The 144179-nt window shown below is 44.0% G+C and overlaps 1 protein-coding gene across 1 annotated transcript; it reads left to right on the top strand.

The window, feature by feature from the left end:
- The first annotated feature begins 54144 nt into the window (after positions 1-54144).
- On the top strand, positions 54145-133943 carry fut8b (fucosyltransferase 8b (alpha (1,6) fucosyltransferase)). Its single transcript, XM_034579937.1, has 10 exons — positions 54145-54324; positions 95779-96400; positions 103311-103429; positions 104516-104678; positions 109229-109343; positions 114157-114394; positions 121513-121759; positions 130147-130323; positions 130833-130983; positions 132031-133943. The coding sequence occupies exons 2-10, from the start codon at positions 96198-96200 to the stop codon at positions 132367-132369; spliced, it is 1752 nt and encodes a 583-aa protein (XP_034435828.1). The 5' UTR covers positions 54145-54324; positions 95779-96197; the 3' UTR covers positions 132370-133943.
- Positions 133944-144179: the final 10236 nt, after the last annotated feature.

The following is a 144179-nucleotide window of genomic DNA, read 5'->3' as shown; positions in this document are numbered from 1 at the left end:
TGCACTTAGCGGAGCTCAGATTGACATCGAGATCTCAATGCTCGGGAGGCTAAGTGTTCCATTATGTGCATAATTCATTGTATACAGGACAAAACTTACTTTTATCTTATTATCAGGAGAGTGTGTGGCACGCACATGTGTTTCAAAGTCGGTTTCTTTTTTTTGTTTACTGTTGTTGAGTTCTGTGAATGAAGTAAACAAATTGTAGTTATTTTAATCTCTGACCGTGACTTTGTAAAAGTATGGGTGATTCACACTGTGCTGTGTGTAGATACAATATTCTTTTAATAATAAAAAATAATTAAATAGATCTGTTTTAAAAAATCTCATTGATTCAAGAACTATATGAAATTGAATTTTTCAAAATGCCACTCTAGTGCAACGCTCTTTGACCTCGGGGACTGAATAATCAGCGGCTCATTTAGGTTCTCTCTCCATTTTTGTCTTCCTTATCTATTGCTGGAGGTTTTTCTGAGCCGTGCCTCATTTTTTTCACTTTGATACTGAAAGTCTTCTTGCAGCAGGAGATTTGAAAAAAAATCTGGGTTACCCGAGGACATAAATTCTGTGCTGAAATCATTTCAAACCAGGCCCGGCCCTTTTTTGTTTTTTTCGGGGTGTGGAAATTGCCTCCAGCCAAAATCGACATCTCTTACATGTATGTCCTTGTTTGTTGCCCCGTGCCATTTTGTGTATATGTACACTTTGTGTGTTTGCTGTGTGTTTGGCCGGCATGAATTGTCCACTGTGACACTGATAAATGGCGTTGCACTTTGAGTAGCCGCTCTCAGAGACTCAATCTCCCCCGGCTGTCTTCGCTCGTTGCCTCGTCCTATTATTTATCTGTGAGCGGAGAGGCGGAGGGCCGGCCGCTGTCTGTCAGACAAAAAAAATCTATCTGCTCTGAGCCCCAGTCCTGTCACCTGGCTGCAACTTCCACTCCCTCTCGAATTTCCTTATGCTTGGGAAACTATGGCTTTCCACTGTCATGTGAGTCTTCGCCACACCCCGTCATTTCCTCTGACAAAGAGCTTGTGTTTGATAGATGTGCCATTACTCGGAGTTTCCGAAGCAGGTAATCATGTGGAGACTTGACGTTCAATTGAAATTTGAATTCCCATCACTTTTTGTCTCAAGAAATAGAGGATTTTTATTATAGCCTTCTGCAGCTATTGTAGTATTTATTCTAAAGAGAGACATTTGAGAGAAACACAAATTTGATGGTGCACTGTTTACTGCCACATGTCATATCTGCTACGAATGTTGACACATTTTTCAAGCCCACATGTTGGCTGCATGTACAACTTCAAGCTGAGTAATGAAATAAACTTCAAATAAGAAATTGAAGCCAAACTTACTGGAAGAAGTATTTGTGTGACGTATTTGTGCAGAGACGGTTACATCCGTTGAAATGGATTTCCATAAAGGCAGCGTAAATGAGCTGAATTTAACTAAGTGTAGCTTCTGTTCGTCTGTAATTACAGCTGTTCTGGTTACTTATCGTGAACTGCTCGATGCGGCAAAGGGACAGTATGTTCCAGATGAAGAGTTATTTCATAGTCCTCTGTAATTCAAATGAAACTATAGGAAAGAAATGCTAATTCGAAAAAACACGAAGAGGACTGTTGTGTTCAACTTCAAAGACATTATTGTGCTACATCTCCACCGGTACTTTAATTAACTGGGTCAAGGACCACATCTCCTCTGTATTGTGCTGGTTTGAAAGAGCCTGTTATGCATAAACAACAGTCCCCTCTTCCCCCCAGTCTTTTGTGTTATCGGATCACAGTCACGTTGTTCAGGGGAATGGGCAGGAGATCCTCCATTTAATTTATTTTTCTTAATTGAATATGTTCCGATACTTCTGCGTGGCCAGCTGGGGGCGGTGAATGAAGAGACAAAACGTGGCAGCCATCTTTACACAGTATCTGGGGAAATGCTGCAGTCATGATTCAGGAGCGTTTGGATGCAGAGGCGGCTACTTTCAAAAAGCCAGATGTTGCTTTCCTGACTGTTGAGTTTGTAACCAGGGGGGTCAGAGGAAGAGAGAGGGAGAGAGAAGGGAGACAGTGTGAAGGTACAGATGGATTCTGACTCTACACTGACAGGCAGATGCATCTAAACCCCAGAGAGACAGTGGAGGAGCAGAAAAGGGGGGATGACGACAAGAAGGGAAGATTTAGATGGTGGGGGTTAAAAAGAGAGCGACTGCCCACTTCACTGGCAACTCTTCTCCTGTGATCTATCGTCCACTGGCTCATGTTCTGGGCATCCATTCCCAGAATGTGAGGCCAGACAGCCAACTCGCTTTTTTTGTCCTGCATCTGTCCCTTTCACACTCAGTCATGCCTGCAGCTAATGGATTTATTCTGTACAAGAGTTCAGCTGTCTGATTTTTATGGTTGCTCTGATTACGGATTATGTAATATGTGAGATTCGACCCACAGAGCGGTCGGGGTGTATTTACGGGTCAGTGTGAGCGCAGGTAAACAGTTTTCATGGGTTTTCATCTTGGACAGTGAGTCTTTTTTTGGCCTTGTAAAACACTTTATATAAAATATTATTGTGAGAACTGTGTAGGTATTAGATGCCCTGGGATAAGGGCAAGGGGTTTTGAAACTTAGAGAGAATACAAGTCAAGTTATTTCAAGAAATGTAGCCACAGGAGCATTATGGTATACTGCAGAAAAAGAATGGAACTCAGTACAGCACATACTGTATCTCTGCCAAGGCCCATCAGTCCCCTTTCATTCAATCAAGCTGCACCACATTTTTAGACAATAATAGATATTAGTCCCCTAAATATGCCTGATTTCTTTTTTCAGCTAGGACCACAAATTATTTCCCTGGGAAAACCGCACGATCTAGTAACATTTTTATGGTAATCTGTCTGGATGTTTCTCTGTGATCTAACCAACCAACATACGCATGGACAGAGGTGAAAACAATCCCATTGGTGGAGGTAATGATTGGACATTTGTAAGAACTCGGATGATGCATCACATACCGTTGCTTGATTATTTCACAAAAAATGTTACCACTCTCGATCTCCGCTTGCGTAAATGGCCGTCGGCCTTTCTTTCTGCTTTCCATCTGTCTCCGCCAGTGGGTGGATGATAATTTTCATTTTCAGAGTTTAGCTTTTTCTTGACGAAATTAAAAGATTACGAAGTCCTTGGTGTGTCATTGCCTGCAGGTTTTTGCAGCATTTCCTGATTTTGAAAATATTTGGGTATAGATGAGATATTAACTTTTCCGCCTCTCATTTTCTGCTTCTGAGTTATATACTTTCCGCAGTTGCTGTATGTCTTTGTCCTACATCATTACTGTGAGGTGTGAGGGCCGGCTGGTTATTGATATGAGCCGAGGAGCAGGTACAGTGGCTGGGTTAATAAGGGTCACAGCCACGGCCGGCCGTCAGAGGGCTGTAAGCAGGGAGGATCCAGTACATATTCACCCAGGTAATTGTAGCTCTAATGTAACATAGCCCAGAGTTGCCCTCTGCTTGTAAAAGACCTGAACCATACCAATGGCCGTGTTTCTGAGACCATCTCATAAAGTCTGGACCAACATCTTTATTAACAAAACACTCCATATAATGACTTTATATTAATCACTGAAAATTCAATATGCTATAACAGGCTATCATAGGACCAATATTACATTATTCAAATTAAAAGGTGTATTGAAGCTACTAGAATCCACATGAGTTACCTTCTAAACTTGCAATAAAACATTGAAAGTAAAGACAACAACCGTTGTTTGTCCCTGAACCTGAAGGACAACATCATTTATCTGTGTCTGCCAAAAGTATTACAAGCCGTTGTTGAAAGATTAGTCTGTTTTATGGTTTGACGCCACCGTGGTTAGGGTCAGTATAAGGTTATTAACTGAAATGTATTGCTCAAGGACACATGGAAAGGAGCAATGATTGAACTGCCAATAGATTTATGGAGCTGCTGAGCCACAGCCTTGTCAAACCACAAACTGACCATGTGAACCATCTGTTCTAAAGGGAGCCTCTTGGAGAGATGCAAATCTACCACTTGTGTTGGCTACAGACACTGAGCACATTGTCATTCGGGCTCCAACATACTTGCGGTCGCAGTTCTACAACTGCAAAGGGAGCCGCTCCATCATGCTCTTGGCTGTTGTATTTGCAAACAACCGCTTCCAAGTCAATGATGTCTGTGCCTCTGGCAATCAGAGTGATGCTGAGACACTGTGTTAATCAGCCTCAAGCACTGGGAGTTCCAACACCTACTGTTGTAGCTCAAGATCCGGGAAATGCCCCCCCCCCCCCCCCCCCCCCCCCCCCCCCCATGAGATTAACTTGATGAGTTTATACTGTTACATTTCTATACCAGAGTGTACAGAGAACAAGTACTGGTTGTATAAAGATGGACGTCATGAACGTGAAGCCAAAGTGTCTCCATCACCACCTGGTGACTGGCTGCAGTCATAAACCCTGCCACTATCATCTCTATGTTAGTGAATAGGACATGGGCCAATCTCCAAAGTCAAATTACATGACTAATCAAATTTTCATAAAGTTAGTTTCTGCTAACACTGATTAATGTCACAGTGTTCATTTGCTCTCCAAAAGTGAAGCCACATAATCTTGGTCACCCCCTGGTGGCTGGCCGCAGTATGGGTCATACACCCTCCCTCTTCCATGTCCAAGTACATGTGAAATACATTTTTACAGCACTTCTATGGATGGACACATTTTCAACTGAGATAATAATTTTCCCACTTGTTTTATTATGTAGATACAGATGAACTCAGGCATAACTCAATAAAACATGAGTACATTGACGTCTTATCTTTCTTTCAGAGCCCTTACTTCTCTGAGCTCAGTGTTCACAAGGCCACCAACCAATGAAATGTTATTAGATAATAGACCAGAACTACTTTCACCCGCTACATCTCAAGGTAACTCATTCTTACCTTCATGTAGAGATGTTTCATGCATGACTTATATCACAAATAATTACTTTGAGTTTGTCTGTGAGAGTCTAGATAGCAAACCAATTAAATTGAAAATCAAGTCACGAAGAAATTGACTTTGAACCCTTCACTGTCTGATCACAAGCAGAAAGATACAAGTGTGGGCGCATGACGTGGTGATTGACATCTTCACAGAATGACCAATTCATGGATATTGCTGAAAAGATATCTGGCATATTTAGGGGGTCGATATCTGAGTGTGTGCAATTTGATGCAGCTTAATTGAATTCAAGGTGTTCAACTGTGTGTTCTCAAATCACATCAACTGGCTTTGTCCATGACATCTGATCATTTCAAAGCCCATAGAGGTACAGTACATTACAAGTGTGTCAAACATTTGGCTGGTGCTGTTTGCCTGGAACCTGCCAAGAAATTGACCCACTCTGTCATGTTCTGATTCCTTCTCCCTTTTATTTCCAGAAGAGCAGGAACAGCGAGTGAATTGCTGCCTCCCGCCGTTTAAAAACATCATATTCATCATATTCTATAGAGCAGTGCAGTGAGATTCACTCGAGATTCATGTGGAGCTCCATTCTGTTGCCAGCTGACGTACTTAGAGCCATCCACTTGTGATCATATCACACAAAACGCGTGTTAATGCCAGGTACGTGCCTCTGGTTGTGACTGAAATGGAAAAGACAGGGTGTGAAACAGTCATCTATACTGTTCACACTCTCCGGCAGGACTGATAGATGAATACTGCAACAAGAGAGAAAACAAAAGGTAAAGCACAGGCAGGAAACGATGTATTTCATCAATAACCTCATTTACTTCTCTGTGTTAACCGTCATTTCGCTCCTATTTCTCACAGTAGTGGTATAATAGATAATAGATGAATATTGCTTCAGCTGTAGAAAATATTTTAATAAAATACATAATTCATTTTCTGTTACTTTGACAAGAGCTCCAGAAGTAAATTTCTTCCAAATATGAGACTGAACAGACTTTGAGGCTGCCACTGACTCAACAATTTGCTACTTTAATATTCCTCAGTATAATAAAATCACTGAATGGGCAATTCATGTCGTTCCTGCAGAGTTTTTGTCAAGAGCAGCGTGAAGAAAAACAGTTTGGTTACATAAATCACAGTTTATTTGTTCTGGCAATGGAAAAGGAGTCAACTGCCTTGTTTTAGCTGGTTTACCCAGGTTTTAAAAAACCTGCGTATACCTGGTGTAAGGACATCTTCACACCTGAAAGTCCGAACCAGGCTTCATGTCATTGTTACATGTTTGGATTGGATCTGGTTAGTTTTGCTTTAACATTGAAATTTACGGAACACACTTAAGATTCTTGTTCAACATACATACTTTCCGGGAACCTAGATACTTAGATCACGACGACACAGATTCTGGCTTCAAATGACGTCAATATCTGGGATGTTTTAGCTTCATTTTTGGGATGGGAGGAAGGGGAGGAAGTGGAAACGTGTCGTCCATCTTTATATACAGTCTATGTCTCATGTACTGGGTTTTAAATTTGACCTGAATGCATTGGTTTAACTCGATTTTTTTTACTTAAACTTACAAGCAATAAGTGTCAAAACGAAGCTGCTAAATGATCAACTTCACCGTCTGCTTCTTTTGTAGTGGGAGCCATTTATGAGTTGGCAGCGGGCTTCTGGCAAACAGTGCATCTTCATAATTTGCCTCATCTTGTGCCTGCTTGGCATCTCTCTCCAAATGAATTAAGAGGGGCAGCCTGATTGGATCCAAGGGGCTTGACGGTTTCACCTGACTCCAAGGCTGTTGCTGCTGCAGCAGAACCACAGGCTGCGGAGGGAACTGAGGCACTGGAGTTAGGAACAGGGCTGGTGAGTCACTGGGGGCTGAGGCAGGGCAAAGAGGAATGGATGGTGTCACACACAATGGGGCTCTATGTCTGTAATGATGGAGAGAAAAATAAGGGCTGCAATTGGTAGGAATGCTAAAAAAAAAGTTATTTAATCCTGGGCTGGGTAGACAGGCAAAAGTCACGGTGCATGTCATGGGGCCTGGATCTGCAAGAACAAGCATGGAGTTAAAAATGTTCACGGCAGGCGTGGACTCATTGATAGTGGCAGCAGGAGACAAGGCTGTGATGGTGTTGGCAGGCAGGCAGGCCTCAGCAGCTGAAAGTAAATTACAGCTGGTGTCTCTCAGGTTGAGAAGAAAGAAACAGGGTCCAAGAAGAGAATCTGTGGGAACTTCAGAATGAGCAGGAATTCAGTGGACAGGAGAAAGAAGCCTGGTGTAGAATCTACAGCAGATGAACTACACAATGAAAGGACTGTAAATGGGCTTGGACACTAAACACACACTAACTAATGCACCTAATGCATTTTGCAAGCAGAACATAGCAAGTTTTGTACGCATCAGAAACATCAATGCCTGATCAATCTTGGTGCATGACCGCATTCATTTTTTAGCATGAATAATCACAATGTCTTATCTGAACTGTTTAATCTTTCTAAAGATTTGGTTGTTTATATTTATCTCTGCCAAGGAATTTATGTTTTCACTGTCTGTTAGGTTGGTTGGTTGGATGGATGGCTAGTTGGTTGGTTGGTTGGTTGGTTGGTTGGTTGATTGGCTGGTGGGTTGATTGGCTGGTGGGTTGATTGGTTGGCTTGTTGGTTGGCTAGTCGGTTGGCAGGATGACACAAAAACTACTGAACATAATTCCACTTTCTTTATTATTGTAAGATAAGTTGTTAACATATTCACCAATTTCCTAGGGAGTAATTCATGGATTTTAATGAAAGCATCTGACATATTTACGAGACTGAAATCTTTGTTTATTTTTCTAAACAAGAAAAAAGTACTTGAGACTTGTGTTGTTGTGGCTCAGCTCTAAAGAAAGTCATTTTCTTTTCATCCAATTCCCCCCCTCTCTTTAATACTAGTCCTTTAGCAGTTAGTGGATTTTTGATTCTTTTATATTTTTCTGACTCTCGAGGAAGGATTATCAGCTGCAGGGTGCCTCACATCCATGACACCGTGTCCTTGATCACTCTCACACTGCCTGACTAAGCTCTTGAAGAGTTTTTGAGCACACCTGGCGTTAAGTCCCGGAATACGGATGAGCAGCCTTTACAAGCTGATGGCCCTGCCAAGCCCGGTCAGTCAGTCTCCACCAGATTAACCACTCTTACTATATGTACTGCAGCAAATGTCACTTTAAATGTGCGAGCAAGCCACTCTTGTCTTATGGATTGTAGACCCTTCTTGGGAAGTCAAAGGATAAATACAGAGGACACAGGATGTCTGTAGGTCCTGTAAATTACTTTAAATTTACATTTCTGTACACTTTCGTATACTTTCATGTACACTACCTTAATCAAACCAATGTGAAAAAGTGGCTGTAAAGTAGTGAGCAAAGTACTAATATTTTTATTTGATGTGTATATTTGTACTTTTACTTACTTCCATGTCCCATCCACTAACATGGAGAAAATTGAAGCCTGATTCCAAACGAAAGATTTCCTAGAAGTCAAGTTACCAGGATGAGCAGCTTGTGTTTAAGGTATTTGATACTGCATTCTGCGAATAGTACCTATAGTATGCATTTGAGGATGAGAAGTGTGTAATAACTGTGGAGTCACTTTGAGGAAAACTAAACGCAGAAGCTTTCACTCATCATATCAAATGACTTGTTTGTATTCCTTTGCAAAACTCAGGGTAAATTGAGAGAAACAGCTGTTCACGTTCTGAGCAAATGATTTCCGCCTGTATGATAGCTTAAATGAAGGGTACACATTGTCACCGGTCTACTTACCCACACATGTACAAAACACACACACACACACACACACACACACACACACACACACACACACACACACACAAATACACATTCACCCTTGACTCCACTCCAAAGTAATTTACAACTGGGATGGCGGCCATCTCTGAAATAGCCTCTTGGTTTGTTTGGAAGAGAAACGGCATACACAGCCGCAGCCAGAGGCGACTTGTCTGTCGGCAGTGAGCGAAAACAAAGCAAATAATCTCTATTAATCATTTAAAAGTTATCCTCATCAATTATTCCTACATCCTGTTCAATAACGTGCACAGACATGAAGGTGCCGTGTCATCAGTGGTCTCAGCACAGATGCATATTCCTGGGAGCTATGACAGGCCTCCCTCTCTGTGGAGTTAGTGAGTGTTAGCTGATCCACCCGGGGGGGGGGGGGGGGGGGGGGGGGGGGGGGGGGGACTGTTTGCGTCCCCTTTCAGAAACATATTTCCATGACTACAGCTGAGCCACTTCTTACAGTACATATGCTCCGTCCTGCCAGGCTTCCATCATGCTTTCTTCCACATGATCCACCAACGGGAAGCCTGTTCTATCTGCAGGGGGTGAATGGAACAAAGATTTCATGCAGAGGAGAAACTTCTAATGCACTAGTGTACCTTGCTTTGGCATTCTGACTGAAGTGTGTGTGTGTGTGTGTGTGTGTGTGCCTTTGCGTGACTTCCCACAAACGTCCTTGTTGCTCCAAATAGCCCAGCAGTGCTGCACTGTACATTAACTGACAATTTTATGTACAACTGACAATTTGTCAGTTAATGTACCTCGTCTTTGTCGCAGGGAGGCCTTCAGAGATCCCACGCTGCTCTGGAAATCATCTGCGTGGTCTCGCAGCTGTTAAGCACATTCTCATCTCGCCACTTGTGATTCTCCCAGGCCCTGGTAGTACCATCACAATGACTGTTACCCACCTTTGGAGGCTCTTTGGTGACAGAATCAGGACAGCTCCACCGTCAGCGGCATCAAAGCAACAGCGAGACGGAAATGGATTAATAAGTAAAGAAAAGTATGAGGGAACAAGAAAGGCGCCCCGATCACACAAAGGCAGTAAAGTCACCTGGGGCTTCTGAAGGAGACAAAGTTTTCATAGCTGTTTGTTTTGTTGTACTCGCTCAGAAGAGTTCCTGTATGCATGAGCATCTACCGTCCCTGAGAACAGCAGGAGCAGTGGAGGAAGGGAGATGGACTGCCACCGCTCGAGCTGCAACACAGAAGTTTGAAGAGCAAAAAGAAGGCACGTGCTTAAACCCGCATGAACCCAGCACGCCGCTCTTCATTATTCCTCCAATCTGTCAGCTCCCACTGCTGAATCATCGTGGTGACACAGGAGGAGGGCGCGAAAGCCCTTTGCTGTAATTTTTTGGGATGTTTGACGACATGAATGGCTCATCGATTGCAGGAGGGTATTTGAACAACAGTGAGTGATATGCAGGAGAAAAGACAAAGAAGCGAGTCAGGATGAAGTTTTGAATTTATCTTGTTTCGGCTTTTGTCTTGTTCTGTTTCCCAATTCTCTTCCTCTCCGTCCCTTCTTCTTCTTCTCTTATCATCCTCTTCTCTTTAACACTGTGTACTGCACCACATCTGTCAGAACTGCACTAGAAATTCTTTTTAGTATTTGAGGATGAGGCCGAACTCCTTGTATCCGAGAAGAATGCCGCTGACACTCCATTTCCCCTGCAGTCAATCAAACTGAACTCTGTTAAAGAGAAAACTTTTTTTTTGGGTATCAAACATGTCTTGCTTGCAGCGAGGGGCTTATCTGATGCCTCCAAGTTTATGAGGCGTCACTGTTTATCAGCTTATCTGGTGTTAAAATATAATCTTTATGATACTGGAAAAACAGCTGCGACATTTACAGAGCGGCGGTAAGGTGACCCCGCTGATTGGCTGTGGCTAACTGCCACCAAAGTCAACCGCCCTTCCCGCGTCTCAGCGGGCGTGACCAGCCGAGGCCCGAACCCACCCAGCCACTCGTGTCACAACAGCCCAGCATCTGTCACAATTTATTACCGAAGACATAAACAGAGGCAAGCACGTGGGCTTACAAAGTCACCCGCTCAATCTTCGGCGTACGTGTGCCCGCTGCGGGCTGGGATCGCCGTGCGAACCAAAACCCACAAACCCCACGCTCCCTCACTTAACTGTCCGTGATCCAAAAGTGAGGGAGAGGCGTAATGAAGCTAGCTGTGCTCCCTTTCCTAATCCGGTCTGACAGGTCCTGACTCCAAGAGTATGATTAATGTGAGCTGCAGCCGGACGCATTTAATGTCTCCTGCAACTATCACCCGCTCTTACAAACGAGGGCCCAAATGTCATAAATTCCTGTGGCACGTTGTCCATAACCATTAGTAAACAATTTATAGCAGACACGAGAATTTTGTTGTTATTATCCTACATGCGTCTGAATCCATCAGTCAGCCGGCTCCCGAGCCCCGGAGTGCCGCACAAAGTCAGAGAGTGATCGCCTGTATCCAGCTGCCATGAATCATTCCTCCAGTATTCACTCATTAACCAGGTGGCAGCTCGGATTCGGTGTTTCGTGGGAGCGGTGTGGTTCTCCCCCGAGGAAGGCAGCAGTGGGGGTAGCAACCCGAGCATATGGTCTATATGAACATTCAAACCAGAGTCAACAATTTTTTCGGGGGGCTGGAGTCTGTTAGCTCGCGCGCCGGTGAGTAAATCAAGTGTTCGGGGCTGTGATTGGTCCGGAGCAAACTTGTAACGAGGAGGGAAACGCCATTTGTCAAAGCGGTGATTCATCCAAGGAGGCGGCAGTCACAGCAGCTGTACTTGTCCCAGGATTGATGGAATTCATCTGCTATCATTAAAAAGTCAACACAAGTGTAAAGGATCCATTACCGAAGTTTGATCGAAGCCGCGAGTGCGTACTTAAATTTCAGTTCAAGAGGAAAACTTTCCCGTCTCTCTCACCTGTGGTTGACCTTGGCATTCCTCAAGTGTTTTGTTTGCTTCTCCTCAATTCCCACTCCCCATTATCCCGTCTTGATTTAGTCACATTTGCCAAATAACCCACCTTGATTAAATTTTGTGTGAAACATTGCCTTTCACTTCTACTTCTTGACATTTACCGGTGGACTCGGCGGCGCTCTGAAAGTTGCCGTAAACAAAAAGTGGGTATCAGGCTGAAAAAGGATAAAGTAGCACAAATTACAGCCGAATCGCTGTTGATATTTCACAGACATGCCCTCAATCTAGCAAGCTGCCGCATCTCGCAGCTCGTGCACCCCCGCCCCCCCCTCGCGCCAACTCAGCCTCAAAACATTTTCTCATTCACCGCACGTTCCCTAGTAGCAGGCATCTTAATCTGAAGAGACGGTTCCATCTCAGCCCGCTCCCAATAACCTTCCCATTCATCGCTCCCCGTGTACGCCTTCGATGAAAAGAGGGAAGCTCCTCGAAATAGAAATGAAAGGAGATGATTTCAGCGGCTGAGTCACAGATTTAGTGGGAGCAACTTGAGAGAGGTAGAAAGAAAAAAAAAGAATCGTGGGGGAATAAAGAGAAGGGAGCAAGTTGAGGCAAGTAGAAAGGAAATGATGAGATGAGCGAGGGAGGAGAGTGGCTGCCGTGTTGGGCTCTGTGGCGTATTAACTTCCTCGGGTTGGTTGGTATTAGAAGAGAATCTTATTGCCTCCGCTGTGGAACGACGTGAAGGAAGCAGTCGTTCAATATTGGCGGCGACGGAGAAGGGGACGTTGCATCATGACGAATGGACTGCTTAACTACTCCACTCCCACTGTATCGTCTTGTTTAAGAGGCAATCAGTCTGCTTCGCCGTTTTAAGACACAAACCCCGAGGGAGCGTCCGGGATTTGAGGAGACAAATGAGGTTCAAATCGGATATGAAACAGTCGAGAGGAAAGTAATGAGTGGATCCCACGTTCCTGATGAGCTTTACGCCGCTGACAAATTACTGTTAGACCTAATATCGAGCGTTGATAGACTGCGAGGTTGCAGAAAAAAACCTTGTGGAAAATATAAGCCCGTTGCCTCGTTTCACTTTCTCCATTGTGCCCTGGAATGAAAACATACGGGAGGCTAATAAAGACTGGCCTTGATTTAAATGTCATTGCACCGTGTTTTTGTTGCCATGGAAACATCAGGCGGACTTTGTTCGTGTCATGGCTTGTTGATTGTTTCAAGCACACCTAAAATAGACCCTACCTGAGAATTACTGCTGTACCTGTCCCCTGCTAATATGTAGCCACAGTGGGGCTTTCTGGTCAAATGAAGGCCCCACTGTGTTTGTTTAAGAGCGGGGGGGAGATGGGGGCGAAATAATAATAACATCAGCCAGACTCACCTTTTCCCTAACAGTGGGGTGACAGAGCAGCGAGATGTGTGGTTTTTGTCCTCAGGCTGCCAGAAATGTCAGCAACGCACACCGGTGGGCACCGGAGGAGGTGGCAGGAGCGAGGAGGACAGAATGCTGATGAGGAGAAGCTGGAAAACATCAGAGCGGCTGCACGGGCACAAAGACTCAGCCCTACTGCGCATACACGCCCGCAGAGGCTCAGTGTGTGAACATGCTACAAGTGCACGGACGCGGGCGCTCACACGCCAGCTTCAGAGGGGATAAAACACACACGTATGTCCCTGCATGCAGCAGCCTCAGCCCTCTGATGCTCCAGTAGCTTAGAACCTCCCGTCACCGAGCTGGTTGAGGAGAGCAACAGGAGCAGACCCAGCTTTCTGAGGGAGCTGACCTTTGTGGCCGCACCTCTGACCTTTTGTGGATCATCTGTTCAGCTCGGCCACATCTCCAGGGAGGGATTCGTTCTGTGGAGCCGCTCTCCGTCCCTCGTTAGCCTGCTCCCGGAACACACTGTATCGCTGATGCAGGAGATAGACTTTACGGCTTATGAAGAATATTATAAATCATATAAGACAGCTCCAGGATACAAAAACTAGGAGCACCATCTCAAACTGGTTTACACCTCAGACAGAATAAGTATGCTACAGAATTTTCAAATACTCAATAATTGGATGAGGAAGGTCTGGTTCACCACTGCTGCAAAGTGGCTATTTCAGGAAACACTCCAACGAGACATATGAGAGTGTGTAGCGATAAATTACCTGCGGTGGTTCTTCAAGCTGGAGGACTTGTTGCTTTAAGAGCTCTGGTTAAAATCAATGATTACACCTGATGAGCTCCACTCCTCCGCTCAAGGTGTCACGATTTAAACGACCACCTTAAATTTGTGAGGTGAATAAACGGAAGCCAATCTCCTTGTGGCTTCACGCCACCTCTCCGCCTCCTCGCTGCAGCGTCTGCGTCCGCCGTCCGTGTCCCTCTCGCCTCGTCGTTCTCTCGCCTCACTCCCTCTCCTCTCCTGGTAATAGATGCTAAGACCTATTGATTTTCATCCAGGCAACTTCTCACCGTCTCTTTCATTCACGCCACGAGTGGAGGGGGGGCTTTTCAGGTCAACGATGGAGAGATTAATTATGCTGAATATTGGAATTTAATTTTTAAAAAGTGTAATTCGCCAGGTGCGGCCCGACATTGAGGCGCCTTCCTCCACATTCGCCGGAGGGAGTCTCAAGGTGTTGATGTGATGTCTTGTGTGAGTGCTCCTGCTGAGGTACTTCAAGGACTAGCTCCTTACTAAATGATAGGACAGGTTAGAAATAACAGACCATTTGTCCCTTAAGCACCTCATAAAAAAAGCCTCTAATGTTGTTTTCCCCACATTTATCCAAAAGTAGTTTTAAATCACCACAAATTGACACCCTTGAGCGCAAAGGTCCTGGTTGCTCCTCCGAAAAAACAAAGGCTCTCGTCCTTTCTTCCCTGCATGTGGTAACGAGGGGAAATTAAGCAAAATGTGCTTTTAATTAAAAAACAGTAAAGGAGCCATATTTCATGCATGAAATGCTCTCTGAGATTAACCAGAGATGCAACTGAGCCACAGATAAGGCACGAAACTAAAGGGAGCAGTGTGCCCAGGCATTAATCAGCCTGTCAAAGGGTGTCCAGATAATGATCAGAGATGACGCACAACTTTGCCAGTGTGTAGTATCCAATTGCTCGACAATCTGTGACTCTTGAACCCTGAGAGGAAAAGTGGATGAGGGCAGAGCGAGCGTGGCCGACCCGCTGCCTGACACCTCTGCGCTCTGGGTTTGAACGCTATATGATTTTTTTCTGCAACTCAGTGATCATTACTCAGACTGAGAATAGAGGCTGTGGCCCGGACAGGGACTATTGATGAGGGTTATTTTTACAGTGCAGTCGGCCCCAGGGTAAGAGTAATGATTATAACATGTGTATTATTTTAAAAGGTTTTCCTAGTTGCCCTCTGACTGTAAGGCTGTCCAGTCTCCACCAGTCACTCAAAAATACATTTGTACTACAGTGGCCCACTACTCAAATATTGAATTTAAATATACTCTGAAAATTAGAATGGAAAATTTGAATTAAACGCAAATTTTTAACATCACAATTGCCCCTGCACACATTTAGTTGAAAGTGGAATTTTGTCACTACAAATACATAAAAAATACACATAACAGAGGGCTTAGTTTGTAATGTCAATGTTTTTTGCTCTTTTAATGTACATGAAATTTAAATTTAAGTTCGATAAAATGTCAATACTTGCTGAGAAGGAGGCAACAGCAACAATAAAAGTGTGAAGTGACATTTGATTGCGTGAACAATGTCTTTTTCTCCCTTTTAGCTCTTGAATCAAAAATCTGATGCAAGTATCAGCAAAGCAAGTGAAATTCCACTTCAGCTCATATGATGAAGAGGCAGTAATACTCTTCCTCGTCCCAACAATGCAAAACGTGTGATTCCAGCAAGTATCCCACAATCCTTTGCAATTAGATGCTTGCAGATAAATTGGGCTTTGACCATGAGAACTAATCCACTACTATTAGATACATCTACTGTGGATGCTTACATTCTTGTGACTGCAGCTTTCTCCAGAGAGAAGATCTTCCTCCAAATATTTGTAGTTTAGAGTTTTGACTCGATCAGTGTGGTCCCCCCCCCCCCCAGGTCCCTTTTGCCTGGGGCCCCCAAAGTCCCTTGAAACACTCCTGGCAGCAGCGTGGCTCATTTGTGCTTCTTCATCGGTTATTAATCGGAACAATTTTTGTCTCCTTTCGCTTTGTAAAATACAATCAACAAGTGTAGTTCAACATGTGGTGTGAATTAATGCTGCCCGTTCATGCACGTCATGGTTTCCTTTTTTGACCCCCTGATGTTTCACACTCGTTTCTGCAGTGGAAAGTTCAATAACCTCGATTCTTAACCTCCGATATAATCGTCAATAATTCCTGGTTGTACATTTTATGCCCGTGAACGCACACACACAAGACCAAAGGCATAAACCATCGCTTTCATCTCTGCTGCCTCTTTATATTTCATAAGGACACACAAGGACAAAAGCACACACCCACGCACACCTCCCTGCCCCCACACACACACACACACGTACACTTCTTGTTATCAGGAAATACTACAGTGGCTGTGTGTGTGTGTGTGTGTGTGTGGGCGTGCACTTTTTCACTCAATGTCTCTTGCCCAGGCAGTTGGCCATAGCAATTTTGCTGGAGTGAACAGTGACCTTTGACTCCATTACAGCTGATTGGATTGGTCCACCCCCCCCGGCGGCTGGCCTGCTGCCCAGCACTACACCCGGCAGTGACACAACCAGGGCCACACACACACACCGCCTTCACTCACTCCCTCCCCCTCTCCCTCCCTCCATCCATCCATGTATCCGTCCACCTCACCCGTCCTTCCTCAGCCCCTCTCTCTTTTCTCTCCCCAACAATCCTGGAGGCCCCCCCCTCCTACAATCTCCTTCTTTCTTCCATCTCTATCTCAAACCATCTCACACGTCTCTCCCCCTCCCTGCTCTCTTTTAAAAAAACGCTACATGGCCAATAGTGTGTGGACGAGATGTGTATTGCTGAACATTCTGCAGCTTTAGCAGTGCTCTTCCGTGAAGGTTTTCTACAATATTTTGTTACCTGGCTGTTGAGATTTTCTCCCATTTCAGCCCCAAGAGCTTTACTGAGGCGGAGTACTGTTGTTGGGTGATAAGACCTGGGTGACTAAATCCAAAAGTGTCAAATGGGGTTGAGGGCAGGGCAATGTGCAGCGCTGTGGCAGATTCAAGATTTTTCTAACTTAAGGGGCCGTAAAAGGGTCAATTATATTTTCAACATCCATGCACAATTCCTGATTCAGTCAAGTGCACATTAAAGTAATTCACTGTTTACTGTTAGCCCCATCGCTTTGGGTACATTTTGAATATTGTTCCTTGTTTAAGCACATTGTGTTCTTAAAAAAAAAGATTTACTACTACTGGGCACTTCAGGGCCCCTCCTGGCCCCACCCCTGGGTCCTCCCCTGTGTGCAGGACAGTGTGGAGGCAGATGAGATTGTAGATCAGGTTGATGATTGGCTCCACGTTTGTCCTTGAGCAGGTCCGTGAACGACAAATTGTTTCTGATGTAAATGTACGACATGTGGAAAAATGTTCTTCAAGCTTTAATGGATGCCGTTTTGTACACGGGACGCTGACACGTCAAAATTATAAACTTTATATTAAGATGGACGAAGCATCTCCACCTCCTCCTACTGTACAAAAACGTGTTTACACATGACATCATTGCGATGAGAATGACGTGTAATGAAAATATGATTTACTTTTTAGATTGATCCTTGATAAAGTTTAATTGGATACAATTATGTACGAGTACAAAATATTTTACTGTTTTACGAGAAGATGATGTAAAAACACTCTTTTTGTCATGTAAACATTCATCATACCAAAATAAAACTGAATAACCAGCTTCATTAGGATGAAAGAGGTTCAGACGAGAACAAGAAGTTTTGACCACATGTCTGTCACCTTGTTACCTTCCTCTCCTTCTCCTTGCTCTCTCCTTCCTATTTTAGCACTTTCTCCTTTTATCCCCCTCTCCTCCTCTTTCTGTCTTCCATTCCTCGATGTCACTCTCTCCATTACCATGTGCAGTCTCTCTCCCTTCCTCTCTCTCTCTGTTCCAGCTCGTAGCCCAAAGCTTTGCTTCCTGGTTAAGGTCACTGTCAGCTTACATTTACTGTGGCTCAGTAAATCTATCATCCGAGCTGCGCCTACACACACACACACACACACACACACACACACACACACACACACACACACACACACACCCAAGAACATATTTCGCAACCGTCAGGTCCATTGTGTTACATTGTCTGTTGCCAAAACTCCAACATCGCAGATTTGGTGAAAAAGACTCTGAAATATTGGAAAGTAACATTTTAAATAAATTCACCGATTTGAAATATGTTTTGTTAAGTTCAGAAATCTGTGTTCACTGACAATCTGAAATACAGTTTGATTCCTTTTTACAAAAATCCATCCCACAAGTAACCCTGACCCTATTGCACTGTTACCAATTTACAATGTGAGATGTAACAACTTGGGTTCAATGATGAGTATGATGAGTGATCTTAAAGACACAAAGAACACAAATGAATGAGAGTCAATACATTTTAAAAACAGAGAAAGAAAGAAAAAGAAGGACGCAGGTGAATTTATACATTTAAAATGTCTGAAGCGTTCATCTTTACGTTGATCATTACATTTTTAACCTGTTGATGGCACAAGATACTACAGCTGAGGCTAATGGGAATATCATTAGTTTAAGTATTTGAGTACAAGTTTACGAGTTTCCTACTTGACACCACTCCAGCGCAGCCTCATATACATCCATTAAATGTGTTCACTTGTTGAGAAACGTGCATAAATATGAGGGTTGAGATCCCTTCACCTTCATTTCCATCTGTATGTGAGTTGTCCACACGGTGTGCGTGGAAAGAAAAATGGAGAAAATGGTGCCTGTATACGGACTGTGAATAAATTACAGAGGAGGTTCTGTCGTTATTTTGTCGAGTTTTATTGACCCTGATGCTACTGCATAAAAAAAAAAACCCAGAGGACACACGCGCTCACATAAAGCCCACGTCGGATTCGTTCAACCCTTCATCAGCCAGCGGAGGACTTTCGGTGGGATTATTATTTTTCACCTCTGCCACTGTTTACATATATTCTACTGTACATGCATATTCATACTTGTACTCTCTACTCTGGGCGGCACTTTTATTTCAGTGTGTGGAGTGTAAGAATTATGAGGCTGTATGGACATTAAGTTGCGTGTGAGTTACTGCTGCTGCAGAATGTAATCAGGCGTAAAAGGTTACGACACTGCTTTGTTCTTCTTCATGTCCTTAAACCGTGTTTATGATGTACTATTCAACACCGGATTCAAGCATTTCTGTGGGCGGTGTATCAGGAATTCCTCTGTATCTGCGTGAATCTATTGTTCAACACTGATTTCAAATAAAGCTGTTCAAAACATCTGCACGTACATAAATGAGCGCCCCTTACAACACCGTGCATGCGCGTTAATTTTTACTGCCCGTGAGTGTCGGCCTTGAGTTCATCAACTGTGGACCGTGGCTACAAGGACACCGTTAATGAACCAGCAACTTAGCCGCTATTACCGAAATTAAAAACGCAGCGTGATTTACATGGTAATGAAAGTGTTAGCCGATCTCTGACACGGCTCCAAATGGACAGAAAACAAATATCAATTAGCTCCTTTAATCCTTTGATGTGTTGCGTATCCCGAAGCAGTCGGGACGGGGGGAGCGGAGGAGGGGAGCTCGTCCACTTCGGCCCAACAAACCTTTTGTTAAGAGGATAATCGCAATGCTAATGAAACACTAATGGACCGATGAGTGGATTTTTTTTTTTTTGGATAGCTGTCTGGGGATGAGGCTTTTGTTTTTTTAACGATCACAGTTTTACATGCACTGATGTAACCAGGTTACTGTGAGGAATCAGGTTACGCAGGTAACTGGAGATTGGGTCGACATGCACTTGTATTGTGTGGTTATTGTAAATCCACGAGCTTTGCAAAAACATTTCTGTGTGTGTGTGTGTGTGTGTGTGTGTGTGTGTGTGTGTAGACTGATGTAATACTGACAGGATCTTACAGCTCGGGAAGGTTATCTTTGCAGCAACATTTTTATCTTTGTGATCGTGACATCCATCTATCCATCATTTATCTGTACTGTTTATCCTTTGAGGGTCACAGGGGGGAGCTGGAGCAAATCCCAGATGGCATTGGGGCAAGAGGCGGGGGGGGGGGGTACACCCTGGCTGAGACACTAACATCCGTTCACACTCACCTTCACGTCTATGGTCCATTTAGAGTTAACGTAACCCCAGTCTGCATGTCTTTGTCCAGTACCCGGTGAAAACCTACGCAGACAAAGGGAGAAGATGCAAACAGAAAGGCCCCAGCAGAACCAGGGATTCGAACCAAGAACCTTTTTGCACGATCACGGCTGGCACCACCATGTATGTGCAGTCTCTTACCAGATGATTGAATGGAAAGTTGAACCAGATCAAACCTGCCTTCAGCCCACAGGTTCAGCCCGACCTGTTGGTGCTCCCCTGCTCCCCCACGGCAACAGATCCATTCAGACAAAGTTCTCAAGTCGATCTGAACTTGGCATTAGTTTGATTTTTTTATAGTTTGAAATCCAAGGAAGCATCCCCAGGAGATATCATCTGTTTTTTCATCCGTGCTCTCTCATTCTTCAGTCGCTCCATGTTTGAAGTGTTTTTCATGCACCGGGGTACATTTAAAAATCAGATTAAAAACCCACAAACAGGGATCAAATAATTCTCCATGAGAAACCTCACTTGGGAAATACGGTTTCTCAAATCCCCCTAACCCAATTAACTAGTGACCAGGATTCCTGCTCGACAAGGTTGATGTTTAAGAAATCAGCTTAGTGGAGAAAGCCGACCTCGTTACTTAAGTGCATGTAGACACACTGGCAAAGTGTGTGTGTGTGTGTGTGTGTGTGTGTGTGTGTGTGTGTGTGTGTGTGTGTGTGTGTGTGTGTGTGTTTCTCTTAAACAGGATAGCGGCTGAATCTGTTTCAAATCATCATAGTGAAATGAGGTGGTCCTCAGAGTGAATATGACTCAAATGGAAAATTCCATTAGCCTTGAGAATAACTGTGCGATGTGAGGGGGTGTCTGAGTGTTTTTTAGCATTTGGTTAACTATTCTCAAACAGCATGAACTCCCTAAAGAGCAAAGGTTAAAAAATAGTGTTTGCCCACATATTCTATGAGAGCCTTTGGTTGTGTGTGTGTGTGTGTGTGTGTGTGTGTGTGTGTGTGTGTGTGTGTGTGTGTGTGTGTGTGTGTGTGTGTGTGTGTGTGTGTGTGTGTGTGTGTGTGTGTGTGTGTGCGGGGGTTATTTCCAGCTTCTTCTGACTTTGCCCTCCAGTCTTTGACAAAACCCTGACTGGGCTTTGATCACTTTCCCTGTCTCCCCTCTCCTCACCCCGCTCTCTGCCTTCCTCTCCTCCTTTTGTTTTACTCTCTCTCTCTCCTCTCTCTCCCTCCCTCCCCTGCCCTATCTTGATGAGACCTTCCTGAACCTCTCGGCTTCCCTCCTCCTCCTCCTCCTCCTCCTCCTCCTCCTCCTCCCCTTCCCGAACTTATTCTCCACAGCGGATAAGAGAGATACAAAGAGACAAAACCGTCTAGAAATCAAAAGTGCAGGGTGTTGCGTCTCCACATGAATTCCTGCACACCTTGTAATTGCTGTCAGCGAGCCCTCCGACAACTCACTTAATTGCCTGCCATCCAATTTATGGTGAGATTGGGGAGGTGATGGGAGTTTGCGAAAAAAAAAGAGGGATGACAATAGGAGTGAAGAGGGCAGGCGAGGTGGTGGCGCTGAATAGAAGAGCTATGAGTCCATTCTGTCGTGGTGACGACGAACAAAAAGAAGGAATAATGTTTTATATAAGACTCTCAGGATGGACTGCTATTAGCAAATGGCTCATTAATATTAGTGAGTGGAATGAGGGTGCTGAGGTAATGATTGTAGGTGGGAGGCTTGCACAGAAGCGGCCATTGTTCACACAGACGTTCTGCTGCAGTGTAATTCCTGTAAGTGATGGCATTAGCGCTCCATTGAGCTATATGCAATGTTTCATGCTGCAGCTCCTACAGTGAATGCTGTAGCAGGATTAGAAGACAGTGCAGCTGCAGTCTGCACGGGCATTTCACTGCCAGCTCCAGTATCAAGGTGTGAGAGACCACAGGCTACAGTGGGAAGCTGAGAGGAAAACAGGGAGACCTTTGCTCCGGTCCTGCAGCGTGTCAGAGCTCTGCCAGGAAGAAAGAAGAAGAACAGTCAGTGGCTTATGACCAGTGGAATCAGGGGATGCAGCCCCACAGAGTTCCTCCTTGGGTCCTTCACAGAATTTCATGGAAATCGGTTCAATAATTTTTGCATAATCCTGCAAACAAGCAAGCAAACGGCAACAAAACCAAAACCTCCTTGGCAGAGTTAATAAAGGCCAAAATAATATACTTAGCATATGTTCCATCCACAGAAACTAAAGAAAAACATGTGAAATAGAATGAATTTCACCAATTTATAAACATAATCTATAATGTTTGTTCATTAATCGTTGTTTGTCTTGCTCCTGTTTTCATGTGGATATTGACGCTTCTGTTAATAGAACCTCGACCTTTCCTGAAAGTTCCTCTGTCGTCCTGATTAAACCAAAACAAGAGAAATCCAGGGAAGAAGATTGACATGTAAACATGTGGGCTGGTGCTAATTAACACTTACGTTGACTGTGATCAGTGATTAAAGAGAATTTCACACATTGCTGATGTCCATGCCAATCATGAGACAAATTATATAATGGCCATACATTTGTCCAAAATGTATTTATGAAGTCCGTGCTTGTCATACTTTGAAAAGTATGAAACTTTACTTTGAAAAGTACAAGTGTCTGCATGGGCTGTGCGGTAAGAAGGTTCAGGGTTTGGATTTGTTCTCCTTGTGTCTACGTTGGTTTCCCTTGGTTACGCCGGCTTTCTCCTGCAGTTCAGAAACATGCAGGTTAGGTGTAATGCTGATTCTTAATTAACCGTGGGTGGATGTAGCCGTTTGTCTCTACGTGTCCGCCCTGTGATTGACCGGCGACCTGTCCTGCCTCTCATCCAATGTCAGCTGGGATTGGCTCCAGTCCCCTGTGACCCTCAGAGGATAAGTGGCGCAGCTTATAGCAGGATGGATGGAGTCTGCATCCGCCCGCTGTGCCTGGGTCTGACTCCATTGCTTGTGCATCATCTTGTCTTTTAATGGACTTGTGCCTACACATGCATCGCTCTGGCAGTGAAAGCTGGGTCGTGGTACTCCATGTGCAAGCTGCCCATTCCCCCCCCCCTCCCCCCCGCCCCACAGCTGAGACACATCGGGTATCTGAACTCAAACACAAAGACCGTGAGAGGATCTGAACATAAAGATTAGTGCTGTGAGCTGTTGTAGAACAGGAAGTCTCACCCCCTCAGCGTTTTCTGAGACACAACCATGAATGTGAATACTGGCTTTTATCTGGGACTTCACAGCAAACACACATAAGTAACCACAGTAAACCTGCAGGCTCAAACACGAGGACAGCCACTGCTCCACTCCTACATACACACATGTACACTTTAGTCCCTAGGCACACATTGGCGACATAAAAACAAATCTAGCCTAATTGACAGCAAACATGCAAAAGCACACAGGAAACACACACTACTAAATATTTCTTATGATGCGAGTCAGACTGAGGCAAGGACAGCCAGACCGAAATGAACCAAGTGTTAATTCCTGAGAATAAGGTGTCCAACTCTTACAGTCCACAAAATGAGCTTTGATGAATATTCATGAGCCGGTGTGGGGGCGGCGGCGGGGGGGGCAATGTTTACTCTGGTGAGCGGCGTATCAAATGGCAGGTGGATGCGGAGGTGGTCAAATAGAAGGTTGTGGAAGTGTTTGTATTTTCCCCCTCTGGGGAGTGTGTGACAGCGAGGGAGACGGAAGACAAATGAAGAGGCTGCCGCCGGAGAGACAGGTGACAGGTGTGTGTGAGACGGAACGCAGGGGTCAGAGGTCACGTATAGAAACTGTAAACATGCGGGCTACTGAGTCTGTGTTTGCTTTCTCCTGAATCAGGCTGTGGTGGATGTGACGGCTTGTGTTTTACCTCAGGCTTACATCAGGGCCTGTCCAGGGAAAAAAAGCAATTATGGAAAGAGGTTTAATATCATGCTGGTGTGTGTGTGTGTGTGTGTGTGTGTGTGTGTGTGTGTGTGTGTGTGTGTGCGTGTGTGTGTGTGTGTGTGTGTGTGTGTGTGTGTGTGTGTGTGAGTGAGTGTGTGTGTGCAGCAGAAGGACACATTTTCTTTTCAGCATTTTACCTTTGTTTGACATTCAGCTTTAGTGAGAAACATTCAATGTAGCGAGAGCATAAAGACTCGCAGTAAAGGTTCCTTGATGGACTCGAATAGGGGACAATTTGAGTCCATCAAGTTTAACGGTTTGTATCTTAAAGGCGACACACAGCGAAGGTGTTATGGTGTGTGTCACAACAACCCCACAAAAAAAAACCTTTGTGTTCAAACAACCCGGTTTGTGACAGAACATAGCATAAAATCAACCCTTGCACGTAAACTTTGCGAATGAAAAGCTCAGGAAATACAAATCCTGGCATGTTGGCGCTGTTAATTGTCCAGGTGCTGTTCTGCCACATTCTTCACGTCTAGCAATGTTTGAGGCTTTCTCGAGAAGCGCTCATTCAAAAAAACTTGAGAAGCATCTTGAGAAGCTTGAAGTTGATCGGACACATTGCTGTCGAGAATAATGAAATGCGGACAGACGGTCAGACAGGGATTCCTCTGCTCTTAGTGCGACGCGTCATTGGATTTGGCCTTCATAACCTTGCCTACTTCTAAGGCAAATCTGCTGTGTGTTAAACCCATGAAATGACACTACACTAAAAACCTTTTGACTTGCTGTCTGGAAAATGTCTGGAAATTTCACAACAGAAGAACATATGTCGCACCATAAACTCTTGAATCTCGTCGTCTTTCCAAGTCAACATCTTCATCATCTTCGAGTAAAACACGTCTTTTTTCGTAAGATTTGTTGCTGTTGTGAACGCGTCTGCAGAGAACGCCCCACTGCGTTGTGCATGTCGGAAAGGCAAAGTCTGGAGAAAGTCTGGACCCGATTCTTTGGAGTTCATCTGCAGGACATGTGTGAAAATGGCTTATGCAAGAGATCATATGGTCAACTGGTTATAATTTAGCGATGCTTAAATCTCAACTTAGTAAACAAGTTTTAACTACGTTTAAACCTACGAAGAGTCACTATCTATGGCTATATCGGCAATAGTTTTGACAACATTAAAGATGTATAAGTGTATAGTGTATATTAGGCACTGAATACAAGTATAAGTATGTTTTCGTGGCTTCCTCAGTATATTTCTTGACAAGTTTAGTTCAATGTTAACCCAACTTCTTATTCTTCTGCAGCTCTGAAACAACGGGAGCAGGAGGAAAGAGGCAGAGGATGAATGGAGGCAGCTAGAGGGAGGCAAAGAAAGAAAGGAAGGTAGGTGGGGAAGAGAAGAAGTGGAGGCAGTCTTTGAGAGCAGACATTAAAGCTGATGTTAGATCAAAGAATATTGTTCTAGGCAGCACAAAGACTCAGACCAGTGGGACCGAGACAGAGACGGTGAAAGTCCTCCAATCTCAACACGGGGGAAAGAAGTTTCAGGGATTTATTCAGCAAATCTATTTAAATCAGGGCAGAGGGAAGGCTCTGTGAAAACTACAATTTAATGATAATGATCATATAAGAAGAAATGTGTGTGTATTGGCAGTAGTTGGTGGATATAGGTGGGGTGTATCTACAGAGGTTTGACAGCAAATACAAGCTGCAACTGCAGGATAGAAGCGCTGATGTCCAGAAACCACCGGAGCTTGAATGGATAAGAGGGTAAAAATAGTAAAGGCCCCAAAACAGAGAGCGATTCACAGCCAATTTCAGTCTGTAGCTATGTGAAGGGAACAAGAAACCAAAATGGAACACCTACCCACCTATCCACCTACCCATATACCTACCTACCTACCTACCTACCTACCTACCTACCTACCTACCTACCTACCTAGCCACCTACCTACCCACCTACCTACCTACATACCCACCTACCTACCTACCTACATACCCACCTACCTACCTACCTACCCACCTACCTACCTACCTAGCCACCTACCTACCTACCTACCTACCTACCTACCTACCTACCTAGCCACCTACCTACCTACCCACCTACCTACTAGCTATTATAGATTTCATTTTTTGCTTCAGTGAAACGTTCACTACAAGTCCTATTCACCCATTTACACAGCTAATCAGTATGCAGTGTTTTCTCTGTCACACGTCATTCACACACACCACAGCTGTCAGTGGCAATCTGGGGTAAGTGTCTTGTACAAGGGCACATTTTGACGTGCAGACTGGAGGAGCTGGGGATCAAACCACTGACCCTGAGCCACAGTCGCTCCTTTCAAACTGCACATACTACAAACTAGTGAGCAGTTAAATACAGATCTAGATTGATGGTCCTGTCTAAAGTCTCTAAAAAAAGTCTAAAGTCTCTAAAAACCAAAAAGAGAGAATAACCCAAACAAAATGACCCAACAGGCACAAACACAAAAAGAAGTCAGCATTCTTCTGTGTAATTCACGTTTCATTCTCATAATTCACGAGTTTTTGATATAGTCTTCAAACCTCATTTGACATTATTCAAATATATACATTGAATTAATGCAGGCACATAAGACATCTCAAAACATCAAAAAGAGATTTATTGTAATTCGCTAATTGTAATATTTCCCCTGAGAAAACATGATTTTCACATGTACTTTTTTGATGAGGAGTGTAGTACTCTAATAAGCATCAGCCTGGGAACAAATAAAATGCTTTATTAATAAATGATCTGTCTCCGATTGAATGTGCAACCGTCACACGCCAGAAATACTTTACCTCCAATGGACCCACCCGAATAAATAAGGTTTACAACGGTTGAATAGAGACTGACAGGATCAAACACTCGCAGTGATGTCATCGATGTGAAACATAAATTCTCCAGTGTTTTATTATTCGGAGATTCGACTAATGAAGACTTATGATCTCATGCCCGTGGCAGCATGAGGCGAGTGTGAGGTCAGGGTGATGTTGTCGTACGCAGCACTGACCCTTAAGTTTGATTACCACTGGTCTGACTGAATGGAGAGTGCTGTCTTTGATACAGTATTTATGATTCATGCATCCCTGATACTGTGGGAGAAGGCCAGAGATGGATTGTTCAGTGAATTGTCTAGACCTCATGTGAATATACAGTATTTCTATTAATATTTTAGTTGTATTTCTCTGTGTAAAGGAAAGAACAAAATGTGTGAGAGGTGTGTTTCTGTGGGGACGAGGGAAGGATGTGTGCGTTTCTGTGTGTGTGTGTGTGTTTGACTTTATCACTGCCAGAACTAAATTTACTTTCTGCATGTAAGATTTAAAAAGGAGACATGTTTTGCTCAGGTTCAGGTTCATCATTTTAAGTTGTCTTACTACTTTAAAAGGTTTTCACGCTCTAATGTTAAGCTAATGCATCACTTCAACTGGCTCTGTCAGGGGGTGCGTCAGACTAGCCACGAGCCGTGTACAATACACAAGGATTCAACAGAAACTTGTGCTCACATCCTGCAGACCATAATACAGTTTGTACTTCCCTAACCCAGCGTTAACGATATTTAAGGGTTTTGATTTACTTAAACGAAACCATAAAGCCACCATCTTGTTACCAGGAGCAGAGAATGCAGTAAACTGCCGCTGAAACAATCAATCAAGAAGCCAATCAACAAAACACTAATTTGCAACCATTTTGATAAATAATTAATCATCTGAGTAAATCAAGGCAAGAAAGGAAAGACTTTGTTTACATACCACATTTCATGCCGTGGAAAATGTACATGTGAGCTTTACATGACGATTAAGAAGAAAAGAAAGAAAAAGAAAACGAAGTAGAAAGAATGACAACAACAAATACACAGGAATAACCACGAATGATTTATTACACATTATTTAAAAAGAATATGAATGAGAAATGTTTTAAAGAAAAATTGCAAACGTTTCCAGCTTCTCAAACGTGGGGGTGTGTAAAATATAGAAATCGATTTTGGATTGTTGGAGAGGAAAAATAAGAAACCTGGGACAAAACAATTTATCAAAAACATGAAGTAGATAAACTTACAAAGACAGAAATACTTAGTTGAAGCACAATTTGTATATAAATTCAGTTTTATTACTTTTTACTTCAGTATGATGTGGAAGCTTTTTTGAATTAGCCAGCTTGTGTGATGCTCCAGAAACAAATGTCCGTCTCGCAAAACCTCAACTGTGACGATCACGACCACACTGAGAAAAAAAAAATTAAATTGATAAAAAATGCTGGAGGAGGTTCGGGAGATGGAAGCAGTAAAGTGCTGGAGCCCTGAAGAGCAGAGGGTTGGTGTTAGCAGAACAAACGCGCACGTGACCAGTTTGCAAATTCCTGTTCTATAAACCTGTCCTCTCCATATATACGTGTTTACACTATGCACTCTGTGTTGGGCTGATATATAAGTGAACAGCATTTGTCCATGTCTGAGCACGGGAGCCCAGTTTGTGCTGCATTCAGCTGCCATTCGTAACTCATTGTCATGTTGCATGGCGTTGAAAATAGCTTTGGAAAACAGAGAAGGGAAACGCGCACCCCTGTAATTTTGTCAGTGTCAGTTGTTGGACGTGGTGACAGGGATAGGTGGCGGAGGAGGAGGCGGCGGCGGCGGGCGTCGTTGGACCTTGAATGCGAGCGAGCGGGGGACCGTACCCAGCCGAGCAACGGGGTTGGCGCGGCAGGCGAAAATAAACAGCAGGCCTGAGGAATCAATCCAGCGTGGCTGTCAGAGGACTGTCAAACTCCCCTGCATGATGGACAGTCGGGATGTTCACAGTCTATTTGCCGCCAGGCTGTGCAGCGGTGAGTAAGTGAACCGTGCCGGGCCGAGCACAGACAATATGAAGAGGGAGTGTAGAGCAATATCTGCCGGTGCCATGCTGGATCAGCATAAACGTCAGGGCCACTCTGGCATGGCCTGAGGGGTCTTCTGGGAGAGCTGCATGTGTGTGTGTGCCTGTGGATGTGGTGTCTGTGTGTGTGTGTGTGTGTTTGCAGTGTGATACACATTTGCCAGTGTGTGGTTGTAAGTGTAAACTGTGAACATGAATCAAGCTCGAAAGCTTAATTAACTCAATCCATTTACCAGTTTTTTTTATATTTTTCGCTGTGCATACATATATAAATATATGTGTGTGTGTATGTATTTGTATATTTTATATTTTATACACCTTAATGAGGATCTAATCTAGAGTAATTAACAGAAGCTTTGGGTCTCTTAAAATGATGCAAAACAACCAAAGACAGCCAGTATTGTCTGTAATTACTCAGAATGATCACCCATGTGTTAGCCCGGCTGTGCAGCCCATAATAACAACAGGTTTTCTCTTCTTCTGCAGTTTCATAATGACATACGTGTGCTGGTTCCAGATAATATCCTGTAGTGTGGGTCTATTTTTCCTTGGTTTTGTTCACTTAGCTTTCAAAATAAAAGGTTTTTTACTGACAGTTAATTCCAGCATAGGCCCAATATATAATCTATAACCATTATTTATTAAAAAAATGTGTTTGCAAAATGATGATAAATGATCATTTAAATAAATACTTTTGTCAAAAACATGAACATTCACGCAATATCTGACTAATCCCAATATTCTTGTTTTACCCTGATATTCAACACGGAAGACAAAAGGGTTCAGTTAAGGTCAGGCATCAAAATATTGAGAGGAGGAATATTTATTTTAGTTTTTTGCACTTTGATGATAAAGAGATAAAGTTGAAATAAATCAGAGGAAGTTTTGTGATGTTTTGCATTTGATGAATAAAGTCAAAATGTCCAGATTAAAGTCAACTCCTCTGGTCTGTCAGATCCTTGACGTGTTGGTGTGTCCCTGCATTTGTCTGTGTGACTGTGTTTATGCACTAGAAGAGAAAAACATCCCTGTGAAAGAACAATTTCATTCATCCACACAAAAAATAAATCATCTCTGAATTAGTTCAACAAATGCAAATTAAACAAATCTTCCTCCACTGACTTAATTTAATGTTATTCTCAATATTTTTGACTTTTTAAAATAATACAAAATCTTCTCTTCTCATTTTTTTTCTTGTGTCTGACCCTAAAACTCAGAATAAAAGCTTTCCCTTCATGATGATGATGAAATCTGGAGTCACAGTGAAAAAGGCTTTCTGCCCTAAAACATCACAATTCTACAAATGTGTGTTTTCTCTACAATGACACGTTCATTTACACTGATTCGTGCCCCCGGGGCTCTAATGGCAGTAACGAGGATCTTTTATCTTTAAAGGTCTCACACTTAATCCGTGTTGCAGGTGGATGCTGGGTAATTGGAGCTGTTCTCAGGATGGTGTTGCATGAATGGAATGTGAAACAGAATATGTGATGGATGTAAGAGGTGGTAAAGATTCCTGTGCGTGTGACTGTGTCTCCAGGCAACTCAGGTTTGATGAATAATGTGCCTCCAAGATCTGACTCCATATTCATTAAATTTGAACAACTACACAAGACCAACGTGTGTCATCTATTTATGTGTTGTTTCCAGATACTCTATTCTCATATATCAAAGTCTCATCATTGTAATTACAACATGGACTATAACAAATTAAACTACACATAAACACAGTGTGATCAGAGGTGTTATGGTGTCCTCCATCATTATACTACAAGAATAAAAACATTTTAATAGAATAAAGTCAAAATTGTAAGCTGTAACGTTACAAGGATAAAGTTGCAATGAGAAAAAACATAATACTACAAGAATAAAGTTGTAAATCAACAAGAGAAGAACAAAGTCATAATTTGTATTAAAAAAAACAAGGTGAGAAATAGTCGTATTACAAGAATTAAGTTTTTAATTCAAAGAGAATAAAATCCTAATATTACCAGAATAAAGACAAAATATAGAATAAAGTATTTTTTACAACTTTACTCTCATAAAATTATGAGATATTCATTTTTTTGCCTTTGAGTGACACTAATACTTCACTGAATGTATAGATAATTGATTATATGAGTATGTGAGTTGATTTAAATTGACCTTCCCCATAACAGACATTGTGATTAGTCTCAGCCAGAATAGCGCAAGTGTAACTAATAACATGATGGCGTCCTGATTACGTGCGCTCGTGCACCACATGAGTGAAGCAGCACGTATTATTTACACCTGGGTTTGACTCGTGTGGAGACGTTTCCATGAAGCGACTCAGCTCAGCTCTTTGTCTTCTGCTAATTAGATGACATTTAAATATGAGAGTGTGTGTGTGTGTGTGCGTGTGTGTGTGCACCGCTTTTAACTACTTTGTTAGAAAATGTGTAAAACTTTTCCGTTTCATTTTTATTTAAATGCACTTTCCCCTTTCCTCCTCCTCCTCCACACGAAGGAATCATCCCATTCATTTAAATTCTGATCAACTTTTCATTGTGTTCCATGCCTCCAGGCAGATACACCACACTGTCTGACAACCCACCCACTGATTAATGCCCGCAGTGTTTGGCTATCAGGTTAGTGATCACACCCAGTCCCATCCATCCATTACTTATACGCCTTTTCTTATCTTATCCTTTGAGGCTCCTGAGGGGGGGCCGCAGCCAATCGGGTCGCCGTGCACCGTATAGCCAGGCGGATGCATAAACACAAACAAACATACCTTACTAGAAGAACCTTTTGGATCCATCCCCCCTCATTGCTCTATTTGGTGTTGCACCAAAGATAAGTTCTTCCAGGGTCTGTTTTTGTCGCAGAAGACTTGAACGTGGTGGGTGGGGGGGCTGCGTGGATATAAACCAGAGAACCTGGAGAAAACCCACACAGACGAAGGGAGAACATGTAGATTCCACACAGAAAGGCCTTGTGGGGACAGAAGGTTCCTCGGTGCTCACCATTGCATCACTGTGCTGCCCTTAAAAAAAAGTCGCCCAGAACTATTTATTCAAACTACGACTAATTCAACTTAGTAATCATTTAACTACATCCTACAAAACTTAATTGTTATCAATAGACATTTCTGATGAAAGTAAACATGAAAACAAATCTGATGTGTGATTATAGACGTAAACACGACAGATCCCTAAAAGTGAGGTTGTTTTCAGGCTGGTTGGCCGACAGTGTGTTTTGTATTCAGAAGGTTTCATATCCCAGAAACATTCAAGAAGACAGAAGACATGTGGCTGCAGTCCAAACTGTTTGTGTCCTGGAACAACCCTTTTGGACGGATGATGTTGATCGTCCTCTCCGTCCTCTGTGGACCCGCCTCCCTGTTTGTCTTACATCTCTGCTCCACGGCGTTCGTGCTCCATTGCTCTGGTCTGAGCGCTCAACTTGCCTTGGGGTGCTTTGAGTCCTGCAGCACAAGACAGTAAATCCTCCTGAGTCCTGATGGCTATTGATTACGTATTCACATCCTGCCTCCTGCCCAGGAGAAAACAACTCTCTCTCTCTCTCTCTCTTTCTCTCCCTCTCTCTCTCTCAGTATCATCATCCCCCCCTTTCCCTATTCACAGTTGCACTTTTATCAGCGGGCCCTCACACAAACCTGACAGTATACTGTATAATGTGGAGGATGCAGGCTCAGCTTCTGGCTTTTTCTCCTCAGCATCTCCTCAGCTCAACAAACACCTCGCCTCCGCCTTTGTTTATTCGCTTTATTGTGACTCTCCTTCCTTCTTTCTCTTTCCTTCCATCGTTATGCCTCCGCACCAGCGACAGCCAGAGGTCCGAGGTTTTATGTCTTCCAGGTTGTCCGTCCGTCCATTCGTCCGTCCCATTCTTGTGAGCATCATATCTCAGGAACACCTTGAGGATTTGTCTTCACATTTGGCAGAAACGTTCACTTGAACTCAAAGACGAACTGATACGTGAAGGTCGCTCTGGCATCACAAACCCGGGTTTTTGCCTTATGAACACATTATCTCGAGAACACCTCCAAGGGATTTCTTAAAATTTGGTTCAATTTGACTCAAGGATGAAGTGATTAGATTTGAGTGGTCGAAGGTCAAAGGTCAAGGCAACGGGGACCTCACAAAACATATGTTTTGCCTGTTGAACATGACATCTCTAGTCTACCTCGAGGGAATTTCTTAAAATTTGTATCAGTCGTCACATGGACTCAAAATTAATTGATTAGATTTCACTGGTTCAAAGGTCATTTGTTTTTATGTAGAATGGCATTTCCCTGTGTAATCAAGCTTTCTTTTCTTTCTTTTCTAATTCTAGTTTTCTTTTTGTCCCTCTGCCTCAGTTCCTTCCTCTCGCCTTCTCTAACCTGTCGCTCCGCTCCCGTCTCTCCAAGCGCTGTGGCTGTATTCACCTCCCGCTGAGGGAGTGTGGAAGCATGTGCTTGGTTGCGCGTCGACCCCTCATCATGATAATCTATGCAGATGAGGCTGCGGAGAGGAACCAAGTGTTTTCCCCCTCGGTGGAGGCGCTGAACTTAGCTGACCAGGTGTTCACTCTAACCGCTCCGTGACACTAGTCGCAAAACGCTGAGTGAGCGGCTCCGGTGAACTTGAACGGCATAAACAAACCAACACAAGAGGAAACCCCCAGTGGAGTCCGAGAGCAGCTTCAGTGAAACATACTTCAAACAAAGGAGCAGGTTGACATGTTGATATATTTCTTCAACTTTGCGCTCATTCTGCCTAGAAACTCTGAAGCAGCGTCGAAGCAAAGCGGGAAAAAGTACTTTAGGGGACAAAAAATTGCAGCTGAGCTATTTATAACTGGGATATGAGTAAACAGTACACAAGTTACAATCAAAAGTTGAAAGCATCATTTTTATTTGCTCGGTATATCTCTGCTGCACTTTACTGTGTGTATTTACAGCAGCTTCACCGTGTCCTATTTCAACACGCGGCTTTTACCTAAAAATATGAGTGTGATACAGTTTCCCGGTGAAATTGGATTTTTTCTTTTCTTTTTTTACTGAATTGACTCAATCTCAGCAGGGTTTTGTGTTTGTGTGCGAGTTGGAGTGGTGTTTAAGATGGTGTTTGTGTGAGTGTGTGAGCACTCATGTGTGCACTCATGATTTTGTGTGGGTGAGTATTTATGTGTGAGTGTGTGTGTGTGTGTGAAAGCGAGTGTAGCTGTGTGACTGCGGGTGTGTGACAGAGGAAATGATAGAGAGTGAGAGGTTGTTTATTCATGATCTTCTGTGTGAAAGTGGAGTTGAGCATGTGTGTGTGTGTGTGTGTGTGTGTGTGTGTGTGTGTGTGTGTGTGTGTGTGTGTGTGTGTGTGTGTGTGTGTGTGTGTGTGTGTGAGAGAGAGAGACGTGCTTCTGTGATTTTGTTTGGGGATTGACGCTGGGGATGTCAATGTGTGTGTGCAAGTGTGACAGGAAGGGGGATTACTGCATGTGTCTGTGGTGTGTGTGTGTATAAGTTGTTGTGCCTGTGTGTGGTTGTGAGAAAGAAAGTGTGCATCCTTGGTTTTCATGTGGGTGTGTGTTTACTGGAGAGATACAGTACATGAAGGTATGCGTCTCTCCAGGATTCAAGGTCGTGTGTGTGAGTGCTCATCTTGTGTCTGCATATACTGTATGTGTGTGTGTGTGTGTGTGTGTGTGTGTGTGTGTGTGTGTGTGTGTGTGTGTGTGTGTGTGTGTGTGTGTGTGTGTGTGTGTGTGTGTGCGTGCGTGCGACGGCGGATCCATAAACCCGAGTCCCAGAGCTGGAGGGCTGCCCAGGAGCCTCGGCTCACCATCTCTTATGTGATTTAGGAAGCTATCGATTTCATAGTGCTGCTTTGTTTTTCCACTTCCTCATAAATAGCAGATCAAACTCGCTATCACCCCTGTTTGTTTTGTTCTCTTCCCCCCGCCGGCTATTTACCTTGACATTTCCACCACTATCCTTGTTACATGGTGCAGGAAAGAAAAATCATTCCATTTTTTATTTTCTTCAGCACCTTCTGTCAAAAGCAATACCGGAGTTGTTGATGATGATGACGAGGGCGAGGACGACGATAATGGTGATGATGATGATTATGAAGAGCCCGAGGACCAGGACAATAGCAAAAAATGGTTTGATGAGCACATTATGATGAACATGGTAAAGTTAATGGTGTACGGTAACATAACAATGTTGACAGCATTAATGTAGGAAGAATGGATGTGTCGATTCATTCAGTTTTTAAAAAATGATTTTTTTCTGTTGCCTCCAGTAGCTGATGTGCAGAAAGTTTTGGTTTTATGTCTCGAGGGACACGTCCTTCTCCAAGATGTCGGCCTCCAACTCAATACATGTCTTTGTGTTGTGATGCTCACAGCTTTGAAGAATGACTTTCAAAAACAGCCGTATCATGTCCTTGCGTCACTCAACAGATATCAGAGGCAGAAAGTAGCCAAGCTATCTGCTGGGTTACGTGACTGCTTGTTGTTTTTGTTGTTGTTTGTGTGAACTGAACCTAAACGTTTTTTTTTTCAAAGGTTAATTCTGCTCTCTTGACCTAATAATGTGGACATTTTAATCAGATTAGCTCTGCGACTATTACTTTCATGATTATTAATCTGTCAAAACATTACCTAAAAGATAAATTGATTGTCAGAATAGCTGCAGATTCATTTTCCACTTTCATATTTATGTGTCTGCACAGTATTGGGACGTGCCTCCCCAGGTCCCTTTTGGGAAACTCCTGCACTCCTGAGCTTATTTACTGCCGGTGTGCAGCTCGGCCATTATACCGTGCTGGGGGAAATGCTGTTTGCTGCTGCCGGTCCAAGGTTCGATGCTCATACATGTTTTCATTGGAGGATTTGCTCTAAACCGAGTCCTTGTTGCTGGTCCCTTAAAGAGCAGAGCCTTGTACCTCCAATCTAAATGTAAATGGTAAATGGTCTGCATTTATACAGCACTTTTAACGGCCACTCAAAGAGCTTTCAAACTACAGGTCACGTTCACCCAAACGCACACACATCTGGGAGTCTGGCTCGAGGACACATATGGTCTGGAGGGGCCTGCGATCAAACCGCTAACCTTTCAACCGGTGATCGGCCCGCTCCACCTCCTGTGCGGCCGCTGCCGCTCCGTATATTGCACATTGCATAGTCATTTCCTAAAGTCGGTCAGTTTCTTGGCCGAGCGACGGCGGCGATGAAGGCAGTGAGGATATTAATAGTTTGATGATGATGACAATGTAATAATACTGATGTTACAGCGGGAGTAACGACACTTATAATGATGATGATAATGATGATGGCGGCCGCCGCGATGAGGCTGATGCAGATGATGATGATGTGCCGTCGGGGTAATTATGGCGACGGATCGGCTTCAGATGACGTTATCAGTGGTAATAAGGTTTTAACAATAACAAGCTCGGGATGAGAGTTATTCCGAGGAGTCAAATGTTTGTGCAGCACAAGCAGATTTCTTTCTCATGTGTCACCGCTTTGGTATTTTGGGAACTTGAAGTGAGCATGACTGCAGCAAAGTGAGGAGAGGCAGAGTGTTTTCTCCTGGGCTATTTTTGAGGCTTTGATTGATCATGGTTGACAAGATGAAGGGAAACATTGTCATTTTTACACATTGGCCGATTTCTGGGTTTTTAGAATTTTTTACTCCCTGACATCGGCATCTGCCCCCCCCCCCCCCAAAAAATCCCCCTCGTCAGGTTTTAATATAGACTTTGCCTCAATGACATTTTGACGACTATATTTCAACAAATACACAAAGCACTCGCACTCAGTAGAGTTATTGTGCAGGTTTACAAGTGACACGTCTCTGCAGTAACAGTGGCTTGTTTTCCCAAGCCATTAATCTGGATTTGTCTATAAAACAATGCATTACTTGTGATTGTGTGTCAGTATTTACTTGTGTAAATATCCCCTGAAAGCTCCACTAAACTACGTTAGATTATTAACTGGGTCATTTGGCCCCAGATCTTGTGATACTGTCGTTATTGCCCATCCATACTTTTACTATATGATAAAGTGACACATTGAGGGTATGTAAATGATGTAATGAGGGAATGATTATCACTAATGGTGAAAATGAAGAGTAAAAATACAAGTGCTAATGAAAGAATACTAACGAGTGGCAGGATAAAACTAATGGAGGCCATTCGGGGTCTGAATCTCCTGTCCAATAAGCGGTGGCTCATCTCAGTGACAGGGCGACGGCAGTAAAAGACTGTTCCCTCACGATGAGACAGTAATACAGCAGGCTGAAAAGCAACCATGGCAACCACTCATCTCAGTGTAATACCACTGATAGTGAAAAAAGGAATCCAAATTAGTCACAAAGCTTTGATTAACACTTGCATTAAGCTAATTTGCCACTGAATTATCGTCCCAACTTATCTTACAAATGCCGTCCCCGATTCGTTTCTCTCTTGCAGGGGATTCAAGTGGGGTTTTGAAGTGGGGCTGTATTTGTTTTCTGCGGACATGCATCCACGAGAACACAGATGCTGTGGCGTTCCCCTCGCCAACTGCCTCGAACACAACCCCCCCACCCCCCCTCCCCACAGATGTGCTCATTCCCCCAGGCAATAGGGAAATGACATGCCTCTGCACAGAATTTGGACACATTCCCCACTAATGATATAGAAATGCATGCCTAAGCAGTTCTTCTGGGACAGAGCCTGTCTCATTTGGCGAGACTTTTTTGTTTATATGTGCACGGCTCTGTGACTCACATCTCCCTTATGTCACTTTCAAAGTTCGGCGGTAATTACGTTGCAATCGGAGGAGAGACGCCCCGTGTGGTCGATACCGGATTGGATTGGAGTGATCCATAGTGATGGATAAAGTGTCACTGAATGTGAATTGAAACATCAACTGTCTAATGCACCTCATCTGCCGTCGATTGAGGTTTGTCATTATTTTTGGGGGGGCACTGCAGAGAGCTGTTGACCACAACCTCAATGTGGGACAAACTGCCAGCAGAATAAAAATAATAAAGAAAAAGGGAATTGAGGTCACCCTGTCGGAGTCTCAGCTCTTTTATTCAACATGAGTCAGAAAGCAGAGTTTGAATCGTATCGTTTTGTGAACAGCTAAATTAAATCTAAGTAGATGAGCCCGACACTCAAAGGACTTTGTTTCAACGCGAAAGAAGGAAGGAGCAGAATTTAATATGGCTGAAACCGGCATTGTTGATTGTATGAGAGGGCGGTTTGAAAGGAGCTAGGCCAGACCGAACCAGTGGAGTGAGCTCTGGGGATGAGTTGAAGGATTAAGGGAAAGAGTGAGAACGGGGGCAGGGGGCAGGGGGGGTGCGGAGGATCGGAAAGAAGTTTGCGAAAAAGAGAGAGAACGAGGGAATCCAGGAGGGGAGCGAGAAATGAAGATGAAGCGAGGCAGAGAGAGGAAAAAGGGGAAGCTGTCTAGAACGTGTCGAGACGGAGGGGATGAATGTTTGAGGCTATAGCTTTTTAAAAACTCCAATAAAGCCGGCTGGCTCCTGGCCGCATCGGAAAATGGGAAAAAGGAGGCTTTGAGTGGCGAGTCCAGGGGCCAGTGGAGCGAGGCGGGGCCTGGTGAGGCCGAGCGGCGGGGCGGCCTTCTTTTGTGAGCGAGAACTCATTTACAATAGTTAAGGCAGGGTGAGCTGCACTTAGCTCGGCCAAAGAAAGAAAAAAAAAAGAATGAAACCGCAGCTTTCATCCGCAGTCTTCAACTCCAACCCAGCATCTATTTGTAATGAAATCCTCGGTGTTCACAACGTAGAATTATTCATCAATTTCCCGCGACATCAACATAGGATCCTTTCTAGTGCGTCTTATTTCCTTTTCATCGCCTCTCGTTGTCTTATATATAGCACAAAGCCTCGCCTTATAGCAGTATGGGGTGAAGCCGTAGAGGAAATGTGCATGCTGGGGCCACGATGTGATGAAGAAGACGCTCCGCTCACAGCAAACACCAATCCTGTCTGGCCGGGCTGCAGTAATGAATGAAGAATCCTGCTGTGGCCTCCCTGCCTCTTCCTATACACCTTAAATATTAACATCTCTTCTCAAAGTCGGGGAAGCAACAAAAAGAGAAGCTTCTGTTGTTCGACCTCAAAGATGGTGAAGGAGCCTGCGAGCCACTGGTTCTGAACCTTTTGAAGAAGTAGTTCAGCATATCTCTTTTTTTGGGGTGGGGGGGGGGGATGGAATAAGCTATATTTCTTTTTCAAAGCTGCTTTCAGACATGCGCTGAAGACATTTTCCCCTGAAATTTTCCTCAGGGGCTGTATCTGAGAACTCTGCTTTGGGACATTCTCCGGAGCTTCTCCCGCCTGCGCCACCATGTCCGAGTGAGCCCATGTGAGAATGCAGCAGAAACACAGCAGCAAATACTGGAAGAATGCAGATTTCTCAGGATGAAAAAGAGGCGTCACACGCAGAAGACGCCCCAGGAGACGTCAACTTGGAAAAGAGATTCAAGCTTTTGGCGATAAGGGCCGACGTAGGTGTCGGTGTGCTGTAAACATCATGTCCTGCCTCCTGCATGCTCCACGCAGACGCCACCGTTCACCTGAATGTTGCGGACATTTTCCTGTTTTTGTGACCGCGTCTGACCCGCGTGAAAGAAAAACTCCAAAAAGTTAGCGTAGCTTAGCATGAATAATCACGATAGAACACTTTCCAGTACAAGTCTCATTCACACACACATTCATACAGGGCCTGTATCTAAGCACAGCTCTCTTTCAATCACACACCATCCAAACACTCTTGGCACAGCTGTCCGCGGCAATTTGGGTTTCAGCATCTTGTCCAAGGACGCTCCGGGAATGAATGGAGGTGCCAGGGATCGAACCACCGACCTCCCTGGTCAATGGATGAACCTCTAAATTTAAAGTTTATATTCTGTCATTTACTTTGCAACCCAGACCAAAGACGGCGGCGACATATTTACAGAACAGACCACGAGGTTCTTTCTCACCTTGAGTTAGATTTGAGAGTTCATACCTCCGCAAAGGCCAAATAAAGAAAAACAACCAGGCCAGAAAGTGAAGAAAACAATCCTGCATCCATCTATTTCTTCTGGCAGACAAACAAACAGCGAGGTAATAAGCCCCTCGACGGAGGTAATAAGGGTCTTATTTCATGCGGTCGCTGTGTTTGCATTCTTTCACTCACAGTGACAGAGGGTTGTCATTATGTGGAGCAGAAGCTTTGCAGTGGAAATGACTTGGTTATTATGTGTATTAATGAAAAGGGTGAGTCCTCCTTCAGCTTCCTTGATGTCGTCTTCACTCTGAGGAATCTCTCCTCTAGACCCTGAACACAAAACTATTCGTTTTTTCACCTTTGGACAGGAGGTTGTTAGATAGATGTTTGATATCACACAGTTATCCAGTGAGTTTTAATTAACATCTGGAAAAATAAATTAAATTTTGTGTTGCTTAAAGTTTTTAATGCTTTCTAGTCCTATTTATCGTCTCCTCTACTTCTCAGATTTATCCCTCCGGGGGAAAAACACTTTATTTTTTGGGGCATGAACGAACATTTTCCAGGCCAAATGCATCTCCTGAGGGTACAATCAATGTTTGAATATATTTAGCGAGCCAGTAAATGGGAACCTATCCTAATTTTGTGATACCGTGAAGTGTGGAGAAGTTGAAAAAACAACAGAGGAGTTATTTCTCTACCAGAGCCGTTAAAGTATTTCTTCCAGCCTCTTGCTTTTTTGGCAAGAGGCCTGTTTGTGTGACTGTGGACGTCCAGAGGGGGCGCCAGTCACTGCATATTGCCATGGATTTAGGAGCCTGTGACCGCTGAGAAACTGGGCTCACCCCGCCGTTACCCATTAATCCTAAATGCTGCCATTATTAAGCGAGTTCATCTCGTCGGGGGCCAGGACACGACTCAATTTAGGCTCCAGATTGTCATTCAGCTTTATTGACCGGCCTCTCTCTCTCTCTCCTCATTTAGAGGGAGGAGACAACCTCGCCAAACGAGGCTTTCACACTGACGGCCGCCATCGACATCTTAACAGCTTCACCCTCCACTGACTCTGCATACGCTTACACATACTGACGGCATTGTGCTGAGTCATGGTGGTGATGGTGGTACCAGGAATTAGTTTTGTCATGGCGGGCCGGAGGTGAGTTGTGTATTTGTCCATTCATCTTTTTTTGTTGTTGTTCCTTTGTTTTTGGCTCTGAAATCACATCGGTCGGCTGAGTTCCTTTGATAATTTGATCATCTCCCTGTGTTTCACTTTCCCTTCAAATCATTGAAAAGGACTAAAAACCCAGAACACACACACCTCCCTATCTTTGTTGTCGTTGCATATATTCGGTGGGCGGCTTATCATTATTCTTTAACATAGCATATCAGTGGGAGAGGAGCCCCCGTCTCCAATCCTGCTGTTCAGCCGACCGGAGCCGGCAGGGCCACCGTTGCGTCCATGCTCGTCGCTCTGGGTGTGTTATCATTAATGGAAGGCAGATAGCGGGGAGGAAACGAAACACGTGACCGCTCGGCCGTCGATTTGGCATCTGTCTCTCCCGCTCCATGTCAGAAACTCTTTCTTTTGTGTGTGTGTGTGTGTCACAGAGTTCAGTGTGTGTTCAGATTGCTGAAGACTGCGTGATAAGCAGCGGGCAGGATTTCTTCACGAGTGTGTTTATCCTGTTTGCACCGCAGGAAGGAAATCACTTGCAGTTTTAGTTAATTTTCTGTTTGTTCAGGCTCAGCTGGCCTCGTGCAGGTTAGAGGGCTCGAGGCGGCGGATGCTGCCGTCAGGTTTAAAGGATTAGTAGCTGTTTTTATCCAGAGAGAGATATAGTTATTTCAGAACTCCTTTAGTTAAAGCACGAGGGTTTTGATGAAGGTTTTCATACTGTGAGAGCAGATGGTGCCTGTACATACAGATTATATACCCTGTGGAGCTTTCTTCTCACAGCTACTTGTGTTCAGTTCTTCTATCAGAATGTATTGTGTGGATACTTGAGGCCTGTCGGATTGTGGTCCAAGAGGTTATGTTGTTTGTTTGTTCGGTTTTTTTAGCAGGATTTCGCATAAACCTCTCGATGGATTAGCACGAAACTTGATGGAAGGATGGGTCAGCCAATCAATTATGGAGGGATACAGGATTTTAAAAATACACACTGCTTCCTACTCCACTTAAGTTAGAAATAGAAAAATATACAATGTAAACTGAGCTAGCTGAGAAATGTAATGTCGCTTTTTAGCGTTCAGGCTTGTCTGAATTGAAGGTGACTGTTGGGCCTTGGCCGAGGTATTGTGCAATTCTAGTTTTCATCATAACACATTTGAAAAGCAGATTTTCTCCATTATTATCATTATAAATGAAACCTGCTGTGTATGTTCACGTTTCTACTGAGCTACAAGCTTTCATTTCGATGGTGCAGCGCTGTGCCATCAAACTGGTGGAGCCAGATGTGTTTTTTTAATTACAGCATCATTTCCACCACAGGAGCTCTCAGTAAGAAACAGCTCCTGTGTTTACAAACAGGATCTACGTTCTAAATCAAGTGTCTCAATCTTAGTTAGTGGAACCAAACAGTCCCTGTCCTGGGTGGAGGTACTTTCCAGTAGCTTCTATCAGGATCTGTCAGGGCTGAGCTTCTTTAATTGGCCGAACACAAACCTTGCAGCCGCTTGTTTTCAGCTTCACACACACAAGGATGAAAGACACTTTCAGCTCCTGACTTTAGTTCTGTCATGATGCACCTTTGATTTGTTGATCATTATCCACACGCAACATATGTCTGAGTGGTGAAGATGTTGTTATTTACTTCTGTTTTCGTATCTTGCAGAACCCCGAGCTCGCTCTGCCAATAGATTTCAGATGTTTGTGTCTTTGTTTGATGTTGCAGAGTGTTAGCTTTTAAATCTCTATTTGCCTTAATCCTCTCACACTCTCGTTTCCAAAAACAGGGCATTTTGGAAGTTCTGGAGAATAAACATAAACCCACTCAGTGTGGCGTCGCCAATTGGCATTTGCAAATGGGTCTGGAACTTTTTCGGATTTCAAAGGGTCGACATCAACAGTCGCGAACACACGAAACTTGCAATGAAGTGACAAGATATCCCTTCCAGTTTGTTTCATAGCCCACTGCCTTGACAGCACAATCGACAGACATCCCGTCATCAGCCGTCTTCATTGTTCTTCCAGGAAGTGGCGGATGGATGTGATTAGTCCGACCACCTCCGAGATGTTGTTTTGAATGGGAGCTCGCTAATTGCTCTGGTTTCCAGGCTCACTGCTTTCTGTGTGATTTGGAATTTCCTCATGCAGCCTTCAACCTGCACAGGCATGCAGTAAACGCTGATGCCTGCCACACACACACACACAAACAGACACACACACACACACACACACAGAAACACACACAGACACTGCACACAACGTAAACCGTATCTCTCCAACCATTCACTGCTGCTGCTGTACCTCCCATTTACAGCGAGAGATCTCCCAGATAACCCACTATCTCAAGAATTAGAATAGTCACTCAGGCAGCTCCTCTTCAGCAGATTCTTCGACAGCTGCAGATGTGTGACAGTCTCAACTGCCGGGATTCAATTTGAATCTCCACTTGACAAGCTGAGAGTGAGATCTTCCCTCTGAACAAGCTTCCCTGCAGAGGAGACGAGGAGTTTTCCACCAACGTCCAGGTTGCCGAGCGCGGCGTCAGATGTGGAGATGCCCTTATATGTGCAGAGCTTGACCTTGTGTGTTTGTTTAACAATGTAGTCAAAAGACATTTTCAGGCCGAGCGCGGTTTCTGATGGGTTTCGTAGCTGCACAGCTTTACTTCCTCATTAAGTCTAAATGTCAGGCGCTGGCACAGATGGAAGAGCCCGAGTCCTTTAAACTAGCGTGTGACGGTAAACACAGCTTTCGCCGTCGAGCATGAAACTGTAGGTGCCACGATTTGCGAGCAGATGTCCGTTTCACTGCCAGTACAGGGCTGTTTAAATCACAAATCATAAACCCTGAAATCTCTCCATTTACTTTGAGATACTGTAAGATGCAGCCCCAGTCATTCAGTGTATTTACTGCAGCCCCGCAGTGCAACGGCCGCCATGTGACTCAGCAGCTCTGATGAGAAATAAAGGTGTGAATCACACGACAGAGATGGAAGCGGAAGTGCTGGGAATAAGTGTGCGCTGAAAGTGAGCAAATACTGGGAGCTCGCAGTAAGTCGGTGGAATTAATGAGCCCTTACGGATGAGTGGTGATGTGTCTGACAGGCTCCACAACAAGTGTACACGGCTTTTTACTAAATTAATACAGTGGGGGTGACAGACTTTTGAATCATTTTTATCATCCAGTAAACAAATTGTCATTATTATTTACCCGAGTTGGTTTTCTTCGACCAGAACTCAATGATCAAATGATACGAAAGAGAAAAGCAACAAATCCTCAAGTTTTACAAGTTACAACCTGCAAGTTCAGAAGCTGAGGATTAAGGGCAGAGGATGTCGCACCTACTTAAGCCCCATTTGTAAAATTGGGATTTGTGAATATGGGCTCCACAAATAAATTTGATTGATTGATAGTTAAATCAGTTATCAGAATCGACTTCAACTCATTTTGTCATTGATTAAACAACTACTGGACTTTTTTCAGTCAGGTTTAAGGCCACTTGCATTTTAACACATAGACTAAGTACAAGGAAGGACGAAAAGGCATCTCTACAAAAGTGAAGCCAAATTATCTTGATCGCCCCCTGGTGGTTTCTGTGATTTTAGGTAGTTATCAAACCTATGTATGTTCGTGTCTCCAGTAAGTTTGGTTTCAATTTGTTGTTTGATGCTATAAAAACAAGGTGATGTGTCATGATGATGATGATGGTGACAGTGGACAAAGATGAAGGCATGTTCAGAGGTACAGTGGAAACTGCAGTGAGAGCTTCTGTGTTAAGGCTCAGCCACTTCCTCTGCGAAGGAAACTGCAGCGACACCTGGTGGCAGCACAACGAGCCTCAGCTGTAATCTGTAATCACAGTATTTAATTTAAATTTCATCAACAGTACGTTGACACTTTCTTTGCACACTCACTTTAACCACCGGGCTAATTTAAATATCCCTTGTGAGACGGCGAGCGTGACATAAAATAGCAAAGGGATTCCAGCATCCACGTCGTAAAATTAAGGATTCCACCGAGTGCAATCCATGCACAAGGCCCACAGCAACATGCACTTTAATGACCAACATGTATGGCTGCTGCTGTGGCCTGCTGCAGTTAACCATCTCCTGTAAACCGTCTCCTGTACACAGACACTGTGCACATGTGATGTAACTCCGCCATCTAGTGTGCAAAAAGGAGCATTGAATTACAGTAAAGGTAAATGTCAGTGAATATTAACCTTCCTAAAGGTCGCTTCCACATCCAAAAGCAGTTTGTTGTACATAAAGTTCATAACGTTGATATTTTATGTGACAGCGGTTTTACAAGTGTAATTAGAATAAATGGGGACTGTGACCTAATAAAAATTTGCTGCGCTACGCCAGGAGGCCTGTCGGGAAAACCCAGAGTGAACCAGAGGGCCCAGGAATGGACAATGGATCTGGAACATGACATAGATCATAGATTTTTATTACACCCGAAGTCCAAGATTTTGTTTTATTGCTCCCTGGCGATATATTGTGAGATTTAGTGTCAGGGAGATTGAGTGGTTTGGCTCACAACTGCATTTAAGGTCAATGTAGAGCCCGTACCTATCATGTCACCTTTACATACCGTGCAATAACTTTCATATTTATTATACCACTTAACTACACTTTGCAATATTCATATTATTTATCATATTCATCTATATCAGTCACTGAACTCTACTGTATGCTCTTTGCACCCTTGTTACCTTGACATGTTTTTTAGACAATGTGCTGCACACTCATGCACTGTTCGAATGTATGTGTGTAAAAGGGCGAATGGCAAAACTGTCATCCAGACTAAAAAGCGTTATATAGATACGGACCTTTTACATGTATCAACACAGTAAAAATCAAATACTGCTTTCTTACAACTTAAAAACACATTCACAAAGTTACACCAAATACTAAATATATATCAAATGGACAATGAATACAGATCCATGCTTCCAGAAGTCAAAATGTGGTTTTCAATTTCCCTCCTCAGGGTTAAGATTCGGCTTCTTACTGTTTCATTTCAGAGAGGGACGGACAAGAAGGGGACTGAGAAGGAAGAAGGAGACAATGTGAGTCAGTGTGGAAGAACCGTCCCTGAACAGAGGGACATGGTGTGACTTCAATTATTATCTACTTACTGTGCCATTCTCACATGACCTGCACAGGAAACTCACTTCATGTGACTCTGATGACTCTTGAATGACTGTCGCCGCAGAATCGCTCTCATGTGATGTCAACACCCCCCCCCCCCCCCCTTTAACCTGAGCATTTAGTATAATATAATGAGTATATATTATCTTATCTTAATTTATCCTTAACCTCCCCTTAATTCTCTTTCCAAACGTGTGGCTTGTAGCCTAAATTTCAAGCACTTTAAATTCCCAAAACTAACAATGTGCTTGTATTAGTGCAACTAAACATGTTGCTCCCAGTGAGAGTGATTCAAAGAGTTGGCAGCAATTTAAAGAGCAGGGTAATTATGAGATCAACATCTTCTATATCAGTTTCGGACTTTATAAGATGATTTTTCACAGGTCTTTGTGTTTATTTAATTGAAGATGCGAGAATCACATGCTGCATTTACCGTGAAATGTGAAATTCTTTACACGCATAAAACTAAACTGAGCGACTTTTGAGATGCTAATCCAACTAAATGGAAATAGAAACAAACAAATCAAACACTTTTATCGCATTGATATTAAAGTCATGTAAAAAAAAAAAATTGCCATAAAGCAGCCATTCATTTATGAAGCTGTCTTATATAACCAGTGTAAGAAATAAACTGTGACAGTTTTGAAATCAACTAATAAGTCACACTCACTACTATTACATCTAAATACAAACACACATAAATGTTTATTTATATTTTTACACTGTTGTATATTTATTTATAGCCGTGGAAGAGGTCCCACTCCCATGATGGATATTAAGGGCTCATTCCAAAGTAACGAAAACACGATGACTCTTGTTTGAAATGATAATACACTACACTGATTAAAACATAATTATGAATAGTATATTCCATTTCTGCCGGTAGATCCCCCTACATCCTCACACTGGACCCTGATAACCAACTAATATAAAATATGGTATTAACATGTTATCATAATACAATTCTGCTAAAAATCATTTTACAGAAACATTGAATTATACACTGCTGATTGTACAACATTACAGGTAAATCTTCACCCAGTAGTCAACAAAGGGTATAATCAGCTGCAGGAGTCTTGCACATTGTACACAAGGGAGTGTATTTGTGATCATTTATGATGAATACTTGTTGAAAAATGTGTTTTTTCAACCGAAGCCATAATTTCACAGCCTTAATTACACTTCCTGGCAGCAGCAATTGACCCTGTAACGAAATAGAGGCCAGTGCTTGTTATACAAATAGCAAAGCATTGATACAGCATGACAAACTGCTTCACTGCTCATTAAACCAACAATAAACATTTAAGAGACCATAACTGAGCAAGCTGCCTTACCTTGAAGCAGGTGTCTGTTCTTCTCCTTCCTCTGTTTAGAAGTAATTCGTGGCCACTAAGCACATTTTGTCTTGGTGTTAGTTTGGGTCAAATATCCCAACCTGAAAAGAAACAGCTCTCACAGGGGTTCACCAGTTTAGTTGGCTGGTTGGTTGGTTGGTTGGTTGGTTGGTGGGTTTAGTTGGCTGGGTAGATTGTTGGTTGGTTGGTTGGTGGGTGGGTGGGTGGGTTTAGTTGGTTTAGTTGGTTGGGTAGATTGTTGGTTGGTTGGTTGGTTGGTTGGTTGGTTGGCTGATTGGTTGGTTGGTTGGTGGGTGAGTGGGTCTGGTTGGTTGGTTGGTTGGTTGGATGGATAGATGGATGGATGGATGAATGGTTGATCAGCAGGATCACACAAAAGCCCATGAACAGTTTTCCATGAAACGTGGTGGAAGGAGGTGATGTGGATAGAACCCATTACATCTTGTGGACAAAGAAGCGGCTCCAGGAATGTTTGATCACTGTATTTAACATTGGCGGAGGTATGCGCTCTGCTGAGGGCCAGTCTAGTTTTCTTTGTGTTACTTTGAACCTGCAAATGTCTGACGTAGTCGTATGTTAAAACTATCTCTGTACATTTCACAAATTCACACTCTCCTGCCTGCCAGCTTCATTAGACTGGACAGTTTCCCACATGCCCTGAATGTACCCCTCTCCCTCTCATACCCCGACTGAAGTCAACATCATTAACAGCAGACTTGACATTTTACTCAGCACACAATTAAACGAGTCATAATAAAGCTTCTGCCATAGATTACCAATATCGTCTGGGCCGCTCACACCATCAGTACCAGAGGTTGAAGGGCTCTTATTGCTCCTGACTTCATTCCAGAATTCATTAAAACTTTTCATTTGCAATTTCCGTCTGGGCAAACCAGCCCCCATCTTTTTCTAATTTCTCGAAAGATGAACTTCAGCAAAAACGGTGCAGTAGTTTTTTAGGGCCTCGGTCACCTGAAATCTTTATTCCACTGATTTACTTTTACATCTTTAAAAGAGCTCACACACCACTAGGCTGTTCAAGACGAGCTCAGTTTGCCTGGCGTAATTATTTTACCTTGTTTTTACCAGTCCAGCTTTTCACTGCTGCTGTTTGCAGTCATAGCAGCAGAGATATGGTCTGTAGAGGCCAATCTTTATGTTAATTAGGGCATCAAACCAGTCCATGATACTGTGTCTCTTATACTTTACCGAAATGACAAATTGTTGCATGCTCACAGAAAAGAATTTAAATCTGAAGAGACTTCAGTAGAAAATGAACAAAATTAATTGCCATGCATAATAAGAGATGACAGTAATGTGATATAAATGAGAGTCTATTTTTGAATTATTATTATTGGATTACCGTAAACACCCACAGTCAGCTGCTTAGCAGGGGTGGGGAGGGTGAAAGAGAGTTGTGAATGAATGAGAGATAGAGATCCTGAATGAACTTTCACTAAGCCTTGCTTGCTTGCTAATGCCCTTCAACAATCAGTGTAATAGTACTAGAATGGCCATACCCCTTTACATTCCTTCAAGCTGAGCCAAATTCCACACATTCATAGATATCAGAAAATGGTGGAAAAAATGCCCTATCCCACAATTTTGAAGAAAGTGTAAAATACTCCTGGATCCATAATTCTGTCCAGATCCAGGCCAGAGTTTAAAGGGTTCTTTCTTGGCCTATGTCCCATTGTTCTACCAAGTTTTGTAGAAATCCGTTTTGTACTATCTGCTTAATCCTGTTCACAAACAAACGAACACAGGGGTGAGAGCATAACCCCCTTAGCGGAGGTAATAACCAGTTGGATCCTACTTAAGATTCCAGTCTATCGCTGCTCCTCCAGTTCATCAACCTTGAACCATCATCTTGCTTTGCTCTAATACAGTCTGCTTTGAATGCATGGGATGTATTTATCCCCCAATATGTGCTTCATCCACAAAGTTTTCTAAGTACGACAAAGATGCATTGCTCCCCAAGTGTAATATAGATTAATGAAGTAATGATACTCTAATTATACTTTACTTTACTATTCTGTTCCAATTTGGTTGTTTCGTAGCATGAGATGTATTTTTCTGGCATGGAAAATTAAACCTGCTCCAGTATGCATTTGTGCAAGAATGCTCATCTCAAAGACTTTTTCTAAGAGTTAAATAGTCGTCCAGTCTTATTATCATATCAGGAAACTTTTACCTGCAAAGAATGATACATTCTCCATTCGTCTCCTTAGGGAAATTAGTTTGCAGCAATAATATCGAAGCATTTTCCACACACCAACACAACAAAAACCATCAACAGACATAACCAACAATTGTACATTCATTGCACCTTAAGCAGCTCTGGCAGTAGACATTTGGACATTTGGTCCTGACCAGCTGGACATCACCAATTTTTGTGCATGTTTAAAAACTTCACAGCTTGTGCAAAAAAGGACATTTTTTATATAGAGGGGAGCAATAATGTTGTCCAGATGGGCAGTATCTCCCTCTGTGCTCTATCAAATCTATTCTGGTTCCGTGTCCTCCCACTGCAGCTTTTCACTTCACATGTTCGTCTTTAGAAACTCTACCTCAGTGTCTCAATGTGAAAAGGTCGGCCGAGACTGAAAAGGTCAGGAGTGATGGAGCTGCCTCCACCCTGCTGAGAACAACACTGATGACGATATCACAGCTGACGGATTAAACCCTCTAGCGTGTGGTGGGGAAGGGTGGGAGTGTGGTGGGGAAGGGTGGGAGTGTGGTGGGAGGTTTTTAATGAGGCCAATTATAAAGATAAGTTTCACGTGTACAAGATTAGCCTGGTTGATGAAACAAAAAACTAAAAGCTCCCCTGAGTCATATTTCTGCACAACCAAGAAAATGCCTCTGTCATGACTCATTCCCTCTTATGGAGACTGCACTACGTCCTTTGCAACACATGGTGGCGCTGCTGCATCGCTTTTAGGGGCCTCACAGCAAGACGGAAAATATTTGTAATCTGAATGTAGGTGGGGGTTGTTATTGTGATTCAGCTCCTCGCCACAGGAGTGAGACTCCTCAGAGGCAAGCTGGATATTTTTCAAAGATGGATGGCGAGGCATCAACAAACGAAAAGCCTTTGGCGAGTTACTTAGTGGCTTAATTCTTAAGTGACTCTGAAAAAAAGGGGGCCAGGAGGGGGGAGGGTGCCTGAAAACGTCCATATACACAGAGAGTGGGACAGTAAATTACATGTTCAAGGGCAACAAATTGCTACCTGAAAGCCTTTTTATGTGTCACACAGCAGCCATTCACACTCATTTACACACACAGGCCTTGGCCTCTCTTTACTTCTGCTCGGAGACATACTTGACCCCAACTCAGGTCACAAATGGATATTTATGCAGACTAAATAGCAGCTGCTGCACTAAAACACAGTCGTATACTTCACATGAAGAAGCGTGTTGAGAAATGTGTCATAGTTTCAGTCAGTTTCGAGTTGATGAATTTCTGCGGAACAGTTGAGTAATCTCAAATTAAAGAACATTGAATTACTGGAGGAGCCGGTTGCTGCTGTGACGGCTGTGTGATTGATGACCTGGTCTGGCCTCCCCATCAACTCACATGTGCTATATAGATGAGTTTTCTTCAACAATTTTATACGATATGGATACACTTTTCAAAAAGCTGTAGTGTTTAGTGTGTAGTTATGTAAAAAGTCGACTTTAGGACACACTTCAATTATGCTGGGAACTGGAATTTACTGCACTGGGGTTATGTTTTAGTTTAGCTTAGTTTAGTTCCCACATTTATTCTTTTATGACTGTGTTTTTATTTGTTTTTGTGTTTTGTAACTTTGTTTTGAGAAGTGCTATATAAATAAAGATATTATAAATACAAAATACATAAATGAAATGTAGAAATATATGTGGGGTGTGTTAGAAACGAGTAATGGCATCTATGAAAACCACACCCAAAAGAATATTTAAAAAACACGAACAGTACGGGTTGTATATATATATGCATATATCTAATTTGTATTGCAAATCAAATGTTCACAAAGGAGAGTGTATTTTTGTACATGCAAATTGACATGGTTTTGAGTTTACTCAAATATTGCAACCAAATGTGGCTGTGTCAAATATTTTCCTCCGTGTTTCTTTTTTCTAATAAAGCATTTGTTCAACAACATCACACACAGACAAAAAAAGTAAAAAATTCCCTGCTCTAACAACAAGTACCTGACCTTGCCAAGACTTTAGTTTTTTTTTGGCTGCGTGAAAGGAAATCTGGTCTTGAGATTTCCTCCGTCACTTGAACACAATGGAAGTGAATGAAATAGAGTGGACATGTTGAAAAAAAAAAGCTCTATTTAGAACTAAAAATAATCATTGTTTCAATCTCACCACCATCATTGCTGAGAGTGGTTCATCTTTATTGCCACCATGCCTTATCTTCAGCCACCATGACTGCACGCCTCACCACAAACCTCACCCAAAAACCAAGACTAATGTCAGGAAACCACATGTTTCTCCCCCACTGTGTGATTACTACAAGTGGAGAAACATGATATGAACATAGATATAAATCGATCGGCCTACTGCCAGTCTGCTAAAGGTGAATAATGTCATGATCTACAAGGCCGGGTTTGTCTTTGTCCATGAACCATCCATATGTTGAAATCCACTTTTCTATGTGAGCGATGGATAAATGTGCAATATTAACATCAAACTTTGAGAATAATCTGTCTCAGCAGAGCAATGACTCATCCTGGGAATCTCCAATCACTCCATCACAAAGCAAAACAGTTTTGATCTGACTCTCACACCCGGCATGATGGCACTTGGGCGGAACAATGTGACCAAACGGAACAATGTTTACTTTAGCCAGTCAGCCATGGTTAGCAAAACCAGTTCATAATAACACATTACGCAGCATTTCACACTAACACAGTAGTAACACGTCTACAGTCATTGGACGGTACTTTGCTTACGACAAATTTCCCGACAGAGGTGCTAATAAACGATGAAAAACTACAGCTTTCACTACTGTTTATACATGGAGTAGCCATCTTGGATTTCGAAGTCGTGGGTGGTGCAGCTCCTCCGATCTTCTGAGTTGAAATTCCGACTGGAGGGGGTATTCCAGTTGCAACTTCCGACTCGGGGTTGGTAATTCCGAGCTCGGAGGTCTAATGTAACGCGGCATAAGCCATAGCAATATCACATGTCAACCGAATGTGCCAAAGGTGGCCCGAATTAGTTTTGTGACATCCAGATTACACCTTTGCAAAAAAGGGCCCACATTTGTCTTGAGGTATTTGTGTCACATTTGCAAGTTTACAAGTGGTGCAACTTTAGGCTCATATTGCTTTGTCCGGGCTGCAAGAAGGCCAGAAGTGCAGCGTCATCGCCTGAAGTGGCCCACATCCGTATGCTGGCCTCCACCTGGTGAAAAAATAAATACACGGTTAGTTTTTGCTCCACGTTTCCCGACATATTCCCACAGGTTTATCAAGATCATCTGTTTGTCTCATCAGATATGAAATGAGAAGGAATGATGACTATGTAGAGGAAGAGAGAGATAGAGACTGATGCAACAAGTTATGGGAGAGGCTCTTATCAGATGACTGGAGAATCAGCAGGTAACATGTGGCTCTGCTGTGCTCAGTCTGAAGGTCGAAGAGAGTGTCATCCATCCTGGGGGTGGGGGGGGGGGGGGGGGGATGTCGAGCCCTCCGTCGCCTCGGTGGCCCCCGGGTCTGTGTCGGTGTGATGCAGTACAACAACCTGACACTGGTGCGCGCACTGCAGCTTCAACACCGTCCAACTGCTCCCTCCACCACCACCACCACCACCAGGGTCTGCAGCAGCCGGAGTCAAGCGAGAGGCAGGCACAGACAGGAAGCTCACCGCCGTCCCTCCAAAATAAATCACAGCAAAACACAAGTTCATCGTTTTACATGAGGCAAATGTAGGGTATTTAGGAAAAAGAAGAGGTGAAATAAATATATGTGGCATTCAAGCAAAACATTTAAGAAATCTATAGAAATATAAAAAAAATGTATGTATTCACTTATATAGCATATATAAGGTATTTAAGTACTTTTGCCTCGTATTCAAGAGGCAAGAAAATAGACTAAAACTTATGATATGGGCCTATGGATCAGATCTTTTAAATTATATTTCTTTACTTATTTTAATTTAATATATTATTTCCGTTTGGGCATAAATGGAGAGGAGGTTTGGGTGAAAATGTATTTATCTGTTAAAGGCACATCTGATACTGAATAACTTGGATTGCTCACAAGTGCAAAATGAGAAGGTTTATTTATTATACATTTATATGGCCGAGTAATAACTCAAAATAACAAAATAAAAATCTGCCAAAAATACAAGCAAATATATATATTCATACCTATAATTTAACTTGGCGTTAAACCTAAAAGCACAGTCATTTCTTTTCCTGCACTTTCTTTAAACTTTAACATTAACATGTTTATATTTGTATCTTTTTTGTATGTAAAGCACTTTGAGATGCACTTCTTGTACGAAAGGTTCTTTACAAATAAAGTTTATTGTTGTTCCTGTTATTTGTCATCACTCAGTGACATGCAGCCTATTACATTGAAAGCTCCTGACAGGAAGTGCAGTGTGTCCCCTCCGTGTTGTTCCTTGACACCGGCCGTCCAGCAGCAGATCCCCACAGAGCAGCCTCGACTGCCGGATTCACAGACCCCCAGCTCCCCTCCTCCAGTTTCTGTTTCCGCCGCAGCCTTTTCTCCTCTATTTTACCCCCGGAGCGGCGGATCTGTGCGGCCGCCGGACCCCGGCGAACCCCGTCAAGGTAGGTCGATGCTGATAAAAAACCGTCGTGCATGGCGGAAACGTCGGAGGAGGCAGCGGCTCCTTCCCCGCCGCTACATCCCGGCCTGTTGACTGCGTCGCTGCTGGGACCGCGGTGCCCAGATAGCGGACGCGGCAGGGGAGGGACGTCTGGTCCCGTTATACCAGCGCCGCTCCTCAGCGCGATGCTTCTCCTCTCCCGGGTGGATGTCTGCTGCTCACATACGTTCACATCCCTCCCGCACATACACGCTCATACACTGGCTCCTCCGCTGCCGTCCGTGTCGCGCCAAGAAAAAGCAAGTGTTTCAAAACAACCCCCGGCTCGCAGTGCGTGAAGAGCGGGGTAGCTCTGCCGGAAGCCCCCGGTGCAGACGGCGGCGGCAGCGGAGGCTTCCCCCCCCCTGGATTGTGTCGGTGTGAACGTGGGTGTTTAATGTGGCAGCTTTATTGACGGCTAACGGCGCTAGGAGCATGTAGCCTGTAAGCTAGCTGCGTTTGTTTTCTGTTGCTGGGAGTTGAATGGGAGAGAAATGACCTCCACCCTCACACACACATATGGACATAGAGACACATGACACACGGGAGGTGTTTGACAACGTGTGTGTGTGTGTGTGTGTGTGTGTGTGTGTGTGCGTGTGTGTCCTCCGGTGTGTTCCCCGTCATTGTGTGTGATGCGAGGCGAGCGGACAAAGCTGCCTGTGTTTCAGCCTCGGTGCACCGCTGCTGGTGCCCGTCAGGACCCGCTCTGCGAGAGGCGTGCGTTTGTTTGCGGTGTCCAGAGGTGTGGTTAATGCGTAATAAGTCCCTGTGATGGGTGATGATCCTCGGCCTGGGTCTCACCTCCATCACCGCGGGACAACCAGAGGGATGTGCCCCCCCCCCCCATCATCTCCTCACACACACACACAAACAGCTATCCTTGTTGGGACCTTGCTTTCACTTTCCATTCCATTCATTGTAGACAGCCCAACCAGAACCTGCTCCCCAACTGCACCTATGACACATGCATGCCTAACCCTAACCTAAACGTAACCATGATTCAAACCCTACTCCAAACGTCAGAAATGTCCCATGAGGACCAGACTTTGGCCCCATGAGGGCTACTGGTTCTGAAAAGGTCAGTGTTTATGTTAGAGCGGTCCTAAAGAGGTAAACAACGAACAAACACACATTGTTGTGTTTCCATGATTTACTCTAATCCTTAATCTAACGGTAACCTACCCTCAACCTAAGCCTAACCTAGGCTTTGGTCCCCAAGAGGTCAACTGGTCCCTACAAGATCAGTGTTTATGCTGGATAAGATCACACACACACACACACACACACACACACACACACACACATGGTTGTGTCGCAATGACTTCAGAGGACAACTTACTCTAACCCGTAATCTAACTGTAACCTAACCTTAGCCTCAACCTAGGCCTATGTCCCCAAGAGGTCTACTGGTCCCTACAAGATCACTGTTTATGCTGAAAAAGACCCTACACACAAACACACAAACACACGCACATAGTTGTGTTTCCATGACCTCGGAAGATGAATTATTCTAACCAACTGTAACCTAACACTAACCTCAACGTGACCATAATTCACATCCTACCCCAAACCTCAGAAATGTCCCATGAGCAGCAGACTTTGGTCCCCATGAGGGCCACTGGTTCTAAAAAGGTCAGTGTTTATGTTAGAACGGTCAAAAAACCACCAAACAAACATGCACCCACACACACACACACACAGTTGTGTTTTCATGATCTACTCTAACCCTTAATCTAACTGTAACCTAACTATAACCTCAACCTAAGCCTAACCTTAACCTAATGTAGGCTTCGGTCTCCAAGAGGTCTACTGGTGCTGATCCAAAACCTTAACCTAACCACGCTTCACATCTTACCTCTAACCTTAACCAGGACATCAAAAATGATCTTTTGCCTCATAAGGGCAAGGCTTTGGTCTCCATGATGTCTACTGGTCCTGATAAAGTCAGTGTTTGTCAGTCTGCAAACTCTCAGTATATGGATGATGGTAATATTGTCATGATCTCAGAGGTAAAGCTGAAACCAAAGCATGCCAGGGAACAGCATCATGTACGTGCCTGTGTAATCTTATTTAACAGGACAGATTCAGTGGAAAGGAAGTGCAGTATCTTGTAAGTACATCATCTCATATACACACCGTTACACACTTTTCAACCCTGATGATTATGTACAGTCAATGGCGGCACCACCAGTACACAGACAGCGTTTGTGGGTCTGTGTTCAGTGTAGCTGCAGCCGACTTCGTGCTGGTGAGGCTGAAAGGTTCAGTTCCCAGCAGGGGCTCCCATTCGAAGATGTGTGCATTCATAGTGTGGTTAAAAACAAAGAAATTGGCATTTAAATGAATGTGCAGCTCAGTCTGCAAACTCTCAGTATAGAGATGGTTGTAATATTGTCATTGTCTCTGAGCTGAAGCTATAACCATTGCATGTCAGTGAACAGTATGATGGAAGTCTCTGGTTAAATCTTCTTTAACAGGACAGATTCAGTGAAAAATAAGTGCGTATTTGTGATACCGATAAACAATGACTCTTTTTTTTTTTTTGCTCAACTGTTTCATATCACTTAACGTCCGCTGCTGATATTAAAAGACATATTTTAGCCCTGTGAAGCACAAGGTGATTTTTCTTTCTTTGACAGCATATTGTCTGACAGTAAATTATTCGCTCGTGGTGTCGTGTAGCACCACAATTATCCCCCAAGTTTCGATCCATTTGCAGCCAATATCCATTGTGTTCTCATTTGAATTGTAGTTGCTGACAAGGGAGGAAACTCAACACCTATAGACAACGAATGCATCATTAATGTTATCTAATAAAGTCAGCCTTGGTAACTGGAAGTGGATTGACTGAGTTAGTAGCCCTAATCCATTCATGAATAAGTAAACAGCCATATATATTGCGGCGACAGCAGTCTGTGCCACGGCAGGAGAGCTCAGGCTCGGATTCCAGTGGCAGGGCCCGTGCTGCTTCAGACAGACGCGTATTTGAATATTAACTGCTTTAAAGTGTCCGTGGCCAATTATTTTACATATAGTAAAGCGCTCTGGCAACAATTTGCTTTGATGTGGGCTTTGTCATTTTTGGAATCAATAGGCGTAACCATGGGTGGACACATTTGTATCAAGTGCAAATCATAACTTTAGAGCAGTTCATTTGCGTGTGCGTAATTTTTTGATGAAGCACTTAAATCCAATAGTGGCCATAACACTCAAAATCGCCCTTGAAATTCACATGGCATGTTTGAATGTTCGTTGCAGGAAGGACTCTCGGATTGTGTTGTTTCTGTTCGGTGAGTTGATTGTTTTGGACAAATGTTGCATTTGCACCCATGTACCTGCTGTAACAAACAATACCACATCTATAATACAGGAGACTGCTTTCCAGAGAAGTACCCCCCCCCCCCTCTCTCTCTTGCACTTCAGCTGATCTATTTTCTCTCCTTCCCCTTCCGTCATTTCTCTCCCTCTCTCTCTCTCTGCCCTTTGTGCTTCCACCTTCCATGCTTCATGCCACTGCCTGTCTTCATTTTTCTCTAATGAGTTAATTAAACATATTAGTGTTGCTCTGCCATAGAGGTTAGATGCAGTGCAGTAAGCAAAAATGGGCAGTGACTTATTCCGTAATTTTATCTGTATTTAACACCGTGCACATTTGTCATGTGGCATTTCTCTATTTGGTTTAGTGCAACAATCCGCCGCCAAGTGGAGTTTTATTTAAAATAGCATTTGGATTTGTTTTTCATTTCAGTTCTGTCTGCAATACCAGCTTGTCACCTGCACAGCAACCCGCCTCTGTTTGCATGAAAAGCCATTCTAATTTCAAGCATCACAGTGTTTTGGCTCAGTGTACAGTGTGTGTATACATCCCCCTTTTGCACCCTGTTGTCCCAGATATATCCTGAGAACGTCAGACGGATGAGAAGAGAAGGCTGAATAGAGCTATGGAAACAAACAAACACATTTTGAAGACATGTTCCCAGTTTTGGGGTCTCCTGCTACAAACACAAAGAACATCGAACTGAAGAAGCATGGAATGGCAATGCTTGTAACGAGTTCCAGTAACAATGCTACCGAAATGGGCAGGCTCATCTGGTAGCATTGTTTTGTTTGCATTGTTTATCTCTGTTTAGGGTTTTTCTGCTCCCCAAATTCCAGACAATGTACTATAAATAGAGCAGAAGTCATTGAAAAGAAGCTTTTGCTTTTGTTGTTCCTGCTTTGAGGAAGGAAAAGATTGAAATGATCATGTATGAGGACATGGACACCCACTGATTTCTGAGCCTTATTATGAAAGAGTCGGTCTGTGAAGAAAAGAAAGATAAAGGATAACGGCTACTGTGTATGGTTGAGTGAACAATCACTGTAAAACCAGTTTTGGCATTTTGCTGGCATTTATCATGTGAGACTGGAGTTTGGTGTCTGTTTTCTCTCCCCTCTGCCCTCCAGGCTTTAAAAAACACCAGTGGAGAGATATGAAAATAATCATGAACCCTTAATGATGGCAATGATTGGAGAATCTTAATGATGTCTTGAACATTAGGGTAAGGGCTGTAGCGCCGCGCACCTGCAGGTTGTTTGCAGCGACATACCTGTGGTCTTTAGGTTCTTATACGCTTGCAGAATGCAGCCTTTCTAAAGGGCAAAATCTGTAGGAAAAAGGCCTTTGTGCCATCACTCTCATCCTGCCGGAGGGCCATTACTATCTGTATTGTAAGACAGAGTGTCTGTCTAGTGATCGTATGAGCCAATCACAGGGCGAGTGTCGGGCAGGTTTCCATGGAGAAATGTGGGCTGGGCAATGAGGCTGCTGGAGCTCAGCTTGAGCAGGCTAGCCTGATCCATGCTGATAGCATTCTCCAGCAGCAGGAAAAGAAAAGGCCCCAACAGGCCTGCCCTGCTGTCTGCCCGTCCAAATGTTTCTATGCCTGTCTACCTGTCTTACTCAACTGAATGTCTTAAGACAGGGTGAAAGAAGGGGGGTCTGGAGAGGAATTCGATCAGACAGGCACAATAGGAGCTTGGCCCGATAGGCACGTGGCATCAGATTGGATTTGTGTAAGAGCTATCTTTGGTGGATTTGGAGGCAGTTTGAATGTGTGCTGTGTTTGGGTTGAGGGGAAGCTCTGAGTGTGCCCTATCCCTCTTAGTGATGCTGTGACCAGTCAAAGATCCTGACCTGGACATCCCCTCAAAGAGTGTACAACCCAAGCTCTGTTGGGCCCTGCAGGAAGGCTGATCAACCGGCAGTGCACTCACGTCAGAGAGGATGTGTATTCGCGCGTGTGTGTGTGTGTGTGTGTGTGTGTGTGTGTGTGTGTGTGTGTGTGTGTGTGTGTGTGTGTGTGTGTGTGTGTGTGTGTGTGTGTGTGTGTGTGTTCACTTGCTCATATGTGCTGGCTTTTGCTCTATCTTGGGGAGTTATTGCTCCTACAGCCTGAGCTGAGAAGTGGGTCTTACAACATTTCTTCTTGGCTCATTGGAGCCTTCTAGAAATAGGCATGTACCCATCCACATGCACCACTTAAATTCTATCCTGCCATTTTTTCTTTTTCCAGAAGGAGGCATTTATCTGCCCCTTGTTGCACAGCCTCCTGTGTCAACCTTGTTTGTATTAATTTCTATAACTAGAATAATAACACAGACAGAATATATTTATATATATCCGTAGTCATTTTTTTTTACTGTCTCTGTGAGTGACTGGCTCTAAATCAAGAAGAAAGAAAGATGCAGTGAAGTTTGTAGTGCCTCCTCTCCACAAGGAACTAAACTCACATGGGTATGACACACTGACAATTTTTAGCTCATCAAAAGTTGTGTGCAGCTTACTGTGCGACACACAATCAGCCCACATGCTCCCTGCCAACCAACCACCCACCTACCCACAAAATCCCCTGATGCACTGTACCCATGGCCCATCAAACAGCCGTGTCATTCCCTCTGAGTCCACAGCTCAGGCCAGGATCAGAGCAGAGATGGAGGACTAGTGGGATTCAGCGATGCTGCTAAGAATTCTCTGCTGCCTGACAAGATACAGCACTGTCTGAATCTTATATACCCCACAGCATCTGACTTAAAACAGGATCTAAACCTACTTCAGTCTCTAAAGGGCTCTCTATAGCCTCCTGAAAGTACAAACCCATAATAGTTGCATCCACGGATGGATGGGACAGAGATTTGGAGTGCAGAAGAGGCAGAGGCATATGGAGGGGAAATTAGGAGAAAAGAGAGAGGTAGTAATTGGGACAGCTGCGCAGCTTGAGGCACAAGCAGCCAGATCACCCACCTCTTTCCCACCCCTCCACCCCTCACTCTCTCCACCCCAGAAAATAAAAAAGAGAGCCAGAAAGCCAGATGCTGGCCATTAGGATCACAGTGACAATAACCCAAATTCATTCTGTGGCCAGACCACGGAGGGCACAAGCCCACAAAGACACACACATAGGAATAGAAAAGCTCCTCTGACAGAATGGGTGCATTTCCCACTCTTGGGTAGAATGGTTGTGTGACAGGCCTGCATGTACATAGGGGTTTATGGATATTATTCTATTTCAATCAGGAAGCACAAATTCCCAGCAGCCACTCCACTTCTGCCCACACACATGAGAATTATTGAATGGCCTCCATTTAGCCAGTGGTATCTGATCCAGCACTGTCCAGGACTGGATGGCCGGCGTTTGACCCCCACGCAAGTCCAGAGAGGGTTCAACCCCAGGGCCCGTGGAAAGTGGGACTTGGCCGACGATGAAAGGCCTGCATTATTTTTCTCACATGTGGGGGTCTATTTATGCCATTGGTGCCATTCCTGCTTTCTGAAGGGTTTGTTTGCAATGGTGGGGGTGGTGTTTGTGGATTTTTGCTGTAACTCTATTGATCCCCAAGGGGTAAATTCATCTCTGTGACCTCCATTAAGAGGTCAGAATGGAGGGTCAGCTACAGTTTGTAGTGCTCGCAGCTCGAGGAGAGTCAGTGTTTCTCTTTGCACTAATCCCCCTAAAGTCTGTGCCAAGTGCACAGGAGGTGAGGTGGTTAATGTGCATGTGTCCATCTCCATATCTATCAAAGAGTTCCTTGTAAGTGCGTGTGGCATGTGCAGTGTGTGTTACTGATGGTCGGCGGTGTAGGGCGCCGGCTGAGAGGATTGTGAGGGATCGTGGAGGATTGGCCTGATTGGATTTCCGTTGCAGGAGTCCTGTCACCTGGCTCAGCGTTGCGCTCAGGAAAACAGCAGGGTAGCAGTCAAACAGCAGCCACGCTGTGAATATACAGTGAAATCTGCATTCAGGCACTGCAGACACAAACACCCACTGTACAGAATAGAGATAAACCTCCCAATGCCAAGTTGCAAACATCTGCCAAATCCTTGACTTAGTCCCTTTAAGAGGTGTTAATAAATATTCCTTGTATGGAAAAAAATCTACTTTCAGACACTTAGGAAATAATAGTAGGGGTTCGTTTCTTGAACCATTTAATTGCTTTATGATAGTTTTCCTACTTCCTGCAGAGAGTGTAATGTGATATTTTCCTGCATCTAGCAATTTAAAGCTCAAATTTCAGGTTTCCATATCCACCCCTCAGAATCACACAAAAACACTTTCTTTGTAGATTATGACGCATAAGTCATAAATACATTGTTAACCAGGTCGTGGCAGCAATTTAACCAGTATGTAGCCTCTACTGACCAGAATGCAATGCAGCTACAGCTTGTTCAGACATCAGAGCACAATGCTCTTGACTGAATACAAAATAAAAAGGTATGATATAATCTTCAGACCTACATATAGGTCTATAACCCGCAGGTGAGTTAACAGTCTGTTTCATGGAGCTTGTCAGGCCTTTTCTCTGGGGGTTGTTGAAAAGCACTCTGGGAAATATAAGAAATCACTAACTGAAGTCGAATTAGACAAGGAAGGCTGAAGGAAAGTGGCTACAACAAAATAGTAATTATAACAATTGCAGAATAACTCCTGCAGTGAATACTGATGATTTTCAGCAGCATAAGAGTATCTGGGGGTGGATTATTCTTTTTAGTTCTTTTCTCACATATCTCCCAACGGACATCAGCAGAGAATCAGGGTGGTCAAAAAGTGGATGAAACATTTATCAGCATTACTTTTGCAGTTGCAATGCATTTGAAGAATAGACTTAAGGTTAAATAACTTAAAAGATGTGACTTAAAATCATTTCGGGGAGCTTCCCCTCTTTGAGGATTGTGGAAATATCTCCCACTGGACTTCTCAGTTATGTCCAGTTGTGCAGCTTAATGGTATTTCTGTGCATTAAGGAGTTCTGCGTGCCAGAAAACTCTCATTCCCAGTGTTTCAGCTATTGATTGAGTTCTGAAATGAATTTATAATGCTCATGTTGCAGGCTTTGCGTTTACAGTTATCGAATTCTTTTGATACTGAGACATCAATATGAAATGTTTAGCCCTTGCACAGCGCAGATGGAGGGTATCTGTTGGTTGCTAGGGCAGGTCATAGAAGTAATGTGCATGTCTAGTGAAAAGTAACTTGTATTACTCTCAAGGTAAGATGGACCTCATTGGTTGCCAGGGGCCTTCCATCAAAAAGAGGAAAATTGATTTTTTTGGTTTCACATCGCATCTAAAATAAATAATTACAAAATTTGCTGCACAAAGTTGTGGTCCTACAGTTGCAACACAGCTTCTCACTACTAGTTGATGCTGGTGTGTCATATAAGCGATAACTAAGTAACTTGATGACAGGCCCAAATTAAACTTGGCCATTGTTGGTTTGTGTGCTCTCTGCAAACCACTGTCGGTACTTGTCACAGATAGTGTGTGAGTGAAGCACCGCCAATCTGTACCACCACAGTACAACTGCGAGTGACCTACGTGTTTCTGCACTTCCAACAGTGATAGCTATTGTCAATTGGCCCAACACTACTCTGAAAGATGGGTCAGATACAGCTTATCTATAGTTCAGCTGGTTACATGTGGGGAGACAGCCTGAGCCTCACAATTTTGATTTTGAGACTCAAGAGGATAGTGTGGGCTTTTATCACTTCAGAAGAGTTGCTTCTTCTTTTATGTGTCATTAGGCTCCATGATTTTCAAGAAGGGGAAAGTACCAACAACCCTGCAACACTAAATCTTTAGTGCTTTGCCACATAAACACTTTTCGATCATGCATCTGGCTGCTTCTGTAAGCTTGATGATGCCCCTCAGTCCTCCTTAAGCATTTGTGAGAGTGGCAGTACTGGCATTCACCTATGGCAAAGCCTTTGGCGAACCAGCATGAGATAATTAGCATCTGACATGGTTGTCATGTAGCCCAAGGGCTGTTGCAGCACACAGTGTCATTTCCTCCCCTTTCCTCTCCATTTATGTTATCATAGCATAGTCCTCCACAACCCCACTGCTCCCTACTACCAGTGCCATAAATGCAGAGGGGACTTAAAAGGGCCTACTTGGCAGACCAATTCCTCAGTATTAGCTGTGTTCTGGGAGAGCAGTAACAACATGCCAGTCAGATATAAGAGCCCCTAATAGGACTCAATGAGATGACACAGCAGTCCAAGGCCTATTATTCTGCCTGAGCTGTGGGACAGACAGGAAGGGAGCAAGAGAAAATGACTGACCATATACCAAAAAAAAGATGAAGCATGCCTTATGGAAGCAGTAGAAAAGAGAACTGTATATAATAGATTGAGGTTCTCTGAACTGGATGCATTTTGCCTTTCCTGTCTTTGTTGGTGGCCGAGGGGTAAGTTTGATGTGGATTGAGCAGACATTCATGTTATGCCAGCCCCACTATCAGGTTTTCAAATATGCATCTGTAAAATTGCAGTGTGACAAGCTGCTCCAGAAACAGAAAACAGCCTTTCCCTAGCCTATTTCTTTGTCTACTTTTCTTTGATCTTGTGACAACAGCAAAGAATTGAAGTTGACACATCAACTCAGACTAGAGCTTTAAACACATAGCAAGGGCTTTGCCCCCTCACTTTGATTTGTGGAGTAAATTGAGGATTATTATAGATGAATCCAGTGTTATGGTTGTCCTCCAACTCTTGATGTTTTAACAAAAACTAAAACAGTGCAACTGCTGTGCTGTCGCATTAGAGGAAGAATAAGGCAAACCGCAACCCTGTATGGCATACTCACTTATCATCATTCCACATGCGCAGCATCGAGAATGTGTTTTTAAGAGTCACAATGGTACCATATAGTCTTCACTGAATAACCTCCCCTGTCTGCATTTGAGAGCTAATTACATGTTCACTATAAAGGTACTTGTCCCAGTGTGAGTAGGGAAGTGGGGAAGTTTTTACAGCATGGAGAGGCTCAGGCCTGGCCAAGGTCAAGTTGTGAGGGTCAAGCTTCATCTGTAAGCTTACCCCTCTATTTGAAAGCTGACCCAGCCACTCGGTTGAAATAACAAAACGCCTCTGTTACCCAGCCTCTTTTTCGTTCATAGTGGCATCATCCGCCTCACTCAGTCTTTGCTCTCCTCTGGCAATTGGCGCCCTAATTGAGGCACTCTTGAGCCATGTTTAGCACCGTGGCAATGTTGCCCTGCAGATAATCATTGTCTTGTGGATTAGCATTACAACAGAGGAGAGGCTTTGCTTTAATTCCACTAACACTGGACCAAGCTCCTTTGTGTCGACTCGCCTGCCGGGGTTGTCTTAACTGGGATTAGAAGGATGGGCTGCTAGCGCCCACCAGGCCCCCACACTGCGCTCATGCCCCTGCCTTTGTTCTTGAGTGAACCCTCTTCGTGCCCTTGTATGTTTCTGAACGTCAAAACCAGAAAATCACAATTTTCCCCTCACCATTGTATTTTGAACCTTACCTGAATTTAGCACTCTATCCTAAAACATAACTTGAAAAGAGAAGTTCACCATTAAATATTCATGTCAATTGAAACCAATACAGTAAGAATTACCCCCAGGTTCGATCCTGGCACACCTTCTGTCAAGTTAACAAGGCTATCTTTGTATTGCTAAAGAAAAGCAAAAACCTCTGACAAATTTGTCCATGAAGCTTATGCAGCATGCTCTGTGCCAAATAGTTTGACTTTCCTCTACTTGTAAGTTACCCTGTCCTTGAATGTGTGCCAAAACCTCAGCCTTTTTTAATGTAAATTATATGTACAAGCATACTTCCTCACCCTCACACACATTGAGCCTAGCGTTAGTTCAGGCAGGCCACGTTAGTTCAGGCAAGCTCAGCTCACCTGACAGCTACAGCTGCTGATCTCAAAGCCAGCCCACATCAGCTGATGGCTCAGCTGACTCTCTTCAACACATTCGTTGGCAAAGCTCAAACAAGGCTCCTCATTTAAGCTGTTTCAGTCTGCCTTCCTCGGCTGCTTCCTCTGCAAGTCGTTTTGCAACCCACCTCCACCCCAGCTCCCCCTTTTTCATACTGTGTTTGATTTATTCAATTACGTTTCTGTTGTCATTGATGCCCGCTCTGTTCTGTTCCCTTTGGGGGCCTTGCTGCTGCTCTCCCTGTCTTAAGATTTCCATGTAGGCACATGGAAGGACAGAAAGGTGTGATCTCTCTTTCCACGTATGCATGTGGAAGGGCAGGGAGGTCCGAGAACAGAGCCATAACGCCAAATGTAACTTATGCAGGTGCAATGAAGATTTCCTCGACGAAAGTGGTCCTGACTAAACTGACCATATTATGCAAGAAGTCGATTTTCTATTTGGATTGCCATTTTCCGAAAGTTACTGGAATTGTTGCATGTGGTCCCTCCAGATCTGACTTAATAATAATATTCAAATCTCTCTGCCTGATGATCCGATCCAGCTTGTTTGAAGCAGGCTGATTCATTAATCCTGATTGGAAATCATGCGCTATTTTACACCCAAATGTAATCTTCAAAATATCACAAATCAAATACCAAGACTGTACTGAATCACAGTGGGTAACAAGTGGGTTTGGGTGGTGGCAAGTGCAGGCAGACAAGGCAGACGTGAAGCAGGCACACGCCACGCTGTCCTTTCCTAATATGTTGGTGCAATATTGGAGCTCCCATGGGAGACTGGCTGTATCCACTTGTCTGTTTTTTGTGCTGGCTGGAGGGCAGAGGGGAGCTGAGAGCACAGAGACGGAGGAGTGAAGGGGAGAGAAAAGGCGTAGGGGGGAGTGGGGGCAGCTGCTGACCCTGTAAGCACATAAGATTAAGAGGAATAATAAAAAGGGGTCTTGGCAGTGCTTCACTAATATGCATGATAATTTGAAGATGCTTCGAAAAGAAATGTCAGAAATGTGTGGGTGGGCACATTTAATATATGTGTGTGTGTGAGGAGGAGACAGATGCACACATCAACAATCTCCATGGAGGATTCCTGTGGCAAAGAATTCAAAGCTCCCAAGCAAACAAGTGGTGAGGCGTGCAAAAGGAATTTCAGGCCCTCTCAAAAAGATGACCACACCATTACAGCAGAGCTCCTTTGAAAGATTAGCAGAGTCTATATGCTTTTACCACACACACGCACACACGCTTCTTTGTCCTGTTAGTGGAATAGTGGTTTCACACTTTTTCTTGTGGCGGGCATTATTCAAATACGTTTTCCTTTACAAGGCTTTTTTCCATGGAAAATTTGCTGTGTTTGAGGCAACCGACCTACCAGCCAGCAGTGTTTAATTCAGTTCAACTTACAGTGTCAGTGCTTGGCGCGGCCACGGTGACACAACATAGCCGGTAGCACCGCATAGCATTTCTCATACTTAATACAAAGGACTTTTATGGTGACCCTTGTTTTGATCCCATTTTGGAAACAAGACAATATGATTCAATCTAAATAACAACAACACTGTGGGCCGCTTGTATTTGCCTCTGGTGTAGTGGGCTGCTTACAAGTGGTGGGGGGAGGGCGATTTGTGTGAGGCAGCCTGCTGGAGCAGGTGACATCTGTGACCCAGCACAACAGTGGTGGATGCTGGACACATGCTCCTTCCTCAAAGGCTACTGGCGCCCTTTCCGCCTCATTAGGCTCGTGCCCACATGCATGCCCTCAAATACATGCACAAACTTAATCTGAATAAATCCACTGTACTTAAGTTTATGTTGAAACAATGACCTTCAGTGGCAAATCCCTAAGATATAAAGACTAGAGCCAGGCTGATATGGATTTGTGGGGGATGATGCAAATGGGAGTACAAATTATATTTAAAACATTATCTTGAATCAGAAAATTCACATGTGTTTTTAATGTTAACACAAATGCACACCTACTCTGCCTTGTTTTTTCTGTAAAAAAAGTTTTCGCATCAGCAAAACGAGGACAATGATGTGGCTTACTGGAGGATTTTATCGGCTGATTGATATACTAGTTGTTTTCGTCCTACATAGTCTTTTTGTCTGTTATAGTGCCCAGAAAGCAGGTTTTTCCCCTCTTTTATTTTAGACAGTTGACCTACACTCAAAAAGCTGCTAACGGCTACTTTGTGAACACGACAGACTGCCAAACATCCGGATCCACACAGCTTACAGGAAAAATACTCCTAACATATGCAGCTCAGAGCTGATACTAGGTCAGTTTGTCTATTTCACATAAAATCTCTCATGGTAAAACACATCTAAGGAACGGCTGATGTTACAGCACACACACACACATGCTCACTCACATAGAACATACTGTACAAACACATGTGCATGTGTCTGCTGGGACTTTCTTCAGCATCACAAAACAACAATCAGATGATTGATCTTGCTTGCTGGGTTATTAACCCTTTACCATTTACCAAATCGTTAGCTGCCTGATAACTGAACTGTTAATTAAAACAACGGCCTCAGTTCATCCTATTGAATCTCTAACTCCCCTAACTGTTGTTGCTGGAACACTTAATGATTCAATGACTGATTTGAAATTAACAAAATATGTTGGTTGGTTGATTTATTTTAATAACGTGATGCACACACAGAAAGCTTCAGTTCACCTTATTAACACACTTTAACAAGCTAGACGGACAAACCATGACATTTTCGCTCCACATCACGTTGCCCCCATTTACAGTGATTTTCTGTCTGAACGCTCTGCAGACACGGTGACCATCTTCAATCATGTTTTCTCCCAGCATCCACATAAAACCAAAAACCCACCACAGTTAAGTCTTACTCATTTCATCACGGATGAAAAATATCCAGAGCGCTGTCACTGCCTTCCAGCATGTTTTCATTGATGCTGCTGCATCTGGGAGACTGCTAAATGTGGTTGATGTCGGACAGTATTTGAAAGCGCAGACGGTTTTAATGGTAATTACAATAATGCAATGTTAATACTAATTGTTGGGATTTTTTACCAAGGTTTCCTACCTAATCCAACAGAATCCACACACGTGTGTTTGTTAGTACAAATATTACAGTCTTACAATAAGTCAAAATGTAATATTGTTTAATTTTATTTTAACACAGCAATGCATGATTCATAATGCAGTTTTAGCAATCTCCCTCCACATTGCCCATCCCTTCTCCTCCCCTCTCCCTGGAGGGAGTGCATTTCTCCTCCTGGTTTCTGGTTGCACTGTGATAAAGCAGACTCTCCCTCTGATGTCTCTTATCTCTTCTCATCTTCTGCAGTAAAGACTGTCTCTGTTTGTTTTATGCTTTCTGCCAGTTTTTTTTTTTTTTCTTGCGTTTTTTTTCTCCCCCCTACTCATCTTAGGTGACGCCCAGTGCCTCGTCCCAGTTTTGTGTGCAATGGATCAGAACTGTCAGAATAACTTAATGGAGTGCTGACCCGCCGTCTGACCCCCGCTGTTTATCAAATTCTATCATATACTGTAGCTAGATACCCCCCTCCTCACCCTCCCATTGTGTGAGAGGTATAGATTTGTTGCTCCGTATTTCTGGCAGTGCAGCACTATGCTTGCTTACTGCCGTTGACAGAGTGTGTGTCCAGTTCAGGCTGTGCTTGGCTGCGTCAGGGTAATGCTGCTGGCTAGCACAGATCAGGCAAACAAACAACATATACTGCATTAGATTGGAGGCAAAGAGAGTGGTTCTATAGCCAAGGGGGCCTCACTGTGTATGACCACAATGCGGACCACACTGCAAGAAGCAGTAGACCCAGACTGTGTCAGACCTGCTCTAACCAGGCTCAAGGCAGTGGTGTAATATCAGCAAAGTCAAATTTGCCTGAAGTAGAAGCTGTTTTCATTGTTTTTTTATATGCACTCTATGCCAGTGGTGGTCCAGGAATAGAGGTAAACGTAACCAATGGAAACTGGAAAACAGACGTGAAATGATTAATTAAATAATCTGAAGGAAAAACTGATCCTGATAATAATATCATCATATTAAACATACTGTATGATAAAGAGTTTAGATTCTGGTATTTGAGACAGAAAAATATTGTCTCCTTATGCTGAGTGTGAGAACTGAGTTGCCTCATCAGCTGTTCCAGATACTGTCGGTCAGCGCACCTCTGATGTTTTAGTCCAGTTGCACTGTGGCAAACTGTGGAGCCCTGTTTGCAAAGGATTTGCCTGGTCTAGCCAGCCTGTCGGCCGGTCCACACTGTGGAGTCTTACGCCAATTCAAGGCTTTGTGTCCCTTCACTAACCCCAACTCAAATGCTTCCCTCCGTCCAAAAGAAACGGCTGAAATGAATTTTTACAGTAAGTTTCCTATTGGTTTTAGAGGCGTTGAAGTCAAGTTTGCTAGTAGTAGTTTAAACACCCCCCTATAATCTATTTCCTTTTTCACATGAAGCATTGAGCCAATTTCATTTTCATATCCATTCCTGCAGCATTACTATATAATTTTCTCTAATCATATTTGTCATTCATCTTCGGGCACGTGAGCACAAAAGCCTCAGGTGATGTGATTAATATAAAAGGAGCAGCAGTTGTGTTTAGGGACGCCCTTGTCAATACGATGTGACACACTTGTGATGTCTCATTTTGTCTCCATCTGTCACTGTCCCTCACGCAGTTTCCCTGTGCTGTGGTTTGCTGTAGGAACACCGGTGGCTGACAGATTTATTGAGATGTGTGTAGTCTTTATATCCAGAATATTCCCCGTCTCTGTCACCATGCACACACACTCACACACACACACACACACACACACACACACACACACACACACACACACACACACACACAGTGATCAGGTTTGTGCATGAGGTGACAGTCTGCTCTCTCCCTTAGTTCATCGGCTCCCACCAGCCTTCCAGATGGCCACAGCGTCGACACCCCACCTTTTCCCCACATGACACTCGTCCTTCCATCCCAGCACACACCCCCTGCTCTCTGTTACAAAGTACGCAATTACAAATGAAGTGAAAGACATCTTGTACAAAGTTCCTTATTAGCATTAACGCTGCGGTGTGAATATAGCTAAGACTGTTATAATTGTAATAATAAACTTAATTTATGAAGCACTTGTGTGTGTTACAAGGTGCTTTACAAGGAAGAAAATCACACCAGACAAGTAGATAAAACAATGGAACAAGAGCAGAGAAAATATAACGATGTATAAAAGGATTATACTGGTGACAAAAAACTCAAGGATATACAGCATCATCACATTTGAAAAGCGCAAATCATCACAATGGCAAAGCTCAATTTTTGCTTTTAAATGAGCTGAACAAATATCAAATATGAATTATTATAGGAGGTGATGATTATTATGTTGTTGACTGATTAATAGATGATTCAAACTTTGCCTCACAACTGGCAATAGTAGCTCTAGTTATGTATAATTATGTTTAAATGTAACCTTTTTTGAGACGAGGCGAGGAAGGACCCACAGTACCATACACTTAATTGTTCTACAAGAGCAAATGAAAAAGCTTTCACACTCCGTCTATTGATTGAATCGCTAATGCTTTGGATCAGTCGGCGAAAATAGAAAAACCCAGACTTTTATTTTTTTAAAGCACTGGTCATTAAATTATTCAGTGAAAGTTTGCAGTGGATGTGCGCTGTTCTTCTGCAATGCCCTGTTTCACATTCATGCGGCAGCTCAGAGTTGCTCGGGGAGTTCTGCAGGAGAACCACACATTTGTTTTCTTCTTGTGCTCCAGCGCAGCGCAGCCACACTGGAGCAGATTGGACGGCATGTGCTGAGGGAGTGGGGAGGGCGTGGGGGCGTAGGGTGGGGTGGGCTGTTTACCCGCAGCTGGACCACTTCTGGTTTCATCTCTTGTGACTTGTTGCTGATTTCCATTTTTCAGGCCACTTGTTCGTCTTTTAATTCTTGTTCCCGCCGTCACACTCTTTACTCATGATTGCTGCGAGGTTTTGCTATTCAAAAGACGTATTCCCATTCAGTCTTTGTGCCCAGCAGCGCCCCTTTTCATTAACGTGCTTCAGTCACTCCATGCTGTTCTCTGTTAATACATTCATTCACTCAACTCCCCGGTGAATTCCTCGACACTGTATATATAAACTCCCCATTTGTTGTCCTTATCACGATCATCTCTCCTGTTGCCCTCTCCTCCTCTTCTTGCTGCTCCCCTCCCTTTCAATCTTCTCTCTGCCATGTGCTCTCCGTATCCCCTCCCCCCACTCTTGCGTTTCTGTCTCTCCCCGCCTGCCTCCATCCTTACTGCAGGGTTGAATCATCCCCGTTTCTGCTTGCCTTGTCACGTTTGGCCCCCGTGTGCATCAGTCCAGGCCTCATCACAAAGCGATGGCGCGAGCTGGGCTGACATCTCGCCGCAGCGCTAAGGGCCTCTGATGTCCGTGACGCTAGCGCTGACCTGTCCCTCACTCCTCAAAAGTACTGACATCATCAAAGTGGGACTTATTTCTGACCGGGGGGGTATTAATTGCTATATGAGGTATATTCATTCGATGCTGTGTCTAAATTAGAAGAGAGGAGGTGAGGAATCTTTATATCGTTGTCTTTTTTTTGTTATCAAAGATGTATTCTAGCCGGCTGCGGATTTTTAGTTCTTTTCATGTAGTTCGTATCCTGCCGTCTTCTCACTTGGTATTCTCTGGCTGTTGTCAGAAAGAGGGACCACATCAGCACTATTCTCCTCAGAGCTTTCCCTCACAGGGGAGCCACCGTTTCCCCACGCACGCCGCTTCAAACGCCACACCTCACATCACACGCGTCCATACGCTCACATGCGCACGTTCACTTCCAACAGCAGAACCTCCGTCCTTTATGCAAAAAATGCACACAAATGAAAGCCCCGGCATCCTCCTTGGTGGAAAATTGAGTCATGGTCCTTCTGCTCGCGTAAACAAGCCAAGACAAGCCAAGCGAAAAATGGAATCAAAATGTTCCTATATTGGGGAGTGTGTGGGAATGAGCACTGGCACCGTGTGATTCTATAACAAGCACATGCAAATCAAGTCGACCCAACCCCAGGCTCATTAAATAAAACATGGGACTAAGGACAAAAGCCTGCTTCCACATTAACCTTGCATATTCATAATAATCGCTCTTTCCTAATGGGGAGTGGAAGGATGTTACGAAGGGTAACATTATGTGGCTGGATGCTCCTTGTGTGTGTGCTGTTGTTCCACAGACTCCAAACAGACTTCGTTCCGTACTCGAGAATATTGGACATTTGTAAAAACCAAAGGTTTAAAATGTCAAATTTCAGTTCTCTAAAGTCCTGAGTCAACTTCTAAGGTGTCACTGAGTGTGTGAGATTTTTCAGTTACAAACTGCAACATATAATTAGTTAAAAAAACTGTGCCCTAGTGCGAAACAAAGATGTATGTACTGAATCTATTTACAGAAACTGCTTGTTCTTCAAATAGACGTTTTAAGTAATGTAAAAATTTGGTGTTTTTTAAAGATTTCATACATCAGATCATGTGTTTCTGAAAGTATATAAAATGTGACCATTTCATCTATAGTGTAGGGCAGAACTGATTCAACTTTTTCTTTTGCACTGCTGAGAACCAAACTCATCCCTCACATTTGGTAATTTTTAAATAGTCAATGTCATGCACCAATGACTTCTGTGGCATTAAAAACTCACTTCTATTATTTTATTTCTTCCCCCATTCATTTAGCAAAATTTTGGAAGTTTATAAATGTTAATGCAGAAAGAAAACTTTTTTTTACCAACCTTAACTGTTACTATGCTGTTTTTGAAGTGTAAATCCCCCCCCCACCCAAGTGTTTTCCCATATCACAGACTGATCCAAGGATGAGACTCAGTTCTCTTTGGTCCTGACTTTGACTTGAACAACACCAGGCTAGCCGTAGCAAACACAAAAGGGAGAGGAGCCTGGATTAGATGCCTCCACTGATCTTGGTGATCCAGAGCTGGCAGCGCTGGCCGCGCTGGCCGCAGGGAGAGGAAAGTGAGAGAGAGCCCATTTAGATCAGGCCACGTTGATCCGTCGCCCAGAGTGACGGCTGAGAGATCTGCACAGAGGACTGAGACTGTGACAGGCAGTGTTCATTAATGTTCCTGCCTCTGCTGTAGGGTCCAGTCAAGGGGCTCCACACAGAAGCACCCTTAAACATGAGCGCTCTCTTGCGCACACACACACACTGCTATGAAATGAATGAGACAGGCGGGCTAAAGCGTGGGTACTGATGGCTTCACTGCCTCAATTGATAGGTGCTTAGAGGGGAGGGAAAAGGGAAAGCTGGAGATATGGCACCAGCGAAACTGAGTGTGTGAGAGATCCAGCGGTGGGTCTGCTCCGTCGATGACTCTCTGATAGCCTGAGCTTAGCACCACTCCTGCTCAACATGCAAAACCATTACATTAACCCACATTGCGGCCCAGCTGTTTCCATTAAACGCTTCAATCCCGAAAATCTCTTGATCTGTCACCACATACACTAAAACCATAATAAAGCGTTCTCACTTCCAGGTGCTGAATTATATGTTTAAAGAGCTGTGTTACATTTTGTAGATTTCAGGCGTTTAGCCAATGCTTGTATTCAGAGAGTCAGAGCGAGGGCAACAGTAGAATTTTTTACGTTTAGTTTTTGTAATAAATTGCAAACATTACAGGCAACCAATACTGCATAAACATCCGTAAGTAGAAGGAACTGGCAAAGCTCCGCTGTGGCAGAATGTGATCGGGAATCTACAGTTGCTGCTGTGTGGCGGACTTGGCAAGGCACGGAGGGGTGTCTGTCACACTACTCTGTCTGTTTGTACTGTCATTCAAATGTTTACCTCCCCAAATACCCAACTGAAATGTAATCAGCAGTGTGTGCATTGACTGTAAGCCTGTTTGGTGGTCTGATTGACTCAAAACGCTGGACAAACAGGCAGAGAGGCTGCGAGCGTTTCCCTCAGATGAAAAGGACAAATGCTGACTGCAGGCATGTTGCCCCTGATCCGTCCTTGACCCAGCTGGGGAGAAAAACGAGACTGTGTAAAGCAGAGAGCGAGTGCACAGGGTTGCTTTGTGAGCAGTCTGCTGGATACAGGTATTCACAGCTTTTAAGGACAATGCCAGTTTACGGTGTTTGATCGTTCTCTCAGGACATTCTCTTGACAAGAGATGCATGCTACCTACTTTCTTCTATCATGGCAATAAATCTGCATAAATAACACAGTTTAACACCTGGTTTTGTGGATATTTTAAGCCATAATCATGTACGATCAAGTTTAACTTTACTGTAGTCTGTGACAGCATATTTGTTTTTGTCACTCGGCTGAAAGAGAAGATGGACTCATAAGCAGAAAGAGGAAGCCAGACACTTCCTCTTATTTCTTTTCATTTCTGCTCTCGCACGCTTCTCAAATTAGCAGATTTATAATATGACACCGATGCCTTTCTGTGATGCAATTCAACAAAATGGATTAACTGAAATTCAAAGTCTCCAGCGTTGTTTTATTTAACGTTTTGAAAAAGGCAGGAAGAGATTTGGCAAAGTAGTTTTGAAAATATCTTAAATCATGGTGCAGGCATGGAATAGATTTAATTTCTCATGGAGAGAAAATGTTAAATAAGAGCAAACCCTGGAATTCTCCTTTTTAGGCAAGTGTGATGTTCCCTTGAGAGTACTTATATTTGGTTGATGGTTTCAAAAGTAGTAGTCTTTGCTCTCTTTAATAAAAAAGATAAGATTTTCGGTCAACTAATTAGTGACGTTGTTAGTAACAGCCTTCGTCAGGTCCTGCTTGAAATGCTCTCGTAATTTCTCCTTTAATCTGCCTTCCTCGATTTGCATGGATCATGCTTTTCCCTTAAGTGTCCGTGTGTGACCACATGAGACGGACGATAGCAGGGATGAGACCAATCCGTCTCATTAGATAAGCTGATGCATGTGCATCCACTGTATGCGAATGAGTAGCTTTGAGTGGCAGCTGGATTTGTCGCAAACCAACCTGACTGGTTTGGAGCTCCCCCTCGGCGTGTGTCCCCGTGAGCAGTCGGGAATGAAAACAGATCAGGTTTTGCTCCGTCAGGAGTGCGGCATCGAGCGCGGTAATGAATTCCAGGAGGCTGAGCAATCTAACGGGTTCATTATTCCAGCTTGGTTCAGGAGTAATTACCATTTTGCATCCAAAGCCATCCAAGACTGGGTTGCTTTTGTCAAATTAAGTCAAGTGTGAATTCAGATAAATATTTGCATAAGCATGAAAGCACAAGGTGGGGGCTTAGCGACAGCCAGAGATCAGTGTGGACGTGTTGGATAAATTGTTTTCCCATCCTAAGTGGTGAAGGTTTGCAGATATCCACATCTGTCCAGGAGCTGTGGAGCAGAAGCAGTGTCTCTGATGGGCTGATCGCCTCCAGGTCCAGAAAGTGATGATAAGAGCATCTCTGATAGGCCTCACGTGAACCTGCGACTCCCTTCCTTTCATCCCAGTCTGCTTTCCAGCTCCATCACACCCTCTCGTTTCTCTGTCATTTCCATATTTTTTCACGAGATTGAATATCACACGATCCTAATAAGCAGCCATGCATAGAGCCTACATCTGATAAGCAGACTCATTTAGGTCTCAGAAGAACATCATTAATTATTTAAGAAAAAGTGCAGGCTCTCTCTAGTTGTCTGTTTTTCGTGTGGTATTCCATCACTTCCCTGGGTGCATAGTCACGATGGTGAATCTGCAAATGTATCCACTGTGAACATCAGAGCTCTCCTATGCGTCATTAAATCCTTTCACAGTTTTCCAATCAATTTTACTGAAAGGATTTATCAAGTACAACCCAACTGGTGCGTGGAGAGACGGTCTGATTATTGAAAGTGATTTGCCGTCCTCCCCAAGCTAAATTTGTCACATTGGCAGAAAAACTAGAAGTTTTTTTTTTTTGCCCCTTCACCTTCACCAGGACCTTAAAATTTAAATTCACCAACATTTCATCTTCATTTTACAGAGCCTGTGAGATTTAGGTCCAAGTATTCATAGGCTGTGGATTCAGATTTGAACATCATAACTCAAAAGTAAGGTGTGTGTATGAAAGTGTTTTCCCCTGTGTAGTTTTTGTCTTTCTTACTCTGTATTAAAAGATGTATACTACCCATAGACTGTGTATAAATATGTATGAGGTGCAGCCAAATCATCTTGATAGCCCCCTGGTGGCTTGCTGCAATATAGATCATAAGCCTTGCCTCGACATGGGACTATATGTCACACTGATGTATGCTCAAGTGTTTATTTTCCGTTTTGGGTTTAACTACTTATTTGGTGCATTAAAACGGGGGGGGGGGGAAACATCATGATTGACAGCTGTGTCGCAAGATGGTAGCATCCGTATCTTTTTACAAAGTGAGGAAGTGGATACACATCATCTATGGTTTTTACCAAAAATAACATCTTTCATTACACATGCATGAGAGACTGTAGGAAGCTAAAATACACTTGAGAACTGTCACACTTCATTATATGTTTTACAGTACATTATGTGTACTTTGTGTGTAGCTGCAGTAATGTTGTACCCATGATTAAAGTACGTTACACATCCTCAGCTTTGATTAGCACACACATGATTGTGTGACACAGACATGCTGTTCACAAGAGTGAAACATGAGGCATCAAAGCGTAACTGTTCCTTTCTTAGAAGTGCCTGGAGTTAACAGTCAGCGTAACATTGCATTTTCACAAATAAATTGGCAATATTGCTGCCTGTGGTATGAGACACATTCTGCAGCGACACAGATTCGTAATGGAAATGGTGCATTACTACAATGCTGACTGTGTGCATCGCCAGTCCCCACCCAACAGCATTTATCAGAGGGCCTTTGTTGTCTTGAGTAAATAGCCATATTACTGAGAGTCCAGAGTTCAGACCTGACTGCCACCCAGCCACAGGCAAACACTCAGTGTGGGAGAAACTCGAGCGTTTGAAAGGGAACGTCCCATGAGGGATGAAATACGACTTTAACCCTTATTTCATTATTCAAAAATGTCAAAAATCCATATGCTTAATGAAGGAATATGAGACAAAGGTCCTGTCTGGGCTGTTTTCAATTTATTAACATTTTTATTCGTAAAGCCCATATTCACAAATCACATTTTGTCCCCTGTCCTTAACCCTCAACAAAAGTAAGGAAAAAACTGCCAAACAGTAAAAAGATATTGTGAAAGCATCATAAATACAGCACAGATAAAGAGTTACTAACTTGAGTTACTACTGCTACTAACAGCGGGGGAACTCCGGCAGTGTTGAGGAAAGAAAGCCTGGATACATTCTGGTTTGTTCATCTCACAGGTCAATAGAAAATAACCCTTCAAGTCCAGAACCTCACTATAATGTATGGTAGTTTGACCTAATCCACACAGCAGCTGCTATGTGGTGCTAACAAACAGTACATTTGAGTGGTTTTTAAAACTGTACTAATTAATTAACTTATTTGCTCTGGAGTCTGTGCAACTGTTTCCTTCTGTTGATGTCACAAGGACGGATTGTGCATTTCAGTTTTGGGAGCCAGCTACAACTGCTTGTGCACTACTGGGATTTGTAAACTTGAAATCACAAAGATATCTTTTTCTCTCAGAAATCTGAAGAATGTGGAAGAAATAATAATCTCACTGATTTCTGCAGGGTGAATATTTAGTTGCTAGGCAACAGTTGTTGGCATTCGACAGGAACCCTCAAGTATAAGAGATAGTGAAAGAGGCGGGTGAGCCGGGGCGTGTTTGTGGCAAAACGGAAATATTGAGTGGATTGAAATGGACTGTATGGACAAAATGGCAATTTCCCCAGGCCTGAAGTGGCTATGTTGTTTCGAAAAATTGGCCCACATGCAGGACAGTTGTTTACCAAACCAAGGCCATTTTAACAGCGTGGCCCACCATTATTGCAGCCATTTTAGAGTGCACTCATTCCAAGCTCTAAACTTTCAAATCCATCTTTTTTTCTACAGATTTCTAATCGTGATAACGATTTTTAACAGTGATGTAAGGCTGCTCTACATTTATCTGTTTTGATTGCTCTGCTCAACTTTACATCATGCATCTTTAACACAGCTTCCTCACTAAACCAGTAGCATCTGCAACTGTCCATCTTCATCCTCTCTCCCCGCTACTGTTTTTTTAATCTGTTTTGAGTTTTCGTAGCCATTACCCACTTCTCTCTGCCCTCCGGCAACCAGTGACACGGCCGTGGAAATGATGCAGGATTTTCTTAACACGATTCCCCATCCAAGCCCATTTTCTTCGTCACATCGGTAGTTTGGATATTTATAATCTTGGGGCACCAGCTAATGGTATTTGTAGAGAAAAATCAGTTTAGCGCGTGTTTTCTGTAATGGCTTTGACTGCATGGCATTGCCAAAGGCCCTGTCGTGAATGGTGGAAGGATGGCTCTAATTTGGGCTAATGGGTGACTCAGCCGTCATCATCATGTGTACCTCAGTAGGATGCAGATGGCTGGTGAGCCATGGGTGCAGCGGTGCCACCGTTACACACACAGCACAACGCGATGCATCAAGTCAATGACACATGCAGCCAATGCTGACATTTGTAGAGACACATCCAGTGATGGGGGGGAGGAGGATGAAATGAGACTTGCTCAGCGATAGTTGCACAAAGCACAGAGGGAGAGGTTAATCAGTGGCCAAGCTAATCGAATCATTTGTCATCAGATTAGATTAAAGTGCTGAACCTTCCCTCGGGCAATCATCTAGGGAGATAGCTGCAGATGTGTGAGGCACAGGTATCCAATTGCTGAAACGATGAAACGATGAAACGATGGTGCGTGGTAAGTGACTGCTCGCCTATGTTCAAACTCAACTTATCGGCTCGCCTGAAAATAGGAACTAGGTAAACAAATCTCCGTGGCAACTGGAACGCAAGGTGGGTGCTAGGCAGACAGTTTAACAGGGATGGCGGCACTTTGTGGTGGATGCAGGACTGTACGGGGGGAGGTGGGGGGAACACTGAGCAACATGATGGATCCCTGGTGGGCAGAGCTCTCCATAAGCGCTGGCTGCTGGCCAATCAGCAGACTACTTATTTACAGTATGTCTACTCAGCTACTTTATTATATTCATTTTTTACTCAAGAAAATTGTTTTGATCACCAACCTGTGATTCACAATGCATGTACATGTTAAGACCCAGCTCTGCTTCAAATCAATACCAGCGTGATGATAGAGAAACGTGCCTCTGTCAGCGTCAGTCCTGCCTTTTAAATGCTCCATATAAATGTGTGTGTGTGCCTTCAGCTGAGGATGTGTCCTGCCGAACAAAGAGCGTAGACTATAGAGAGAGAATATTAGCAAAATAATTGACGACAGGAGACATCCACGTAAGACGAGCTACTTCGGGAAACACCGGTGGCAGCAACTTGACGACTGCCCAGTAAGCATTAAAAGGTCCACTTGTAGAGCTGCATATGCAAAGTAACACCACAGACCATATGGAAAGTATAAGGACCTCTGTCATATGAGAAAAAATTTACAGATCAGGCTCACGCTGTTATTTCACTTTTAAAATGGAGTCAAGCACTTTTGTTGGCCAATTATAATGTCAGATGTCTCAAGTCATGTTTCAAAAATAGAAAACGTTATAATTGAACAGCTGTAATATACTGAACTCAAGTATATGCAGTTGCCTGCCTACTTCCCTGAGCTGTGGAGTTCATCAATAGAGAACAAGAGGGAGAGGAAGGATGCCACCCAAAAGGAAGCTTGAGTGTAGTGGAGAACAAGCTTCTTAAAGAAGAACACGGTTTATATATTGAATAAATTGATTAAAAAGAAAAACAACAATACCCCAAAATCTAATGATGTCAAGGTCCGTCTAAATAGGCATGGTTTTAAATAGCCATATGGGCTACAATGCACAAGAAGCAAGATTCTCTGTGAAAACAAACAAAAATATGTCACATCTTCATAATCAGTGAAGGCAAAGTCATTACGATCACTGTATACAAATTTGGGCTTCTGCAACCAAAGTTTTTCTTTGGGGAGTGGGGGGGCATAATCCCTGCACCCCTCTCCAGGTCATTACTTCCCCCCCCACAGGCTGTCTCCTCCATATCCTTGTGGAATCCCCTGACTGAGGCCAGGCAGGAGTGCTGCATTGGCTAGTTTACATTCCACAGAGTCGGCTAAGCTTCACCAACCTCTCCTCTGCTCAGACTACATACACCAACAAACACACACACTCACACAAGCACGCACATGTGCAATTCCCGTATGTCCATCGACCCATAGCTGCCCGTACCACCGGGACACAATTTGCCTCACACCAACCATGTATGCAGATAACAAATCAGCTCATCTGTACAATCAAACGGCCGTTCTCTCCCACACCTGAGTAACCTTGGCAACAGCGTCACTTTGCTTCATTGCAGTGCAGGGTGAGAGGAAGGGAGGGTCGGTGAGGGTGAGGTTGCAGCACGGGGGAGTCAGTCAGTCCCAGAGGAGGGGCCAGCCAGTTTACAACTGTCCAGAGCAGCATAGACTTGACTTGACTCACACCCCCCCCCCCCCCCCCCCCCCAGAGACTAAGATTACGAAGGGTGTGTGCAACTTGTCAAAGATCAACCACATGACCTGGGTATATATGAGGGGGGGGGGGGGGGGGGACATGGCATGCCTGGACTGTGAGGAGATAACTGGTCTACTGAGCATCATCTGTGTATGAGCTCCTGAAGGAACCAGTAGGTTACCAGCTGTTTGCAGACTCTGCAGTTCTACACATATTAATTTGAACTGGGCAGCTGGTCCAGGTAAATTAAAGCCTCATGTTAATATTGGTTCTAAATTCATTTTGGCTTCCGTGATGTCGTTAACTGGTATTCATGCGTGTTTTGTTTTTTTTCAAATAAAGATGTTCAAGCTGTATTTGGCAACTTTGCACTTAAAGGTCAGGTCATCCTCCAGCAGTTTGATCCCCAGCTCATCCTGTCCAAGTGTCTTTGGGCAGAGACTGAACCAGACATTGCTATTATTAGTAGCTTGTTGCCATCGGTGTGTGTGAACAGGTGAATGAGAGACACATTGTAAAGCCCTTTCAAATAATGGATAAAAGCGCTGTATGAATGAAGTTATTTACATTTTATGATGGCTGCAGTGGCAGAGAAAATGCATAATGTGTATTTATAGTTACACAAAGTAAAATGTTTCTAACAGACTGTCTTTGTATTGGTGGTTTTTAGGTAGAAGTGGTCTTAAGATATTTCTCAAGAGACTTTTATGTTAGTAAGTTTTCAGTCATCACATTCAGTTTTTCAACAATAAGTAAATCCCAACATCAAGATTTCATTCCAGCAAACTGGCAAAATGTAATACCCGTGCAAGTGGAGGAAATTGGATCCGCTTTTTTATGTCATCTTTTGTGATTGTAGGCTGCAGCAGTGTTGTTTTTTTACACGCAAGATTTAAAGCTGCCAAGCAGTGAAAGACTTATTGAACTAAAATGGTCATAACACACTGCACGTATGATGCAAGATGCAGGGGTTGGAAAATGAGTACATTGATACGTTTAAACTGCAATGCAACAGTGTGCAATAGCCCCGCAATGAATGCCACTGTACCTTTTGTGAAGCTTATGGTGTTTTATTCTTTTAGAGACTGTGTCAGAGAGATGCTGATCCGACTGTGCAGTCAATTTTGAGGTCACACTTGGTTGTAATGTACGATGCTTCTGTGTTTTTCCGGTGGAAAATAAATAACTTCCAACAGCATAGTGCAATACAACAAAAAGGTTTTTCTGTTATGCTGAAAAATAATGGAAACACACCGACAACACAACAGAACTACACAACTGCAAACTGCAGCCTTGGAAATTACCATAGGGTTGAGTCAACACCTTTCTGACAGAGTGTCAACAAAAATATATTACCGCCTTCACCAAAGTGCTATATATATTACAGGACTGTTGCACTGAGTTGCATTAGACTGTATTCATCTTGTGGTTTTTTTTTCTCCACCTCTTGTGTAGAGACAGCTGCCACTCATGCAATACAGGGATGGTGATGTTTGAACCATAGCCTCCGTATACGAGATGCTGTAAAGATAACCAACTGTAAAGCGTGTGTGTTGCACAGTATGTTTGGGAGCGTAGTCCACTAAATTCCCCTGAGCCAGTTCGGAAACATGAGTCTCATTAGCTTATAATAGTGTGAGGGACTTTCCTGCCCGAGGAAAGATAATATATTGAGCTGACTAAATTAAATGTCAACAATAGTGCTGCCAAAATACAGCCCCTCTTTGATGTGGACACCCAGATGAAAATGAATGAAAACTACTGACAAACAAGTGGTGGACTGAGGATTTAGGGATAGTTTAGAAGTAATTAACAAACATTCCCCATGCCTCTGTCCCTGTGTCATTCAGATCAAATGGGAAATGCTGCAAACACCATGAGTTTGTTGATCTTAAAGAATACACAGTGAGCCGTGTGTGTGTGTGTGTGTGTGTGTGTGTGTGTGTGTGTGTGTGTGTGTGTGTGTGTGTGTGTGTGTGTGTGTGTGTGTGTGTGTGTGTGTGTGTGTGTGTGTGTGTGTGTGTGTGTGTGTGTGTGTGTGTGTGTTTGGGATGATTGTGTTGTGAGCTTGTGCGCCTGTGCATTGGTTTCCTTGTATGCTTGAGTACACTCGGGCTCTGTAAGTCCAGTCACCCCCTCCCTTCCAGTGTCACCCCCGGCTCTGGCGAAGCCACCGAAATCAAATCAAATCAAGTCAGACTCATTTCTTGTCCCCCTCCTCCTCCGAAGAATTTAGTCTGATGTCCCTGGCACCAACAAAAATATAAGATGACATTAAGGCAGTGCGTAAACATCCAGTGTACATAAGATGACAGAGAGAACGTGTATGGAACACACACACACCATGTAAAGATAATTCAAAGCACTGGCATGTGACAGGTTGTATACATAATGTTCCTCCATTTCCACCCATATAGTCGTACAATGCCTAGTTGAAAGGACCTGTAGCCCAGCGTGTACATCTTGTTTCCAGTAGACAGCATATAATGAGAAAGCACCATTATGGGTCCAGCAGGAGCCTGTGCCTCTGTGCTGCTGCCGCTGCTGCTGCTACTGCCTCTGCCACTGTTACCCGTGAGGTCTCTCTCTTTGTTAGTTAAGGGGAAGAGCAGCCGCAGACGTCCCTTGCTCTCTGCTTGTTAGCCAGCAGTAATGACTAGGCGGTGGGGAGCCAGGCAACCAGGCCAAGGCGCTGGCAGCCCGTTCCCCTCTGCTGGCCCTCAGCTCACTGACAGGAAGGGGAACAGAAGCAGACACCACAGTGGACACACTGGGAGGATCAGATTCGACAGACTGAGGAGGCAAGAAGGGAGCGTAGGGGGAAAGGAGATTTTTGCCTGCGGACAGACCAAGACTGAACTAGACCATTACTGACACATGCAAGCACATGGGGTCCAGCTAGCACCCTTCATTCTAGATCAATGCTAGTTGAGCATAGTTAAGATTAATGCGTTCGAAATGTGCCATGCAGGTCCGTGTGGTTCACCAGGATCATGTTTTTGCAGGAATGTGATTAGATTTTCTAGGTTGTTAGAATTGGAGCATGTTAGTCGCAGTATCTTAAAACACAATCAAATGAGTAAAACTTTTATCTCAAGTTACAAAAACAAAACCCTGCTTGTCCTGTTTCAGTTCACAAAAGAGGAATTTAGCAAATGCATTTCACAGCTCAGTTCTTTCTATGAGCCCATGTTTTAGTGGCTTCTAGATGGTCCATGGTTATCAATGATAAGAGATCTATACACACACTCATATCCTGTGTGCAGTGGCAGCGAGATATTATTGTGTCCGTTAATTGTGTTTTCATTACATCAGCAGATCAATAATTCAGAGGCGGACACACAAGCAGTCTATGTAACAAGGTAATATAGAAGCAATAACATGGAATTGCCTGTTTGTCAGCATGCCCATTCCATGGCCTTCATGAAGAGCAATGGTTACAACTCTTGTGTCTGCCATATGGTAATAAATTTGTGGATTCAGATGTTGTATGGATACTAATATGCAGTTTAATGCACTCAAAGGGCCCATAAACAATGATCTGTATGAGGGAGAGAATCTGGATGACTCGCTGTTGATTGCATTTTTCACACGCCAGAATTTTGGTTTGCTGAGTTGAAGATGAAGCCATCGATGCCGCCTGAGGGGCAGATTAAACAGCGGGGAAGCATTTCATTGCTCGGCTTGACCAGTATCGATAGGTTTGCATGGGGTAAGTATTCAAGAGCCACACCAACAGGGCTCGGGAAGGAGAAGAGGCAAATGCAGGGTTCATTTTAGTAGTTACTATCAAATTAAATGTATAGGGATTTATTTTAATGTCAGTACACTAGAGAACATGGCTGTCTTTTTCTATTTATAATTATCATCATCATCCACCACCCCTTCTGGTGGATTGCAGCTCAAGTTCAACGACGCACAAACATCATCTGCACAAATGGCAAACAAGCTCTCCCTCTGTGCCTCGTTCTCCTGCCAAGTCCACCTACGTTCTCTCTCATCTGCTCAGGCCATCACCCCCTTTTAACCCTTCCTCACTGTTCCTACTGTTGTTGCCTTCAAGAAGACTCATCCTTCGTCTGGACTGTTGACACAGGCCCGGTCTGTCAAGCACTATGAACTTACTTGAATGGAACTGAGCTGAGCTGAGTGCAGTGCCGAAAAACAATAGGCCGTGCATTATTGATTATGTTTGTGATCTAACCTTGGTGCACAGGAGTACTCTTCCCCCTCTGTCCCAGCGCCCATGCATAATTTCTAGAAAAAAAGGCTGAAATATTTCAACCCCTTAATGGAAAGTTGAGGGAACTGTAAGATATTTCCTATAACTGGTTTCAGTATTCAAGTTCAGCTCCCTCTGTTTACCCAGTTGTGGAAACTTGTTCTGGGCCTGTTAAAGGTCACCATGGCAGACGGAGAAAATAGAGAGAAAGTCTGAAATGGGAGCAAAAAAAGACAGCGGTCCATTATAAATAGATGCCATCAATCAGGGGAATGTCCTTCATTTGGCATGCATCAGTCCTGGAGGGAGAAATGCATATTCAATCTTGAACAATGACTGTCAGTCACACCGCTTTCACCAGACACATGACAGCTGTGCACAGTAGCTGGGCGGCGGACTTGGAGAATAGAGGCTGCGAGAAAGTGAGGGGGTGAAAGCCCAAATTATTGCACAGGGGAACTGAATAAGCAACAAACAGAAGAAGGAACAATCGAAGGAAGGAAGATTGATGGACTTCCCTCTGCTGTCTAGACCCGTGTCAGCACCATTGTGTAAGACAACATTACATATAACACCGCGATAATATCTGAGGTGTACAACATGGCTGACACGTAACGTCCTAGAGCACAGTGAAGGAGAGCTACAGTCAATGTCCCCACAGGTTGTCTCTCGACTAATCCTTGCAACTGGAAGGGCGGGGGGGCAGGCACTGTGTTGTTGGTGTGTTATTGAATCAAGGATGCAGCTGCTCCCAGTTGGATCACTATGTTCTGCCAGCAGTTGAAGTGTTTAGTCTCTCCCTTCACTTTAAGCGTTTACAAAGTCACATTGTGTAAACTCCTGCTCTGGCTCGACTAAGTCCTAATAAGGCCTCAGTGGTGCCTGCACAGGATAGAAGGAAGGCGTGTGAAGAAATATTCCCATTTGAGGTGATGTGTGATATTTACTTTTCTATATTCCTTTGTGAGAGACGCAGCAGTAAAAAAGGTGGGATTGTGTTTGTACATGTGATTGCATCAGCTCGGCGTTAGCACTGCCCGGCACGCTGTGTATTGAGTTCTTTCATCTGCTGTTAGTTAATGTGATTTGAACAACGGGTCCTGGTTAGTGGCAGGTTGTGTGGAGAGGGGGCGGTTTTCTCAGGATCCTTTAATTGGGGGTCAGGGAAAACAGTGTGCCAGTATTTCTCTTTAATCGCATTTCGGAAATTTCTTCCTCCAGAGGTGAAGTTTCCCTTTTTTTTCCCAGTGATTCTTCTGTCTTTTTTATTGTACTCCAGAGGAATGCAGAGTTGTACCATTTAAGGCCAAGCCCGAATGACTACACTAAAAAAAGCCTATGGTTATGAAAAGCCACTGTAGCCTGTAATTGTCAGTTTCATTACGCTAACAACCTATGGTATATCCAAGTCAAGCGAGTCAAGGCTGAATGCAGTGAATGTGAACAGCCTCTCCAGCGAAGCAGAATCACTTCATTCTTGATGACAGGATTGTTTTCCCACAACACCAGAATAAACTCTTGTTGAAACGCTTAAATAAAATCATGTCAGCCATTGCTGCAGTGCTGTATCCGCTTCCAAATGAAGGTCCACACGTGGAGCTGTGACACATCTATACGTTCCAAACATTAACTATAAATTAGACATTGACTACGAAAGACTGGTAAACAGGTCACATCAAGCTGAAGGGGTATTCAAGTGGAAGCTGATGGGCTCAGCAGACACACACACAGTGTCAGATGTAGAGCCAGAGTCGAGGAGACAGAGGAGAAGTCAGGCGGACAAACAAGTATGGACCCAGAGCAGAAAACACAACCTGACTGCGACGAGGAGCTCTGTCAATATGGCTTGTGTTGTGATGCATGCAGGATGCTTCTGTGGAGGGACAGGGAAGAGGCAGGAAAGATGGAAGAAAAAGGAAAGAGTGGTGTGAAACAAAGCTTATTATGTAAAAAACTGAGATCTTAGAAATTGGGCACAAGCCAGCCCACAATCCAGCAATATCTGTCTACTCCCATCAGTGCTAAGTTATGTCTCATCGTCAAGTGAGGTAAAGTGTATTTTAACATTTTCAAACAATCCTGACCCAAAGCAAAGCAATTAAATGGAAAATTCAGTGCAAGCTTACTCAAGTCTATTCTAGGCAGGTCCCAGTGGATTTGGGTTTAAATGTCAAGCTCTAACAAAAATCTGTAAAGATGAGGAAGAGGAAATTGAGATGAAGCCAGCAACCGAAATCAAGCAATAGGGAGTCGAGCAGAGAGTTGAAAGAAGGACAGCGGCGCACCCGCGCAGATGCAGTCAGGCGGGAGCGCGGCACAAAAACACCCATCTCAACTTGTCAATTATTAATTTCGTAGTCCGCTTCAACATTTATTCATGCCAGTCGCCAGTCCATCACAAGGCCAATACAGACAGGCCAGTGCATGCAGCTGTGGGCAATTTCAGGGTTTCATTTCATCTCACATGTCTTTGGAGTGCGAGAGCACCTGGAGGAAACTCAAAAGGAAGAAGAGACACGGGGGTGAAGTTGATGCAGAGAAGTCCACAGCTGAGAGTTGGCGACTTCACCATCAGAGGTGACATCCTGACTTTGAACTGCCGAGTTGTTTTCAGCATCTGCAGCAACGTCTTTCAACACATTTATGCGAGGACGGAGCCACCGTAGAATGGATGACATTTCAAAATGTTTGGAATGGTGCTTTTTTCCCCCCAAGATGAAGGCAATTGTTTGAACAAATGCTCAGGAAGTTATCTCGCAATCAAGCTGCCGGATATTTTTTTCCTCCCTTGTCTTGGAAAAGGCACGATTTTGAGGCCCAACAGAGGATGAATAAATTTGTCACTTGTTAATGCTGACGTGTTTTGGCAGTCTGGGGATTTAAGGTCACAGAGCAAAAGAGCTAAAGGTTGAAGACGAGAATGGAGGTAATGTAGCAGAGAACGATGAATCGGTGGGAGCTGTGTGTTATTGCTGTTTATAGAACTCCTCCTCTGTATTAGTCAGGACTCGAGCCCCTTGGGGGGGAACACTCTTCATTCTCTCCCTCTGTCTCTGCATCTACAGCCGCCATCTTTCTTCTGATTACCACCTCCCTGGCTCCCACATTTTCATATTTTCCCCTCTCTCTTTCAATGGCTATTTTTTTCTTGGAGCTTTTTCTGTCTGGGCATTCTTGTCCCTTTTCTCTTCCCTTCTCCTCTTCCTGCTGCCTAGTTCTCTTCTGCCACAGCTCTCTCTCTCCATCTTTACCCTTCCATAGTCATTGCTGTATCATTTAATCCTTGGCCTTGGAGAGGGCACTTTTGCCCTGAGCCAGGATATAATGGGAGTTAACCACTGACGGTAAATTCTGCCGCAGAAGATGAGTGAGGTTAGTAGTGTTCAGGAGTATGGTACACTGCTTATTGTGTTGGAAATGTAACTCATTGCTCGAGAGCTAGCCGAATCCCCCTGTTCTCCTCAATCATGGGTTTAATGGAGGACTGCAACAGGAGATCAGGACAATTTTTTGTCACTGTCCTCCTCTGTGGTTTGGTGTCCCCGTAACCGCCGGCTTTGGCACATTCTTTCTGTCTGTTCTCAATGTGGTGTCATTTCTGATTTCACTCTCTTTACCTTCCTGCCAAACTGTGGTTACAGTCCATTTCAGTGTGATTCATGATATTTGATCACTGGCTAACACAGCCGTGCAGCCGATGTTTAACCTGGAAATGCCTGTTATACTATCACACTAATATTAAAGCACCCCTTTTCCCTCATGTCGCGCTCATTGCGGACTGCAGCCAAATTACATAGAGCTGTTATCACAATGTGAGCCTGACCACTTCCAAGTCTTCTTTCAAAGGTCTGATTGTAATCTGAGCAAAATTCATATTCAGTGGATCTGGGCGTATCGCATTATGCGTCACCGCATATTCAGAAGATAAAAATCACACAATTTAGCACAGTGTAACAGTAGCTGCTCTCTCTCCCTGTCCTCAGTTTCCTCCTCCTCTCCCTCTCTGGCTCCTGATTTATACTTCTACTGTTCCTACTTTTCAGTCTCTCTTTTCCTCGTGAGCATTCACACACTCATTAAGCCGCTTTAAAGTGACCGAATGAAGGTTGGCACCCTCTGTATGAGGTCACCGCAAGCCCCCCCCCCGACACCCTCCCTCCCCCACTGCCTCCACCTCTCTAGCTCGTCCCGGGCACCCCCGGCCGGGAAAGGTCAGCCGTCATTGGGACTCATTATGAGGAAGAGAAACTGGAACAGACAGGAAGTGTGTGCGTCCTTGTGTGTGGATCTGAGCAGGCATATAGCTCAAGCGATGTGGTTTTCTGTTTCTTATGAATAAGGATGGACAAGTTTCTGTGCGGCTTTTTCAGAGGAATATATTTTTATCAACGCTGTTTTGCATAAAGTAAAGGATCAATTTGTAATGATGCTTGATTTCAAGATTTCCTTACAACTCTCCTATGCCTGAATCAACACTCTTACTTTCTCACACTGACACACACACACTTTGACACTTAATGTCCTCCGTGCTCCAGGCATGATACATGCAGCTGCTTGAGTGGCACTGGCTCTTGCTCTTTTCCAGTCATTCTCAATGACCCTCTCTGACACAGTGAATTTACAATGCCGTCCTTGACCACATCTCTAAGCTCCGTGGTAGGCTGTCACTCGTCAGGTGACACATTGGGTTTTTGTGGCCCCTGCACAGGCCTACATTTTTATTTGGGCATAAAAAGTAATAAAACAGAGGAATGATTGGTGTGTTTTTACTGCTAATCACATGTTCCTCCATCCCAATTAAAAACCTGTTTGCATAAACCATCAGCACAAACAAATCGCACCCCCTCCCTCTCTCCCTCACACACACACACACACACACACACACATAGAAGCAGAGCCAAAGAGTTTGTTTGTGTGTGTGTGGGTGTGTTTGCCTATCTGTGTGTCGCCGTGTGAGTGTGCGTGTGCACGTGTGATTCCGTGTGCATGTGTATCCTGCTGTCAGCGAATTCTCCACAGAGATAACCTTGAAGGAAAGGCTGTGTGCTTGGCTTTGATACCGAATGCCAAGCTACCGCGGGCTCAGCGGTGGCATGGCTGGAACTTCTCTGACACCTTTAGCCACTTCTGCGAGACTTAATCCCAAAGTTGCGACGAGGTGGTGCTGGCTTCAGTGCTCAAGAGGGAGAGCTGCGCAGACGGCTGGTGCCAGATGATGAAAGTGTGTCACTCTTTGAGAACAAGACCCTCTTTGAAGGGAGCTGACAAATATTTGTATGGTGGCCTGAATGCTGTTTTTAAAGAACGCCTTTCTGTGCCAATAATGCACATATTATTCTATAAATTCCTTGATTTCATTTCGGTTTACGTTTTTAGAGCAGCATGGTGCTACAGTCTGTTGCATCACAGCAAGAAGGTTCCCGGTTTGAATCCCAGTTAGGCCAGGGTCTTTCTGTGTGGAGTTTGCATGTCCTCCATTCTGAGTTCTCCCATGTTCTTTACATGTTTTCTGTGGGTACTCTAGTTTCTTTCAAAGACATGCAGATTAGGGTTAATCTGCATGTCGTCTCCCCCCCCCCCTTCTAGACCCTCAAAGGATAAGCGGTATAGATAATGGAATAGATAAATAATCCATTATCTGTCCATTTTTCTGCAATAAGTATGGTGCACTTTGTATGTCATGCGTTTTATTCTCTCGGCTCGCCATCCCTCTGCTGCCTTCTCTCTCCCCTAGCTTGTCCCCCACACCAGGCTTCCACTCTGCTGTTTAGCCCAAGATAATGGACTCCTGCACATTCAGCTCTGAAATGTTGTAAAGTAAACAGCAGCTCATGAAATATTCACTGCTCTCCTGTATGTGTGTGAGGGCGCACATCTGTGTGTGTATCTGTGTATAAAACACCGGAGCGGCCCGAAAAGCGAAGGGTGTCTCTGCATCTCGGCTCTGAGCCAGCTGAGAAGCGAAAAGAGAGCGCTGGGAGATGGAGCACTCTGCTGCTGAGTGAGTCAGATGTTTGCTGATATTCATATTGCAAAAATCACGGAGTCACACTCCAAATTTAATCGGGATGTTTTTGTTGCAAATGGCAGGAAACAAACATTTCAGGATACAGTCCTCCTCCCTGAAGCATCTGTGTTGTTTTCCCATGTTGCTGCTTTTTTGTGGAATAAATACATTTTGATCAGTTTTTAAGTGCCATCTCCTGATTTATATTTTTTTGTCTCCAGAAGTGTTGAAATGTGTCAAGCCTTGTGTTCCTGATACTAGTGTGGTCCATCCCTTGGGAACAAGGCTAGAGGCTGAAAGGTCACTGGCTTGAACCCCGGACCAGCTGAGAAAATAACGAGTAAAGCTGCTCGGTGACCATTTGTTGGAAACTGTTTCCACACCAGGCAACCATCAGGTTAAAATGAGTGTGGCTTTATGGCTTTAAATAAGGCATTGTGTTTCTCAGAGAGAGTTGGGTTTAAAAGATTCCAGTGGCAGCTGATGTTTCAGTTATTTATACACCTGCGAGCTGCCCCTTGGTGAGGTGGAACGTTTTATTTCTTCCAAATAATCATCTGCTCCACAGTCATAGGTCACATTCAGCTTCATTCGTCAACTAGATAAGATTGTAACTACAGATGTGTAAACACCTTTTTCTATTTTTGTTTTGTTTCCCATTGGCATTGTATTTGTCCCTGATCTCCTCTGTTTGTTTCCAGACACGCACACTAACACATCATATCTATGTCACCACGTTACATATACACCTCAGGGCTCCCCTCCAGTTGTCCTCAACCTGTAATGTCCGTGTTGGAATAATGGGAGCTGTCCTTCAGTGGTGGGCCTCATCGCAGTGCTTACCGCCTGGAGGCCGGAACCCGCTGACATGTGACCTTTGCTGCGGCCTGAGTCACGTTGAGCACTGAGAAGAGGTCGTCTCTGCTGATGCCTCGGGTTCCTGCATGCTGCTGCGGCACAGGGGCATTCTGTGGCAGCGCTGACAGGCCGCCCCGTAGTTCCACCTGTACCATGCCAGCCTCTGCCCTCCGAGCCATGAAGGGCACCGTGAAGGGCAAAGATGATGAGTGATGATGCTGGAAACTCAAGGTTGACGGGAAGATTTGGGGAGTGAGTGTGTAGGTGGTGCAGATGAGAGGTCCAATTTCTGAACAGCATAGGCCTGCTTATTCCCTCCGCCCATAAAGTACTAGAGGACTGCGCATTCGAAAGGAAGCAGTCACGTATTTCATTCTGTCTTGAGTAGCTTAGGCTTGGCAATCATATTTCCACTTTACTTGGAAGAAAGCCGAATAAAAAAGAGGTACCATATGAACAATTTCTCTAAGATCCTCTGTCAGCACATCTGTCACTGGTACAACTTGGAAACGATCAAGCCACAATAGGGAACTTTGACATTATTATAATTTCTATCATGTATGTAGCCCTGTGTTCATGGCAACTCGAGGGCAGATGTGAGAGTTTTCAAGAAAATGCAAAAATCAGCTCCCTGGCTACCGTATCTCTGGTGGAATATTACACTGCCAAATCTTTATCAGTGGAATAAATTGCAGTCGAGTATCATTTTCTCTTTAATAAGACCACGTTCTGCTGACACGGGGCTCGATAGATGTCTCCTCATTCTTTTAGTTACAACGCAGCAATCTCAAGCTGTTGAATGAGGGGCCGTGATCGTGTTTCCCTGCTTCTTTGCGACTTTACCACAACCAAGGCTAAGCTGAAAGGCCCATTGAAAATGAACAGTAAAACCTCACTTCGCTCGTTTTCTGAAGCCATCGACTGGAGTTGATAATTGTCAAAGAAAAACAGAATCAAGTAGTCATCCTTCAGGATTTGTACCTTGTGAGGTGGAGTACAAGTTTTAAATATTCTGTTTATTTGAAGCTCCATGTCCTATAGTGTAGAGCTGTGCAATATGACCAAAACCTTTTATCCAGATGGAGGTCATTTCATATCCAGATTAGAAAAGCACTCGGAGCATAGTTCCCTTAAATTCAATCAAGCTGCACCAAATTGCACACATCCATAGGTCAGTCCCCTATATATGTATGTTTTTCATCAAGACCCATGAATTATTTCCTGGGAAATTTGTGAAAATGCATTGTTGGAGCAACTGATAAAGAATTCCATTTCAGACCATGTAAGACTTTCCATATGATCAGAATCCTTCTGTTCAAAATTAGCCCGTTTTTAGGCACATTCACTTTCCACCATTTTTATGTATTTGTGTTACCTTCATGCAGATTTCCAGCCTGCATCCATGTTGTGTGGAACAACAGAAAACTTGCCATCCAAATCATGACAAATTTTACTGTAAAGAATAAAGATTTGATTTGCAGCACAATGGAGTAAAAAACGTTTTTTTATTGTCGCACGATATGCTATATTGCACGGCCCTATTTTGTGTGACAGTGTTATAGTTACGTACACAGCAAGTTTTAGCATTATTAGCTTTGGCAGTGTACCAGGTAGACCATTAGGACTATGCTGGTGTTGATAAATTGGGTTTGACTGACAGCTCCACTCTCCTGTTAAGTTTTTATCACCCGTTTGGGTGGTATGACTTGTTGAGCGGTTTCATTCTTACTGGTACTTAGAGTTTTGTCACATCATAAATTTCATCCTGATCAGTTGACACATTTTCATCCTGATCAGGTCCAATCAGCCCGTGGAATAAAAGGATTCTGGTGTGGGTGAGCAGAGATTTTGGACATGCGTAATTGTCTCTCACTCCCGTTCTAATATACTAATATGCTAGTAATGTATTATTAGCGTGGCTTGACTTTCAAGTATATCCAGAACCCATATCCTACTTGGTCGCAGTTGCGTGCCTCACTCAACTCTTTTATATTTATCAGTTTTAGTTTTTTGAGCACAAACATCATTATGGCTCATCAAATATAGTGACGAGAGTTGTTGCAGCCTGCTTTTTACTGGAGTCCCAGTTGTGCAGAGCTGGTGGAGTGCTGCCCTCTCACAGCTCTTATTTTCCATAATAAAACACAGCTCAGCACATCCTTGTGCTGCATGAATAAAGAGGAGCCACCCTCGTGTCAACCCAGGTTAGTCACAACAGGAGCACGGACGAGGAAGCGGCGACTGCACAGATTTCACTAATCCCATATCACTCAATAAGAAATGAAAGGGGAATAGTTTACTCCTCATTGTTTTAGTGATCTCAGCTGTTGTATTCTGGGCAGTTTACACCAGTGAAGCATGAACGTCATTACAGCACGGAACCCTTTATGTCCTACATAACAATATTGTGCCATGGTAAACATGATGAGCTACAGCTAACCCACTCCTCTGCTGCCAGGAGGAGCAGGAACACTTTTCTCTGTCTTGAACACTCTCAGGCAGAAACACCAGAGAAACAGCAACACGTCACTCAACCCCACCACTACTCTGGTAAAGTCTAAGATACCTGATATAATTCCAGTGTGCCGTGGTACATACTCGAAGATAATAGCACGCACACACACATTTGGATGTTGCGCACACACACCTGCCAGTCTTCATTTCATCGCACGACTGGTCCCAGTTGCGTGGTAGGGCTTCGTTGAGGAGTTGACAGAGAAGGTTTCTTCATAAACCCGGCACGAGTCCATCTCTGTCTCCCCCACTGCTTTGAGATGAAGGGAAGTGATGATCCAGGGATTTTTTCCGTCTCCCTGTTCCATTGATCTCACAGTATCACCTTGACAATGTTGCATTCTGTCACGTAGGCAACGAGGAAGGCAGCGAGCTCACAGGAAGGAGACAAATACTTGAGAACTTTGTGGGATTTAGTTGTCTCTAAACAAATCCATTAACCGCCAGGCTTTAAAATAATAGTGTGGGGAGAAAGTGTCGGAAATGTGTTGTATCAGGTTGTGGACGAGGAGGCAGTGTGGGTTGTTCGGGAAATAAAAGATGTGGCTTCTCTAGGTGTGTGTGTGAGAGAGCTTTCAAGAGACATGGGTGTGTGCGTTTGTGTGTGGAACAAGTGTGTTTGTGTGTAATGTGCAAGCCGGCAGGACGTGGAAGTGGAACATCCCTGTCCTGCCTCGACAGCACTGCAGCACAGCTCAGGGACTACACGTCACTATGTAAATGCAAATTGCAGTGTCATGCTGATCAATCCTGTAGGCTGCTGAGACAGGGTTATGTCAGGACCAGTCAGTGGCATCTTGGCTGTATCTGTCCCTCTGTCTGCCCTGCTCTGTGCTCGCTCGCTTTCTGTGTGGCACTATATGAGGCACGTCACATGATTTATAGTATTCGTCAAGCCGGCTTGCTGGCCCATTCCTCAAATGGATTTCATTTGCTACTGTTTGAACGAGACAAACGTTATGCAATAAGCTCATCTAACCTCCCATGTCTTTCTTTGATTCAACAGGATGCAACACCAATAGAAGAATCCTGTGGGACTGGAAGGCAACAACAAGACGGTGTGGGAGAAACCCGGGTCAACGCGGACCTGGGTGGAGGGGAGAAGACGACAATCGCGCCATCACAACACAGACTTCTCACCATGTTAGCCATGCTTTAGCACACACAGGAAGGACTAGTTCATCTCTGGAGAAACACCATCTGCCTTTTATCAAACACTCCAGAGCCACAATTGCACGCATCTCCCTCTCATCCGTCATTTACTGAGTGCCGCCCCCTGCAAAGATGCCGATGCCAAGGTTGATGCTGGGGCACTTGTGGTGACGGGGGCACAGAGTGTGTGCGCACATCCGGCAGGCAGGCCGGTGGGTCGGTGGGTGTACAGGCACACCAAGAGGCTTTTTCAAGGGTGGGCGTGGTTGAACCATGCGGCCCTGGGCGGGGTCATGGCGTTGGATTACCCTGGTGCTGCTGGCCTGGGGCACACTCCTCTTCTACATCGGCGGCCACTTGGTGAGGGACAGCGACCATCCGGAGCGGTCCAGCCGGGAGCTCTCCAAGATCCTGGCCAAGCTAGAGCGGCTCAAGCAGCAGAATGAAGACCTGCGGCGCATGGCCGAATCGCTCAGGTAACATTAAATGCTGTGTTACACCACAAGTATGTATTTTTTTGGTTGGTTGCACATGTAAAATCATATCCTGGTGTGGATATTACCTGTATTTGTGAAACCTGAATACTAATTGGAACACTGTGATTGAAACCAGTGGAATGTTTATATACTGGATGTGCTCTCCTTTTTCATAACTGGTGCCAAATCCAAACAGAGGTAACTACAAGAAGAATAGTCTTTTCAAGTTTGATTTGTATTTGCGGGTCCAGACGATGTTTCATCAAAGTTCAGAAAACGTTGTCATAACTGCACAAGCTACAACTGTAATGCTTTCCTGTTCAGTATCCTTCTGCCTTTCGTTAAAGTTTAAAGGGCTGTAGTGCAATACATCATCTCCCTTAGATTTTTGCAAAGTCCAGCAATTAGATTCAGCCTCGAGCTCCCCGCTAGTCCAATCAGAGTAATTTCACAAATGTCAGAATGTAGCAATGAGATGATTGTTTCTGCTGGTTTTGTGAAAATGTAATCAGCATCTGATTAAATTAGCTCCTTCTGTGTGACATACAGTTAAACAAATGCTGCTGCGAAGTTTCATCAAAAGCTGATCAGTAGTGTCAGAGAGGCTGCGTTTGACAGACAGATGGATTGACTGTCACACTCTTGTTATTTTGGCAGACAATAGCACATTGTACAAGCCCATTTACCACACGGTGTCTTTCACGCAATCAAGCTATGTGTAATGGAGAGACAGATGGTGTTGCTCTTATCTCCACACACTGACGGCATTCCTCTTTACACATTAAACACTGGGTCTGAACACGGGCGTGTGCCTCTCTGAGCATGCATGCATGTGCGGGGATTGCAGTAGTGTGTCCTGGTGTGTGCCATATTAACTGGGAACTTAGGCTTCAGATGTTGCCATTGCTGCTCCTCTGTGATATCCAGATTCACTTTGATGCGAGGCCCTCGTCAGCGCACACAAACATAAAAAAACACATGGACACGCTGCTTCAGACAGCTGGTCCCTGATTAAATCCCTTGCTTTGGTAATTATTCAGAATTGGCGGAAAAACAAAGGTGGAATTCATGGCATATAAAGAACAAGTGCAGCTTTCAGTTGACCAGAGTCCAGATGGGTCCCCGACACACTGCGTGCTTGGTGCTTGTTCTTGAGTTCGTTTGCTGATCTGGGACCGAGGCCTCAGCAGTTGTTTATGGGGCCCGCGCTGCAGTGCCGTCTCAAGTCCGTCTAACCTTTAGCTAAGTATTCGGCACAGCGAGTCAAAAAGCAGGCTACTGGCACCAGAGGTTAAGCTTCATGAGCTATCGGCATAGACAGGGGGTTGGTTTGTCTGGCAGACCCAGGAGAGAACCACCACCTCATCCTGTAGTGTCCTTTATCCTTATATTGGGACCCTAATATACGCAAAGAGGCCGTTGGTGAGGTGCCCATCACTCGTGCCATAGCCCCTCCCTTCTCAGCTCATTGCCTTCTCCCAGTCTCCTCCTTCACCTCCTTCCTCCTCTTCCTCTTTTCCCCCCTCTACCAAAATGCTGACAGAGGCACGGTGCCAAGCCAGACTCCAGCCAGCAGGTTGTCACAGACTGACTGACTATGTAACAACTCACTAACTCGCCGATCGACCATCTCGATGCATGCCCAACTCGATTAACACGTTGTGCAGAATCTGATTGGGACTAAGAGCATGACCCCTCTGGCATTTGATAATAAAAGTTTCACCCAGAGACCCCAACCTTTGCATTAATGCATTCATTTTTCATGAGCGGCCTCACAGAGATTTAAACCAATAAAACTCAAATTATTACACCTCTGTGCCGGCATGTTATGCAGTAGAAACCCACTTCAACGAGGCTGATTTATAGTTTAGAGTAGGGTTTAACTTGGTTAGTGTTGTTGCACTAGAGACTATTTTATTGATCACAAATTGTAAATTGAATTGATTCAAATTAGTATCACCCAACTGGCCTGCAGATTCACTCCAGTGATTCGGTTATTCAGGCCGTTAGTGAGTGTGTTGACTGACAGGCACCGTGCCAACCTACCAATCACCCAGCGGCATTAATGAGAGGTGAGCACGAGGTTGACTTTGCTCAGTCTGTCTGGCTCCGCCCTCTCCGCAGCTGTCAGTCACCTCGGGCACGAAGCCACGGCTGCTGCGGAGACAATGACACGTGCCAGCCGGATGGTGCAACATCGGAGGGATCGAGGGGTGAGAGTGACAGCTGGGCTGAGCGATGAGGACCTGATCGATCCCCCCAGGCATGCCAACACAGGGATGGAGGGACGGAGGGGGCAATGCAGGGGAGGCAAAGAAGTGGTGAGCATGATGGATGGCGTGAGGACTGAACTAAGTAAAGAGCAGCAAGGAGGAAATGGAAAATGAGGACTCAGGGGGCAAGAAGATTTGCAGAGACCACAGTCATGGCGCTAATCTGTTTTTATATTTTACTCTAGCATAGTTCAGTGCCAGCATTATGAGATGTTTGGCGTTGTACAATACTATCAAAAACTAGGTGATAAAAAGCAATGTAGCAGACTTTTGTGTGCGATCAATGAATTGATTGCGTCTGTTTAAGTTGACCTGTTGCAGTAAATGGTGTTAAGTGCGCTGCACACTAATGCAAAGAATTACTTGCACGCACAGTACCACATGACCAGGTTCACGGTCAGACAGAGAGGAGGGCAAGATTGATGCAGATACTTTTCTTTGCTTCAGTAGAATTGTCTTTTAATGGAGCAGGCCACTGACCATTAGACCTCAATTACTCTCCTCTGTGCCCTTGTGTGTTTTATAGTTTGCGTCTAGCAACATTAGCTCATTAAAATCTACACATGGCTCTTTTTGCATATGGCAAACTCATTTGGTTTCTTCTCTTTCAAGTTGCATGGAAATCTAAATGTAAACAGTAGAAACAGATGTAAAGTTTGAATGTGAAGTAGCCACTCTCTCACTCGTATGTAAGGTGACAGTGAGAGGACTCATTTATCCTGCTATGGTTTTCACGGCTCCACCAAACAGACGTCTGCTGCTTCCAGACCTGAATTCCCATCGCCCTGGCCGGCGCTCAGGCCGGGTAAGGGAAGGTCTTCTAGCACATGCAAACACACAAACACACACTAGCCCCATTGTGGGATCTGTTGTCAGGACATCTATGTCAACTAGGGCTGAATCTGGTGTCAAAAGCATGTGAGGCAAGAATGCACCATTCAGAATCAGTTTCTTACAGATGAGATTAACTGTTTCCATGCAATGCAAACACAACAGATGCAACTAGAATTGCACTCAGTAGAGAACATGCCTCCACCAAGGCCTTGCAGTCCCCTTAAATTATAATATACCTTACAGCTAAGGCCACATTACATCTCTCAGCTATCCACATTGGAGGAAGTTACAGGTTTCCAGTCCTATTTGCTAACAAAAAGCGGCTGAGAAAGCTTATAAGCCCTATGAAACCACATTTAAATCGACTAGTCACAGATTTTTATATGAATTTGCACAAAATTGCATACACTCATCGATAGATTCACACATAATTCTCTAAAAATTCCATCTTGCAATGTTAAAGTGAAAATAATTCCTGGATTCGCCTTCAATCCGTATCTGAAGGATCTGCCTTAGCAGAGATAATAATACAATTGATACAGGCCCCTCAATGTTCCTATTATTATAACTTCAATCATAACATTCCTTACAGGCCAGATTTGACCAGTTCTAACTGGTTTTCATGGTGATTTGATTCTTTTCCCCTAATTTGTAGTGTTTGCTTGTGTCTCCCCATTGCCACATTCCTGTGGTTTATTAGCTTGACTTATTGGAGTCAAGTGGTTTGTTGCACCACACAGTCTGTTCCCAGAAAATGGCTGAAACATGTCAGTCAAGTCTTTGATGCATCACAGTGGAGTGATGGCACATATACGCACATACGCAGGAATAGTAAATCAAAGTTACACCTTCATCTAAAGGCAAATTGTGTTCGTGTGCTCTTCTTTCATCTACACCTCCCAGAACATTTCACATTGGCATCCATATGTATGGTTTCCCCAGCCCAGCACATGGGTCTTTCCTTTTGAAGTCGACCACAGTATATTCAATCTTACCACGGAAATATGCATGCGTCGCAGTGCCACCTAGGCCCCCACCGTTCAGTCTGCTCCGCCCGGCCTCTGATCACCCTGTGAACTTCACGGTTACTGGGTGCAGGGGCGGGAGCCAATGAAGCGACAGCTGGGGCTGCATTTCAGAGGAAACTGGGTTACATGCTAAACCTCACCTGCTTTCCGACTCGGTGCGTAGTGCCGGTGGGTCTCATCACCCCCCTCTGCTTTCATAGCTTGTCTTTCACTCTGCAGTACACCCCCCCCCCACCCCCCCACCCACCCCCACCCCCCTGCCTCCCCCAGAGTCAGAGTTTTTCCTCATCTGTTACCTCTCGGTATCGTTTGATTAAGACGCTGTTGAATCCAGCTGCCGCCGCATCTAGTCTCCGCTACAGATCCTCTAGAGATACCGCCAGGAATCATTTGTGGATGGTGTTTTCCTCCTTCCTGTGTGTGTGTGTGTCTGGGTTTGATGCCACTGATTGTTTGGATATATTTTATATCTGCATATCTTGGTTCAGGATGCTTGTGTTTTGTGTCTCAGCAGTTTCTGTTAGCTAACCTCTGTGCGACATCTCTGCTCCTCAGCCTGTGCTGCCCTGCACTATTTCTTTTGCCTTGCTCAAGGGAGTCCTCACGCTGCGTTATATATGACAAGTTTAGCAGCACTTGAGACCCCTGGGAAATGATGTCACTGAGGAAATAGTCCTACTTCCTGTTGCGTGGTGTAACTAGCACATTAGGGTGTGGCCTTTTGGGGGATCCCGTTGAATATTGTTTAAACAGACATAGCGGTGAGTATAGACAGTAGAGTTGATTCTCGGAGAGGAAAAGCACCTGGGTCTAATTTCCAAAGATCTGTGTCGTGCAGCTGAAACGGGAGCCCCACGGATTTCACAAAGGAAACAAGCGTGAATTTAAGACATTCATATAAATATCCGTGAGGCCTCGGAGGTATGGAAAGGTTTATCCTTGTCCATCACACGGTTACATAATGTTAGAGTGAAAATATCCTCCCTTTCCTCCTCAGTTATTTCCATGGCTTTGAAGCACAACGCTCAGTTAGTGCTCAGTGATGTGAGAGGCCGGGACTTCGGAGTAACCGGGGCTTGAACACTAAAGGGGGAGTTGTGCAGCAAGATGGGCTGCTGCAACTTTAAAAGTCTCATCTTTATGCCTGCCAGCGACTGATGTTCTTCACTCAGGGAGCAAATTGAGTTTGCATGCCTTGATTACTCATTAACATGGCCTTTGCAGCACTCCACCAATGCCCCTGTGCATTCAAACATTTTCCATTTTTAATAGTTTTATGTAGAGGAACTGATATAGCACAATGTCAGTGGCAGCTTCTTTTTCTCTCCTTGGCGGATTTGAACTCTGTGTTCTGTGCCTGAGCGATTGCTCGTTTGTGTTTTCATGACATGCACGCAGCAGTTACTACACAGTGGTGTGAAAATGCTTATTCACAGCTTTCATATCTATTCATCACGGAGCCATATTTGGCAAAAAAAAAAATGAAAATATTTACTGCACTTGAATAGATTTAATGTACGTGTGTGTTTTTTTCAATTTTTAAGTTATTATTACCCTATGTATTACTCAACGTTATGAAATAGCATTGTTAACATGTAGAGAAGTTAGCAGTGCCTTTACCTGGGCTATATAAAGCGTGTACAGAGTAAACATTACCGCTCTAATCCTTTCATTGGCTTTGATTTCTTCCTTCTTCTATACAGACTGTTCAGTGGATGTTGTAGAAGGATGTAGTGCTCGGGTGTTTGTACAATGATGTAATGCAGCCGTCCATGATCTTGAGCTCAAAATAAATAAACCAGGACAGAGCTCCAGGAGGCTGCACTGTGGTGTCTTAGCAAATGAACTAGACTTTTCAGTGGTGAACACTAAAAGACGCCTTCACAGCTGCATGTTCACTGCAACTATTTGACTCCAGATGAGACCCGCATGAGCCCACATGAGATCCGTGCTGGACGAGTCTCGTAAACATTCTCTCTTCTTCTTGGAACTCCTGCACCTCGTTAACGTCTAAAAAGACGAGGCGCTGCCAAAGTAAAAGACGCGGAATGCTGCAAACATGTGGCCCGCTGTATTTCTCCCCAGATTTATGGAGAGACAGATTTAATTTTTGATGGTGTAGGAGGAATTTCACAATATTTGCAAAACAGTCAACCAGTTTTTTTTTTCAGATTGCAAATCATGAGCAAAAACTAATTACAGCCAGTGGTGTGCATCCAGTCAGTGTTCGGGAAGGTTAATATTGAAGTCTATATTATGTGGTCGGTTTTGAATGGTGTCTGTCTCAAGATAATTCATCCATGGCGCTGCCACACCAAAATGAAAAAAAAGCAAAAACTGGGGGCTTGCGAAGATTGCAGAGATTAATCTTCGTCTAGTTTGTATTGAGATTGAATAATCACATGTTGCAAGGTTTTCGTGAGGGTCCAGTAACTTTAACGTTAGGTTAGTGGTGTTTACTTCATGAGTGACAGCAATTTTAATTACTTTTTTAAAGACTCTTTGATAAGAAATTCAGGAGGTGTTGGCAAACATCTGGTCAGAGGATTTGCTGCTTTGCTCTGTTACATCATTATGAATTTATTGTGTTTTGTTATCCAAAACCCAACTTTATAAAATTGTCATCACTTACGTTTACCCGTATACAGCCTTACTATTTCAGCTGAAGGTTTTTCAAAAAAGAATATTTCTTTGATATTTTCTCCTCCGACGATCAATTCAGACACGCTCCCATGCTCAGCCACCACAACCTCTGCCTGTGTCTTTCTCCCCCAGGATACCAGAGGGTCAGGCGGAAGCCGGGTCCTTGGCCGCCGGGAGACTACGCTCTTTGGAGGACCAGCTAACCAGAGCCAAAGAGAAGATCCACAGCTTCCAGAAACTCACTGGAGACGGTAAGCAGGGCAGGGCCACCTAAAAGGTTTGTGGGAAGGATTTGGCACAGTGCTTGGAAATATGAAAGCATCGATTTTGAAGGTGTGGGGGCTTGAGTTTTTATGGTAGGAAACCAGTCGGTGGCTCTTTTGAGCTTTTGCCTGCAGCGAGAATCTCAGTCTTGTCCAGTGTTAAACCTGCTGTAGCTCAGCAGCGATGATGGCGGAGCCGTGCTGTCGGACGTGCAGGGTTATGTGTATATTTGCTGCTCTAAGCGGCAGTCAAAGGTTCAGGGGAGCTGTCAGGTGAGTGGGGAAATGTGTGAATGAAGTGGAAGCAGTATGAATGCCCCAACGGCAAATAGGGAGAGCGGGAAGGAGGGAGGAGAGAAAGGAGACAGACAGAAAGAAGAAAATAAAGAAGGACATGTGAGCTTGGAGGGCAGCACAGGGTCAGCCTTTCCATCTTGCTGCAGGGGAAGAAAATGCTAAAAATACCCTCCAGCTTTTTCCACCAAGGGAGGGAGCCAAGAGCGAAGTGAGTGTGAGATAGGAAGGTTAAAAAAACAGTGATTTTTTTTTCCCCTTCTCCACCACCTCCTTCTCCTGCTTGAGGCTGTTTCCCCTCCCTCTATTTTTTTTTTTTTTTTTCATTTCTCTTAGCAGAAACCAGAGCAGGCAGCTGTGCTTCCATGTGGGTTACTCAACATTGTTTTGCTGGGGTGGGGTATAGAGTTCTTTCCTGTTGTTGGAACCTTGTGAGGGTAAAACATGAGAGAGAGAGAGAGAGAGAGAGATGAGACACAAACAACGTGATCAAGTCGTCCTTAATGGGGTCAAAGCAACACCTAAGGACAAAGTATGGAAAGAAACATTTTCATGGTTGGTTAAAAATGCAACCTTGCTTTGGGCCTTTAGCCTATTTACACCTGTTGGCCTCTGTTACTCCCCTCTTCCTCCCAGCTGTGTTCCCAAGGAGGTGCCGTGAGGTTAACGTCATTGATTCATTGTTTTAGATCGTACTCGTGCCTCAAATGTCACACCAGCTGTGCGTCTTTGTTATGTTGTGTTTTGTTGTGAGCTGTTCTCTCTTACCTCTGCCCGCAGGCCCCGGCCCCACTCAGGAGGAGCTGCGGAGAAGGGTGGAGAACGGCGTGAAGGAGTTCTGGTACTTTGTCCGCAGCGAGGTGAAGAAATTGACCACCGTCGAGCCCGGAGAGAGGCAGAAGTACGCCGACACACTCCTGCAGGACATGGGACACCAGGAGAGGTGGGCAGAAAATGTTGAAAAAAGGAAAAAGAAGTGAAAATGTTCCACAAGGATAAGTGGGAAACCAGTAGATCCATGGAAAAGTTGATGGTGAAGAAAATACAAGTCATAAATGGGGCGGTGCTTTAGTGAATAACACATCATCTCCCAGTAACTGACTGTGTTTCTGTCAGCATTTATTCTCATTGTCCACACTTACTTTTCAGAGGTGTGAAATTGAGAATGAATAATGGGATATCCTGCACTGTTTAGTCTATACAAAAGCCAAAGTGTAAAGTTGCACAGTCAACCACATAACCTCACCTATTTGTACAGAACAAAAAAACCACAGAAAGCCCAGCCCAGTAAATAAACCAAATAAAGTGTTGATTAATCTTTGAAGTAAACCCTTCAAGCTAAAACAAACATATCACAGCTTCTTAACTGTACCTGTTATAAACACTCAATAATAATCTGTCAGTGAAAAATTATGGATATTATTGGTGCTTCTGCGTAAGCTCCGGATCCTTGTAAAGCAAATATTGTCTCTTTCCTCCTTTGTGTTGAAGCAACATTGACAAGATACAGTTAACAGCCTGCCGATGGTGTCAAAGGTTGAAACATGAACATTGGCCAGAAGCAGGACTTGAAAGCAGGACTTGTGCCGGTTGCTGAGAAACAAAGGGCAAAGGTCACGTGCACACCCTCTCTGTCATCTGGATGGCCGGCTTCCACAGGGCTGAATGAAGAAAGGCCTGTTGTCATTTGGCCAAGTGGTTCATTGTAATCCCGGTGAAGTGGTTTACACAGCCCATTGTCTTAGTCTTTTCTGCCCTAAGCAGCTTTCCAAAGACTGATTCCTCACCAGGTACACACACACACACACACAGACTTCTATATGCTTTCACTTTCATTTTAAGCCCCCCAGATCTCTTTGTATGTGCTGCAGGCAAAGGCTGGGAGAGGCAGCACAGATAGGGGCAGAGGTGGAAAGAGCAATGAAATGTTTGACTCGAATAAATGCACCGCTCCTTCATTTAAATTCTGCTCAGGGAGGAGGTGAGGCCCTTGTCTAGAAGATTTCCCAAGTAAAATAAAAATGTAGCACATTAAAGAAAAAGTGTGCATTATACGGAGCCGTCGGTTTCATAACATATTTATGGCCGGGTGTGTGAAAGTTCATACAGATATGAAAATAATACTGAACACTTATTGCAAACAGGAAATGAACACCGCTGCAGCTACGGGAATGTATCTCTATAAGCGACTCTACCAGTAACATACAGGTAAAGAAAACTATACCACAGTGAGTCTTGATGTCATCGCCTCTATATTAAGATGAACGACGCATCTCCACTTCCTCCCACTGTACAAAAATGAAGCCCAAATATCAGTGTAATTAGACCTACACTAAAGTAACAGAAACCATCTGTGGGAAAAATGTACTTATAATATAATAATTATTTATTATCTGCTAACATTGAAGATGTGTTTTCTTTTAAACTATACTGCAGCCAACCACCAGGGGGCAATCAGGATGATTTGGCTGCGCTTTTGGGTGGAGCTGTCATGTCTGTGCTTGATGCCAAAACCCATAGATTTTGGCTTTATATAATTATAGTGAGGTATTTGTAAGGTGTATGAAACAGTACGCGCTAGAAGAAGACTAACCATACTGTAAATTGATTTCTGTCAAACTATAGTTTATATCTTATAACTGTAATCTAACAGGGTGGACACAATGGCGATCCGATATGGCTGAAAGTATTGTGTCATATGTCGTGCAAGTCACAAAACCCACGTCAGAGGCTCAGTTTCAAACTTGATGGGTGTTTACCAAATGCATCATTATGCTGGGTCATTCAACTGCACACCATAGGGCGTTAAACGGGCAAAACACACATCTAGTCTTTCTTCCCTTTTGCCCATCTTTTGTCTCACTGTACGCATGGTGATACTCGTGCTGTAAATTAAACCCGAAACCTTCTCCCATCGGTGCAACGTCAATACTTGGATCTCCTGCGCTCGGCTGCCAAGCCCAGCAGCTGCAGCCTCAACATCAGTTAGAGACAATCAGAAGCACTGGGGGAAACCGCACATTATTTACATGCACACAAGAGAACACCTCTTATACATATGCGGTACGTCATAGACGTGTGGTGTTCCCTTGTCTTGCTGCCAAATCCCCTCAGGGCTCTACTGTTGTTAAGTTTTGCGGCCAGCCAGGTTTGCTTCTCCTTCCCACAGAGGGCCAGTGAAGGCTCCCGTGTGCCACTGGAGGAGAGTTTGACATCCATCACACACTGTGGTTTCAGCTTCAGACCGGGACATTGAGTAATAATACCGCGTTACTTGTCGAGGAAGACGCTATTTGCCAATGCTGCCCTGCTGAAACGGGATGTGGTATATCTGTCTGCTTTGTATGTGTATCTTTGCATGCACTACTTCATATATGCATAAGAAGTCACACAGGATGTGACTGATTTGGGTCAAAGGAGTGAGTAATAAATTAAGCTTGCATAAGTGCATGTGTGAGTGTGTGATGTGTTTTGCATCTGCCCTTAGCTGCAAATATCAGAGCTCTTGGGCTTGTTTTTAAGTGGATGGCCACAGTATTTGGCAGAGTGTGTCACGTAAACAGATTCGCTGTCAGAGGCATGAAGATTGCGGATTTTTTTTAAATGGCTCAACAACCAGAAAGATGTCGGCGTCTGTCGGCGTTACAAAAAAACAACACTTTGTCCGTAAATATCCTGAAAGTGGAGACTTGTCGATGTTTAACACACATCCCACTGTATGTGCTGTCAAGTGGATGTTCTTATCACACGTATTTGTAGTCTAGGGGGTTGCCTTCACTCTCTACCTGCAGGAGGACACAAATCACATGATTTAGAGGTTTTCTGAAACGTACCAATAATTTTTGTTGAGGAAAATCTCTGTGGAAGGCAGCCACAGAGGCTGAAGTTGTGCTGTAGGGCAGGAGACGTCTGCCCTGATTTGAAGATAAGCTCCCTGTCTGGACAGAAATAGTGTCACAGAGCAGAGCTGCAGATTTGTAACGCAAGATATATAAAATATGCATGATCACTTGGTCAAGAACATGCCAACATAATTAATCTGCATATCCAAGTAGACGTGGGCATATCCATAAAATCTTCTGTCACAGGATATATGATCTACTATAAGATTTAGTGAATTCCTAGAGGTTCAGTTGAGAAGCTGTTTTTAGAGCCGCTAGTGGCAATGTTTTTTTTTGCCTAATCCAGTTATTGACATGTAGCAATCCTGTTGATTACTTTGCTGTGGTTCTGATGCTCTTGCACAACCAGAGATTACAGGTCCTCACAGGGATTCTGGAGCCCATCTGAAAAGGACCTCTGGAAAACCCAACCTTAACCCAGCATGTATAAACTTATCTAAAACAACAGACCTGCAGCAGCACAATGGGGGCGCTGTTGCTCAGTAAAAGATGCATAGTGTTGCCTCAGGTCAAAAAAACTATTTTCAGCTCCTGTGATGATTATGAGTTCACTTTGATTCACATCTGGATCACACTGGATATCATTTTTACCTGTTCATACATACCAACATCGATCTACTGTATGAAGACCTACGATAAACGTATATAAAATCTCATATGGTTGACACATCTTTACCTCCAGAACCAATAGTCAAAGAAACATTTGTCTCTTCCTCACTATTAACCCAACCACAGTGTTTTAAATGTCTCTGTGTATTTCTGTGTGTGTATAAATTGTACGTGTGCCTGAAAACCTGTGGATAGTTTCGCTCCCCGATCTTCCAGTTGATAAATACAATGGTTGATGAACTCTCTCTGAGTCAGTATTTGCATGATAACCATGAATTTCCATCCTTCCCATTTGCATCCTTCTGAATGGCTGCTATGTGAACAAAGTTAAAGCGTCACTTTACAGCGCAAGGGTATTCATCATTTTTTAAGAATGTACACATGTTGCCTTACAGCTGAACAGTTATGCCAGACGTTGTCATTGTTAATGAGAGCAGAGGAGAAGTGATGTGAGAGTGGGGAGGTTTGTTTGTTTGTGAAAACGCTCCCTTGCAAAAAAGCTATTAAGTCCCAACCTCTCAGAAATATAATTTTGCTGTTTGAATATGACCCTCGGCTGCTGCTTGTGTTCGGGACAATAATGTCTGTAAATTTCACAAGGAATGCGTTTCACATCACACTGATGGCAGAGGAAAAAGTATTGGCGAGGTGCTGCCCTGTGTCTGCACTTATTAATCATCTGGAGAGGATGTAGTATTTTTGTACAAGACAGTCGCACAAGGCCAACAAAGTTTGTATCACGCACTGTTTAGGGTTGACCAAACTTTCTTGGAGGTGGATATCTTGTACCTGGAGCATGCACAGTTGATGTAGTACATTCAGTGCAGGCACATGGGTGGATGAGGACATTTATGTCACTAGGACCACAGCGGACCCCATCAGACTGGCAGACGCAGAAACTATGACTCTGCCTTTGATGTTCAGCCGGTTATTTAAAAGTGAACTTGCATAATAATTTAAGTATGAAAATGTGTGTCTGCAGGTCCATCATGACAGACTTGTACTACCTCAGCCAGGCGGACGGAGTGGGCGAGTGGAGAGTGAAGGAGGCTAAAGACCTGTCGGATCTGGTCCAGAACAGAATCACCTACCTACAGGTAACTGCAGACGCACCTGCTGCTTCACCAACTGGCCCTATATTCTGTCACACACACACACACACACACACACACACACACACACACAGAGTCACAGAGGACATCTCTCACACGTGCTTGTCTCATTTGCATCATCCATAACTGTCCGCATCAGTTTCCACGAGGAGCAGGTGAGGGCTGCGACAGCAGACGGTTCCAACAGTGGGATCTGATCAGCAGGATTCTTGTTGCCTGTCAGCAGTTTAGTGGCAAACACATTCGCAAACACACAAACGCAGACCAGGAAAATGACGGATCAGGAAAAGTAATACACGTGCACCTGCTTACTCAGGCTTAAATGGACGCACCTATGTTTACAGCTCCACATACACAACCTGAGACCCCGAACACTTCCTCTCACACCCAGCAGCCCCCCCGGCTGTGGTGCTGCCGGGCTCTCGGGTGGGGCAGTGCGGCGCAGCACCGGGCCCTGCAGCTTTAATGAGCCGGTGTGTTTGATGAAGAGGACCCAGTCAGTCTGGCTGGGCGGAGACAGCACCACTAACAGCTGCTGTCACCACCGCTGAGGGATCACACCGCTCCACCAGCTGCCATCACTAATTCATCACACATACACACAGAGAGTCGGGCTCACATGGACTCACCCACACCTACGCAAGCAGCACACACATACACACACACACACACACACACACACACGCGCGCGCGCTCAGCCACAAGATTGATGCACATGCTTGTACGCAAAAGAAATGCTCTGTGTGTGTCTCTCACTATCTCAGTCACACACACTCACTCACACATCTATATGTACACACACAGACAGACTCCTCCCTGCTATCCTGCTGTCTCTGCCACCCGCACCAGCCTCTCCCTTCACTCCCGGTTTAACTAACTCCATCTCTGCGTCTGCTCCATCTGTCCACTTACAGCACTCAGTGAACATGGTTGGCGTCTTCTGATGGATTTCTGTTGGACATGCTACCTATAAGATCCCTTTCACTCAACACATCTGTACTTTAAAATAGCAATAATTCACATTTTTATATATTAACAATAGAGCCTATGTTAATTGACCGTAAAGAGAAGAATCACCAACTTTTCCTTGGCTTTACAGAGCTTCATTCTGTCTTTCAGCTCTTTGTTTCTGTTTCTAGCTACAGCTTTACAGATTGAGCTCACTCTCATAGTGTTTGGTCGTAGCAGACACCTGGCAGCAACACACCAGCCTGCATATGCAAATGATTCTGGAACACTTCAGTTCATTTTCGATTTTTCCAAGGGGTGTTATCAACGGTTGCTGATCAAACTGCCGCTGGATACATCTGAATAGTTCTACAAGCAATCAGAGCAATGAAACAGGACGTGAACACAACAGTGTGCAGTGAAGAGCTGTGATGTTGTAGCACATGTCAGGTTGTGAGTTTTTGCTAACAGATTTTGGCCATTTTTCCCCCAGTCGTGGCTTCAATAGACCAATCCACATCAGCGACAGTCCTCTTGGTTGTTAGCAGAAATGCTTCAGCGGTGCCCCTGTCAGTCATTCCATCAAACCCAGCCCATTTTAAATAATTGACTGATTGGCCCGGCTTGTCTCGGGATGGATGGAAATCTGTCTGAGCGGGCAGGGGGCCAGAACCATCTGCGAGAGCGAATAAACATGAGCTTGCTGATCTGGTCTGGTCTCCAGGCTACTCAGAAAGCTTTAAAAAACCCAGTCGATGCTTTACCTGCAAGGCACCAAATGGGCAGACAGACACGGTGGCTGGTGAACATGCTGGAGCTTTTAGTGTCTCACGAGCCAGGTTTTTCATTCAGAAGCTGGCAGAGAGCACAAAAAGGCTAAAAGCAGTGTCATTATTGGTCTATGATCATTAGATGGCCTCAAATGTGACTCTAAATGAATGCTCATGTGTCTCCATTAATGCTTGATATATGATTAGTTTCCCATACCAAATTAAAAAGGGCTATGTCAGTGATTTTACAGTTCAGTACTGGTTGATTTTGGTCACAGCGGTTACTGTTGGTAACGGCAAGTTAGTGTTGATAACACTCGTCCTAAAGTTCCATTCAAATCCCCATATTCCACACAGCATCTATCATGTTCATTTTGAAGATGCATATGAACTCTTGATTTCCTTCTGAATCCACTGGATCTCAGCTCCACATTGGTAGTTAAAGGTTTATCGCCCTATTTGTTACCGTCTTAGCTGAAACCATTAAATCCACTAGATCCAGACTTTTGTTTGGATCTCCAATATACTCATGGATATCTGTCCCCTACATATTCATGAGTTTTTCATCATCAAGATCAATGAATTATTGCCTTAATAAACATCTTGAAATGTTGAAGAAAGTGGATCTGGATCCTCCTTTGTCTGAATCTACCCCAACCTTTAATGGGTTCTTTCTTGGCAGATGTCCCATCCTTCCAACAAGTTTTATAGAAATCCGTTAAGCAGTTTTTGCGTAATCCTACTATAAAACAAAAAACCGGACAGGGTTGAAAACACAACTTAACGACATGCAGCAAACATCGGTTTAGCTGATAATCCTTTGAAAGGTACAGCACAATCAAATACATAGGGAGTGACAGTTTGTCTTTCACATTCCATGTAGCGCATGCATGTTTTTCTGTGAATGCAAATTCTAAAGTTGCAGGAAAGGCAGACTGAGCCAGCAACAATGAAATCTACCGCAAGTAGAGGCAATTACTGGATGCAAAAGATTAAATGGCCGCTATAGAGAAAAATTGCCAGCAGCAGCTCTGGAGCAGAAAGTGGAGCTTGATAGCCTGCACTGTATAACTGTTTTCACTCAGAAGGCAAAAAACTTATAATGAGCTGCTGGATTTACTGTAAATCTGCAATGGAGAGTAGCAAAGCAGGAATTTACCTGCACAAAACGTTGTGGAGTCTTCAACAGTGCGGGCATCACAGTGGATAATTACCCAAGCTTGACATACTATTCTTCATTTCCAGTTGTTCCCCCACGTAAACAATATCACTGTGCTCTTTCTCTCTCAGCTGAATTTCCCTGCAGCTGCCTATATGTGTCGCACTCAAAAAAAAAAAGCACAGCGTTTAAACCGGCACTTAACCCACAGTGCAGAGCGGTACTCAGGCGGCTGCCTTTGTGCGTGCGTCTGCCGTCATTACCCTTGAACCGAGGCTCTCTGGGCTCTTCTGAGTCATTCCAGCCTCATCATTATCAACCCCGGGACCCAGAAGCAGGCTCCCCACGCCACGCGGCTCGCACCGTGCATCGATCTCATGCCGACACGGTGGTTCAGGAGCCAAACTCTTTTGACAGAAAACAAGCTTTATACGCGGGCCCCTTTTGTCAGAGTGCCACTGTAGATTATTAGTATAGTAAGTTGGTTTTTACACCTATGGGGCCAGTAGTGAGGCTGTGTGCGGCTTGTTCTGTCACCTCGATGCTGTTCTCTGTTCATGTTCTTCTACAGCAGTGGTGGTAATCACTTTTCTGCACGTCTCCTCCTTCCCTTCTTTTTCCTCTCCTCTCCTCTGTCCTTTCCTTTTTCTTTCTTCTCCTCTCTCCTTTCCTTTTTTCTCCTGTCAACTCTTCTCTTCTCCTCTCTTCTATCCTTCTCCTCTCCTCATCTCCCCTCCTCTCTCATTTATTTTTCCTCTCCTCTCATCTCCTTCCCTCATTCCTTTTGTTCTTCTTTCCTCTCCCCTCATCTAGTCGCCTCTCTTCTTTCTTTTTCTCCTCATGTTTCCTTTCATCGCCCCGCTCCACAGCCTCTTTTTTCATTTCCTCTCTGGGTCTTTATCCTCTCCTCTCTTTTCCTCCTCACTCTCCTTGCCTTCCCTCGCCTTTCCTCCTCCTCTCTTCCTTCCTCTTCCTCTCCTGCTCGTGTGAGATAGGCAGCGTTCACCGGTGGGTGCCGGGCGGCCTGATTACTGTGAACCATCCACAGCTGCAGCAGCCTAATGAGGAAAACACTCCCATCATCTGGTAATTGCTGTTTAGGAAGCTGGTTGGCACGAGCGTTGCGGAGTCACTCAGACTGGCTGCAGAGCGAATCGCAATCCGCCCGGCAACTCATCGACAACGCAGCGTGTGTCACTCTGCTGGTTCCCACTTCTTTTCTTTTTTTTTTGTTTGTTTTATGCCAAAAAAAGAGAAAGCCTTGTTCTTCCTCCAGCGTCTCTCATTTGGTATTCATCCCCTCAGACTTTGTATGATATCGAAACTAATTTATGGGATGAAATGGTAGAAAGTAGGTGGTGGAGAGAAAGTGAGGGGAAAAAGGAAAAATAATGAGAATGAGTGTAAGAAAAAGACAGGAATGAACAGCGGCAGTGAAAAGTAATGAGAGAGTGCAAGAGCAACAAGAAATATTATTATAGACTGTTCAATCTTTAAAAAGTGGCTATAGATATATGTACATTCGTAAAACAGCTGGGCACAGCAACACAATGCTGTCCGGGAGTTAGACTTGAAAAGAGCTACAGTAAATTTTTTATAGTGTCTGGATGACAATGGCAAAATAACGCTTGTTAATATAAAATCTAAGAGAAGAACTTGCAAGTGCATCCCAGGGAGAGAGAGTTAGCGAGAGAGAGAGAAACTTGCAGGTAAAGAGAGAAACGGAGAACAGGATTGAACCAGGCTACATAAAATTAGAGTGAAGTGGAGAATGAGACAGACAGGCGAAGGGAACAAAGAAAACAATATCAGCCGTGTGTTATTACAAGTCAGGGAGCAGGGCTTTGAGAGATTTGAGACGAAGGTCAAGCAATAAGAAAAAATGTTGAAACACGGTTTGCTCTCCTCCTCCTCCTCCTAGAACCCCCCAGACTGCAGTAAGGCGAGAAAGCTGGTGTGCAACATCAATAAGGGCTGTGGTTATGGCTGCCAGCTCCACCACGTCGTCTACTGCTTCATGATCGCTTATGGCACCCAGCGCACGCTCATCCTCGAGTCCCACAACTGGCGCTACGCCCCCGGCGGCTGGGAGACGGTCTTCCTTCCCGTCAGTAACACGTGCACCGACCGCTCCGGGGCCACCACTGGGCACTGGTCAGGTAGGTGCACACACCCTCACGCACACACTGTGTACTCAACAAAGTCATAGCCACAGTCCTGTCTGCTACAGCTGTGATTGGTTGCTTAATAATCTTATAACCCTCGTTCTTTTCTTTCTTTATTTTTTTCTGTCTGGACTGTCCCAGCTAAAAAATAGCGTCGGCCAAATCTGTCTTTTGTGCTGCTGCAGCAGGAAAGAAGTGTGAATTCCCTGGCTAAGCAGGACTATTCTGCAATTTCTGTTAAAGCACTTTGGCAGCAAATGTAGCAGCAGCAGGTCACTGCTCAAAGGTTTCATTGCCAACAAATGCCTTTCAGTAAACAACCTACTCCTCTGACCCTCAGTCAGTTTCCACTTGTGGCCTCTGATAGCAACAGAGATGGTTGGAAATATGTTTTGTCCCCTGTTTGTTATCCCGGGATTTTCACTCAGTTTTATCTCATCATTTCCTGAATAGTGAGAATATCTATATCTCTTGAATCCACTTCAGCATCAGTATTCAATTAAGCTTTTAAATGTGAAAAACATGATAATAAGAACCAGTGAAAATCTGTTTGAACAAACCTCTGAATCATGAAGCGCGTGCCTCCTTTTTAATTTAAACATCCATCCATTGTCTTCCACTGTTTGGAGATCGGAGCACTTAGGCAGCCAGCTAAGTAGGATATTCCACACATCCCCCTCCCCTGCCACACTTCCCAGCTCTTCCTGGGGGATCCCGAGCCGTTCCCAGGCCAGATGGGATATGTAGTCCCTTCAGCGAGTTCTGCATCTACCCATGGGTCTGCTCCCGATTGGGCGTTCCTGGTAAACCTCCAATTGAAGGCGCCCAGGAGGCATCCACATTAGAAGAGCGACAACTGCCTCCTTTAAGGAGCAGCGGTTCTACTCCGAGCTCCCCCTCGGATGTCTGAACTCCTCACCCCGTCTCTAAGACTCTCTCAATCTTAAACAGTCAAATATAAGTGTCCTGTTTTCAGGATTTAATAACGTTTTTGTTTCTAATATTTTCTTCACCCCATTTATATCATTAGCAGAAAAACTTAACTGTAAAATTAAATACAGCTCAACAGCCCCAAACACTACATTCTCCAAAACAATCATCCAGTTGAATTAATCCTTCTCTAAAACAAATTCAATATAAAAGTGATTAAAACGTTAATGAAGGCAGGATTTACTGCAGCACTGTTAAATCACACCATTTGTTTCCTCTGGATGGACTGTAGATCCTAAAATGACAGATGAGTCTATGTGAGAAATTCTGTGAATGTGTGTGTGTGTGTGTGTGAAAATCTTGTGAAAGGAGTTCCCTCTCCTTGAGCCAGGTTGGAGAAGGCAGGTCCACTCTTCACGGGGGGTGTGGTTGGGCGCAGCCTGAAAAATACTTGGGGATTGTGTCAGGTTTCGAGAAGTGATCAAATTAAGTAAATTTCTATGAATGTTTATGAGAAAGTGACCCTACTTCTCGTCAAGTGTGTAAACGATGGCCTCAATCGCTAGTTTCAAGTCTTTGTCGATACAGCACGATGTTCAATTAGTAGATTCTGGTCCCATTCTTTGCGTGGATACCGCTCCATTGACATTAAGTACTGTCCAATGAGTGCAGGTCACATGGCACCGCTCCATTGGACGATGGGGTTACCTCTGTGCAACTTAGGTGTGGAAAGAAAGAATCAAACGGCTGTGTGTGTTGAGTCATAATGGAGAGTCTGGGTTGGAGTGGACTGCATAGTTGGGGGATTTCAATTCTTACAGGGGGGATGATGGTATAAAAACCTGGAGTAATGGCCTGAGCTCATCGAGAATGGTATTTATTTTTAGTCACGCTGGCCACACAGCTTTATGTGGAATTTGCTGCAGACATTCGGCTGATTTTTTTCTAACGACTTTGGGCATCAACTAAAATTTTATCTGCTGTTCATGAAGTTTATGAACAAATAGCAGCAAAGCTAATAACATTTACACCAAACCCCAGCTGTTCTTTATATTAAGTGCATGGTCAACATTTTACCTGCCGACGTCAGCATCTTGGCATTCGCTGGACTCGCTCGTACGGCTGCAGACGCTTAGTCTTGTTATTTATGTGGGTAATTAGAATTCTGCACCTCTCATCGACTGTCCATAATGAACACCATGTTCAGGCGCAAGGTAGTTCATATGTATACCAGGTAGCAGAGCACCTCCGACCAGAGATCAATGTGCTTGTTTGGAGTATAAATAGGTCTCCCTACTAATGCAAGGGTGGCAGAATCATGTATGAATAGAAGTATGAATTGAAATAGTGGTTTTAATGTGATTAATGGATCGTCCCACAGTGAACATGTGTTTGCTTCTGCTAAGCTGACAAAACCAAAGCATTTGTAATGGAGATCGTGATGATTCGGAGGTTTTTCTATGTGACTGTGCCTGGCCCCACCCCCCCACTCTCTCTCTCTCTCTCTCTGTCACGTCCTTCCTCATTGCTTTCTTGCTCTCATCGCTGCATCCTTTCAGCTCTTCATTTTTCTCGTATCGTTTCATTTGACTTGTGCTCTCCTGGGCTCTCTCCCTTCTTATCTCCTGCTTTCCCAGCGCCTTCCCCCCTGTTATTCTCCTGCCTTTCATGTGTCCTTTTCCACTATCTAATGTCTTCCTCTGGTGTCTTGCAAACAGCCTCCTATAGATCCATATAATGCCATCTGGCTGCTTAGTAGCCACCAGCCAACACACTAAAAACACCACAGCTTGTCCCTATAGAGTCCTTGCTACGCCTGTGGTCATTCCTATTTTAACAGTGCAGTGAAGAACGTTCCTCTGGGTTGGCCCACAAAGCGATACTAAAACCTTGAATTAATAATTAGATACACATGGAATATCCAATTGGACTTACAGTGTTTGAATGTAGTGAATACTGATCTCTTGAAGTCAACTAGTGTTCATTACATTCAATGCAGATGACGACACCTGCGACCAAAAATCTGTGCAGGGCGTCTAAATATCTTCCTTGGTCGCAACCGATGCACCAAACGCTAAGCTGGTCAGTCTGTGTATTTGATTGAGTCGTGTCACTTCCTCATCTCATGTCCTCTTCTGAGTTTACACTCAGGCCCCCGGGCTGCCCCCCCCCACTCGAGGCGGTAAATGTCGAACAGTGGCAACAGAAAGTGTGACCTGTGGACCGCTAATACAAAAAGATTAGCGCCGCTGTTTCAGGATCGGAGCAGAAGCTGCGGTTGGTTTGAGTCTCTGTCTGAGCGTCCTCCCGTCACCACACTCCTGCTGACCTGCGCTCACTTTACACTCAATAAACACCAACACTCATCACAAGGTGTTAGCACCTGAACAGTGCTCATGTAAATCATAACCATCCCATCCAGTTTACTGAGCTGGTAACATGTATCCTGAGCCAAATGTTTCATATTCATTCAAGAGAATTTTTTGATACCAGAGCCATTTCATTTATTGTTTGGGTTTTCTGTGGTTTATTTTATTATGTCGTTATATAAGCCCATTTTTTTTAGCCCATTTTCTGTTCAGCGTTTCCCCCCAGAATGTGAGACACTTGCAGACAGAGAGAAAGAGGATGCATGATGTATTCATCTGTGACAAGGACCCTCAAAGATAGAAATTAATGAAAGTTGACCTCGTCCTGCGAACTGTGGTTGAATTTTTATGGAACTAATGCTGATATAACCAAATACTGACATAAAATGTTATTATATATTATGATAATGTCATGAGAATATTGAGAAAGGTTGGATACTAGTGCCTTTTACAATATGTGCATTTAGGACACCACAATAATATATCTTTTAAATTAGTTGTTCTGCAAAACCCTTTTAATTTACCAGAAGAAGCCGAACGTTTTAAAAGCAAACGTCTAAACACAAGCAGCTGTACCAATACTCAAAGTAGAGCGCCTTAGAATAAGCACTACATTTAAAATTGGCAACATTTAGATTTTTAATTAGGAACCACAAATACGAATCTGAACAGACGTTCGCTGCCAGGGTTTTTGCGCTTGACAGTTTTTTGATTCTCATCGCTATGGACACATTTCTGTCAGCACCAAGAGACAGTAATGAGTTCTGACAACCAGCTTTAGTGTCCGTTTAGCCCGCGGTTGCGTTTTTGCTCGTTTTACGGCAACTTTTGTGTTCAATGGACAAGATTAGAGACCCCTGCACCATCTCAGATCTGGTAAAAGAGGAAATTCTGAACACACACATGGGGAAACCGGTCTTCTCCCGGAACAATGGTTCGTTGATCAAAGAGCTAATTTGCCAAAGAGAGTGTATTCTTTTGAGGTCCTCTCTGTGGAGATATTACTGCCTTATGAGTGAGTCTGAGAGCAGCAGGAGAAACATAATGTTCCCTGCCATGGAAAGACTGGAACAGGATTTCCCTAAGTTCATAAACTCAATCTCAAATGTATTATGAATAGAGAGGATCTGTACTACTTCTTCTTTTTTTTTGTATCTGGATGGTATCACACTCAGTTCTCCGGTTTCATAACAACGTTAATATGAAGCATGTATTAGGCTCGGTCTACATCATGGGTTTAAATACAGGGATTCTGCGTCAGTGCGGACAAACATGCTTTTAAGTCAGGATGCATCCGGGAAATATATTCAGAGGCTTTGGAGATGAGATGAAATTTAGAAGAGCTTTGTGATCTAATTAAGTAGCTGTGGGAGGAAGACATACTGCATGTCTGTACATTTGTTCCAAGAAGTATATAGGCCTCGAAATATGCCCGTTCCCCCTTATGTGAGGCATGCCAATACTGTTATATAAGCAAAGACAGGCCTGGGAATATCTTTTCTTTTCAATATTTAATGCTTCTACCAATTTATATTCAGTTCATGCTCCAGTGTGTACACACACACACACACACACACACACACACACACACACACACACACACACACACACACACACACACACACACACACACACACACACAAACACTCAAACACTCAAACACTCTGTTTCTGGCCTTGTTTTTGACACGTTTTTGTTTTTTTTACGTACCCTCTCTGTGAAAGGCCATTTTTAATCACTCATTATGCCCTTTATTTGGAAGTGTGTTGTGGATGCTGGGTTTTGCAGCTGCGTTAGGGCCCGTCGGAGGAGCCTCTTTCGTCTGACAGAACACAGGCCGCAAACTTATTTTTTACGCAAATCAGGGGTTTATGCACCCAAATAAAAAAAAGAAAAAAGAAAAAACAACTCCTGATTTTAAGACTGAAAGAGAGTGAAGGTTGTGTCTGCCAGGCATATCCCTTCTGGTGAGATGAGATTAGCTGGGCCCTTTGTGTGTGTGTGTGTGTGTGTGTGTGTGTGTGTGTGTGTGTGTGTGTGTGTGTGTGTGTGTGTGTGTGTGTGTGTGTGTGTGTGTGTGTGTGTGTGTGTGTGTGTGTGTGTGTGTGTGTGTGTGTGTGTGTGTGTGCGCGCGCGCGCATTTGTGTGTGTGATTGCACATTTCTTTTATTGTTATTTTATCTGGATCCCCACTGTTGAGCCACTTTTTTCCTACTGTTCACAAGACCCTGTGTATGCGGTGGTGGGTGTACGCACATGTTGCTTGTATGTTTTCCACCTTTGTTCACACATGCAGCTGTGCGTCATGCACACGTGTGTGTCTGTGTGTGCAGAGAGTTGGCCTTGATGTATAGAGAGCTCTGGCACTGCATGGGGGCTTTCTGCCCTCTGCTCAACCCTCAGGGCTTCTGCCAAGCAGGAGCGAGACTGGAGGGGGCCAATGCCAGACTAACACCAGACCCATCCCATCCCACTCCAATCCAGGTTCCTGCCTCAGCCCCTGGCCCCACACAGCCTTGATAGAAAGGAGCTTACTTGGCCTTTGAGCAAGGACAAGCGAAGAGCAGCTATCATTCACCAAAGCCGGACTCTCTGGGCTCACAGGTTTTATATTTACACTGGAACAGAGCAGCAATAAACATGAAAGGGCCGGGGACTAACTCTGAAATAGCACACTACGTCCCTGTGTTTTATTTTTGACAACAATATGGTGGCATTTATGATGAGAAGCAGTAGACACACATAGTAAACACACAGATATGTCATTTTTTTAGACCTGCGGGTGGCCAAAGCTCAGAACTTGAACTCCAAATGCTACATACTGTTGTAAAAATGTAGAAAGAAATAAACAGAAGATACAGCTTGTCTGACCTGAACTGGTAAATCACACAATAAACCTGTCACTAAAACAAAGTGTGAAACTGGACAATTTATGTCAAGTCATCCCTTAAATCCCAAGGAAGTGTTTCTAACCAGGAGAAATAAGTGAAATATTATTTTAATTAAAATAAGTGCTGAGGTATTTAGTCTGCATTAAAAAACAAGTTTGATGATCAGTTAATCACTTTAATCTTTTATGAATGCAACATTTTAACATTGTCTGGTTTCAGCTTGTCTGTTTGGGATTGGCTGTTTGCTTGGCCTGTGGAGATGCTGGTTGCAGCTCGTATTCTGAAACTGTGACCTGCAGTAATTGAGCTGCTGCTGGTAAAGACCGGTGACAGGACTCAGTCCACAGAACCCTGAAGCTGCAACACCGCCGCTGCACAAAGTGCTGTTCATCTGTTTATTCAAAGCTCGGTGAAGCTCGACTCAGTAAATCGAATCCCGATCTGGTGAATCTTTTGTCGTTGCTGTAAATGTGCTGTTCATCTGTTTATTCAAAGTTTATCAATATTGAACGTATCACGTCAGTGACACGACACTGCACTTTCTTGGGCTCTTAACAATACCCATGCTAATAAAATGAACGGTTCTTGTTCCACAGACAGTAAATTCTGGAATTATTAGACAGACTATTACATTATTATGAGACAAATTGTAAATGGAAAAATCTTTGGAATTAGAACTGTTGATCCGCAAAACAAGAAATCTGAAGTCATCATTTTTGCCTCTGGGAAACTGTGATGAGCGTTTTTCACTTGTTTCCCACATTTTATAGGCTTAGCAATCAATGAAGAGAAAAAATTGAACTTCTGCAATAAAGACGATGAACATAATCATTAGTTCCAGTCTGAAATTTCAGCTTTGCTTTTTAAGTGTTGAATCCTGAGTGTCTCACACTGCACCTGCTCTTTTCTGTGATACCTTCAGGCGAGGCCCACGATAAGGACGTCCAGGTAGTGGAGTTGCCCATCGTGGACAGCCTCCACCCTCGGCCCCCTTACCTGCCCTTGGCGATTCCCGAGGACCTGGCCCCACGCCTGCAGCGGCTGCACGGCGACCCCTCCGTCTGGTGGGTGTCCCAGTTTGTCAAGTACCTGGTGCGCCCTCAGGCCTGGCTGGAGAAGGAGATCCAGCAGACCACCGCCAAGCTGGGCTTCAAACATCCCATCATCGGGTGAGGAACGCTCAGCTTTCACATTTCACTGGTTTCCCCTTTTCTCCGTGGTTATAAACACTTAAGTAATAATGGCCTTGTCTCTATAGCATTTCTCTACATTTACAAAGTGCTTCACAATCAAAGCAAGCAGAAGGCATAGGAGGAGGAAAACAAAGACATAGCCGCGAGGGCTGTGGAGGAATACAAACACAGCTCTGGGTGAGGTTAATACGAGGCTAATACAATAGTATTAAAAGTAACTTCACTTGATGGTAACGTTTTGTTTGGTTAATTTTCTACTCTTGTTTATGCTTGAGAGGCGTTTTCCCTTTCATTACTTCACAGCTCATGAGCCCATGAGTTGATATTTTCAACATTCTAGTCAAATCCAAGCCAAATAATACTGGATACCTTTATATGAAATACTGATCTATTTTTTTCTTTTTTATTAAAGCGGTTTTATAGCTCTGAACGCATCACTGGCTGTTTTTAGAATTGGTAAATCCAGACGACGACGTTTACAAGACGTTTATGATCCCATTAACAATGAATGGCCTGGTATTTTTATCGCCAATAGTCTTGGTCAATTAAAGGATAAGGATGGCTTTACCCCACATTTCTCTTATTGTCAACAAATCCAATGAAAAGACCGAAAACAACAAAGAATTCATCCGACTAACAATTATCGTCTGAAACTGAAGCCGGATGTTGTATCTTTCCTCTTTGCCACAGACCTCCATTGTTGTCAAAAGACTGTGAGCCACACTGTTGCACTGATGTATTCCATCATGACAGGGAACATGGGCACTGTAGTGTATACACAATGCTGGTAGTACAAGTAGTACAAATACTGTCTGTGTTTAAATGAACACAGACAGGCTTAAGGCTGAGTGCCACAGACAGGTACTGTATGGAGACACAGATTTAAAGCCTTGTTCACACTACACAATTTTTAGTAGTTAATTTCTTCTTGCGTGTGTTGTCGTGATTAAACGTAGTTTGGAGACCGGACGTACTAGTCAGTGGTTTCTCCTGGTGAAAGACCCTGTGGTGTGTGACCCTCTGTCCCCAGTCAGTTGTGTAGTGTGAACTCACAACGCCCTCAAGACTCCTGATCACAAGACTGCAAGTCCAGTCGTGTGAACTCTGATAATTCATCCTGAAGCTCTGGTGCAAATATGACAATTCGTGCAAGAGCTTTCACTAAAAAAAGAAAGAAAGAAAAATCTAAAGCAATTCCAAATGAACTTATGTTTACAGAACTTTTAAATATCTATAAATTGACTCGATAAAAGCTTTTTGTTCTCTTCTCCCCGGCTTTATCCTGATAACATTTCAGTTTCAAATGTAAACAGCCAAGTCCTGAGCCACATATATGAACCTGTAGGTTACATGACACAGGTTACAACGCTAGATGAAAAGTCAGGGGGTCATTTAAGTCATCATCCTCTGGGGACCATGAATGTCTGTGTAGAATTCAATGGAACTCCTATCAAATATGTCAGTTTGGACCATAATGGTGGTTGAATGTTCCCATCCCCTGGAGCTGTAGCTAAAAGTAATACCCCCACTTATTCTGCTACAATCCACACTGCAGACCGGATGCAATGCATCACCGCTAATTTCCTAATATCTGACTACACCTCTGAGATGCCTTTCATGAAACTTGGCACAAATAGTTCAGATTAGATGATAGCGATCGTTCTAAATATGCCATCATTAGCTCTTACTTCGATGTTTGATCTCGCCTCAGCTTTTATTCTGACTGCTCAGAGCTGTGCCGTCTCCCGAGACTCTCCACTCACCGTCTCTTACGTCCGGTGCAGCATAATTGGAAAGTGTTGAGGTGCTCAGTTCCTATGAGAGCCAGCGACTCCGTGTGTAAATGTATGCAGTCACAGTATTCCACAGTTAGCCAGCTTCCAAGAAATAGGATGGACGTGTTTTCCCTGTTTATTTACCGGTGTACTTTTCTCTGCATCCCCCCCATCAGGTGCTCAAGTCCGCCAGCTTGTCTCGAAACGCATGTAATTCCTCCCATCTTTGAGCCTGGATTACAGAAGGCTCTGCAAATGATCCTATGCAGTTGTTTTAACCTATTTGGTGGAGCAGAAGGGGGGGGATTTAGGACAATGCACACAATTACTGGCTCAGGGAAAGTACGTGGTATTACTTTCGGGTACTTCGCCGAGGTTGTCTGAAACTTCTGCTTCGTCCCACGAGCCGAACTCCACCCGCCTGGTAAAAGGAGCGGTTTAAAAACAAACGCTAAGAATTATATCGTAACGGTTTGTGAAGGCTGCCTGGTTTAGTGCTGTCATCCACCTCATAAATCCCACATCCACATGTTCGTAGTCCCCGTGCCAGCTTCTCTCCCCCCCCCATAACTCTTCTCTTCCTCACCTTCTTCATTACATTTCGCTGCAAGCCATCGTCACCGCTCTTCCTGTCCCGCTCCGCTTAGTCCTCACTCCCTCTTTGTTACGCTCTCATTCTTTCTCCCCTTTTTTTCTCAGATGCTCCTCTCTTTGGTTTTCACCTCTCTTCCTTTCATCACCCGAGCAGCTGTCTGTCTTTCTCCCAGTCCTCTTTGACTCTCCTCCCCCTTTTTATTCTCTCTCTTTTTGACTCATGCCAACTTTTTTCAATCTCCCCCCGTCCTCTCACATCCTCTCATTTTTTGATCGTTCCTGCGTCCTCATTTGTTCGTAGCTGCTCCCAAGATTTTTCCAATTTTTATATTTCACACTCTCCCTCACGTCCCTCCGCGGGGCAAATCTGTACCCACAATTCTCTTGCTCTCATAGTTTCCACTCATCTCTGTAAGTGCTCTTTGTGTTTCCCACCCCACCGCCCTTGCACACGCACACATGAACACACGCGCACACACACACATATATATATATACGCCACCCTTTTCTCCATTCATATCACCGGGGAAAGGGTTATTGAAATGAAACAGTGGGTAGAAGAAAGTTTTTATCCCCTCTTTTTTCCTTTCCTCCTCAGGAGTGTGGGGGGAAGGCAATATGAGAGAGAGAGAGAGAGAGAGAGAGAGAGAGAGAGGGAGAGGGAGGTGCAACTGAAATCCATAGTGTCAGTGCAGGAGAAAGGCGAGAGCAGGGTGGTGGTGGGAGATGCATGGGTTTATGGAGACAGTACCCAGAGGGACAGAAAGGCGGCTTGTCCCCAGAGCACCCAACAATCGCCCGCCGACCCCCACACACCTCAGTTACCCCCGGCACTCTCGAGCTGCGGCTCCTTAAGGACGCCAAGCTGCAGAGAGGCTGAAAGCCACCCACTAAAAGCAAATATCACTGCAGCTCCATCCGCCAACATTTAATGCAGCCTAATGGTAGCAAAGACAAAGAGAAAAGGAAAAGAGGCCGCTGCTGCTGCTGCTGTTTCTATGTCTTCTGCTGATACCATAGAAGCATTATCACCATAGCAATGCAGTTTCCAAGAGTCCACTGTTTATCTTTCATAAAATCTCTTAGCAGATTTATTTTATATTTATATATATATTTAGATTCATGAAAAGGGTTTAAAACAAACTGTTTTTAGAAATCATAGAATCTCTCTGTGTAAACCACAGGTTAAACTAGAATGGCACTGAGTAGCGCACACACCTGCACCAAGGCCAAACATTCCCCTTACGGTAAATCAAGCTGCACGAAGTTCACACACTCATAGATATCATTTCTCTCAATGTGCCTATTTTATATCATCAAGATCCATGAATCATTCTTCTGGAAAACTGTAAAATGTTTTAAAACGTCCTATAGTGTTGAAGAAAAAAAATCCTGATCCGCCCTCTGATACAGATCCGCACAAACATTGTTTGTGTCCTACCTTCAACAAAGTTTGTTGGAAATCCGTTCAGTTGTTTTTGTGTAATCTTGCTTACAAACAAACAAATAAACATCCAAACCAACCAAAAACTGTTAATTAAGATCATTAATATCCAGTACAAGTCTGTGTGAGAAATCTTATTTAAAAAACACAATTTGCAGCAGAAACTCTTTCTTCACTCGGAGCGACTCTGGTGAATAATTAGCAGCTCATTTTCATCTCATTTTCATTGTTAACAGGTTAACGGTTTTCTGATTTCCGCTCATTGTAAGAGAGCCTGTTTTACGACCGTCTACATCAGCTGACATGTTCTTACAGCAGAGAACACAACAAGTTTGGCTGCATGGGGACCGAGAAGATAAAGAGGACAAATGGTCTGTATTCTCAAAATCACTAAAGGATTCGGGGTTACTTAGGAGTGGCGATAAACAAGCATCAATGGAAATGTTCTGAATAAAGAGAAATACACTTTGGCCTCGGGGAGACAAACGAGAAGCTGTAAACGGTGACATAACATGTTAAGGTAAATCTTTAATAAAACAGTAACCTATTCTCACATTAGGCAGATATGAGTTTTATTAGTATTTACGACCTCTGCCGTGGAGGTTATGTTTTCACCCCTGTCCCGTTGTGTGTCTGTTGGTTGTTTAGTTGGTTTCTTTGTGTTTGTTGTAGTAGGATGAAGTATGGGTCAGAGAGGAACAATTACATTTTGGGGCAGATCCAGAAATAATTCCCAGGCACATTTAGGGGACTGCTATTTATGAGTGTGTGAAATTTGGTGCTGAATTTAAGGGGACTGTTGGGCCTTGGCTGAGGTGTCGGCTCATTGAGTTCTGCCATTCTAGTTTTAAGTTGTGTTTCCTGGTGGTTAGCACTGTCGCCTCACAGCATGAAGGTTCTCGGTTCGGATCCTGGTCTGTCAGTGTGGAGTATGCATGTCCTCCCGTGCATCTTCCGCTCTTGCAAATATTTCCCAATAATAACCCCTTTTTAAACACGGGAATGGATTCCATCAACAGAAACGCTGGAGTGCTTTTATTTTGAAAAGGCATACAGAAAGTGTTGCAACCATTTGTTTGTGACATAAATTCATCAGATACACATTAAAAATCAGGTTAAAGATCATTTTCTCTGTTTATTCTGCTGTGAACCACAATGTTAATCTCTCTATGACACAAACGTATTTACAACACTTTCCGAGCCCATTTCAAAGTGAAAGCACTGCAGCGTTTCACCTTCTGAATCCACTCATTTGTTCCAACGGGGCTTTGATTGTTATCGACAGACCGAAAGATGCGCATCTTCATACCGTAGAGTCCTGACATTTACTTTAGTACATGAACCAACTGGTTCTTGAAGGAAATGCAGGAGATAAACCTGCAACTCCACCGCCAGTAACCGACACACAGCTGGTCTGCGTCGCGACGACAGACAGTGAGTCCAGAGAGTTCGGGGATCGACAGTGAAGACTGCGAGATCGACCGGTAGATCGCGATCGACGGGTTGGCGACCACTGGTCCAGAGACTTTAGGATCAGGGTCAGGTGGATTGGAGGCTCTAAATTGACCTGTGTGCCCTGCCTCTTGTCCAATGTCTGCTGGCTTTGGCTCCAGCCCCCACAACCTTCATAGGAAAACTATATAGATAATGGATGGAGGGATTCCTGATGAAAACAGGTGAAAGACGCCATAAAACCAAAACAGTGAGTTGAGCTGAGATTAATTGTAGAGGCACTGATATTCTTCATCAGCACAAGCGATCCGCGTTCACACACACATCGTCATTTGATCCTTTGTTAATATAAAATATTGATAAGTGCAGCTTTAAAATCCCATTTTACTTGAAAATTGTCACATTTTCCACTGGCACAGATCAGCGCTCGCACTAAATTTGATTTACAGCACATCACACAGAACAAGTTTGGGTTTGTCGTCTATTAGTTTTCAAAGGGTGACAAAGGAAGGAGAAATTCGAACACCTATGGGAGTTTTCAGAGCGATGTGACGGCGCTCTCCATCATTAAAATAGCAAGTGAGATAATATCCTTCAGATAAATGCTGTTCATCCCATCAAATGCCAGCGGTTTATGAACCAGGAAGTTCCCTCAGATCCTCTGGTTCTTCTCTTTAGTCGTTCCACTGGAGCAGAGGCTGAAAATGATAGTCTGGCTTTATGTAGTGTTCTATAATTTTACTGTTATTTAAATCTCATCATTAGTATTTATCTACATCTATTCTATGTTGTTACACTAGAATCTTAGTGTTGATTATATCTAGTTTATTATTTTAACTTTCTTTTGTTCTTTTTCTATTATTGATTGATTGGGCATGAATAAGTCCCTACATCTCATTTTTTATTCAATTTTAATCACTTGTTAAGCACTTTGAATTGTTTGAAAGGTGCAATAGATTGATTGATTGATTGATTGATTGATTGATTGATCAGTAGAGTTCCACAGATTTGTTTGAAATAAGGACACTGAAGCTGTGGAGGCTCACCCAACACCTTTTGATTCAATGCCAAAGTAGATGTTGCATAAGCAGTGATTCCAAACAGGGTATAGATACAATATGATATGAAATTCAAATGCAGATTGAAGCAACAGTTCGAAGCCATGCGGCCAAGAGTTTCTGCACCGGCAGCTGACAGGCAGCCAGAGCACTGAGGTCAGCGTCGAACAAATAATTTATTCCGTCTATGTGCCTGTGTCACAGTCTGCCACTGCATCCAGCGTGGGTGCGTTTGATGCCTTTTAATGTATGCTTCTTACGCCCACCTCGAGGACCCGCTCTGCCCTGCCAGTACGACTGTGGCGTTTTAGTGTTGGTGAGATGAATGCTGGATCGGGGGGGCCGATGGAGGGGGCGAGGGGAGATCGCTAAGAGCCGAGCAATGTCTCAGCGCGGCCTCTGCTGCTCTGACAGAGAGAGAAAGGGACGAGACAACGAGGGTTCACGGGGACAAAAAACCCAGCGGACATGAAAGAATCAAGGAAGCAGGAGGAGAGGGAGCCTGACAAAGGATGGAGAAGCCTGGAGTCAAGACCTCTGTCCGACCACAAAGACGGGGACTGAATGAAAGACTCCAACGCGCTCCGCTCACCCACTCCCCCTCCTCTTCCCGCCTTCACTCTGTGGGGTTTTGTTTGTCACAGAAATAAAGGGTCTGTTTCTCCTGAGCTTCCCAGATCCTCGCTGATTGATCTCTGGTCAGTGGGAGAAATTAGCTACAGCTTGTTTATTCTCTGTCTCTGAACCTTCCACTGTTTCCTCTTCACTTTTCTCTACTCTCACCTCTTACAAAAGAGTCGGAGGCGTCCTTGATGTGAGGGAAACAGCTTCAATCCCTTAAGCAAGTGGAGGCTCCTGAGAGGCAGGAGTGAAAGCTATAATATTCTTAACTGAGGTGCAGCTCCTGACCCTGCTGGACGTTCCAGTGGAGCCGCTCTTTGCTCCGCACTAGATAACTGGTTGGACTGGGTATTGCTCCAAGCGCAGAAGTGTCTGAGTGAAAGTGTGCGGCGTGTGCTCACTTAATTCTCCCTCCCTAAGTGAAGGCTGGAAAATGCTTTTACCCATTAGATGTCGGAAATTTCTGTTGCTCCTCAAGGCCAGGAGTCATCATGCAGATGTGGCTTTTGTAATTGAATAGATCCGGCTGGAATAAAATTGTGTTTTTCTCGGCGTCCATCAGTTTGAGGGATGCTTCTTTGTCATGAAAAAAAGAGAAGGAAGAAAAAAGCGAATGTTTCCGTTCTGGCCCGTCCTTTGTTCTGTTTTCAAGCTGTGCTCTTTTTCTCGTACATGCAGCCGGTGACAGCCTTCTCTCTTTGTCCTCGCTTACTGAGAGCGATGACAAGGACACTGGAGGGGGGAAAAAACTCACTTCTGTTGGTTATTTCTCTTTCTGACCATTGTTCTGCTTCGATATATTTCTTCTCTAACTTCTCCTCTCTGTCACTGTTTGCCTTTTCTGGGTTTTTTTCTTTCTTTTGTGCCATCGGAAAGACAATCGGAATATTCCCTGCACACGTTTAAGTGCTGCTTCTTCTGTGGATTTTACTTTTGTAGAAAAAGAAGGGAAAAAAATACACTGTTGTGAAAAGGTAGAACAAGACATGGATTTACAGCTATTGTCAAAAACTGTGTTCAAACTAGGTTCTGTCAGTAAAAATAAGAAAACTGTCAATCATTTCTTCCTTCACCGCTGTAGATTTTTTTTTTTTTTTTTACCGAAACAAATGTCAGCAAACTTCACCTTGTTTCTCTCAATTAAGATCGATTTGTAAATCTCTGACACAATGTTTCAGGAAATCCTACAAAATCGTTTCTTGTTGATCAAGCAGGCATCTGCATCTGAAAGGGTCAAAAATAAATAAAGGACAATACTAAAGATACATCATTTTGGACTTGATAGCATTTTTCATTTAGTTTGGAGTGAATAAAAAAACGACAAGTATCTACGTGGTTGAGCTTGAAAACTGCTTTGACCTAAAAATACTAGTTTGTAACACTGTGTGTGTGTGTGTGTCCCTGTTTGTGTGTGTGCAGCGTCCACGTGAGGAGGACGGATAAAGTGGGGACCGAGGCGGCCTTCCATCCCATAGAGGAGTACATGCTGCATGTGGAGGAGCAGTTCCAACATCTGGCCCGACGCGTCCACATCGACAAGAAACGAGTTTACCTGGCCACCGACGACCCCTCCCTGCTGCAGGAAGCTAAAACCAAGTCAGTGTGTGTGTGTGTGTGTCTGTGTCAGTTTGTCCGTATATTGTCCGTGTATTAATGACAATGATGTATAGGTAGAAGAAAATTAAAAAACAATTCAATATCTCTTTCTATGAGTCCAACACCAAAAACAAATACCTGTTCCATACTCATACAGACCGGGGCTCACATTGCCACCCACGCTCTAATTCACTGTATCCATGGCAACATTACACTTCCTGCTTCTTGTGAAAGTGTATGTTTTCACACAGGTGAAGACTTTTAATGTGACATCTCACACAGCTTATATTTATTTCCATGATATCAGGTCGCACCATCACCTGAGTGTATTTGCTCCGAAGTGATAATCAAGCGCAACACAGGAAGAAGACAGTAACTTCCTGCTCACACAGAAATTGTTCAGATTCAATTTCAAAGATGCTGATTTTGTTGGTATCTAACCATATTCATTTTTACCTTCTCACGTCCAATGAGTCTTTATCTGACTTTGTCCTGTTTGTCCCCACCAGGTATCCAGAATACGAGTTCATCAGCGATAACTCCATCTCGTGGTCGGCAGGCCTCCACAACCGCTACACTGAGAACTCGCTGAGAGGCGTCATCCTGGACATCCACTTCCTGTCCCAGACCGACTTCCTGGTTTGCACTTTCTCCTCACAGGTCAGTACTTCAAAACAAGACGATACAAAGTGCTGTTTTGATGTGTTTTCTCTTTAAAGTAGAAGTTGGGTTTGAAGTTGGGATGAAAGCTGTCAAAGCTTAAGAAAAACTGACTCAGATTTTGATTTGGGTTTGTTTTGAGACCAAAAATTAATATGTAGTTTAAACAAACAGTTTTTAAAGCAATTTAGCCTTTCATTAGGGGGCATCTATTATTAACTGCAGTTCCATCGTATGTAAATATTCACATTTGACTTCCTTATTGTTCCAATAACTCTTTTTTAAATCCGATTAGAGGTAAATTGTTAGTTTGACAAGACAATCATCGTCGCACACAACCCACTCACTGGACAATTCATGTACATTCCTCTGAAGGTGCACGTAACTATCATGCTAATACATTCTCATAAATAACGGTGAAATACTGCACCACTGACCTCACGCCTGGGTTTTACAGTTTTGAACACGGACGCATCCACGGAGGAAACGACGACTGCCTCAGTCTGAAACTATCACACACACTCTGGGCTGCTGATTGAATTCACAATTACAACGAATCAAAGAGCTAAATGAGATTGTATGAAGAAGAGGGAGAATAACCAAATACCAATGATGGCCCCTTTATTCAATAGCAAGTTACCACGCTCCTAATAACAATTGATGAGATAAATCAAAATTGTCTTGATTATTCATTATAAAACAAAAATCAGGTCATAGCTGCTGTGTGAACCAGATAAACTGATAAACTCAGCGGCTCTATAGCAAGTTCTACCATGGAGTGGATGTGCTTCCTGCCAAACCTAATATGAACGTGTTAGCCACGTAATTCCTATTCACACTCTGGGCTTATTAGTGCACTTCAAGGATCTAACTGGAATGAGTTGCTTAGCACATTTTATCCCTCTTTAACCAAGAAGTGGAAGGAAACGTGTTCGTCTTGTAGTGAGAAGTCCTTTGTGTTCCCGCAGCTCTACAGTATTTCCATTAATACACGTTCCTTTACATGCATTGATCTAACAATGAGAATAATCCCTGCCTCCTCTCCAGGTTTGCCGTGTGGCCTACGAGATCATGCAGATGCTGCATCCAGACGCCTCCTCCTTCTTCTACTCCCTGGACGACATCTACTACTTCGGAGGCCAGAACGCCCACAACCAGATCGCCGTGTTCCCGCACCAGCCGCGCAACAGCGAGGACATTCCCCTGGAGCCCGGCGACGTGATCGGCGTGGCGGGCAACCACTGGGACGGATACTCCAAAGGCATCAACCGCAAACTGGGCCGCACTGGCCTCTACCCCTCCTACAAGGTCAAAGAGAAGATCGAGACTGTGAAGTACCCGACGTACCCCGAGGCGGACAAACTGCTCACCTCTCAGAAGAAGTAAAAGAAGAAATGAACAAAATTAAAAAATAAAATAAAATAAAGGAAGCGAAGGAGTGAGGAGAAACACGCAGACTCCGATTCCAGGGAAGGAGGCTGCTTTTGTACAGAGGAGAGAGAGACATACTTAGTGCACTAAGCTGAGAAGAAAAGAAAAAGCCTGTACCCAGGGGTGATAGGAATGAGAATGCACTGTGTGTTTATGCCTGAGAGCGTATGTGAGCGAGAGTGTGTGTGAGAGCGTGTGTGTGTGTTCAGGCGAACGTGCGTGCACTTGTGTAAATGCCTGTGCATATGTCGGGTCATGGAAGACTTGCACCCCACCACTACTCCCCCGCCTGGCGCTCTGACGCCCGGTCTGTAGAGATGTAGACGTGAACATTGATTTTAAGTAAAAAAAATTGGAAAAAAAAAAAACCGCGAGAAAACAATTAAAAAATCCACACGAATGACCGAGCTCACTCTCCCGTGACGCCACCGGGGGACGAACTGAACGACTGGCACGCTTCACGCCCGGGAGTGAGCTTCGAATCGATGACTGAAAAAAAAGACTAATGACAAACTGGAAGAATCTGATTTTTATTTAATTCTTTTCACTGGTTTTGATTCTAATCTTTGCCTTTTTATTTTTTTTTGGGGGGGGGGGTTCTTCGTCTCCTGGTTTATTGTTTACTGAATGTACTGTATCCTCCTCTTGCCATGCTCACCGCTGCCCCCCCCCCCCCCCCCCCCCCCCGCTCTCTCCCCTCGACTCCTGCGCCACTCACTGTACTTCCTCCATCTTGTCTCTACATGTGCAATTAATTTTATAATACCATACTGTGCTTTTATTGCGTGTTTTTAACGGTCTTAATTTTTGGTGTGTGTGTGTGTGTGTGGGGCTTGTGCATTCTAAACTGTACAGTGTGTGTGTGTGAAACGACAAAATGCGTGTGTGTGCCTGTCTAAGGGGCCATGTGACGACCTGGTGCCTGGTTGTGTGTGTGTGTGTGTGTGTGTGTGTGTGTGTGTGTGTGTGTGTGTTTTTATTCCTGGCTTTTCCTCCTGACTGAATCGTGTTTGTGTGGCCGGCAGCGGGAGACTGGCGGTGACAGCGGCGGGGGGGGGAAACTGTCCTCACTCCACCCTACCCCCTTACCCCCACCCCACCCCCACCCCACCAGCACTTGGAACAAGGGTGATCTCCAGTCGCTGCGCTGGTGACCTCTAGTGAACAATGGTGAGATTTTTTGAGGAGTGCGGTGGAACTCGCGGTGCACGCACGCACACACTCACAGAAACAGGAAGCCGTCCTGAGGCTTCACCGAAAGCACTCCACTGAGATACTGTCTCTTCTGTCCATCTCTCTGTTTGTTCCTTTTTTATTTTAATTTTTTTTTACTTTGCTGTTTTAAAAAAAAAAAATGAGGAAAAATCTGTTTAGAAATGATGATGCTATGTCGAATCAAATCTCAGAGTCCCTCCCCCCTCCACCCCTCCACCCTCCACCCACACCATGAAGGCTTTTTTTCATAACTTATGTTCTTGGGCATTGTCTTTGATAACCACAGATCGAATAAACTTGAGAAACCAACACGTCATTTCTCCCTTCGGCCTGATTCTGTTTTCGCCATCTGCTCCGTCTCCGTCTCTGTCGGCGGGCGACACCTGCTCGTTCAATCAGGCTGAAAACGCTTCAGATGCATTACGCACATTCCAGAGCGAGAAATCAAGTCTCTCTCTCTCTCTCTCTCGTCTTATTTGGAGAGTTCATCATTTCCTGAAGGGTATCCATCTATTTTAGAAAAGTCATTACTTGAAGTTCATCTTTTGATATCGCAACCCCCCCAAGAAGGAAGACCCTGCTTCTAAAATTGAAATCAGTTTTGCATCCGAGGATTAGAGCGGCCTCTCGTACCTTCGAGTGAAAGCACCAGTTTGTTTTATGAATCATTCAGAGAGAGCGTGAATCCATTTCCCGAGCTTAAACTTGTCCACGATTTACATTTCAAACTGACGACTGAGATCAGAACCTTCAACAGAGACATTAACCGTCTTTCATTTGAATGCGGCTCCTGACAGCGACACAACATTTCTGCCCCAAATTCCAAACATTTCTCCTCATCGCAGGTACGTCATTATATCACCGGCACACTTGCTGTTCAAGTGTCCCACTTCCCGCGTGTGTCTAAACCACTTATGATCTCGTTCTCTGTGTCTTATTTATGGGCTGTCTTGTTACTTTCTTACTCAGGGGGCTCTGGGAGTTTCATTACAGATCGGTCTTTTATTTCAACGCTGATCTGCATGCTTCATTGGACACCCATAAGGAACGCCACAGCGGTGGTAGCGGAGATTAGCTTTTTTGTTTTGTTTGTGTGTGTGTGTGTGTGTGTGAGGGAGGGAGAATAATAGTTTTATTGCTTTTCCTCCCTGCCTGACAACAATCCACAACCAATTGAGCCCACATTGACGAGGCATTCACGGTTCTGTTCTCTCGGATACAGCACTTTCATTGGACAAGAGTCCCTCATGGGCTTTATAAAATGCACACGCTGACTGGAGGGCACTTTGATTAAAATACACTTGTTGCTGTCACAGTAGCCGGTAACAGTCGTTTAAGAGAGACGTTAGTTCAGTTAATTATTCCGTTAATTGGCTTCTGAGCGAGAGCGTTCAGGTTTCGTCAGCAGCCGGGGTTTCTCTCACCGTCTTTATTGGTGAGCGAATGATGAGGTCGCCCTCACAAAGTTCACTAAACATGAAATTTTCCCGACAAATTGAACAAACAAATAGTTATTGATTGAAACAAGGCCTCCCCTCATCACGGGACACAATCCTCAATCGTCTTTTCATGCCCTCTCGGGCACAGTGATGCTTTGAACCAAGATAAATGTGGTGACGCCATACCACGCTGAAGGTTTCATACAGACGGAGCCTCTCTCTGATCAAAGCAGCACAAGACCAGGCCATAAGCAGCAGTGACATAGAGGCTGGGGTCGGGCACTGCAGGCGCCCCTGAGACGGTCCAGCCCGTATTAGCAGGGTGGGACAGCTGAGAGGAAAGTGGCTGAGATAGAGAACAGGAACATCTGTGCTGAGTACGGATTTGAAGAACTAATCATACGACCAAAAGTGATTGATAAGAACACAGCTAAGATCCTGTGGGGCTTCAAGATCCACACTGACACGCAGCTGCTGGTGAACCAACCACACACACACACACACACACAGTGGAGGGGGAAGAAGGAAGTAGTGATGTTTGACAGTAACATCAGGTAGAATGAGAAGGTTGAGAAGTACCAGTGAAGAAAGAACAGCTGGAGCAGATGTAGGCGGTGACATGGTCCCTGTGGTGACACAAACCAAACTGGCAGAGCGTCTCCAGCAGATTCCAGGTACAACATCTGAGGCTGGGAGCTTGAGGAGGACCCACACACCACACAGCTACGAGGGGACGAGAGGGAGATTTAACATTTGGTTTTTATCTGGTATGACTTCTTAAAGCAACGTAAAGGGCAAACTTCAATTTAGGAAAATGTCATGTCAGATGATCATAAAACTTTTATCGTCTGCACACCACGATTTATCCGCACAGAGCATTGACTGTATATAAAGATGGACGACACGTCTCCAGTTCCTCCCACTGTACAGAAATGAAGCCAGAAAAGTAGCCCGGGTACGAAAGCTGCCATCTAATGAAACAAAACCAAACATTGGGAGCTAACTTTGCTTGAGTCTTATTGGATAGACATGCAAATAGATTCTGTGCATCTTTTTGACGTGACCTTAGTGTCTCTGATCAAAATGCTGAATCTCGGGTTCACACTATTTCCTGTCCTCTCACTGTACAAAAAAAATCAATCTTATGTTCACCCCGTTTGTATAGCATCAAATAACAAACTGAAATCAAACCTAGTGGGTAAATGAATGAGAACTACCTAAAAGATGTATTTTAAATGTTCTCAGATTTTTTTGTTTGACTCACATCCCATTGATTAACATGTAGGAGGTGGATTTATGACCTACACTGCAGCCTGCCAGCAGGTGGCGTTCAGGACGTTTTGGCTTCACTTTTGTCGAGCTGTCATGTCGTCCATCTTTAAATACAATCTATGCTGCAGAGTTTAACGGCAGTTCAAGTAATGGTTGAAGTATTCCAGTGGGCAGCTCAGGGCTGTGCTGACCGACGCTGCAATCCCTAAAGCTAAGAAGCTAATGTGGCTACAAAGATCGTAGCCTCAGAAGATACCGACTCAGCCTAACTAGAACTGCCACTGCTGAAAACCTCATTGCTTTTGACTAAGCTGAAAATGTAGGGCTTTGGATTTTGCGTCCCACCTTTTCCACCGGAACGCTCCTTAGAAGAGGTTGTGTGTGTACAGATAAGGATGAATAACCTGCACAAGAGTATTGTTTTAAGGCAGATTTAGAATCAAAATATGCTTACTTATCCTTTAATGCTCCGAGAACACAGAGCAAGATTTCAACGTGGCTGCGGAACTCTGATGGAATTCATATTATGTGGAGATAAGTGGGTGTGCCGTCGCCTCGTGGAATTCTAATCCCGTAAAGGGCAGCTGAATTAATTCTGAATGACTCATGAAAAAAAGAGTGAGAGGAAGTGGAAATGATTATTGTCGTCCTGACCGGCTCATCGCTGCCCGGCGGTTACCTGGCCCACGTCGACGCCGAGGGGAGGAACCGTCTGGTTTTCACAAGGCAAAGAGGATTTTAGGGCGTCCATCTTTCTGATCCTCAATCCGACAAAGTTTGGCTTTTATCAGCTCAGTATGTTGTTGTTTTTTTATCCCACCTTTTGTCATCTGGACTCGCTGTAAACCTGATACTTGGCACAGAGCAGGTGACGTAGATCCTCGCCCGGAGGCACAAAGGCTTTTTGTTTGGCACTTAAATGTGATCTCTGCTGTGAATCCACTAAATCAGTGTCTCTAATGGAGCGCTGACACCCCAGAGGACTGTATTGTTGTTTGGAAAACAGCGTTCTGCTTGATGAATCACCTCTTTTTATCAACCAAATGAGGGATGTGTGCCCAATACTGTCGTTTTTTAACATTTCAACAGGTCTCAAAGTAAAATAAACCAATTATTATTGCTTTTTAGACAATTGCAAAGAGGTTTTAATGGATTTACCGTCTGTTGGTTGGTTCATTTGTTGTCAGCAGGATCACACAACATCGAACAGATTTCCACGGAACATGGTGGAACGATGGGACATTTTGCTGTTGATCGAGAGAAAGGGTCAAATCCAGGATTTTAGTTTTTTCACTTTATTTAACTTTGTGAGATTGTGCTGTGGCTTGATTGAAGTTAAGGGACTGTTGAGGCCTGTGGATAATTAAAATGAACTGTATTTAAATAGAGCTTTTTACAACCACTTGAAGTGTTTCGCATTACACGTCACATTCACACACATTCATAAAGTGCTTCTATACACAACACACAGTCGTAATTGGCAATTTGGGGTTTAGAACCTTACCCAGGGACACATGGAAATACGGACTGGAAGAGACGGGGATCGAACCACTGACCTTCTGGTTAGTCGACCACCCTCTCTACCTCCTGAGTCACAACCAGCCCCTCTTCCCATCCGAACATCTACATATGAACCTGTGACCTACAGCAGCTCTTTAGAAGAGTTTATATCTCTTTTTTCATTTTTTGATATTCTAAAGAACCAAAGCAAAAAGAGCTGGGTGCTAGAGGGGATACTCCATAAGTATAATAGTATAATACTGTTTCACCGTAGGTGATTAAAGATGAAACAAGATCTAAAGCACCTGAATAAAAATCACTGCGTTGAGAGCAGAATGCTGTTTTTCAGACGAACGTGGTCACAACAAGGTCGCGATTGTTGCGTGAATCAACAATGGGATCGTCGGCGGTTTCATGAAGAACGCAGCTGAGCTCTGAGAGCTCCGTGATGTCGCTCGGATAATGGAGCCGCAGTCGCTCCACTCTGTGGCTTCCTTTGTTGTCGAAACAGACAAAGCGCTTTGTATTAGCAACGAGATGAAGAGCAAGAGTGTTATTAGCACGGTGACTGTGATGTCACAATAACGGTACAGCAAGACATGGTAATGAGGCCATGAATGTGATGCTGTGACAGCACACGATCGTGTTTTATAAGATAATTGTGGTTTGTTACCTATAGGTGTTATTTTTATAGTTTGGGCCATTACTGTTAACGTAGTGATTTTTGAGATCTGGGAATCAAACATGAGCCGTCAGATTATTACCCCTTTGAATCGTGGGTATTTCTCTACAACATTAAATATTCATGGTGAAATCAAACCAAAACATCCTCAGTTATTGTTTATTGAGACTCAAACAGTGAAGATGTCCGTCAATCTGCTTCATCAGGACTGTGAGTGTGGTCACATCACATTTGATTGACGGTGACCAAACAACCCACTGTTTTCAGATCCTGATTCAAATGACGTTAAATCCTGATTGCTCCACATGAAGCGACATAATCGTATCCAGCTGACCCCTGATCTCTGTAACCCCATGAAAAAACAACAAGCCAGAGATCGTTCATGACTGTAACGGAGTGTGTTCATGTAAGACCCCATCACTCAGAGTCACAGGCTGATTGAGAACGTTGTCAAGGCCTTTAAATAATCCCCTGTGATGGCCAATTAGTGTGGGAGGAAAGAAATAAAAGCAAACAGGAAAATAACTGCCCAACGCTGCAAAAAATATTTTCTAGATCATTTGCTACAAGGTAAAATGATGGGATTTGACAAAAATATCCTTTTATACAGAGTATTTTTACAGTGATAAACACTGTACAACAACGAGATGGACGGCATGACAGCTCCCCAAAGGTGAAGCCAAAGCATCTTGATCCCCCCCCCCCCCCCTGGTGGCTGGCTGCAGTATAGGTCATAAACCCCACTTCCTCCATGTTACGGGATGGGACCGAACTAAAGAGTCAAAGATTAAAATAAAGTCTTAATTTTTACAATAAGTTTGATTTTACTTAGTTATTTTAAGCTTTAAAACGTTAAGCATCATTGACAGCTTGATTGCTACTCAAGATATTTTAGCTGAGGAAGTGGAGATCGATCCTTCGTCACTATAAACAGTCTATGGTCACCATATTTGTCATCAGCAGGCAGTGTACCCAGTCTTTCATCAGCACCTTTCAGCATTTAGCAGCACTTGGAATCTGTTTCTTTCCAATTTGTTAAGGAACCACAATAAAACACAACCCATTATCTAACTTTATCTTGCAGTGTGAAAGTAATTAGCTGCCACCACCGCTGCTGCGCCTGGTTTAGATAATCAGGTTAAACTCTTGACTCGTCTCTTGCCCCAAATGGAGAATATTGTCCCCTCCCCAGATACCAGCTATTAAAGTGTTATCACAACCAATAGAAATGATGGCCAACACTCTGAAAGGGAAATCCAATTTGTAAGAAACAGAATCCTCCTTTTGAAATGCAGTTTGGATATTATACTTCTTCCTGGATAGTGATGTCACATTTAATAGTAACCTAATGGGCTGTAGGTCGATGGGGCGTCCGCTCTACTGTACAGCACAAAGACTAATGCTCCTGTTGAAACATCCGCTATCACTCTGTGTGTCCACGTGAAGCCTGCTGCTGCTGCAGCGCTGGAGAGGAGCGTCCAGCCTCCGCTCCGCCCCCCCCCTGCAGCTGTGATGACCATTAGCGTCTGGCTGAGGCTGCGGGAGATAACAGGTGATTTAAGGCCCTGTACCCCAACACAGCCAGAGAGAAATGGCCGGCTGCTGCTTATCTCCCCCTCCGCCATACTCCACACACTTTTACATTAGGCTCCCCTATTCAAAGCCATCTGTCTTCCCAGTCAGGGTTTGATAAAACCGCCTGCGTACCTCACGTAGCAGGGGGAGCAGAAGACTGAGGAGACGCACACCACCACTCCACCTGCATACTTATACACAGAGCAAATCAGAGGATCAACAGCACTGCGCTGGCTGAATACTTTATCCACGCTGACTTAGAGCCCGAGGCGACACAGTGGGACTCGACAACAATAAGCTGAGTGCTGCTCACAAAAGATACTGTACCTGGTGGTTAAAAAAGAGAGACCTGAGTGTACCATCACCCTTGGACTAATTGCAAATCAATTGTCTCGGCGAGATGAATGTGGTGGGGATAATAATCGCCTCCGGCTGCAGTAGATCACCCATTCACGCACAAAGCCAAACACTAATCACAGCAGGTGCACCAATAAAGCTCTGGAGATGTTATCATTTCTCAACAGAAGAAAAGGCATTACATGACGTTCAGGGTTTTCTACCCAGGAGCAGCCCAGTGACAATGACGGGAGTATCATTCCCACTGATTGCTCAGAAGGCTTTGGCAAGTCTGTAGAGTGGTGATTAAATCTTAATGCTGTAACATGTTGGGCCGCCTCCGGCAGGAACGGGGTTTACTTCATCCCTCTTGGATGTGCATACGTGAAGAAATATCCCCCATCTTTAGGGCCACGAGAGAAACAACACTTGTGTTCTTAAACAAAACCCACTGCAGATCTGGAGTAGAGTGGATGTAAAGATAGAGACGTGGAGCAGGAGTTGTATAGCTGCTGTGTGTTTGATACGTGGAAGGGCTAAGCAGGCTTTCTTCCTCCGCTCTCTGCTCTGTAATTATACTGTCATTGTGTGAGGAGAGTGGCCTCAGCGGCAGCTGAAGGACAGAAAGTTCTCTCGTGTTTGGACGTAAGAGGAGAGAAGAGTGGGCTCTCTCTTTTTCTCTTCTCCTCTCTCTCTTCTCCACATCTATCTCTTTACTTCCTTTACCCAGGCCCATCTCCGAGCTCTCAGTCGTCCATCTCCCCCCACTCCCTTTAGCGGTTGTCCCCTCAAAACCTGATGACTAAGCACAAGTGAAAAGAGCTTATGCTATTAAGTGCATTGCACAGCATTTCCCCCAATGGCAGATTATGGTCCAAGTCTTGAGTGCATGTCAACATTGAGGAATATGCTATCATCTCTGTGAGGAGTAAATCAGATGAGTTGGACGGCCTCATTCAAGTTGGTTGACCCTTTGCAGTCCAGCATGGGGGTGACACATCCAACCACAAGCCTGAAGCTGGGATGTAAAATTTGGAAGGTAAGCTATTGGCATGGGAACCTGTGAGGGGGTTCTCACATGATTATCGATGCTGTGGAATATTAAATTGTTCCCAAGGGACCCTCTCATCTCGAGGTATCTGTCTGCTTCCCCGACTCTGTTACAAGGCCCCTGAGGCTGATGGCAGTAATGTTATCATAAGGCTAAATATTGGACAAATTTGAATTTTGGCTCGATGATGACCTTCGATAAAAGGTTAAAGGGTCACCCAAGTCATCACAGATCATCCTGCGGGGGACATGAATCACTGAATTTAATCACAGGCCTTCTCACCTGTTCACAAAGTGGACTTAGTGTTGAGCGATTTTCCAAGTTTTAGAGAAATATAGGAAATTCATCAACTATCTTGAGAGTACTAGATTTTTTTCCTGCAATAAAAGAAAATAACTTTAATTACTCTACCTGAAATGTCCTTTTAGGGTGTGTCCCTCTGGCTGTGTGCCTGTCAGGTCACGAGCAGTATGTCCTGGTTAGGATGGTATAAAACTTTAAATCAGCCCCGATAGGAAAAAGGTTCCCCACTACAGGTAAAGACATTTAAACTCAAAACTCGATAGTGAAGTTTAAGGATCATGAAAGTCCTTAGGATACATCATCTGGAAATCATATATCTTTGTACATTTTTTTCTAATATTCCTTCAAACGGATGTTGAGATATTGGCCTAAATACTGGAAGTGAAAATACCTCTATCACCGCTGTCTCTCTTCACATGTACTGTGCATTTGTCTCTGTCTCGAATGAAAATTGCAGACAAACAAAATTCAAATTGCACAGCATGGAGTCAGGGACTATGGGAATTTAAGCGGGTGGATAAAAACGTCTTCCATCAACACCAGGGAAAAGATGGATTTTGCTTGTGTCATTTTAATGCAGAAGAATCACATGGTGCCGTCCACCTCTGCTCTGATTGGTCCAGCCTGAGAGTAGATTGAGTCACACACTGAATTATGAATGTGTTTGCATATTTATATATATTTGCCTCTGCTTTGTGATGGTGATTTGACAAATCCCCGACGAAGATGTTGGGTGGATCAAAACGTTTTGTCGGATTCTTGCCTTCAAAGCAGCCACTCTTGTCATTTGGCCTCCAACCAGCAGAGGCCACATTCATACATTTATGCTTTCCGTGATAACTGACGGCCTTTTTTTTTAAACAGTCCTCCAAAAAATCTCAACTGGCCTGAATTCAAAGAAAAGAGGTTTAATGTCGATTTGATTATGCATCGTTTAATCATATGTTAATTTAGGTGCATGTGTCTGACATCACCCTACAATTATCCAGTTAATATTAGAAGAAGCAGGTGTTTAAGGAGCCTTGCATGAAAGGTATTACCCATAAGCCTTATTATGAATAAGCCCCAATGTTCCTGTCCATGTTAGTCACCGGTGTAATTCTACAGAGGATATTTTCTCCATCACTTAGTTTTGTTTCTCTTTTTTTTGTGGGGATTAAAGGAGAGTTAGCGCTTTTAGCCCTTTTAACTACGTGTAATTCTGCGACTGAGAATCTGATATCGCGACGTGTGACGTTCTCCTCGAAAGCGCGATACTGTGTCTCGTCTCGGTAGCTCTCCATCGCTCTGAGGTCGTGAGAAATGTTCTCCTGCAGCACACGAGCATGCAGCTCTGCCTTGTGAAGCTCGTCCCAGGGAAAGTTTTAACAATTTCAAGTCCCTCCACTCTCCCATGCAGATAGGTGATGTCATGGCGTCTCGATTAGACATGCCGTTAGATTACTGCCCCGAGCTCCGGCCTCCCTGTGATGATGGCCTCGCCCTTGACCTGATACGTAACCTGCTTCCCTTGCCACCGTCATCCTGGGTATATTATTGAAGGCTGCTGGCTGCGCTCTGTGTGTGTGTGTGTGTGTGTGTGTGTGTTTATGTGTGGGGACGGCTGCGTCTGCGGGGAAGCATGCAGGTGCACATGTTAACACACGGTTGAGCTCCGTTTTTTCTGTTGACCTAGAAAAATGCCACATTGGCTTGTTCATCACTGTCTTTCATCCCACCCGCCTGATCCCTCCGAGTTGTCTATTGTTAGCCTTGCGGGTTGTGCATTGGCTCGTATTTCACAGTCGCCGTGGTGACAGTGTTTTCAAGATCGATGGGCACTTTTACTCCCTTTTGTGAACGCTGCTGAAAGGGCACGCAGCATATAACTTTCAGTTTTATTCTCACTGTGGTGTAATTTCACTCTTGACACACATTACCGTCGGGGGTCAAATCAGATGTCAGCTCTCGTGCTTCCTCATGAATCACAAAGTAAAAAAGCCAGGATGTTCTATCGATTAATTAAACATTAAGAGATGCTGCTTTAACTGCGGTTTCAGTTTGAGTTTTGAAACGCGAGCGGAGAAACCAAATTAACCCAACGCTCGCTCACGGCGCTTTTGTTCTCATGCCCCCCTTTGAAATCAGTGCGACCTCGCCAGCCGCCCCTGTCGCCCTCTCTCAGCAGGAGAGCGGGTTGAAATTACGAGCAAGTATTTATTAGGATGCCTGAGCACACTGTTCATCAGACGCCCAGCGGGGGTTATTTCATTTTCCCAAGTTTAGTGGAAAATTCAGGTTATTCATATCCTTCCAGATGTTTGCCAATTTACTTAACATCCGTAACGCACCTGCAAAATACCTCCAAAGCAAACAAGCTCCCCGGCTAATCACAGTTTACTCACTGAGAGGC

Source organism: Hippoglossus hippoglossus, chromosome 24, assembly GCF_009819705.1.
Source record: "Hippoglossus hippoglossus isolate fHipHip1 chromosome 24, fHipHip1.pri, whole genome shotgun sequence".
NCBI lineage: Eukaryota > Metazoa > Chordata > Actinopteri > Pleuronectiformes > Pleuronectidae > Hippoglossus > Hippoglossus hippoglossus.
The sequence above is the reverse complement of the archived record's forward strand: the minus strand, read 5'-3'. Positions and strand labels throughout refer to the sequence as shown.

Coding starts and splice junctions, on each gene's coding strand:
- fut8b (XM_034579937.1), top strand. CDS start 96,198: ATGCGGCCCTGGGCGGGGTCATGGCGTTGGATTACCCTGGTGCTGCTG. Junction 103,430..104,515: donor CCAGAAACTCACTGGAGACG/GTAAGCAGGGCA, acceptor CTCTGCCCGCAG/GCCCCGGCCCCACTCAGGAG. Junction 130,984..132,030: donor TTTGCACTTTCTCCTCACAG/GTCAGTACTTCA, acceptor CCTCCTCTCCAG/GTTTGCCGTGTGGCCTACGA.